The 144,179-nt window shown below is 40.5% G+C and overlaps 3 protein-coding genes across 5 annotated transcripts in view; 1 reads left to right on the top strand and 2 right to left on the bottom strand.

Annotated features, from left to right (window-relative positions):
* Window positions 1–13,100: 13,100 nt before the first annotated feature.
* LOC307256325 (solute carrier family 28 member 3-like) lies at window positions 13,101–25,776 on the bottom strand (the record flags this gene model as incomplete). Its single annotated transcript, XM_080035245.1, is given in 18 exon segments — window positions 13,101–13,105; window positions 19,006–19,054; window positions 19,058–19,104; window positions 19,942–20,023; window positions 20,936–21,133; window positions 21,224–21,393; window positions 22,235–22,367; window positions 22,493–22,567; window positions 22,815–22,876; window positions 22,879–22,888; window positions 23,003–23,080; window positions 23,210–23,323; window positions 23,417–23,501; window positions 23,503–23,544; window positions 23,769–23,955; window positions 24,925–25,016; window positions 25,229–25,242; window positions 25,708–25,776. Coding segments are annotated over 18 exon segments (1,512 nt in total).
* A 5,882-nt stretch (window positions 25,777–31,658) lies between these two features.
* ntrk2a (neurotrophic tyrosine kinase, receptor, type 2a) lies at window positions 31,659–107,257 on the top strand (the record flags this gene model as incomplete). The annotated part of the gene is made up of 18 exons (XM_080035231.1): window positions 31,659–31,915; window positions 34,502–34,576; window positions 35,837–35,908; window positions 37,699–37,767; window positions 38,679–38,827; window positions 48,059–48,192; window positions 49,072–49,204; window positions 49,459–49,530; window positions 49,631–49,858; window positions 51,545–51,582; window positions 51,890–51,989; window positions 84,086–84,271; window positions 91,192–91,322; window positions 95,175–95,347; window positions 95,626–95,781; window positions 96,003–96,087; window positions 105,120–105,278; window positions 107,072–107,257. The coding sequence occupies 18 exons, from the start codon at window positions 31,659–31,661 to the stop codon at window positions 107,255–107,257; spliced, it is 2,403 nt and encodes an 800-aa protein (XP_079891357.1).
* A 24,096-nt stretch (window positions 107,258–131,353) lies between these two features.
* The window catches only part of agtpbp1 (ATP/GTP binding carboxypeptidase 1), a 28,756-nt gene continuing 15,930 nt past the window's right edge, over window positions 131,354–144,179 (bottom strand). For 2 of the 3 annotated variants that reach the window (XM_080049919.1, XM_080049921.1), the window contains exons 14-26: window positions 143,886–144,179; window positions 143,563–143,646; window positions 143,317–143,406; window positions 143,047–143,195; window positions 142,666–142,753; window positions 142,115–142,259; window positions 141,390–141,540; window positions 139,552–139,732; window positions 139,250–139,379; window positions 138,702–138,833; window positions 138,365–138,541; window positions 137,184–137,335; window positions 131,354–133,738 (exon numbers count right to left, since the gene is read on the bottom strand). The exon at window positions 143,886–144,179 is cut by the window's right edge. In XM_080049919.1, the coding sequence (XP_079906045.1) occupies window positions 133,558–133,738; window positions 137,184–137,335; window positions 138,365–138,541; window positions 138,702–138,833; window positions 139,250–139,379; window positions 139,552–139,732; window positions 141,390–141,540; window positions 142,115–142,259; window positions 142,666–142,753; window positions 143,047–143,195; window positions 143,317–143,406; window positions 143,563–143,646; window positions 143,886–144,179 (1,954 nt within the window). In that variant the 3' untranslated portion in view covers window positions 131,354–133,557. The remainder of the gene's footprint in view (window positions 133,739–137,183; window positions 137,336–138,364; window positions 138,542–138,701; window positions 138,834–139,249; window positions 139,380–139,551; window positions 139,733–141,389; window positions 141,541–142,114; window positions 142,260–142,665; window positions 142,754–143,046; window positions 143,196–143,316; window positions 143,407–143,562; window positions 143,647–143,885) is intronic. The other variant, XM_080049920.1, reaches the window with a different exon arrangement.

Raw genomic sequence — 144,179 nt, 5'->3', positions numbered from 1 at the left:
CTTTGTGAATTACACTTATCTTAAAAAGTTAGGAGTCCTAAAATTAGGAGTGAAACGCCCCTTATTTTTGAGAGTTACTCCTAAATCAGCACGTTAGGACCTACTCTTAGCCTTAAAATGTTTTGTGAATACGGCCCCTGAGCATTAGACAATAGCAATAGAAGAGGTGTGGCCCGTCTGAGTGGTTTGTTGGATACGCATTTGAGGAATCTACATTTCAGTTTACAATTAAACAACATGCAATATATCTCATTACACTTATAAGTCTATACAAGATAAAAACAATGTTTCCCATTGCATTATAAGCATTCCAACATTTGAGTCCAGAGATATATCATATGCAATATCTGCCACCACAACCTGAAGAAATGTTTACAGTTTAAAATATCGACAGTAGAACTCTATGCTTGATAGTGGAAGTAAGAGCATTGTCACATGCACAATGCAAAGAGAACATAAGGGATATGGACTATGCAGATGTGTAGCCTTAAGAAAATCAAGTATCAGTGGGACTTATCATGATAACATGCTTTAATTTGCCAGGGAGCATACATATTGGACTGGAGCAATAGAAAAAGGTCATATGGTCTATTGAGACCAGATTGACCCTGTTCCAGAGTGATGGCTGCATCAGGGTAAAAAGAGAGGTGGACGAAGTGATGCTTCCATCATGCCTAGTGCCTTCTGTACAAGCCTGTGTGGCAGTGTACAATAAGATCTGGGGTTGCTTCAGTTGGTCAGGTCTAGATTCTAAGCAACCTTTTGTGCCAAATAATATAAAGCTTATCAAAATGTGTTATGGCATATATGTGCCGGGCAGTGTATAAAGTAGTTCAAATGAACCCCACCTCAAACATCTGTAACACTAAAATGCTGTTTAAATGTTAGGTAACGAATAATAATAATAATCCAATACACCCTTTTGCATCAAGTGACTGTTATTACTTTATGTGTATTTTATCTATGCTGATAACACTCCTGTACATCAACTTAAGTGAAATTTTCAATGAATGGCTTTAAGCGTAAGTGTGAGTATTTAAACTCTTTAAGTCGTATAAGAAAGTTGGAGGTTACAACATACTAAGTGAATTATATGGTAATTCACACAGGGCCAAGCTCGAAACGCCCACTCACACTAGTGCCGTTGGCCTGTTCCGTGCTGCAGGAAGATTCAGCACGATTTCCCCCCTCCCCCCTCCCCCCCGCAGGCCCGTGCTCACACTGCTTGTGGCCTGGGCACGATTGCACCTTGCCAACGTCACCGTGCGCGTTTAGGATTTGGAGCGTAGGGGCCACTCACACTAGGGCCGCGGCCCCGTGCCAAAGCTCATTAGCATACTAAAGTCTAGAACGTTTGGCTAGTGTGACCACGCCATCCGTATTCCAGCACGGAACAGCCCCTTGGCCACGGCACACCTGGGAGAGGTGTGCCGTGGCCAAAGTACAGATGCTAATGAGATGACACGCGCACAAGCAAGCGCACAGGCGGCGTTCCTGACGTGAATTTATTAAGGATGCATTGTCCGTTAACGTCCGCTGCCTTAGTCGGCACCAGAATTGCCCACCACTTGGACTTGTAGCTATAATGTGTGAGAATTAACGTGTGTGTAAGCCTAGGTGTGGGCTAATAAAAGAGGGAGAGAGCTAATTAGGTCGGCTCAGAAAGCACAGCAAAAAGGTTTTCGTGTTTACTCACGTTCGTCAGATGATTTTTTTTCTTTTTCCTCCCGTCAGCTGTCATAACTGCATTTACGCATGGCGGTGGAGACGCACCCAAAACAACACACCGCAGCCCGGTGATAAGGAAACAGTAGCCTACACTAAGGTTTAACAAGAAACTTTATAAAGACACTTAAAAAAACGATCTCTGCCCATACAAAAAGTTCTGACTTGGATTTGATGGAGCGATCGATGTGTACAAAACCATCCGGATAGCCTACATATGGTCTGATGACGGGCCGTTATATTAATAATAAACAGCGTGCTGCACAAATATGAGACTGTTCACCGCGACCTATTACGTCAAGACTACATTTAAAAAAAAACAATAGCTTAAGGATTCTCGTTGCTCTAATGTGGAAGTGGAATATTTGATGCAAATTTGGCCGGATGAAAATATTCACAAACAGTCGTATAGCCTACAAGTAGACTACGCTTCAAATCCTAAACGTGCACGGTGACGTAGGCAAGGTGCAAGTGTGCCCAGGCCACGAGCAGTGTGAGCACGGGCCTGCGGGGGGAGTGGGGAGGGGGGGGAATCGTGCTGAATCGTGCTGAGCACGGAACAGGCAAACGGCACTAGTGTGAGTGCGCCCGTAGTCTACAAGTAGGCTAGGCTATACGACTGTTTGTGAATATTTTCATCCGGCCAAATTTGCATCATATAGCCTATTCCACTTCCACATTAGAGCAACGAGAAATAGTTTTTTTTTTAAATGTAGCCTTGACGTAATAGGTCGCGGTGGACAGTCTCATATTTGTGCAGCACGCTGTTTATTATTAATATAACGGCCCGTCATCAGACCATACGTACCGTACCGGATGGTTTTATACACATCGATCGCTCCATCAAATCCAAGTCAGAACTTTTTGTATGGGCAGAGATCGTTTTTTTAAGTGTCTTTATAAAGTTTCTTGTTAAACCTTAGTGTAGGCTACTGTTTCCTTATCACCGGGCCGCGGAGTCCCGTTGTGTGTTGTTTTGTGTTCGTCTCCACCGCCATGCGTAAAGGCAGTATGACAGCTGACTGGAGGAAAAAGAAAAAAATCATCTGACGAACGTGAGTAAACACGAAAACCTTTTTGCTTTGCTTTCTGCGCTCACCTATTTAGCTCTCTCCCTCTTTTATTAGCCCACACCTAGGCCTACACACACGTTAATTCTCACACATTTTATGTAGCTACAAGTCCAAGTGGTGGGCAATTCTGGTGCCGACTAGTAAGGCAGCGGGCGTTAAAGGACTATATGCATCCTTAATAAATTCACGTCAGGAACTCCGCCTGTGCGCCTGCTTGTGCGCTTGCTTGTGCGCGTGTCATCTCATTAGCGTCTGTACTTTGACCACGTGGCCAAGGGGCTGTTCCGTGCTGGAATACGGATGGCGTGGTCACACTAGCCAAACGTTCTAGACTTTAGTATGCTAATGAGCTTTGGCACGGGGCCGCGGCCCTAGTGTGAGTGGCCCCAAGTGAAGGACCTGAGTAATTTTTTTTCATTCCTGATATATTTAAACATAGCCTTTTAGTTAAAGGCTGTAAATTGGAACGGAAGTGGGTACAGACAAATATATTGCAGAGAACACACTCATCATCTACAGCAGGTATTCTCGTCTCAGATAACTTTTATGAGGCGTGTGACCTTTATCATTTCCTCCTAAATGTATTACTGTGCATCTGGCGTTCATCGGCTAGACCGCACGGTCTTCTGAGGAAATTACAATTTTGTGAGTCTTTAAAAGTTTATCATGCAGTGGCACATTATAAATGACATATTTCCGAGGCAGCATGAGAAAGTGCTTCACTGCCCCTAAAAGCTTTCCAATTGCAATATTATTTCATCTATATCCACTTCTGTCTCAGTCCCGAGCGGCAGCAGGAGAATAAAAAAAGCCCTTTCCATCCCCTTGTGAGTTTGGATGTACCCTTTCCAAATTGCAGATAGCAGGCGAGTGGAGGAGACTGAGACAGGAGGGACAGAGCGCACACACGAGAGAGAGAGCACTGTACTAATTTCTCTAATGCTCATATACAGCTGCACTGTACCTCTTTGGTCATTACAAATATCAATGTTAAAAGGACAGAAGCCGTTCTAATATCTCTCTAGCAAATGGTTTTTCTTCATGGCAAAAATGTACCTCTTTATGTGTGTGTTTGTGTGTGTGTGTGTGTGTGTGTGTGTGTGTGTGTGTGTGCGCGCGCGCGCGTGCGTGCGCCGGCTAAGGCTTGAGGATGTGAATCATAACAGAAATAGAAAATTAGAATGAGCTTGGACTGTGGAATCAATGAAGTACCTTGCTACTTCCTTTTGGCTCATCTGGATGGATGAAGGGGATGATTATTTTGGTTTGAAAAGGAAGAAAGGACCCATTTTGTGCTCATATGAAAGTTTTCAGATGGTTTCATCAAACTGACGAACGTTTTTAGGGTCACGGGGAGGCTATTGTGTGTTTCAGTCCATCATAATTGTATTGTGTCAATATGAGGCTGCTAATGTTGCCAACACGAACTCCAGACAACTGCCGTCCCACGCACACAAAAACATAACAGATTGGTTCAATTTTGCAAATAGTGCAGAGATGGTTGATTGATCATCAGTGCTGAAATGTATTACTTGGTAAAAGTAGTAATACCATACAAGTCATGACTTCAGGTTTTTGCTTATAAGTACATAAATAGCATAAAAATATTCTTAAAGTATACAGTATATTAAAAAAATGGGAGCAAAATATTAACGTTGCACCTGTACTACTAATTTTTAGCTTAATTGCAAACTATTCTGAAGTTGCACAGCAACATGTAATCAAGCTAAAGAGGAGTACAAATCTCAATATCAGCCTTGCAATATAATAGTATAAAGTAGATTGAAATGAAAATACTCATGTAAAGTACTTCAAAACTGAAAATGAGCACAGTATTTGAGAAAATGTATATCATCCAGCCAGGGTCTATGAGACAAAGTCTATCTTAAGACAATTGTCAGGTGCCAATATGAACAGTGACACAGGTTTTGCTTGCTTTAATAAAGAGCCCTTTCCTGATGTATTTTAATAATTTTTCAGCATGCATTTCCCTTTTTTCGGGTTTCCCTGGATAATGTTTCTTGGTTCAGCAGTAGAGTTTATGGCAACAACAAAAGGGATTTTTTTTCTATAGCAAAAGGACTTATTCATCCAATGTGTCTAACACATGGAGCATAGGCTTAGTGGATTGGATCAGATATAAACTTCTAAAATAAGGGAGTAAGATGAGGCATAAGATATGAAAAGTTCAAAATGATTTTGAAGATGTTATCTTGCAATTAAGGAGAAACAATTAATCTAGTTTTTGACCTCCTGCTGATGACTCAGGTGAATGATGGTTAACTAGACTAAATTGGAAAGCCAATTAAAGCTTGGTGCGGAAACTCTGAAAGAGTGCAGACAAACGATTGACGGGCCCACAATACAGCTGGCCTCTCTCCACATCCCACTCGCATACTACCAATTACAACCATTTGAATAGGGTAAGGATGTACTTGAGAAGCAGAACTTAAAAGAAAGGAAAGCAAAGGTACTGTATAGAGAGATGACTGAGAGCTTTGACAAGGAATATAATGGATCGCTCTCCCCCCGACTTGTCCTTTCTTTCTCCACATAGACGAGGAAGCCTGACAAGCTGGCCATTAGGAAGGTAATTTGACAAGCTGTGCAGAGTGCTTTGTCTACGCCCTTACACCTCTTGAACATCATGAAGCCTTGTTCTGTAGCCCTAGTTAATGTTAAGATAATAAAGGCTGGAAAAGACTACAGACTAAACAGGCAAATGAAAGAAAGTGTATAGAAGCTATGCTCTGCTCAGGGTCAACGTGGCTCTTTGAACTCGCTCTGAATAGTGACTTGATCAGTCCGCCGTCAGCAAGCTGTTCTGGGGTTCATATGCTGCTGCTGCATTCCTTTTTTGTTGTATTCATTAATTCATGGGTTGGTAAGGGGTTAATTCAGGAGTGTGTGCACCCGTTTGTGTGTGAGTTAATGCCTTTAATTCATGAAGCAGTACGTGAAATGAAAGGTCACAATCAGTAAACCATTGGGACAAGGAGTTAGAGGGAAATGAGATCCTCCAGAAAAGATTAAGATGTATGTTGGTAATAGAGAGGCTGAGAATCTAAACAGAAAAAAACCCTTACCAAACGTTAATGTTTAGGCTCGTGTCCGAGAGGATGTCTAAGTGTTTCTTATGTTTGCACAGAAAACTTTATTTACACAGGTAATCTCATTGAGACACAGGGTCTATTTCTCAAGAGAGACCAGTTAGACAACAACAGTGAGACATAAAGTTACAGACGGACTGGACATAAAAAGGCAATACATGATGTAAAACATTATAAAACACGTCAAAGTGCAAATTCACAGTAATCAGATGTTGCAAGGACAAACGCCCACAGACAACCTTCACAGATTTTTTAAAATCTTTCATCTTTGTGAATCAAAATGACAAACACACCCAGAGTTTGAAAGGCTGTTTAACAACTGCCTCTGGGGTTGCAGTAATGATTGGCATACAGGGGGGAAAAACCCTCTGCTTGTCTTGAACACAAATAATAGCACTGAAGGCTATAGGCATACACAAATAACCATCCGGCCTCTAAACTCATGTTATTGTATTGATATTCTATGATTTTATCTCCCTTTTCAGCCTCTAGTGTCTCTTTCTCCCACTTGTCCTTCTTTTTACTCATTTTGCTCTATACCGGATAATTTGCTCTCTCTTCCCGTTATTGTCCCCTGTCTGTACTTGTCTAAAACTGATATTCCGTACATTTTCTATTTTCTACACATTTCATTGGCAGCAGCATCAGCAGCAGAATATATTTCATCTTTCCTCCACAGTGGAAGAAAACATTTAGACATTTAGAAGACATTTAGACATTTGCATTTTTTTTAATTAAATCCATAAACAAATTATTATGCTGAATTTTGTTGTTCTCTGAAAAGCTAAACATGCTTGTTGTGCCTTACCACCAGATTATAACTGTAGCGAGTTAATGATTCATATCAGGTTCGCACCAGATTCAAATCATCCCAAAAAAACAACAACAAATGCATTCACAGGTAATTTGTTCTTCACAGATTCTTGCATGTGGCTATATAATTTCCTTACATGTGCTTTCCTCTAAAATGGGCACCTCCGCTTTTCATTCTCAGGTGTGTAATATATTTTTATTTTGTCATCTCACCTGAATTGGAACACATCTGAGTTGTAAAAAATGTTCATTGTAATCTTACAATGTATTTAGTTTAGGAATGCTCCCTCCTTCCCTCCTTTGCTCTCTCTCCCCATTATTGTCCTCTGTCTGTACTTGTCTAAAACGGATATTCCGTACATTCTCTACAAATTTCATCGACAGCAGCATCAGATTATATTAAATTGTGCCGGGTAACTCACTGGTTATGCTGTTACACACACATCTCGTGTTGAATGCAGAATATAAAATGTGTTCAGCCTGTGTTTTGATGATTCACACAGTGTATATTATCCACCATTTTACCAAGTATCCCACATTGACCTATTTATACTAAAGCAAAATAAAGATTCTCATGGGGGTCAGCTTTGTTTTGAAGGGATGTTGTTGCTATGCCAATATTTTTCTAATTTATGGTGAGTGACATGAAAATGTGTGGGAAACCCATTTGAAAAAGTGCTTTCTACACTGGTTGGGTTTCTTTCTCAGATTGTGCGCTCTATCTTTGGCAACAGTAGGGTGCTAATGCTGCTTCTTTTATGTGTGTGTGTGTGTGTGTGTGTGTGTGTATGTGTGTGTCTTTGTGTGCGTCATCTTTTAATGTTTTTTTCAGTTTCTTTATATTCCACACACACACACACACACACACACCCACACACACACACACACACACACACACACACACACACACACACACACACACACACACACACACACACACACACACACACACACACACACACACACACACACACACACACACACACACACAGCTAAACAACCAAAAGCCTGCAGAGACATAATTAAACAAACAATCAAAATTAATCATTCATATATGCACACACATGAGAAACAAGTCTTGGATGTCTATGGGGACATTATCAAGTCTTATTAATGTACCAGTTCAGAAATGGTCCAGCTAGCTGCTAACTGTTGCAGATACATTAGAATGCATTATCACACTCTTGCAAATGTGTCGCTCCGTAACCATGTTTGTCTTTCTATTATGATTAAATGATGACTTATAATATTTTATTGCACCATAATTTTACACAATTTGATTCTTGCATCTAACAGAAAATGGTTCAGTTAAAAGATTATGAGCAGAACCCGCAGTGAAGAGACTATCACAATGAACATGTTAAATTTGCCCCAGTTTTGTTTTTGCTTCTTTTTTTCTTTTTTGTATTTATAGCTTATTTTCTTAATCCTTCTGTCTTATTTATTTATTTCTATTTTTATTTTTTGTCTTTCTGGTCTGTTTATGTGAGGGAGGGGGGAGGGGATGGGGGTTGTGTAAGTGTTGTATGCGTCTACTTATTTTGTTTTTTGTCCGTCTGTGAAAAAAAACTTGTAAAACCACAAAAAAAAGTAAAAAAAAAAAAGATTATGAGCAGAGGTCAAATACATTCTCTATGTCTGCTTTATTCTCCTTTATGTAAAAAATTCTTCTTGTTATGTGGCAGTTTTGCCAAGTAAGTGTCTCAGTTTGGTACAAAAATGCATCATCACCATCTGCTCTGCTCCATCCTTTGGGATTTAAAATCCTTTAATTAGTAACTTTAAACAGATGTAACTTTGTCTTTTTATTCACCTTGTTTTGAAGCTTTTGTGGTGCTACTCAATTCGATGATCTGTCACTTAAGAAAACCGAGATACCTCTCACTCTGAAATCTAATGTGATGGGCTTAAAAACAACAAATGATGAGGAGTGAGGGGTGGGGGGGTTGACGAGGGAGGAAAATATAAAGCAATACAACAAAGATGGACATGGTTGAGAGGAGGCGGCAGGTGAGGGGAGAGGTTTCTGTTGCCAGGAGAAGACGAGGGCTATGTGGGGAGCAAGAGGAAGGCAAAGAGGAGAATTGTACCTTATAGATCGTCATCTATTTCTATTATTCACAACATCAATTTGCACTGCAGTTCACTAATGAAATGTCTACTGTGTAAGTGTAGGCTTGACTGATTGATTTGATTAATTGATTGATTGATTGATTGGTTGGTTGAGGAAATCCGAAGATCGAAAAAATTTGCTTACCTACAGTCTTGATGAATCTATGAAAACAGTCAAGTCTGAGCTCTAACTCCAAACTCCAAACCCCAAAAGATTTAAATTAAAACTATTTCAGTCTATTTCTATCTTTTCAATGTAAATTGAGAGCAACTAAAAACAGTCAAATGCATGGTCATTGGTCACACATACAGTACCTGGCCATGAAGCTGATTCTGATATATACCAATATTCTGACAAGCATCTTGATGACACGTGTAATAATTTACCATGCAACCAGCAAAGGGTGAACAACACAGGCAAATGTCACCAAATAACTAACAATTCAAGTGCACTATGAACACTCCACAAACATATCACGTGCAAAGACAATTATCAAATATGTCAAAAATATATCAACAATGTACTCAAATGATTGGATAAAAGGAAAATGTATCAAAAATGAAAAAGTATCAAAAATGTATTAATGTTTTATGATCTCAATACATAATATTATACTGTACACAGTATATAAAATGGATGTAGCATCCGGGCTGACCTCAGTTATTCAGACTGCATCCCATTCTCCTGGCGTATGCACGTCGCCATCTTGTGAGATTTTAATCTACACATTCACCTAAAATACAGTGGCCTTATGACACTTCTCAAGCTTTCTTGATTTTGACCAAGCCAATATTCTTGTCCACTCATTTTCAGACCAGCAACCTGAAGGTAAAGATGTTACTTCACTTTTCTAAGCAGAAGACTGATTTAACGCAGCATTCACTGCTACAGAAATGCGATGCCATGTTATTTCTAGTAGACGCTGCTGACCATCATGACAGCACTTTTATGATTTGTGCTCTTACAGCTATACATTTCTTTCTCCCTTCTTCGCTTTCTCAAGTACCGGAAACTGATCATTATATTACTAGGCCTATAGGTTTATAGTGCTTGATTTAGACTTAGAAACTTTTTGATACTGGTTCATTTTCACCAAAGAAATAAAATAAAACCAACATCACTGTTTTTTTTTAGAAAGAAAAACCTCATACTATCAAGGTAGCTTTCTTCTTCACTGAACCTCACTCACCCTGGGATCCCACTGGCTGCACGTGCGTTGTCTTACAGTGTTATACTTTTTTACATGTATACTCATACTCATTATAGTCATTCTGATTGCACCCAATGCAGCTCATATTTAGATGCACAGTGAACTGAAAATGATTCCAGGCAGATCCAATGAAATATGCCCTGGCCCTTGAAAAAGGCCTGTTGCACAGTTCAGCTTAGAGGTAAGATGCATCCCCTTCGTCGCAAGAAGGTCCTAATGCATCCTCAAGGGCCCTCCACCTGCTCTCTGCTTCCTCGGTCACCATGGAGATTTGTCTCATTCGGCAAACGATAGGGTTAAATAAGTACACATTCAGAATAGCATGAACAACAGCAAAACATGTAAACACTTGTTGGAGGCCTGGAACAAGCATGAAATAGAGGGACTAGACATGGTGCTTTGATATGCTTTTAAAACTCCCATCCTTCCCCTCCTCCACTCGAAACAAAATGGTTTTGAGCCATCTCTTAGTAGCTGTTTGTGGAGGGATACTTAATGGGATCCAAAGTGATGGGAAGCTAGACAGATGAGCTGGTAGAGGGGTGGCACGAATGTAAAGCCTGAATAGAATTAAAAAATTAAACAGCACTTGATATTCTTCGGCCCGCGGGGCCATTAGGGGAGAGCCATGTTCGCTAAATTAGATTAATGAGGAGTTTGGCACCCAGCTAGCTACATGAAGAAAGAAAACTGAAGAAAGGAGAGTAGTGCAGGAGCAACACATAGAACACATGATTCTTTGAATGAGCAGGAGACAGAGCAGAAATCACCGGATTTCAATCAAAAATATTTAATTGCCCTATAGGTTCAGGAACAGTCCTCTGATGAGTTTGTGTGCAGAATACATTTGAAACACTCAGGTTTTCACAGTGGACACAGGGGGGTAAACAAAGCAGGGAGCGGGGTGTCAATGATAAGAGAAGGGAGGAAGTGAGAGATAGAAAGAGAGAGAGAGAGAATTGTGAATCACACACTGCTGCTCTGATCCCAGCGTGTGACCATCTCTGTCCCAGCCAGACCCCCCGCCTGGCCTCCAGGGAATTCATCTGTGCGTGTTTGTGTGCGTGTGTGTGTGTGTGTGTGCGTGTGTGCTTGATTGACAGGGGAAGAGCGTACATTGGTCAGAGAGCATATGCACATGGTGCTGTTGTCGGTGCATGTCTGTGTGTCTCTGTGAGCCCTCCCAGCAGGGGGGAAAGCACAGGGGATGCAGCAACAGAGGTTTTTTCTGAGAAACGGCCACGAACCTGTGCTATCAAAGGGGGCTGCATTATTTCTCAGAACCAACGGCAAACACTCTTAACTGCTGAATCTCAATCGCTCCTGCATGCAACTTGATCTGAATGGTTAAATGGGCACCACCTTCACTTCTGCCTGGCCTGGACCCTCCTATTATCCTTGGTGTCAATTTGACCCCATTCAATGTATATCATTCAAAAAATAATAGTTGACTTTTTTTTGCTTCATATTTCATAACTTTTCCTAATTTGATTGGGACAACTGATTAACCATAAAATTATCATGATGAAATATTTTCAATGCGCTGAACACATATTACACACATTGATGTTCCTCTGGGGTCAATTTGACCCCAAGCTGTTTTAGCTATGTAAAAATTGTCTGTCTCAACATCCCCACACCTGCAGGTGCAGAGTTGAACTCACTGATAGGTTTCGTTATCAAGGGGTTATTTATGTATTCAACAAATAAACTAGGTCAACAATTTTCTGTAAATCATTTTCTGGAGGCAAATATCCCTGGAGTCAGATTTACCCCAAGGGTGAAATGTGTTTGTGATATTTGAGGATAAGAGGAGAGTTGATAAAGTCGTGGTGGATAACTTCAAGCCAACCTTATTCAAAGAAGAGCTGACAAACAATGTGCAGCATTCGATATTTAATGGGGCCACGTAATGTTCACAAAACAATTAAAACACATCCCGTGCTCTGATGGACAGCAAGAAGATGGTTAATCACACAAATAAGGAGCTTACTTTTGGGATGTCAGGGGAGATAAGGGTCTGAGGGCAAAGTGTGTCATAATGTGTATGGAATGTGAAGCCCATTGATGTCTATTTGTGATATTTGGCTATATAAATAAGACTGATATGATTTGATTTACAGATAGATTTTCTACCGTGTAAGGGTAAGTGAGCAAATTAGGCAACTCAAACAGTGTGTGTATCTGTCTGACCAATTAATAAGTGGGCATGTTATTTCTTAATTGGTTAGTTTAACTAAGTGCTCCTGTTTCCTCCCACAGACTGAATATAGGCCGGTCAGGGGAATGATGTGAATTGAGTTTGAATGTAAATGCAAGTGTCCATTTTGTGTGAGTGTAGTGCTAGACAGGCAGTCAGGGTGTCTAGTAATAAGCTTTTACATACAAAACATATGATGGGCATTACAAATATGATGCTCTTGTATAGTTGTATAGACTGTCCACCAATATGTACAAGTGCACATTAAATCATTAGTCAATTATCCAGAATATCTCTGTGCAACTGTTTTGATAATTGTTTAAGTCATATTTAGCATCATAAAAGCCATTTAATTTCAACATTGAGTCCAATTTTCTAAAATTTGAGGATTTATTTTTATTAATTTTCAGGTTCGGACTATTGACTTGTTTAAACAAACATTGGGTATATATGTGAAGTGCATTTTTTTTTTAAATCACAACAATCAATAATAAGGATAGAATAATTCACTATTGAATGAAAAATAATGAAACTAGAAATTATTCAACAGATCAATCCAAAATGAAACAACCATCAGTTGCAGTCCTATAAAAATAAGAAAAACAATTAGCTCCTCGTGTAAACTTGTAAAAAGCGCAAATTGCAACAGTTTAGTGGATTTAAAGCATAACTACTTAAAAGGTTCAACCTCTGTGTACTGTTTCTGTAGAAATTATGTTAATTTGACTAACGCGATCACTGCTTTTGTGGATAATTTTCTGATGAGAAACATGCCTCTCCACTGTTCACCACAATTAATGTGGCAGAGCGAATATTCACCTGCGCACAATTGTGAGGGATTCTCCTGTTTAATTTCTCATTCTGCACAGAGACACGTCCGTATAATTATGTGTCAACGAGCAATTAAAGCATCAATTAAAGTCAGTAAAGGAGGGAGCATATCATGGGCAACAGGGATTAGGCACAACAGTCACACGTTTGTGTAGCTTGATCAAATTGTTTATCTTTCTATCGTATCTATCTTTCTATCGTATCTATCGTATCTATCTATCTATCTATCTATCCATCTATCTATCTATCTATCTATCTATCTATCTATCTATCTATCTATCTATCTATCTATCTATCTATCTATCTATCTATCTATCTATCTATCTATCTATCTATCTATCTATCTATCTATCTATCTATCTATCTATCTATCTATCTATCTATCTATCTATCTATCTATCTATCTATCTATCTATCTATCTATCTATCTATCTATCTATCTATCTATCTATCTATCTATCTATCTATCTATCTATCTATCTATCTCCTCCCCTGATTGTGTCACTCCTCTCCATCTTCACTTCTCCTTATCATCTCTGTCTCTTTGTAATCATCCCAATAAGTGCTTTCTGTGAATCCTTTCTAACTCCTGTTTCAATTAATAATTTTTTTTCTCCCTCCCCCTGCCTCCATGTGCATCCTTCATCGGCCTTCTTCCTTCCCCTCCGTTCCTCTGCCTTTGTGTGCTCTTTGGAGTGCAGGCAGATGACAACTTCATCTCCATCACTCAATTCTCTCTCCTCTCCTCTCCATCTCCTTGGAGTGGTGCTACATGACAATCCAATATCCACCAGTCTCAGTCTCTTAATGCTCACCCTCTTCGTCTCTTGCCCCCCCCCCATCTCCGTGTTTCTCACTCTTTACTCCATATGTCCATCTTTCTCATTTTCCTCCCATCCCTGCATCTCCCCTGCAGTAAAAGCAACAATTCCATTGTTATATTATAAAATTGTTACAAAAATAAAGTTGTTTTTGGGGTAGCCTTGAAAATATGGTACGGTAGAAGGGTGGGGGGTACTGTATGTTCTCAAACAGCTCTAAGAATTGTCCTTTGGAAAACATGTTGTAACACACACACAAAAAATACAGTGTAATACATAAATGGAGACAAGATCTCACAATCAAGAGTGTCCACTCTCCTACTGCTGCTTGAAAGCAAAACCTTTAAATTGTTGAAATGTTGTGATTGTCATTGCAGATGTCCACAATATAAAACATTGAACACAAAATATAATAATAGACCGAAATGTAATTTTAAAAAGAACACGTAATGTATATGAAGAGTAAATTTCACATTGTACATTCACAGATCTTTCATCATATTCCTTTTTAGATCGGATCTTTAATTAGTTTTCTACAAGGTAAATTTACTTTAAGCTTTCAGATAATTATTCCAATATTGCAAGTTTCAAAAAACAAATAAAAGCTACGTATATCTCAGCATTTTTTCTCCAAGCATTTAATATAATTTGGTTGCTCTTATGGCAATTTGAATTGTTTTAATAGCAGGGCACATTTAGTGCTGCGAACAATTACTGTGATGCTCAGCCAAACTATTTGATGCAATCTTTTTTCTTTATATACATTTTTTTTCATAAATTTTTATTTAATTTTTTAAATGTGGTATTTTTAAAAGGGATGAGGCACTTAATGAGAACAAAACAGTCACTGTGAATGTGTCAGTGTGGGCCAAACAGACGATATTCATCCCGATTTTCTTTTTCATGTAAACACAGTCCTGCTTCGTTGGGCAGGAAACGAAAAAGTGTATTAGCAAAGACACACATCTCTTGGTCTAACTCACATAGTTTGTATTATGTAGTTGTAATTTTGTTACTATTATTATGTTATTAAGAATAACCTAGCCAGCGACAACATATCAAATATAAAAGGTCCCTTCTGTGTAGCAAAATTGCAGTTCCCTGACAAATTATGTTTGCTTTTCCTTCCTGATCCAACTCAATCTAATCTAAATGAGTTGTTTTTCTTTTCTTTTTTTTTGCAATAGGAGGGGACACATAGTGAGACAGAGCCTAAAAATGTCCTATGTGACAGAGTCTGATGGCTGAGGCTAATGTTCCCTCTCTGTGGGTGTGTAAAATTCACACATGTGAACACACTTCCTGCCCGTGAGAAGGGAGCCATCTGACCTTTAGCTCATGGCAGATTTAATTTAAGAGACTGTCAATTGTCGCCTCTGTGACCACATGCTTCTCTCACACATGCAGATTTGGAAAATGCACACCCTTGATACCCTCCTCTTTTATTACAGTAATGACCATGTTACTTGGACAATCACTCTGCCAGTCCAGCCCAGCTTGACTGACCAGTCTATGGTGGCCTGATAAAATTCATCATGCACTTTAGTTTGTTTTGTTGAATGGGGGGAAAAAAGAAGACAACAGTGACATCCAGTGGCCGAGTATTACACTGTTATACTTGACCCATTCATGCCAGGCAGGGAAATGTCCTGTCTCCTACAGTTTTTCTCAGTTGCTTTGGTGCTTTTCTCAGATCAGAATAAAAATTCTCATAACTATTAGTTCAACCTGCGCAACATTTAGTCATTTGAGCACATCTTAGTAGCAATTTCTCCTTCCTCTGAACAAATTGCAAATGCTTTTGGACATGTATCAGTTGCTTTCATACAATTATCTGCTGTTTTATAACATTGTCATTTGCTTATGTCATGTCAGTCAAAATTAACTATACTTATGGATGCTGAATAGTCGTTCCCAATAAAACTAATAGTCTTTATTTCATTGCTTGAGTCATTACATACAAAATTGTTGAACTAGTTATCAAATTCTGTCAAGCACATTTTATACCTTTCTTTATATTTTTTTCCTGGAAATGTCTCCTAAATTGAACAATTGCTCTCAGGTGGACTTCAGCTTTCACTCACGAGGATAATAGATGAAAATATGTGGCCAGACAGACAGGAACGTCTGGATGTGCCAGAAGGATATACCTATATATGTTCAGTTACAATATGTCCTGTTATATTGTTCCCATTTGTGCACAGCCCTACCAAAAGGGTGTTTTTTTATGTTTGTTCTAAATAAGTAACTGAAGTGTATTTTTCTTTTGCACAATGCTGTAGAATTGCAAAGAGCATATACAGTAAAAATGTGAAACATATGTATTCAGTGTTTTGTACTCACTTACTCCCCTAACTACAGCAATGTGTAACTTTACTGTAGTTTTCAAATGGCTGTATAAGTAGTGTATAGTGCTGTCTTGAGCATTTTCAGGTAGTGTCACCGAGTTCTGACCTTTTTTTTGCATTGGAAAACACTGAGAAAATAAACTGTCATAATGAAAACATGACAAAGCCATTTGACTATCTTGTTCATAAACAATGGTGTCAAGACTTCTCATTTTGATGACACTGGCAGTTTCATTGACATGATGAATACTTGCTTTTGAGGAATAGACTATCCATTTTGAGCAAGTGACGTACTTTTCACAGTTTGCGCTAATTGTTTTTGAGAAATGCACTAACTGCTGTGCAAATGTTAATACTGATGTTAGAAAAGCACCAAAGCGACTGAGAAAAACTGTAAGTATGAGGAGACTGCTGTTTTTTCTTCTTCTTTTGTCTTAGAAAAGACTCTGACACAACTTTTGTGCCATGGGATGTTTAAACACAACATTGTGGCCATTGTCCTTTACATTCTTTATCTTTTATCTTTATTTTTTATAGATTACTGCTGCTGCGTATTATTTAAGGGGGGAGCAGAGGTACTCAGATCTTTCACACAAGTAATAGAAGTGTAGAAATACGTTGTTACAACTAAAAGCCCAATTTACTTAAGTGAAAGTACACAAGTATAACCATCAAACATTTTATAAAATGGTCAAATTAAAAATACTCATTAAGCAGGATAAACCATTTAAGAATAATGTCATTATACTGAATGACATAATTATGTGTGAAGCACTTTCTAAATATGTGTTTCAGACGTGCATGTCTCAACTGAATATGTACACACAGCTGATGATCAGTCCAACTCAAATGGAATTAGATGATTTTTGTTAAAAACCTTTTTACAAATACAGGCATCAATTGATGCAAATGGTACATTTAAATCTTAAATTTTTTTAACATTTTGCCAAAAAAGGAAGATTTAATAATGCTAAGAGCATTATTTCTCTTACATTTTGTATTTTTTTTGTACTACTACCACTGCTTTTACAGTACATACAGCATGCCTTATACTGTGTTACTCTAGATTTTCCATTTATAAACAGGTTTATTGATGTGTCTGATCTTTCTGCTTTGCTTTTCTCTTGTAAATGTTAAGAATAATTGGGACACACACATACATTTTTTGATTTATTGAAAATGCATTATAACTAGGGCTGTCAAATTAACGCGTTAATTTCGATTAATTAATCACAGAAAAATTAACGCGATTAAAAAAATTAACGCAGATTAATTGCACTTCTATAATGCCCATTGACCCGGTGCAAAAGTGGTGCGCAGCTGCACCGAACTGCACCTGTAGCTTGCATACACAGCCCGCACGGGTGAAAGGGAGAAAAGTAAAGAGAGAAGCAGGGGAAAGGGCGGGGCCGAGGGCTCTATGGACGGTTTATGGGATGCTTCGGGCAAATAAGCATGAAGGTAGGAAGACATCTTACTTTATTCTCTGTCTGTGCATTATTGATTTAGTGGGTGCAACAATATAGGTTCAAAAGTATCTCTCAATCTTCCTCTGTGTGTCTTAATTTTGTTTGCTAGCTGTCTCGTCTCCCGCGTAAACGGACACCCGCCCTGTGTGTGTATGTGTGTGTGTGTCAATATTTTTGCCTATGAGTACGACGATGGTGAATGAATCGGCATAGGCATCTGTGGCAGTGCAGCGCTGTCTGTTGTAGAGACAGAAGTTACGAGAGACGGAGAGAGAGAGAGAGAGAGAGAGAGAGCCAGAGAGAGAAAGAGAAACAAACTGTACTAGCAGGCTATACAGCTGTTTATAAACAGGTATAAAAGTGTCATAAAAGTATGCGATTAATTTAGATTAATTAATCGCAGAGCCTGTAATTAATTAGATTAATTTGTTTAATCGCTTGACAGCCCTAATTATAACAACAGTGCACATAATACATTTAAAAGAAAATAAATTCACAAGGCTACTGTTGAGGTGTGTGCTTTTGTTCAAACCTCAATGGTAGCCTTGTGAATGTATTGATATGAGACTCAAAGCACCAAGCTGCAGTTGAAGTGTGTGGGGGGGTTGAGTGTGCAGCAGTCCTGTAGAATGCTCTGCCTTAATCCTCCTCCGATCGTCACGTTCAATGGGGTATACACCGTCACACTGTGAATAACACACACACACACACACACACGCACGCACACACACACACACACAAACACACACACACACACACACACACACACACACACACACACACACACACACACACACACACACACTGAATCACAGTATCTTTCATCAGCTCTACTCATTTTAAAAACCTGTATTGAATTTATTTATAGCTGTACGGAAATGTAAAGAAATATCTATGCATTACAAGTAAATACATAGATAAAGTATATTATTATTGGGAAATATGTTATTTTAGAAAGTCAGCAAAGAAATCATAAAAACACAGGAATATGACAGTATACATCTAATATACAGACATTTATGAGACATTACCCGTGTCACAATAATGTCTCCATTTAGACATGGGGCCTATTATCTCACATCTCATCCGTTGTTAACTGGTTCAAATGCCTTAATGGCATCAACAACATTTTCATGGAAGGAATTAATCGTAGTACTAAATGTGTCTAAAACTGGCAACAGAGTACGAGTAATTTTATGTTTCTGCAAGTTGAGATCTTGAGATACATACGTATAACAATATTCATACAGGATGTGGATAAAAGATAAATAGTGGTATAAAGGAATAAACACCTGCAATACAAGCTGTCATGAAACAGGAGACACTGCCTGCAATCAGAGCTCAGAGGCCACAGCTGGAGATGTCGGCCCGTCTGTCTGGAGCCATAGTTGCTGTAAAAACAACAATTGTATTTTAAAGAGACATAAGATGAAAGCAGCAACAGGTACCTAACAATAATGTTTAGACGACTGAAGAAATGCCCACAATGAATAACGTAAATTATTCATGCAGTATTATAATATAAGTGTGTACAATCTGCAATTAGGTTTCACACCAAAAAAAGAAGAAAAAACTAACTGAAAGGCGCTATTAATTTACAATGTTATTGTAATTTAATAAAATTTTACAATTGTATTGTAACATTTTAAAACATGATTCTATTTTCTTCCTACACTTTAAAAAAAAATGGGCTTCTTTTTGAAGTCTTTCTCTGTTCAACACTCCCTTCTTTTACATTTACTACTTCCAAACATGACCCCTCGTTCCTCATTTCTTCTGTGTTTTGGGTCTAAATTATTTTTTTTGTTTGTTTCACCTTTAACGATTCAAAGTTTTTTTTTGTTGAGTTCATTCCCATCCTTCTTTTGACACAGACTTAACTTGCCTCTTGGCCCACACACACTGTAACTTGATTAAATGTAACATATGGATTTCTCACCTCTTCCCCTCCCGAACAAAAAGTTAATTTTAAATAATAATTAGATTTGTTTGTGTGCTGCACATTCCTGCGGTATGTGTGTGGCAGTGATTGTATCTGCTGATTGCTTTGTTTCAAGACATTGACTGTTTGTGCTTGTTTTTACATTTGGGAAAATTAAGCTCTCAATTTCAATCAAGTGTTACTCAATCAGGGTTGCCAAAATGTTGCAGAATATGACACCAGCCAACAACTGTCTGAACTTGAATGTCTTGTTTGTTTGCTAAAACGCTCATGAGGTGGCACTTACACAATGCATCAACTGCAATCCCCAGGGCAGAAAAGTTGGAAAATCCACACAAAGCATAGGTTCCAATGGTTTCAGAGTGAACCTGAAGGAGAAAATGTATTACATATTATTACAATTTATTACATTTGTAAATGAATTTGATGGCCGTGTTACAGACAGTATATTGAACTTCCTTATGTCATATGCACAACAAGATGGCATTGGGAAGTTTGACTTTTATGTCTGGTTCAGTAAGTATAAGCTATTTAAAAAAAAATAAGGTAAATAAGCAACAACTAAAACACTTACCAAACATGATCAACAGTAAACGGATTTCTTCATGGCAGTGAGTCGAAATTGTGTAATGCTAATAGCTCACGTATGTCCATACCCTGGACTAACACACTCTACTGTATCAGTGGACTAGTGTTTAATTATGGGCAGGAACATGATTTGCGTCACATGCAAGCTTGACCAAGTGCATGTGCATCCTCAAAGCTGGTCATAAGAATAAACAAAATCAGACTTGATCAAAACAACATTGCTTCATGGTGCTATTAGTGTTCAACAAAACTTCACAAGGTACCTGTAATGGATATCTATGCTAATATTTAAACATTAACTTGTTCAATGTGACTGTAGTCTCCCTGTTCTGTTATCTGGGCAGTTACTGGCACTATGGCAAAAGGGGTGAATAATTTGCCCCATAGGCCCCTACATAGGCTAAGGCTTATGCCAATAAAGCTAACAGGCTCTCAAAAGTACCTCACTTAAATGTAATTTTCAACTAAATCCTGTTTGTCTATAGACATTGAGAGATGCATTAGACTTAGTCTCTAATTGCACCATAATATTGGATAATAATACTGAGTGTAAACCCAACATTGTTACCACTAATTAAAGATCTCTTACTGGACCAATCGGTCAGCCGCTCATTATGTTCAACCTGAACAACTAAAAATTAGAATCTTCACCAAAAATAAATGTGAACAAAGGTAAGACGAGTAAGACTCACAGAGAGATACTGCTTTACATTGTCAAAATATTCTGGCCCTCCTGCTTTCCGCCTCTTTATTAACTCCGACAACTTCTGATAGGCCACAAACTCATTGAGAAAAGTTTTTATGCCAATCAGCTCAGCAACAATGAAAGAGTCCTCCCAGGAAACTCCCATCATGAAGGACACAGGCATGAACACGTAAGAGCAGATGAGCTAAAGGAAAGACAGAAAGAAGCAAATATTTACACTGAGTATTTATCTGAGAGTTGTTGTAGTGTTTGAGTGTCAGGTCGGGGTCATCACCGAGAAGCTAAGCTGTGGACAGTCAAACATCCCGCCCAGCCAGGAGGACAGAGCCGAATCAAAAAAGGCCAACAGTGCCAAGAAGGCAATGAGGTTGACAACAATGTTGGCCACTATACCCACAGCATAAGATGCACCTTGGGATGCCACCTGCAACACGTTCATACTATCTCTGAGTAGACACAGGCAACATTTAAATGGTTATAAAACACACAATCCTTCGAACAGCATTCTATCAACAGTGTCATCAGCTATGGTATTGATAAGTTAATGGCATTTAAAATATTTGCAGGCAATGACGATGACAAACAACAATATCCTTTATACAGATAATTTTTGATTTCCGTAACATTTCTTAATTTTTTTCATACATTTATATGATTACAACAGAAATCCGCCCATCATTATAAAACTTTTTTCCCCTTCATTTTGTTTAATTTTGAAAGACACACCAGGAATGGTGAAACTATAGTGATTGCTGCTGTTATGATATCAATATGACTGTCAACAGATTATTTCTTTATCTGTTTAATCGGAGAGACGAGCGTCTCGCTGAAAAAAATATGCAAGCCTGAGGTGAAGTGGTGTGTCGCTGCCGACAGGTGCTCCACACTCAAGTTTTAGACCGTTTTGAGTGCACGACCGAGGAACTTACAGTGCACTGCATTTTGGCACACTCTCCGGTTTTGCGCAAAGTGCACTCAAAAAAGTAAGTGTAAGTACAGAAGTGTGCGATTTCAGACACAGCCCGGTGCCAGAGTGTGCGTCGCACTACCCACGGTATTTATACGTACCTGGCTGAATGTTTTCTCTCGTTGTTCTCACTAGTGTTTTGCTTGTTGCTCTTGTTGTTTTGCTACTTTGACTTACCTTGTTTTTCTTGTCTGCCTACACCCCCCCCCCCCCCCCCCCCCCGCACCCCCTCCGGATGCCTGCCTCACACTGGTCCCACAAAATAAATCTTTTTTTAATTCAATCCTACCCCAGTCTCTGTCTGCTCTTGGGTCTTACCAGCGTCAAACCATAACATAAAGGCTCCTAAAATGCTTCCAGAGATGCTGGCAAACCCTCCTGTCATCACTGCATGGATCTCAGAGCGAGTTAGTTTACTGATATATGGACGAATCAAGAGCGGCGATTCTGTCTGAAAGAGAGAAATGGAGAGGTGCCAAAACAATATTATTTTTGGGCTAGAGAAAATTACAGATTAATATAATTTAATCAGTGGTTTGATCGTTGTTGTTGTTCATTGTTTAAGCATTAGTTTACCTGTCCCAAGAATATATTTCCAGCTGCGGCCATTGATTCTGTGGGAGACGTTCTCATGGTAACCTGGTTACCAATCTGGGGAGAAAAAAGCACAAAGAAATCATAGGAAAGTAATGCAGAGAAATTATACTAGATCATAAATATCTAAATATCATGGTCCTCCTTATGTCACCATGTACTTTTCAAATGTAATCTTTCTGACAGTCGTCATTTAGCTTTCACTCCTTGCATTAAAAATAAATAACTAGAAATTATTAATTTTGACAGATAAACTTATAACAAATATGTATACACAGTAAACACATTTTAGTCTCTTCCTCACCTTGCCAACGAGCCAGGGCATGAAGCCAATGAGGATGGAGATGACAGAGTTTAAAAAAACAATATAGGCATTACCTGGGAAGAGTCCACAATTATCATCAACATCAATGTAACCATGATCAATTAACTACTAATGAAGTACCTGCACACATGATAGACAGTGATGAGAATCATACTTGCGTGTCTTACCTTGAAGATGAAGAAGTGGTCAGTGTAACTTGCACCAAACACAAACTCAGACCCAACATCTGCAAATGACAGGAAAATCTGTATGGAGGAGATTTTGAATAGTAAGCAACAGAAATAAACCATTTAAAAACAACTGTGAGTGTGTGTGTGTGTGTGTGTGTGTGTGTGTGTGTGTGTGTGTGTGTGTGTGTGTATGTTTGTGGCTACCTCCACTTGATTTCCAAGCCACTCCAGTGTAGCTAAGCCAACTTTGGTCCTGAGGATCAGCAGACCAAAGACAAACTGTAGCATGATCCCACATAGCAAAGTTTGCCAAGGCCACTGCAACACACGTGAATGCAATATGTACACACACAATCAAAAACTAAAATTTCTCAGAGTCTGTGTGTGTGTGTGTGTGTTTGCATCTCTTACCCGGAATGGATGTTTTGAGAACACCAGCATTAAGAGGATGAAGAGCAGCAAGCCAAAGAAAGACACAAGCTGTCTGGTCCCCTGCGAGCCAGCACACCACAGCCAACAGCAGTAACACGTATGTTATCCTGAGGAAAGAGAGAGACAGACAAGCAGTTAAGCCTTCTCCCTGCTAACTTTTTTTTGTTGGCATTTTTATGTTTTATTGATAGTGTAGAGACAGAGTTGAAATGGGGCAGAGAGGGGAACGAACCCGGGTCCGCTGCTGGCCGAGGCCCATGGGGGGGACGCCCTACCAACTGAGCTAAGGGCGCCCCCCTCCCTACTAACTTTGATAAGGAAGGTGCACAACCATCTGATCCAAAACCAGTTTGTGCTGAGAAGGTGTCTGACAGGACGGAGCTCCTCCCACAATTGGTCGCCATAGCGTTTCATCATCCAATCCCAGGCCAGGAAGAATACGGTTACCAAGGAGATGACCAGCAGCACCACAGCCCGGTGGTTTAGGATACATGCCGCTATCACTATGGCAACAAAGACTGAAACAAATTGGGCATTAGTATGATTTATATCCCACTGTGCCACTGTAACACTTCTTTCATTTATACAAGACTCATCTTTTCATTTATTTGCGGCTTTACATCCTCCACTTGTTGTTTAGGTTATAGCTGAACTGAAGGCAATGCAACTGTTCCACACAAATTTGATTGCAGCTTATGCTTTCCTCTTAAAAAAGTGTTATCCTAGCCTGAAAATGATGCATTTTCATAATTAGTATTTAAAAAACTCGATTAGTATACGAGGAATCTAAAACAATTTCATATTTAGAGCAGGTAAGAGGTTCAAGCACCACAATTGAATTTATTTGGCTGGACCAGTTTTCGGATATGAATGTTCAAGAGAAAAAAAGGTTGAGTTTTGCTAGGATATGTTATGTTAAGTTGAATTCCACAAGGGGGATTGGTGATGTATCACATTCTTAACTGATTAAAACTCTTGAACTATTTATAATGCTGTATAAGTTAATGCTTTTGAGAATCTGACATACCTCAAAGGTTCATAAGGGGTAATTATAAGACAGACTTGAGAGCAACATCTTTGAAGTTATGTAGGTCAAAACCTGCACTATCTTCTTTTATTATCTTTGGAGTAATTGATTGTCACTGTGCCCGTAACTGCTCTGTTAAAATGAAGTTGTTATTGTTGTTGTTGTTGGTGAGAGAGAGAGAGAGAGAGAGAGAGAGAGAGAGAGAGAGAGAGAGAGAGAGAGAGAGCGAGAGAGAGAGAGAGAGAGAGAGAGAAATCAAAAGTACCACAATGGATTGCACGGAACAATGGACACACTTTGTCTCAACATCAACACAAGACTCTTTCACACTGCAAATTAAACAAACACATTTTGCTTTGATGCTCTGGCCTATGTAAACACAAAGTGAGAAAGGCAAATACCTCCAACCCATTTACGACCCAGAGTTACACTTTAACAGATGCTCACAAAGAGTATTTACCTGCTGCTAAAACCAGATGTATAATCAGACGGATGTGGTCTCTGTTCTCTGCCAAAGAGCTATGGAATGCCTCCATGTTCTTCTCCAGCAAGCTACGCACAAACAAATGCGGGGCGATAAGTTGGATAGATATGGAACAATAACAGAAACCATACATCATAGGGAACATGGAAAAGGGCTGGTGAATTAGACGGATATCAGAAAAAAAGAGACGAAAAAAAATAACCATTTGTCCTGCTGCTCTCTCTCTTTGTGAGCATTATCTGCAGCTTCTGAGGCAACATTGTCCTCATCAATGTCTTACCGATCCTGCTCCTCCTGCCACAGACACACACAAATACACATAGCTTGAGGATAATAAAGATTAAGAAGATGCTCACATAATTTCAAATATTTACATATAGAACCTAGATGCAAACAGGTAACTTGAAGAAGAGCTTCTAATCTTGTGTACTCCTGAGCATAAGTGTCTGTGTATGCACAGGTGTGTTTTTGACTGAGGGTCTCAAGCAGCCTACTTGCAGTATTTGGACTAAAGCCACTTGTTACGAAGATTTTAGCGTGAAATACACTTCATTAGCCAAGCCAATAGTCCTATTAAATTACAAGCAACAGAAAGATGTTGTTTTAACAAATAGATTCGCACAAATAAAACTTATTTTCAATGAATTATAGTACACTGTCCTAAAAGACTGTAGGGGTTCTCAAACATTTCTTTTCAACTGCATAATTACAATGTATCCTGATGAACAAGTCCAGGCTGCAAACACATATTTAGCTTACCTCTGACACAAAGGTCTTGTTGTCTTTCCCTCTCCTTTGACTCTTACTTTCTATTTTATCCAGCTCCATTCTCTGGCTCTTCACGTACACTGGCCAGACTTCCTGTGAGTCTTTTTTTAAGCACACCTGTCCCCTCTCCTTTCCCCTCCCTCCTTATGTGACTCTCCTTCCGCTAATAGTCTTGTGTAGCTGTCATCGGGTTAAATGGCAAGAGGTCATTAAGGGGTAAGCTTAAAGCACACACACACACACACACACACACACACACACACACACACACACACACACACACACACACACACACACAAATGCAAGTTAATGTACAGTATAAATAGGCAGGCAGGGGCAAATACCAATTCGAATGACATGTCCCTTCCGTTATTTCTTCCAGTCCTCTCCTAGATGTGGCATAGCAATCCATACATGTAGTATAATCACAATAGCAGAAATAAATACAATTATATTATCTTTTTATTTTTGTACATAGTACCCAGGGGGCAAAGTGATTTTATGGACATGGAGCGTTGTAAAAGGTTGTTCACCAAAAATGACATCTAGGACCTTCCATAATCACAACCTGGGTGGACAACCTTGTCAACAAGCTGCTGGAAAGCTACAGCGGGCCGACATAGCAAATCAGAACCACTGTTTAAGTGAGTGGGGGTGAATGGGGATGGGCTAATGGGGAATTTTTTGAACTTATAGATATCATTATGAAACTTTGCCAGTTGATTACTGACATTAAAACAAAAACTTTTTGTATTACAGTATTTTCCAAAATGTTTAAATAAAAAAAAAAACATCAATATCTTACTAATGATGCGTAAATTTGCATATCTGCAAAGTAGCCCCAAAATCTAGATGTTGGAAGAAAACAAAGTCAATTATTTTTTAAATTTTGAAAACAAAACAAGTGTCCAACTGCCTGAAGCCTTTCATAATCACAGTTCAAATTTGATCAATAACCCATAGAAAATACATTTTTTACACACTTACATTTCATGTGCCATGGACCAAAAGTGTCCTTTTGGAGTCTCCAGATGGTATTTTAGGAAACGGCTAGACATTCCCTTGGAAAAAACAGTGTAAAAAATTCATTTTCTATGGGTTATTGATCAAATTTTAACTGTGATTAGGAAAAGCTTCAGGCAGTTGGACACTTGTTTTGTTTTCAAAATTTAAAAACAAATTAATTCTGCTTTTGTCCAACATCTAGATTTTGGGGCTTTGCAGATATGCAAATGTAGCGTCATTAGTAAGATATTGATGATTTTTCATATTTATTCAAACTTTTTGGAAAATACTGTAATACAAAAAGTAGTTTTTTTAATGTCAGTAATCAACTTGCAATGTTTCATAATGATATCTATAAGTTTAAAAAATTCCCTATTAGCCCACCCCCATTCGCTTAAACAGTGGTTGTGATTTGCTCTATGTCGGCCCCCTGTAGCTTTCCAGCAGCTTGTTGACCAGGTTTTCCACCCAGGTTGGGATCCTGGAAGGTCCTGGATATCATTTCTGGTGAACAACCTTTTACAACGCTCCATGTCTGTTTTTCAAAAAAAGGGGGTTTTGCCCCCTAAGTATAGCCCAATATCGCAAATAGCCATTTGCCTCAGTGGGCTTTACAATCTGTACAGCAATTCTACATCCTCTGCTATTCGACCTACGACAAAAGGAAAGGGGATCCCTCTCCCAGGACGAACAGACGAGCAATGAATGTCGTTTGTACAGAGCAGACCAACAGAAATATCACAAAAGAACATAATTCAATGACAATATTGTTTTACATAGTATATATTATACATAATAGTCACTCGCTCCATCTCTTTCCTGAAAATAAATTACTGCATATGGATGTAGTTGCAAAAGGCACAGTGTAGTATCACATTTACCTGCAGCCACTAGAGAGCACTAGTGTATAACTTCTGAGGAACCATAATACCTATGGCTAGTGTGTAGAGGTCACAATAGGGTTACATGAGTTCACATGACAATACTTAAATACACCATAAATTGGGTATGACACTGGGAGCACTCATTCAATGCAATTCCGTGCTTTGTACAGAAACATTCGGTAAACATGGATTATCAAAACCAAACAATTATGGCAGTAACCAATTACAATACAATATAACCTTGATTCCACAAATTTGACTGTAGTGTGACTTGCTTGTGTCTAAAAGGTCAAAAAGGTCATTAATAACAACCTTTAAAAGGCATAACTCTGTTACAAATGCAAAAGGAAATCATCTGTCTTGCATTTGTTCCGCGGACTTCCCAAACCTTTTTCCTTATGGGAGTGTGGTAACAGTTCAGTCCAGAAAGGACAGTGTCATTAAAAAAATAAAACACTTCTCCTTTGACTATGAAGACAAGGCCTCACTCAACAACACCACCATCCAGTAAAGCTTTGGTGTAATCCACATGTTAAAACCATCAATCAAGATGAAGCCAAGAGGTAAAAAACAAAGAAAAGAAAAACAAAACAAGGACAAAGCAGGGAAACTTGACAAGACTGTGGTTTGTTTATCCAAACATCTTTTCCCCAAATCCTTCACAGTAAATATAGTAAAAAGACACTGCACACTAGAGCTAGTGTGAGGTTTTCCGCACATACACAGTTTGTCTGGTGTCCCAGTCATGAACCTATCTCTCTGTTACTCATAGCTTTGGGGTAAAGCAGAATGTAAGCTCCTTAATATATTTTTAGAGGCCTGCATGAATAAGTCATGGGAAGGTTTGATAAATGTTTGGCCTTGAAACAGACTCATTCTTCTGCTTTACCTTGTGCAAACCTGTAGCGATTAACAGACACATACGCTCATTTAAAAGACAAAAACGCTTGGCAGGAAGTACAAACAGGTGACTATAATCGATGATGCACCGCTACTACTAATCACTGTCTTGATATTTACACATCTTTTGAAGTTATCTTTAAATAAAATGTTAAATCAACTGTTTGATTAGATGAGATGAGAATGTTTTCATATCATTGTATTTTCAAAAGGTTTTAGGACTGCTGGTTGAATGTCATCATCTTTTGATTGACATTTTCCATATCACTTTACTCAACCATTAAGGGATTACCTGAAGATAATTGGTAGCTGCAGTCCTAGTGGGATTACACAACAGGTGATTGTGAAATCCCATTAGGTAATTGATTCTGTTAAAATATGTGAGTAGCCAGAGGCAAACATATTTACAATAGGATGACATGTTCCATGAGGTGAGTACTTATTGCAAATTTGATTTCAAAATTGTTTTTGAAATTCATTGTCAGTGGGTTAACTGATGCTGTGATTTTTGAGGAGCCACCCGGTTATGTTTTCAGTTTTCAGTACATATATAACAAACTGAGTTTTACTCCAGATAACAATGGAAAATAACAGTTATGTCATTTTAAAAAGCAAGTCCAAAAACATATTTTATGTTTCAGGGAGGACATCTTTCACATATTTGACTTTTGTACGTTTTGCATAAAGCGCACATGAGGCTAAGTATGTCTGGCATACTGTAGTATACTCAGTGTTGGATACAATCCATCCTGCCTGATATGCTTTGCCTGTGGGTGGCAAATTATTCAAGGGGTTGATTACTTGTGTAAAATAACAAAGGTAACAACCTCTGTCAAATTTCAAAATGAACAGAGAGTAATTGGAATATTATGCTTGTTGGACAATGTTTTAATTGGTAAGCCCACTCTGTTGTGCGCAGAATGTGTGCACCTCTGTATCGGAGGCAGGCAGACAGGGCTCCATAATTATACTGCTTTATTCAGCAGCACTGTCTGTGCGTCAGCACAAACGTCATATAGGAGCTGCACATGGGTACAAGACTATGGAGAGACACAGAGGAGAGGAGAGGAGAGGAGAGGAGAGGAGAGGAGAGGAGAGGAGAGGAGAGGAGAGGAGAGGAGAGGAGAGGAGAGGAGAGGAGAGGAGAGGAGAGGAGAGGAGAGGAGAGGAGAGGAGAGGAGAGGAGAGGAGAGGAGAGGAGAGGACTCTTCACAGTTGCGGTGCGTTGTTGTTGCTCTCAGGCAGATGTGCTGTCATTCTCTGTCTCTCACCTACAAGGTGAGAAATTGAGCAGAAGTATCTCTGTTCCTGGATGGCTGAATGGCGTAGAAAAGACGGATCAACTCTTGTGTTAGAAATGCATCCAGCAGCAGGAGATATATTCTGCCAGCAGTATAGCCTACACCCTCCACTCACAAATGACATATTATTGATTCAGGTCTGGTTTGGCTGGGAGCCCCACATGATTATGAAATATGGTCTAATGATTTAATAAGGTGACGCTTGGTTTAGTACACACAGCTAAAGACTTGATGATTGGTGATTGCTTCACTCTCTCTCTCTCTCTCTCTCTCTCTCTCTCTCTCTCTCTCTCCTGTTCTCTCACTCGCTCTCATGTGTTGCTTCAGTCCTGACATCCACCTATTCTCCTTGGTATTTACAGTTTCAGAACCCATCAGCTCCCTATAGACATGTAAAAAAGATTGGATAATCTAAAAACACAACATAGAATGGGACATAGCAGACTGATTTTTTTTTTGTATTCCACCCATATTATTTCGTATTCCTGCAAGTATATAATAATGTGGTTATTGCTGGAAATATGACACTTCCTTGAGTGATATCCTAAATTCAAATCAACGTCTGTCTCAGACAGCTTTGATTTGTCATTGATTAACTCAACTGGATAGAGTGCTACTTATAAAACACCCAGCATAACAACTGGATGATAATGATGATTAGAATGACGACGACGGGGATGAGGAGAATGATTATGGCAATTAGAGTCTGTAAATGGATGGCCCCCTTATATCTCATTTACGCACATAATCTGAAGCCATAGCAGATCATTTCAATAACCTCTTCAACGCAGAAGACTTATCCACCTCTCCTAACTCCTATAGCCTACTCTCCCTATCTCCCCCTCCCTCCCTCTCCCTCTCTCTTTATCTCCGACAGTCAGACAAGGACGTTCCCCTCGCTCACAACTCAAGGCAAGGCCGCTGAAGCCTGTCACAGACCGGTCCGTGAACTCCGAATAAGGCGCCTCTTTAACCCCTGCCTCACTGGCCAACAAATTAAGACAAATAAGCAGGGGGAAAACATGTATTCACGTAGCCGAGTTCGAGCAGCACGGGCCTTGCCGAGGTGCCCATAAGCAAGAAACTCTTCTGCTCCGCACCTGACCCTTTAAGCATTGGAGCAAAGGAACGTTTCCCAAAGGGTGGGTGGGGGTGGGGGTTCAAGGATGTGTTGCTTTATACATAATCTGCTTTGATGCCGGTACTCGCCCTCTTCTTGCTCTGTTCTCTCTCCTCTTTCTTCCCATCGCAGACTGACTTCATCCGCGCGGGAACACCGGTGCGCACCGCACGTCTCGCCCATCCTGACTGCCTTTAATTCTGTTCTATAGGCTATCCACCCATCCGCCACCTCCACCAGTCCTGTGTCGAGAATCCACACAGAAAACACTGTGTCAAGGAGGCTCCAGATAAAGAGAGAGCGAGAGCGAGAGAGAGAGAGAGAGAGCGAGAGAGAGAGAGAGAGAGAGAGAGAGAGAGAGAGAGAGAGAGAGAGAGAGAGAGAGAGAGAGAGAGAGAGAGAGAGTCCCTCCTTGGCACACACCCGTCAGTGTGGCAGTGTGGTTTTTACTGACTGGGTGACTGACTGACTGACTGGGGGATTTTTGTGTGTGGAGAGGATCGACCTGTCCCCTTTTTTCCCTTCTCGCAGTATTGTTGTTCTGTCACGGCCGATGGTTGTTTAGCTGCGCCGCCTTGTATCCAAAACACAGCATCGGATTTTTTTTATTCTTATTTATTTTTTGTTATATACTCTATTTCTCCTCTCTTAATTGGCTGAACCGGGCCTGATATCCAGTCAACCTGGGCCGGGCCGTGGGGCTGTTCAGCGAGCCTTATAGCTGAAGTTGAGATGATCGCCTTGAGACCCGGCAGCGGGGCTCTCTCCTCCTCGCCGGGGAGAGGGTTTGGGTCGTGGCGGTGCTGCTGGTGGTGGCTTGTGTTGATCGGGGTGGCGGTGGGCTCGGGAGACCCTTGGCTTTCCTCCGAGGTTTGTCCGTCGTCCTGCTCCTGCAGCAGCACCCGAATCTCCTGCGTCGATCCGGAGCGGGGAATCAATGCTTTCCCCGTCCTGCAGAGCGAGGCGGAGATGGAGAACATCACCGACATGTGAGTGTCTCTCATAAGCATCAGATTAAGGCTACAACAAAAGGGAGATGTCCGATGCAGGTGTCCACCTTAAACATTCATATTTAACCCGCTTTTATCACATTGGCAGTAGGCTATTGTTTTTAAACACTTTCTAAATAAAGGAATGTCCTTTGGCTTTACCCATCCTCTGCCAGTGCTGTCTGGAGCTGACAGACACTCTCTGCATGCAAGGAGCAAGAACCGGTCCAGAATCAGTATATTCCTTAGAGTGAATTCTAATCGCATGCATGGATTTGGGGGCGAATTGACAGATTTAGCATACCTGTTTGGACATAAATGTACTGTATTCTTGTTCATGTATTGGCCTCACACGCGCATCATGTGTAGCCTACATTGCATAACCTACTCATTTACACCATGGGGCACATCAGTCAGCTCAGCACCAGTGTCGAAACTGCCCATTTAAAAATGAAAGCAGTTGTGGCTGATAGACTTCGGTCCGGCAATTAGACAAAGCCTAGTCTGTGTGCGTGTGCGTATGTGCCAATTGCGCGTGCTTTGTGTGTTTGTGTGTGTGTGTGTGTGTGTGTGTGTGTGTGTGTGTGTGTGTGTGTGTGAGTGAGTGTGTGTTAGCACAGAGATACGCACACCAGACTGTCCAAATATTAGCACAGACACTTATCCCAAGATGGCTTATATGAGTGTGTTTAAATGAACCGCACAAGCGTAGATAAATCGATGTCCAAGCAGAGAAAAATCGACATTTGTCTCGCCAGGGTCAACATTTAGGTTATATTTTGAGGAGGGGACCCTCTTTCCCGGGAGCTGGGTGATAATCCAAGATGTTTAAACATCTCATTGTGATTTTGTAATGTACTGTAGGCCTACATACCCCCTCTTCACACTCCTCCTATCACTGCAATTTCACAAAACGTAATTTGGCTGTGGATATACATTGAGACACGTCTAAGCATTTGTATCCAAAGAGCAATTAAAATATTTAATTGGCGTGAGTGATATAATTCCTGGGAAAGATGAACAGCCTTGTTGCTAATGACTTGTCAGCGATGAACTTGGAAAAAGCCTTGGCGGCTGTTGCAATGAGCCAGCAGTCTGGTGAAAAGCATTCACTGAGGGCTTGGTTAATGTAAACAGACAAATTACTGATGACCGCGCGGCGACCAATACCAAATGACCTTGCCAAAAAAACAAACACAAACTAAAGAGAACGTTTATGATGGGATACAGTGTCCTATGTTTGTGTTAATTGATCTAAAATCACGGTTTATTGACATCTGCACTGAAAATAGACACAATTTGACAGAATATAATGGGCTTTCAGTGAATTGATAAACGGGTGTAAAAACGAAAAATGTTCATTGTGTCGACGTGCAATCTTTGCCATACATTCTCGATTTAGTATAACAAACGGAGTAAAACTCAATCACACTTGCATGCTTGGAAAATGTCCTTGAGCAGACCATGTTGAGGAGGTGTCTGCTCTAAATGACTGGATTATACAGACCAGATTCAAAATGACTGATGTTGATAATGTGCAATGCTGGAATATATATTCTATCGAGGTTTTAAAAAATCTGAAAATATAAAACTTTTGCATCACAACACTGACATGTTGACAAACATGGAGTAAAGGGTCTACAAAACCTGAAGAAAAAAAATGTTATTTTTATTTTATGAATCAAATTAATCTTTTTATAAAAACTTTTATTTTTGTGGTTTTACATAAGCTCACACTCACAATCTTTTACTTAAGTTAACACGTACAATAAGTCTGATCAATACTTGAACTGTAATGTGTGCCATTGGTTTTGTAGCTGATTTACTCATACATATCTAAACCCAAAATACACAACAATAACTGCTGACTCCGAAGGTGTAACTGTTGATTCATTGTTTACTTTAATTGTAAACAACATCTGTCAGGATTTATTCTTAGTTGTGAGTCATTATTTCACTCTGTAGTAGAATTACATTTGTGAAACAGTGTGTTGAAGATGCTGCTTTTCAATGAACGGGTTAAATGTATCAGTGTAAACCACTCCATAATGCTGAAATTCTGAGTTTTAGCTGGGGGCTCGCATATCAAATGTCTTTTTCCCCACCGTAATATTTTTCAGGCAGTTTCACTTTATTTGACAGTGACAGCAGATAGCTGATAGGAAATAAGGGGAAGGAAAGGAGAGGGGATATGCAACAGAAGTCCCCTGCCTGACCTGAAACCGGGGATAATGCAAAGAAGGTGGTTACATTTTTAAGGGTCAGGGTTTGTCCTTTTTAATTGTCAAAGATCTTTTTTGACTTGCTTTAAATGTAATTATTTAGGTTGCAATGCAGAGATGAAAGAGGTGAAAAACAACATAGTGCAGAGAGCTGTGCCTGATACCCTACTTCTGAAAAAGCACCTGCCTGTTCTCTGTGCCATTCATCAGATGTCGTCCTTCAGGAGTTCATTTTTTAAACTTTGAACTCTAATTATTTATCATGTTCCTTTTTCTTGTTGTTGCAATGTTTCTGTTTATGCCCCTCCCCCCTCCTCAGTTAACAAATGAGCCTTCTGACACACACATTTGTTTCTCCTGACAGTTACATCGCCAACCAGGGCAGCTTCTCCTCCATCAATGACAAAGACCTGCACTACTACAAGAATCTCAGGAATCTGTAAGTCTTTCAGGCCTTATGTTACGTTTAAGATTAACTTTTTGGCCCCAGGGCACATATTCAAAACTAAGGGTTGCCCTTCATGATGTATTCTGTATTTTTACATTGCAGTGGCTTTTCTTTATCTCTTGTTCTAGTAAAATGTTTACTCTGAGGATCTACAGTATAGGCAGCATTTTATGCAAAAATATCAACAATAAAACTATATTTTAATGAGATTCGAAGGGTATGTCTATACTTATCTGGGTTGTTTTATTCCCCTATATGAGAAATTTTGATTTACTTTGGCCTGTATTGATAATTCCACTTCTTCCTTAAGGCAATGCCTTTTCCATGTGTATTGCATGTGTTGTGTAAAGGTGCGAACACACTAGGCACGCTGGTTTGAAGTTACCTTTTTCTTCAAATTCATCTTTGTCTCATTTTATCTTAATCAATACCAGCATTTTTCCACGAGGAAGCACTTACTTGCAACATAATGATCTGTTAAATAGACTACTATCATTTTCAAGCCGATATTCCATTTGGAGGACAGATTAGCAACAAGCATGTCACATGCTGAACAGGTCTCTCTTGTAAATGAGACCCTGGGTCTCAATGAGATTTTACCTGTATAAATAAAGGTTAATAAAAAAATATAAAAAAATGCTGCATGGCAATTTAAGTGTATACTGTATGCTTTTAATTGTGGATGGACCCAGTGGGAACAAAGCTGTGAACGCAAACTGAATGATTGTTTGAGCCACAATCAAGGAAGACTGTCCCATGTGTCTGAGAATCACTGTACAAGCAATTACACTCTGTGTATCATTATTGCTTTTGTAGGGAAATATCTTATTAATACCAATATGGCAGAACTATTTAAATTTTTTCAATGTTTTCATTTGTTATGAGTTGTGTTTTTAAATGGTTTCCTTCTGTGTCTCACACATCACCTGCACTCATTTAACATGGCTAAAGTCTCTGTGTTTAAGGAAATGTGAATGTGCTCTACAAGTCCTAACATTTCCACTCTTACTTTTGGCTTGTAAAACTTAAATTATGTGGTAGCAATTTTTAAAACAACATGCTTCATGAGACATTATTAATAGCTGAGCTTAGATTTTCTAGCTGGTAGAAAGGCAATGTTGCTTGTGTGTACCGTCCTCTAGCATGACCGATTACAATATGTGTACAAAGTATTGCTCTGATCAGAAACCTGAACTCCTGTGTGATGATAGACGATGATGACAATGGTGCTATTGTATATGTTTTTGTCAGAACGGTGACCAACAGCAGGCTAACATATGTATCCAAGCTGGCCTTTCAGAACAACATGAAGCTGCAGTACCTGTAAGTGAAACTCAAACTATATATTCCTTGCTTGATGTTAACATATTAGCATATTTATTTATAATTTTTTTATGAGTAATTTATTTGGCAAAACTGTTAAAAATGTATATCTATGTTTTAGTTATCTATCTATCTATCTATCTATCTATCTATCTATCTATCTATCTATCTATCTATCTATCTATCTATCTATCTATCTATCTATCTATCTATCTATCTATCTATCTATCTATCTATCTATCTATCTATCTATCTATCTATCTATCTATCTATCTATCTATCTATCTATCTATCTATCTATCTATCTATCTATCTATCTATCTATCTATCTATCTATCTATCTATCTATCTATCTATCTATCTATCCATCCATCTATCCATCTATCTATCTATTTCTATGTATCTATCTGTCATACATAATTCAAGTTTAAAACGTATTACAGTTTTTCTCAGTCGCTTTGGTGCTTTTCTCACATCACTATTAACATTTGCACAGCAGTTAGTGCATTTCTCAAAACAATTAGTGCAAACTGCAAAACCTAGTGGATAACCTGCAAAAGTACGTCACTTGCTCGGAATGGATAGTCTATTCCTCAAAAGCAAGTATTCATGTCAATGAAACTGCCAGTGTCATCAAAATGAGAAGTCTTGACACCATCGTTTATGAACAAGATAGTCAAATGACTTTGTCATGTTTTCATTATGACAGTTTATTCTCTCAGTGTTTTCCAATGCAAAAAAAGGTCAGAACTCGGTGACACTACCTGAAAATGCTCAAGACAGCACTATACACTACTTGTACAGCCATTTGAAAACTACAGTAAAGTTACACATTGCTGTAGTTAGGGGAGTACGTGAGTACAAGACACTGAATACGTATGTTTCACATTTTTACTGTATATGCTCTTTGCAATTCTACAGCATTGTGCAAAAGAAAAATACACTTCAGTCACTTATTTAGAACAAACATAAAAAACACCCTTTTGGTAGAGCTGTGCACAAATGTGAACAATATAACAGGACATATTGTAACTGAACATATAGGTAAATCATTCTGGCACATCCAGACGTTCCTGTCTGTCTGGCCACATATTTTCATCTACATCACAATGGATATTATCCCTTGCAATGCAGCGAGGAAAGTACAACTAATACTTCACACACCTCCTTGTGAGTGAAAGCTGAAGTCCACCTGAGAGCAATTATTCAATTTAGGAGACATTTCCAGGAAAGAATTGATAAAGAAAGGTATAAAATTTGCTTGACAGAATTTGATAACTAGTTCAACAATTTTGTATGTAATGACTCAAGCAATGCAATGAAGACTATTAGTTTTATTGGGAACGACTATTCAGCATCCATAAGTATAGTTAATTTTGACTGACGTGACATAAGCAAATGACAATGTTATAAAACAGCAGAGAATTGTATGAAAGCAACTGATACATGTCCAAAAGCATTTGCAATTTGTTCAGAGGAAGGAGAAATTGCTACTATGATGTGCTCAAATGACTAAATGTTGCAGAGGTTGAACTAATAGTTATGAGAATTTTCATTGTGATCTGAGAAAAGCACCAAAGCAACTGAGAAAAACTGTATACTGATTGAGGTCCAACTTAAGGTTAATTGTCACAGTCCTTGGAGGGGGAAAACTTTTAATGAGAAAAATAATGCAGGCGTATTGGTGCATGTTGAAACATGTGCCTTCATTGGCTGTCAACATAACATCAACCTAATATTTTGTCGTGGCATTATGATCTCATTCCCTGATGTTCAACCTCATTTTCCAGGAATCTGAAAGATAACAACCTGTCATCACTGTCCTGGAGGATATTCAGACACCTCAACATCTCTTATCTGTGAGTTAACTGCAGTCTTTTCTATCAGTCTGTCTGGCGATGTCACCAATTGATGTGCTGTTTTGAAGCCTGGGGTTGGGTTTACCGCTGATTGCAATTTCGCAATTTCCTGGATTTGGGATTTAGGCAACAAGGTGGAGATTGAGATTAGCTGAATGCGGTCGGTAAGGGAAAATTAACCACCGGGGCTCACTGGGATTGGCTATGACACCTGTCAATAAAAGCAAACATGCCCCCCAAACAATCTAATCTCCCATCGCTGTAATACAGTGAAACTGTCCACATTGCACTGGGAGGAAAGAAGTCAAAATGATTTGTATTTCTAGAGGGATCATTATTTGTATTTTTTGTTATTCAAGAATACATTGAAATAAACACATCCTAAATAAATAGTTCAATGGTGGATTATACAGACCACCTGTGGAAAAATGCTTATCCACTTTCTGCTTGGAGTTAGATGAGAAGATTGATACCGCTCTAATATACAGTATGTTTTTTTAAATATGAAGCCAAGAAGCGAGCTTACCTTAGCATAAAGACTGGAAACCGTGGGTAACAGCTACCCTGGCCCTGGTACCCAAAGTACACTACCACCATCACTTTGCTAAAATTAAAATTAAACTATAAGTAATGTTGCTGTTTTACAGGGTATGTCTTTATGCTTAGTTTAGCTACTGACTCCTGGCTTCAGCTTTGTTTTTTGTGGACAGAAACAGTAGAAGCACCAATCTAAACAAGGGAACAAATAAGCACGTTACCCAAAACGTTGAACCATTTCTTGAAGGCAATTTGACGCAGTGCTGGGGGAGCAACATTGATACAATCCAGCTATTGCTTAGTTTTCAGTCTACCGCTCACTGTGATCCAGTGTTGTTGACTTTGCGTGTGTGTGTGTGTGTGTGTGTGTGTAGTTTCCTGTCAGGGAACCCTCTGCACTGCTCCTGTGAGAACATGTGGATCAAGCTGTGGTTAGGAGAGGAAGCGGACAACCAGGAGCTACGCTGCATTGAGGATGGAGGAGTACGCAAGCTGCTGTCCAGACTGACCCTACCTAACTGTGGTGAGGACACACACAAACACACACACACAGACATGCACGCACAAAGAGACATAGACATGCACGCACATACACACACACACACACACACACACACACACACAAACGCACACGCACACGCACACACACGCACACGCAAACACACACACACACTAGTAAGGAACTGGAAAATGCATGCACAAGCTGCAGCAGCAGCAGTAGTCCTAATGGTTTCCTAGACAAGTTTTTTTTTGCAAATCTTTGTTTTGATTGTGCATATACTTGCATATGTTTTTTGTGTAAGTGCTTTGCTGTGTGTGTATGTGTGTGTGTGTGTGTGTTTGTGTGTGTGTGTTTGCATAACTGCGTGTATGTTTAAGTGCAGGGCATATACTGTATAAAATCTGCTATTACAATAACAACTGCGCTTGGTGTTTTGTCGGGCCTCGGGGGAGGAGTGGGGGATAAGCTACTTGAGCAAGTAAAGTTTGAGAATAAATGCACCAAAGATATAATTCACTCCTTACCCACTGCAATAATCAGTAATATACCTGCTGGTATGTTTGACCTCCGCGGGCTAAAGCGAGGATGCTGCACACACTGTATATCATTTACAAAGGGCTCTGCTTAGTCTGTATATTGTCATTTCCCTGTGTCGTGCACAATGCTACAATGTCTTACACATGAGCAAGCAAACAAATGACCAAATGAGCGCATGCATGCACACTGAGCGTCCTGCTTTTACAGAGGGCTTAAAAATGTGGTCTGGTTTGTGCTAGGTGCAAGTAAAAAACACAACCCCGACACTAAGCAGGCTGACGTTATCTTTGTGCTGAAAGGGATTTTTCTCATATGATGCGAAGATTAGCTGCCAGAGGGAGGAGAGTGTGACATACAGAGAGGTGTTGGTGTGTCATTATATTGACTGGTAACAGTCATCTGAGACATTTGCTTGTAGGTGTGGAAAGGTCATGGTACAGGATATTATAGAAGCAGGGAGATATCATACTGGGGAGGGAACGCTTGTGTGTGATTTAACACACAGATGACATCAGCGAGGATCAAAGATGCTGAGCCGAGATTATTCACTGCATGTATCACCGGCAAATGAAGTGTTATAAAGACCATCTGCAATATGTCCCATAGCACCGGTGACCTGCTGTCACGCAGCAGAATTAATTTCCTTTGCTCTGAATCAGCATGTTTCCTTGAGGAAGAAACTGTTTCAGGACATGTGCAAAAGCAGCACTGCAATACTCACTTCAATCAGCAATAAATTACAATTACAATTACATTTGAAAAATGAACAATTAACTTTTGCAACATAAAGCATCTTTAGTATTCCCCTTAATAATACAGTGTCAACGAACCAGAAAATACAGTGCATGCAGGTACTTACAACATGAGGGTAATGTCAGACTAACCAAAAAGCTGTCACTACCAGACACTACACTGTCACTACCATACAGCCTCAGACCACAAACCTCTTTTATGTACTTTCTTATTGGAGTGTTTATCAGGCTTGAAAATATAAATGTCGGCAGTTAATTGAAGCCTTTTCCTTCCCTTCTTCTTCTTCTTCTTCTCCTTCTTCTTCTTCTTCGTCTTCCTCTTCGTCTTCCTCTTCCTCTTCCTCCTCTTCTTCTTCTTCTTCTTCTTCTTCTTCTTCTTCTTCTTCTTCTTCTTCTTCTTCTTCTTCTTCTTCTTCTTCTTCTTCTTCTTCTTCTTCTTCTTCTTCTTCTTCCTCTTCTCAGTTTTTTATGAATCCCTGCATTTTGGACTCTGATCTTTCAAAAAAACAGAATGAGAGATTACAGCGTGACCTGTATTTGATTGTTTGAAGAGAAATCTGTCTTAACTCGATTTGTAAGTTATGATAAGCAGAAATCCAGATAACATTTCGTAATAATGAGTCAGGCTCAGGCTTTTTTGGGTAAACAAAATCAAACACAGATTGTTCCAGCCTTTTGGGGGAATAAGTCCAGTCAGACCCAGTTTGTCAATGTAACCCGAGAATTTATAGGAATCTTCAAATCTGATTAGGATTTATAAAACACATAATAGCAATTGGCAAAGGTGTATGGGCCTCAATCGAAATGTAATCTAATGGTTTCCCAAACAAGCGAGAAAATGAATCTCAAAGTTTTTTTGACTGCTCTGTTGTGGACAGAGCAAGTGATCTGGTCCAAAATAGCCCTAGGGCAGTCTGGACGCATATACGATGCAATAAGGTCGCCTGCAGGAAGCAAACAATGTCATTGATAACTCCTATTGATCCCCTCTGCCTCCCCTCCATTAGCGGATGTTATTTTTTTGGCATTAGCACAGTTACAGCAGAGCCCCTGGAGAGGTGGGCAGGGGACCCTCTGACAGAATGACATATGAGGAGGACGAGGATATGGTGGAGCAGGGGGGGTGCTGAATAGTGGCACACCAAAATACCTCTCAGTCGGGCCAAACTGCTGGCCTTTTTGCTCTCTTACTGTTCTTTCCAGCTATCGTCCCCCCCATCTTTCCTGTACATTATTACTAATTGTCCTGCTGGCATGCATGACTGTCTGTGCTTCTGTCCGTGTGAACATTTCTCAATGACATATGAGGAAGGCACAAAGCAGAGGAAGTGCCCAACGATGCCCTCAGGCTGAGAACGATCTCTCAGGCCACCGCATATGTCTCTCTCTCTCTCTCTCTCTCTCTCTCTCCCTCTCTCTCTTCATCCCTGTTCAGACTGTTAACGCTGGAGCTCCAGTGGAAAAGGCTGGCAGACTGTTCCCATTGCTGAGCTACACAAAACTTTATGGAAATTTACCGCAGTCCTATGCTTGTTGCAACATAAAAAAAAATTGTCAACTGTGTCACTCAGCAGAAATGTTGAGGATGGAGCAGCTGCAGGTACTAAAACACTCCAGCTCAGTTGTTTGTTAACAAGATGATTTAAAGAAAACCAATTAAAAATATATATAAAACTCTTTCTTAATTTGCAGAATTTATGTCCACATAGGAGTGGTTCAACTCCATATATTTTTATATAGTCGGTGTCCAAACGAAGAAAAAATACTATAGAATAAATAACTAAATACATCTTCGTCGTCACTTGATATTGTGCCATCTTTAGTAACAAGCTTTTTTTTCCTTGATGGCCACCATAGCTTCTGTAACTTCTCTTCAGTAAATTGAAGTTTTTCAAAAGATGACACTTTACATTTAGGTGAAATCTGCTGTGTAGTCTAATTATTAACGTTTAATACTAGAAAGCAGCTGTCCAGAGAAAAGGTGCTTTTTAATTCCATGTTCCATGGGAATGACTGCAGATGGATCACCAGACCTCTGCTAGTCACATCACAGCGCAGGTTATCTCTGTCCTCATCTTTCTACTTCTCAGTCTGTCGATACGGTTTTATTCCCCTCTTTTCTGTCTTTATGTATTAATCACTGTCCAGGTATTTGTTCCTATGCTCTCATCTCGCCCTCTCTATCTTCTGTCTCCTAGTTGGCACATGTGTGAATAATACTGAACAGTATATTTAACTATCTGTCTGACTGACAAACCTTGTGTGGCCTTACAAGTGTTAAAAACATAGATGCAGCACATGGGCCCAAGCTCAGGCAGTTTATGGCAGAGCAGACCGACCAAAAAGGCCAGATGGCTCTTGTGTCTGTGGGCAGTAAATGCTATTCGCGTGTGAGAATCGCCTATATTCAGATGCGGGGGACCGCTCACTTTCCTGTTAGATAACATGGAGTTAAACAACACAAAGGCTGTAATACTAAACTTAAAATCAACACAAGTGTCAGTACGGTGCAGATTGACAGAAACGGATTAGGACGTTGTTCGTGCCTTGAAGCCCTGTTGTTTTACGAGGTCATCTTTTAAAATGTAATGGACATGACATTTATTGCTATCCCACCAACGTTTGGCCTATTCCTTTTAAGGCCATGCTGCTGTCATTTCAGCAGTGACGTTTGGCAAACAGAGGGATTCAAGAGGGGTTTAAAAGGGACCACAGCTTCAGAAAACAGAAGAGCACAGCTGGCCAAGACAATTCAGTAAATCATATTTATGGGAACGGGAAGAAAGCAGTTGGTAAGAGTTTGAAACGGGGAGGAAACATTGTAGTGTTAAGACAGAAAACAGTGCAGTTTTTTGTTCTTTAATCTATCAGTTGTCCTTGATGTGACAAGAACCATGCTCGGGAAAGGCTCTGTATCACAATGTGCGCCAAGTGCAGATGCAGGAAGTAGTGTGTGTGTGTGTGTGTGTGCTTTATGTAGAGAAATGGGAACCTTAACCATTCCTTAACTTATAAACCTAACCTCAAGAGCTGCCTTACGTTGTTGACAAAGAAAGATCGCTTAAAAAATGTTGGCACTGAGCGTAATCTGTGTTTTTTATCGTTGTTCTTGTCTGCTGATAGGGTTTAGCCAATAAGATGCCAACGCACCTCATTAAAAACAGGTAATTGACTTTAATGGAAGGTGATGAATGTGTTCGAAAGGGTTGGTGGAGTTGATAAAAACTGAAATACAATCACTTGCCACAATGATAACTGAAATGGAGCTCTCCTTAAGATAGATGAAAAGCGAAAGATACAGACGAGGCATTTATCGACAGTTTCCAGGACAAATTATCTGATGGCAAAAGTCTGGGCAGGTCAGCTGACAACTTGACTGACAACAGTTTGAGGCAGAAAATCAATAATTCATAATAGATTCTGGTTATTTAAAGATTAGCCTATTCCCTGCCTCCTCCCTATCTTTCTTGATTCTATGAGCTAACATTATTCGTGAATCCCTCCCATAATGCATTGACAGTCTTCCCTGCATGCTAGAACAACAGAAACAAAAATATAGAGGCAAACTCAGAGATGGGATTTTTTCTGTTGTGTCACTTTCCGTCACATTTCCCTGTCTTCTTCCTTTGTTAAAGATGTCTCGCTCTGGTCTGCCTCTGCCGCTCATCAAGGTTGCAGAATGGCTGGAGCATCAGAGAATAAACGCAAAAACAAGCTTCTGAAATGCCAACGTGCCTGTTGTAGCCTATACAACAAGAGCTGCCGACAATGACAGCCCCCAACAATGATGCTGAAGTATGCCTTGCAGCATTGTGCAAAGGCTTCAATCCAGAGAGCAGGGGGATGTTTGCCTTATTTTAAAAGTGAGCTGTGAGCAGCCATTCAGCGCCACATCAGTGGGGCCCGATCCCTGATGCTGCCTGTAATTCACGGCCTATTCATGGTACACGCTAGCGGTGAATGAAGGCAATCTGGATTCAAAGAGTCCAAAGAGTGTCAAGGTCTGGCATATACTCACAGGGCCCCTCCAGTTTTGATAGGGCCAGGTTTTCATTGTTACAACATTTTCACTGAAGAAATCCTTGTTAGCAGAAAAAGAAGGTCCTTTTGTGACATTGGCGTCTCAGAAACAACATATGTTATTTTATTGTGAAATTGAAAATATTTAAGCCTGTTGAAATTACCCTTTTGAAATTACCCCTCAAATGAATGGTATTTGGGATCCAGTAAAAAGGGAAAAATAAAACTCTCCACCTTCTATTTACGTGATGCATGTGTGATTATTTCCACATCCATTATTTATCCTGGTGGGATAAGATTTATGTAATACAGGGACACACTCATGGATAACCCTGGATTACTGTGTCACCTGTAGACACTTCCAGGCCTCTAAACACTCGGGAGGCCGATAGGCGACTTTTAACTGAAACAATGAATGCAAATGTGATTGAGATACATTTTGATTCTCAATGAAAAACATCTCCATCTTAGCGTGACATGTGAAAGCTGGAAAAAAATAAAAGGGAGCTGCCTTGGCATGCCAATACAAATGTAATGAGAAGATCCATGTTTCTGCTATAAAAAGCTTGTTTACTTTAAGTTAAGATGGGTGAAATAAGCCTTCATAAATAGTTGGGAAACAAAGGGGACATGCAGATGCTTCCAAACCAGCTATGAGGAGTCATACAATAAGCGATAAAGAAAGGGCTGTGAATCATAGGGCATTGCTTCATGAAGGTTTTGGGCCAGCGTATTAGACTGTGCTCTCCATCGTCATTATCAAACACCAAATGAGGGAACATCTTTTAAGGGCAGAGAGGTCATCCCTGCATTAGAGTGCATACAGTGAAGTTGGTTGCTGGCTCAGAGCTTTACCGCAAAACTAACACTGGATTTCCCTTTGTTTTTTCAGCCATCTGTCTTTCTCTCCTGGTAGCCTAATACAGATGCACATGAAGTTAGCAATTATTTAAAAAAAATACACAGAAGAAACTTGACCTTTTAATAGTATTTTGAGGCATAAAGTAAACCTATTTTCAGAGCGTTCAGCCACACCCCACAGTGGTGGATTTGGACGTTAAAGCGACTACGAGTAACATTTAAATATCTTTTAAACAGCCTCATGTTTCCTCTCATAATCATAAATTACCTTTAACAGCAAACGAGACCATCAGAAATAAGTTTTTATATAGTTTTTATTACTGCGTTTGGTCTGGTCGCACACACAGTCCGATTTTCGGTTCACGCGTGCATGCTCTATGGTCACATATCCGTATTGGTCGCAGATTTCAGTGTGGCGCAGGAACGCGATTTGAGAAGCCTATCCCTCCAGGTGAGGGAAGGGGAGCGGGAGCTTTGTTTGAGACAGTTATTTGTAGTCATAATGTCATAATGACTGATAACGGGGCTGAACCATCAAAGAAAAAAAAGAAAATGCAATGAAGAAAAGCTAAAAGGGAGAGTGATAGGCGGGCGGGAGGGCGTTGCCAAGCAACGTATACACAATTTCACTGAGCGAATCTAGACTGCAGTGTTTACTCCTAAATGAATGAGCGGTAGCCTACTAAAACAAAGTTTACTTTGCCTCACCAGCATCATCAGATGACCATTATTCATCGGAAATAGTCATTATTTACAACAACATAAACACATTACCTCATCGTGATCCATACTAACTGCCGTCTCTCGTTCATTCGCTTTGTGTGAGGACACGGAATCTTTCAGCTCCGTGAGAGGTGACACTGCATCAACTCATTGCAATCAGGTGTGTGTGTAGCACTGACTGGCATTAGTTGATGCTGTGTCATTAACCACTCTCATGGAGCCGAAAAGAGTCAGGTGCCCTCACACTTTCAACACACGGACATGCACCATATTGCTTCCTGATCATTTGAATCTCGCACGCCCGGCACAAGCTAGAAAACAGCTTCACGACAGCTGGCGTCGTAAAAATACTACCGCTTTTGTCCAAAGGGGACGCCAACGTGCCATTTTACTCGTAGTGTCTTTAACGTGTGAGCTTAGTATAGCTGCTATAATTTCAACCACATCACTTTTTTTTCATATAACTTATTTTTCGCAAAATTAAGTACGAAAGTTCATTCCTGGACCTTGAAAATAATATTCTGGAGAAACAATTCCAGACGACAGTCCTGTTTTTGTTTTTTTGTGTATGTGATGTAGATGAATTCACAATGGCTTCTGAGCTTGCATTTCAACACATCCATCTCATTTGAGAAAGAGAAAACATTCTCTGAAGGCTGAACACATATGAGTGGGCCTCATGTTTTGCCAAGAAAAATATATTTTACAGTGTTTTGCTTTACATTGTTGTCATGGATGGTTTGCATTAGGACATTACTTTGTTGTTGGCTTGCGGACACTGGCAAGTTTTTTTAACTGTTTATAACTGGATGCAGGTGGGCTGCAGCACGGACCAAACTCTTAAGCAAATAATAGTCAAATCTTTTCAAGTCGACTCGTGCGTTGTCACAGACACGGGCTGGTCCACTATGCTAATGACGGTAAATTCCTCCTGAATCCTACTTGTTGATTCCAGACACATCCAAGTAGATAAAGGATTACAATCACACAGAATGTCGGCGATGGTTTGACTACCGAAGCAGCGCTTGTGAATAATTGAACATGGAAATCATTTGCTATGTACTGACAGGCCATGACAACTGCAATCACATCAAAAACAGGGAGGTTTCCAGAAGTTTTATTCAGATTTCTAGGCTGTGTGTGTGTGTGTGTGTGTGTGTGTGTGTGTGTGTGTGTGTGTGTGTGTGTGTGTGTGTGTGTGTGTGTGTGTGTGTGTGTGTGTGTGTGTAATGTGGTCTGCCAGTGTCTTTGGTGGCAGTGGAACCCTGATTTACTGAGAGCCCGTTAAGATATGTGGTTCAGCTGGCCTGCCACTACTGAAATGACATTTTTTTTGTGCGGCTCACTTTGATGGAGTGGGTTGCCGTAGTGATAAGTGGGTTGCCCCGGTGATAAGCATTCCTGCGACAGACAGAAGAGGTGGAAGAAGGGGGGGAGAGGAGAGGGTTCGATAAGAGATCTGTCCAGTTTTATCTGCAGTAGCTGTCGACAACCAGTTATTTTCTCTTCTTTTTTTGTCTTCTGTCCTTTTCTTTACTCTTGTCTCTTCTGTTGGTTCTTGTGTCTTCTTTTCTTTTTTCTTCTCTTCCTCCTCTCTTCCTTTTGTTCCCATCTTTCTTCTCATCTTCTCTTTTTGATTCTCCTCTCAACTTCTATTCTTTCTTCACCAAATATGTTTTTGGACAGGGTGGCAAGACTCATATTGAGTCCGATTGGTCATACCCAGGTCAAATCCTGGTCAGCACTGTGTACACACACACACACACACACACACACACACACACACACACACACACACACACACACACACACACACACACACACACACACGCACACATGCACACACGCACGCACGCGCACACACACACACACACACACACGCACGCACACACACACTCACATACACACAGTCACCACTGTCTTTGCTTTGAAAGAGGCTTCAGACTATGCCCAATTAATTTGGTTCTTGGGCTGCCGAAGACATGCACTGGTAATCAGTGTAACCATCACTATGTTTGAACTCTGTCTCTTTGTCTGCCTGTTTGATTGGGGTGAGTGTGCTTAATGGAAAGCAAGATATAGAGAAAGAGCGAGGGAGAGAGAGAGGGAAAGAATGAGATTGAATTTGAGGTCTTTCTTTGTGTTTCTGTCTTTTCACTCTGTGGTAGTGGGTGTGTGTTTGCCTGCTGTTCCACTCTTATTGTCGAGTTTGTTACGTGCCTTGTTTTTCAACTGAAAGGACTAGAGTTGGCCTTGAATCCTAAGTTTGCTTCCTTCCTTTTCCCTCCCCTCATTCCCGCTCTCCACTTCCATTCCCCCCTCCTCCTCCTCTTCTTGCCCACTCCCTGGTTGTATGTAGAGGTTCCCATGGCAACGTTAAACCCATCCAGAGTGACACTAATGTTGGGGGAGAGCCTGGACTTGTCCTGCACGACCTATGGAGTGCCCTCACCTGAGCTGATATGGAACATGGCATTGGTTTCCAACTATGAGGTTAGACCAGATACGTTTTACTGTGTATGCCATATCACAATCCATTTGAAAATTGTTTGAAAATAATTACCTAAATCTAAAAGAGCTTCAACAATTCAACAATCAACAGAAAGATATTATTTTTAATAATAATGTGAGCATTTGGAGCTTTTCTATCATATATGATTATAAACCTTGGGCTTTTAGAGTGCTTTTCCTTCAGCTCAGGAAAATAAAATGTTCTGACATTTAAAGAAAAAAAGATACGTACATTCATTGATAAAACGGGAAACCGAATAAAGGTCATTTTCAGTCTTCAATACTTCACCGATCCTTGACCCTGGAGACATTTGGCAACTGAAAACAGCTTCTCTATATGTCAAAAGTACAAATCCAAACACCTTGTTAACCCCTAGAATAAAAATGACTCAATGACTTTTTCTAAAATTGTAAAATTCCCATCCCCAAACTAAATGATCCCTGTAAAATAAGAATTAAACATAAAGCATGTGTATGCATTAATAGGTAGAAGTACACCCCTTTGGACAAGTGCATGCAGTGTAAAATGAATGTAATTATAATTTATATGAAAAAAATATGTTTCACTATGCCAGATGTTGATGAAAATGCTATTAGGTCCAGTTAGTGAGTCCAGTAGGGGACCACAGCATTCTCCAAGTCCAATAATGTCCATACTGTATATCAAGTGCTGACTTCACTTGGGTGATAATCTGAATCAAGTGCCTCCCATAATTCACCACATATCCTGGGCTTGTATTTAACATGTAAATGATCGGACTCTGCTTTGATGTAAACCTTTGACCCTATGTTTAAAGTTGTTTGACCATTATGCAATCCTCAATTTTCAGTCTGATACATTGATGTGTTTTTACTGATCAGATCGAGACATCAGGCCAGATTTCGGTGCTGCGACTCTCCAACCTGTCTTCTCAGGACCACAACAGCAAGATCAGCTGCACAGCCGAGAACATTGTCGGGGAGATGGAGTCCTCCCTGCAGCTGGATATTCTGTGTACGTTTTGTCCCCTGGCAATCTGCTCTTACTCAATGGATTATTGTATCAAAGTGTTAGTCAGTGCAGTATAGACTTTTAAAACAGAGAATTAACCGCTGGAGAAGACTATTAGTGTTACTGCATGCTTCACTTGTTTTTTGTTTTTTTTTTACCTCTGAATGGCTCTTTGGCCTTATCTGGCTTTCTGGCTTGTTCTGCCTTTGTCTCACAATGTTGCTCCTAAACCTCTCTGATCTCTCTACTACACTCAGTTCCTCCCAAAATCACTAAGCTGGGTGATGCAATCCCAGACCATCACTGGTGCATCCCTTTCAGCGTGGCAGGTATGAGAGACACTCACGTATACTACTGTTCATTGTCTGTGATTGTGGCAAAGGTCCCAGCCTGATGTATTGTTTGTTTGGTCTTCACAACGTTTTCCAGGAAACCCAAAGCCGCAGCTGCAATGGTTTCTGGATGATGAGGCGGTGACAGAGGGGCTCTACATCATGACCAAGGTCCATGACATCACAGAGAGGGAGTACCACGGCTGCCTACAGCTGGACAGCCCCACACACCTCAACAATGGCCACTACACGCTCTTTGCTAAAAACAAGTTTGGCTCGGACCAAAGGGAGGTGGAGGCTCACTTCATGCGCAAGCCCTGGGACGGTGAGGAGTAGCCTATATTGTTGTTTTCTAATTCAAGATAGATCGATGGATTCATGTCTGTCTGTCTGTCTGTCTGTCTGTCTGTCTGTATCCATCTATCTATCTATCATTATTTTTTGTAACATTAAGAGAAAATTAACCCCAAAGAAAACGACAAACCCTGAGAGAGTGATGAAAGTGAAGTGCAGTTCAGGTTCAGACAGGATCTATTAATCAAATTTGTGGGAATAATGAGACAGATTGTTGCATGTTAAATTATATATATATTTCTCCTTAGGTACTGGCTATATGTGTTATAAAAAAATAGACTGTGACTAGATAAGAGATGGTATTTGCACATTGTAATAAAGTGTCCGACAACATTTGAATGTCATTTGAAATATTGTTTCCAAGTGAAAATCTAATCATATCAAATATGTCTGTTGTTCTAATGTTCAGGAATCGAAAAGGACCCTTATTATTATGGTGAGTGAAGTAGTGATCGGAGTCACAAATGTCGATTGTTTAATCAAACGTAAAAGTGTGTGAATCCAACGCATCCAATTTCCATGCATAGTCTGTTCATAGTGTCAGTGTCTTTTTATATTAATGTCTTTTCCGTTAACATCTCGTCATTTTCTTCCTCGTCATTTAACACGAATTACATGTTAGAAATCTTTCTCTTTCTCTTTTTTCTCTCTCAAGTTGCTGAGGGTGCGTTACCTACACATCCTTGCAGCTAGGGATTAGTGTTGTTGTTATGTCTTCTCCCACACTGTGACCCTGATGTCGTTGTTTGTTGTTTATTTTTTATCCTGACATTGTGCATGTTAAATGTATGACGTTTGTTAGTTTGTGTATTGTGTTTGTGTGGTGGTGGATGTATTTTTTCAAACAAGCTCAGAGTGCAGGCATGACCGACAACACTATATGTGAAGTGCATGGCAAATGATGTATGCTGATATGTTCGGAATCTAATTTGTCTTTCTGGTCTCTTTCACCAACAACGCTGCCCTCCTGCAGATATAACCACAGGTACGGTCATGCCTTGATTTTTTCACAAACATCAAGGTTAAATGAATAAACGTAGTTACTTTTATTACGCCTGTAAAGCTTTTCGCTCTATCACACACATAAGCAGTCTGATATGATTTATAATTAGCACCTGAAATGTAGAAACAAGGCTTTTTGATTTCAGACAAAGGCGGACAGAAGCCGGCTTCTCATTTTAAGTCAGTTCGCTGTAGCTTTAGCTTACTAATTAAGCTAAAAAGGATAAAAAACGTTTTGCTGCACACCTTACATACAGTACTTGGACAAGCAACAGGATAGATGTATGCTTCATAGTTAATATTTTAAAATATTAGCTATGATTCACTTTTTTTTACATTACACAAGAAAAGGCCTTGAGGACGAGGAAAAAACTTTAATGGAGTTCAAAACCTAAGGGTTATCTCATATACAATACTGACTATGGGGGTTACCAAAGAATAAACTTCTCTGATTCTAGGGAGCTGGACCGAGTTACTAACGTTAGCTCAAACTCTGACATCGTAGCATGACAGAATGGCACTCACACAGTGTTGAAATGTTACACCATCTAAACGTGTGTTATCCTTACATACAAAACTGTCGTTCACTGGGATACAATTCACTTTTTGAGTGGCTCTTCCTCTCTATTTATTCCTGCCTTTCCTTTATCAACAGAGGGGCCCCCTGTGGACCCGCCTGAAGATAGAGTCGCTGTAAGTCACGTATCAGTGTTATGTTGTCCTCCGTCTCTATTTCTTTGCTGTCAGTTGTTGATTCTTTGTGTCTTTGTAGAAGCAACTGAGCTGGATATGTGTGTGTGTGTGTGTTTGTGTTTTTACCGTGTTGGAAGTAATTGAAAGATCCCAACACAATACAAAAGACACAGCAGCATTTTAGAAAAACTGCCTGTGGTCTATACGTTTTTCTTTGGTGTTTATTTCAAGTGTCTGTCTGCGTATTTGCCCATGCTCGTCTCTTCAGTGCAGGAGGACTATAACTCTGTCTTCTCCTTTTGTGCAGGTGTACGTGGTGGTGGGAATCGCTGCTGTCGCATTCACCGGTTTCCTTCTAATGTTGGTTATTCTCAAGTTTGGAGGAAACTCCAAGTTCGGCATCAAAGGTAAGACTCCTGATTTTGATCCGCACTGCCTGCCTCCATCCTGTGGGGGAGGACAAACTATATTGAATTGATAAAATCAAAACAAAAATTAAAATTTGGTGTCTCTTGTGGATGTCAAGATTCAAGCTTTGGGCAATTCAATTGGAATGTGGATGGATTCATGGATACATTAACCCTGGTATCACTTTTAATTTGACACTTCTTTTAATGAGGAGGTTAGCGGGAGACAACTAAATCTAAGTTAACCGGGAGAGGGAAGTTCACTCTGGGGTCCTCTTCAGGAGATGCTGCCCCGCGTCCAGACCCCGGATAAGCGTTTGACAATAAAAAGAGATCACACATTGCAGAGTATTTATTTGGCAAGTACTTTGCTGTGTTTGTTACAGCTCAAACTGTCGTAATCTGGGACTAAGAGTCCAAGATTTGGATAGCTGCATGTATGACGAGAAAAAACCTTGTGCTAATGGAATCCGGACTCCGAAATACGTGGTGGCACATCGTCTATAAGATCTCACTCAATAGGCAGATCAACGGGTATCCATGAATCCATCCTGAAATAGCTGCTGTTATAACCATGTCACCGGGTTTCAGCGCTACTGGTGAATAACACGCATGTTGACTAAACTTAACTCCTGCTGTAGTCTTTGTCATGTTGCTGTGAAACGGTTGTGGAAGCCATTAGTGTCCTTTTCGAAAGACGTGACTTCTGCAGTGGCTACAAGTGTAACTCATCATTTCCCTCTTGTTAGTGTTTCTCATACTCACCTACTAGAGCTGATTTTTCTCTGTTTTTTTATACATTTTGATGCTTGGCTGCCTCTTTCTTTGTGAACTAACAATGACGACTGAACATCTCCTTCAACAATCCTCCCTTTTCCACATGCTTAATCATGGTTATGCTGTTTTTTTCTTCTATCGTAGACAAGTTTAATGTGCTGGCAAATAACTATGAGCAGACATATTTTTCTTTCCATTGGTTCATTTCCCAAAAAAACACAAGCTGGGTAGAGGAACTGTTTTTCCTAGCTTTCCATTCAGTCAACTTCCGTTTAGCTCAGTTAATAATAATGCACTTGATAAGCAACTAGAGAAAAGGACATTCTGTGGAATTAATTTGGGGCTGTTAAAAGATACAGTTGTTTTGGGAATAAATTACTTTTTGGGCGACACCGTCATTCGCACATTTGACATTGAAATGACCAAACTAAAAATGTAATGTAAATCCAGAGACAGACTTGTGTGTATGTGTGTGTATGTATGAGTGTGTGTGCCTGTACATGTGTGTGTGTGTGTGTGTGTGTGTGTGTGTGTGTGTGTGTGTGTGTGTGTGTGTGTGTGTGTGTGTGTGTGTGTGTGTGTGTGTGTGTGTGTTTGTGTGTGTGTGACTCTCGGCTGCACTGTTGAAGGGCAGTATTTTGGCAGTGATTGATTTATGGCCCCCCTGGGAGGAGGGGCGGAAGATGGATGGAGCAGCTAGTATATATTGTGGGCATGCGTGTGTTTGTATGCACAGTCTTGTGTGTGGTGTCTTCTTTCTCCAGGAAAGTTGATTGAGGTTGCTGTGAAGGAAATAATCTGTCTAATGCCTCTTAGCGTCCCCCTATATATCTGTGATCTGTGTGTATCTGTGCTCTCGTCTTCGCCTAAGCGTTTTTGCACGTGTGCACACTGCCATTCGTGTGGAGGATGCTAGGTCACATTACGGTTTTGCCTTTGTGATTGCTCCCCCCTGGAGTCTTCATCCTTCTCTCTTTCCACTTCCTCTCCCCACGCGGCCCAGTCCTTGTGCTCCACATATACATCCAGATGTATGTGCCCTGCAGCGTGTTGACATTGGGCTGAGTGTGTGTGTGTGTGGCGAGAGATGGATTGAGATATAGTGCTGCCAGAATGAACGACGCAGTCGGATATAGAGTGGGAGGCCTGTGAGTAATCAACAGCAACATGTATGCCCACATAACCGCTGTTTTTTTCCCCCGTGATGACCAAAGTTCATCGCGACAACAGAAACATAAACCGCAGATGGCAGCACCCTAAGCCAACAGCTCTGTGACATGGCAAAGTGGTTGTCCAAATCACAAACACGCATGCACCCCCACTCCCCCTCCCCCCCCCACACACACACACAAACACAGTCAGTGCTGGTGACTAAGATGATGATAAATTTGAGATCAGAAAGCGGAAGAGAACCTTGTGCCGTGCCGAACAGGTGTGCATAAGGGAAAGCTCACCTCACCTCACTGACTCCAGATGAACTCCAGATGAATGGCTGTCCTTCTCTCCCTGACAGTCGAGTAAAATGCTTTAGCTTGTCTACATTATTTATACCGTCTGGATTATTTTCTCTCATCAATAAACATGGGCAACATCTGGCACAGGTTAACAAACACGATCGCCTCGACGCACCTTGACACACACACACACACAGACAAGGTGGCTATAATATATGAACTAGGGGTGGGAATCTCTTGGCACCCCACGATTCGATTCGATTCCGATTCAGAGGTCAACGATTCGATTCAAAATCGATTTTCAATGCAAAACATGTTTTATGTACATACCCATGTGTGATGTTCAAAAATATATTTATATACACATCAGGGTTTGCTACTCACTTCCTACTTTTGTGATGATCATTAAAGACAATCAACAGATGAATTATCTTCTCTAATATTTTATTAACAGAAAAGCTTTTCTTGTCACAAATATGACTTTCTATGAACAGTGCAATAATCAATGCAGCTTGCATTTCAACACAATATGGAAGTATGTAAAAACTAAACCGATTCAGTTTTATTTTATTTCTAATCTCGTAAATCATGTTTCTATAGGATTTCTATTCTATTATTTTCTATATAATTTCAACATATTGTACAAAAAATATGGCTTGGAATTCAGCTCTCATACAAAAACGTGAACAGAGATAAAGTCGGTGCAGGTCATGGGTTTACTGCTCTCAGCCCTTTTGTAGCCATGTTTGTAAACAACTTGCACATGTGTGGTGTGCATGCGAAATGGCGCAGGAAGTACTAGTATTTAAAAAATATATATATATATATTATTAACTTATCTGAATCGTTCGAGAGAGAATCGCGATGCATCGGAGAATCGATTATTTTTCCCACCCCTAATATATACACATATCGGTAAATGTCCGTCTCTCCAAGCTGCTGAGCAGAAATTACTCTTCCACGTCTGCATAGTTTCAGATCCAAGTTGCTCACAAAGATTTGATGAATGTTGACTTCCATTCACAGAGAGAAAGCAAATTAGGTTTTGGTGAGACTGCTTGCGTCGTCTGGAACAGGAGGAAGTAACTAAACTGTCTGAGTCTGGGTCCAAAACCCCACTGTGCATTTCACGTAACAGAATTTGGAAGTTGTATTCTGGATGCCACAAATTGGCTCACAAGGAAGCTAATCATATGAAGCTCAAGTGCCAGCAGCTGTTATTTGAACTGAAGTATTTACAGAGGTGCGTTAGATCACTGGTGCATGAAGTGCATTAGAGGAGTCAAAGATGTTAGTTGATTTATTCAGGAGGTCTTATTGCTGTTAAGATTCATCTAAGAGAGATCGAAGTCCAAACGGTGTGCAAATGTTGTGAAAGGAAACGAGTAAACAAAAAGTGTGATAGCAGGCTGGCCAAAATGAGGCTCCTGGAGTTCCCACTAAATTACACATAACAACCCTCCTAAACCACAGAGTCCAGGAAGAGAAAACAGACAGTGTGGGCACAGAGAGAGAGATAGGGAGAGAGAGAGAGAGAGAGAGAGAGAGAGAGAGAGAGAGAGAGAGAGAGAGAAGGAGGTAGCCGCATCCACATGTGTTCATGCCCTCAAAGCACCTGTAGAAAGGGAAGCTTCAACATAAACCTCAGTTGTGACGCAGGCGCGAGATGGAAATGTCAAGACGGGGGGTAAAAAGGGAGTGATTGAAAGCAAAGCTGTAAATGTGAAGTGGACAGAAAGTGAGAGACAGACAGGGAGAGAGGGCGAGCGAGCGGAATACTAAAAATGACATTTCAGAAGAAGCGCGAGTGAGAGAAAACAGAGAAAGCCAGCAAGGTAGGAGATACAAAGAGAGAGACAGGAAAAAATTGCCTGGAGGAGAAAAAAATAAGAAGACGCCATAGGTAGGAAGCAGACTGAGATAGAGTGAGGCAACGAGGAAAAGTAAAATGGAGAAAGAGAGACTCCTGTCTTGTCCACTTATCAATGATTCATCATTAGTGCAGGTTTCAGTTTTCTCCTGGTTTGTTGGAGTTGCACGCCTCCATCTCTCTCACAGGCACACATAGCTCCTCAATGTTGATCAATCGATATGACACCCTCAAGGTCAGCAGAGCTCTATTCTGGGCCAAAGGCACTACCCAGCATGCTCAGCAGACCATCCTCCTCCTTCTCTTTCGTTTTCTTCCTCTCACTCTCTGCACACATGCATGTTTTGCCTACTGCTCTACTTGCCTAGGTTTTTAACGAAACGCTGGTCACCCGCTAAACTTTTGTTTGCAAAGGAAGCAAAAACTGAGTGAGTTGAACCAAAAAAGTGAAGAGGCTAAAATTTAGGATATTGCATTTAGACGAGGGCTGAGTATCGAACATCAATACTTTTAGAGCAATGACTGAAGCGTGTCAGTAACCAGGTAGAATAGAAAAGCCGGGTCAGGTTCCTAGTCTTCTTAGAACTTTGATCAAACATTTCTTGATTAAAGTCAGAATTCTGACTTTTTTTCTCGGAATTCTGAGAATAAAGTCGGAACTTTTTTTTAGATTTTTTTTTAACTTTTTTTTTTACTTAATTTTTAATGGGAATTATCTATGAAAACTCTATGTAGAAAGATAGGGCTTTTAGAAGCAGCGCTGCAGCAGCAGCAGCTTCTGAGACGTTGTATGTGTGTCCGAAAAACGCGCTAGAGAGGCAGCAGTAACGGAAGGCGACACGCTCCAGAGGTAGACGCAGGATGTGTGTGGAGGCTGTAAGCCTTAAAAAAAGCAGAAAACAGACAAACATCATCCCGTATGTATTTTCAGCAAATAAGAAGGACACGTTAAAAAAGGCCAGTCAGGTTAGGAAGTAGGAATAATGCCAGCCAGGGTAAATATGTCTTTCTTCACATGGACGTTTCCTTAGCAACTGCTACTACTTGTGCTGAGGTCAGTGGGTTATTTGAGGTAAACGGCATAAAGCTGCAGGTACTCAGACACTGCATTAAAACCATAGATACTATATAGATACTGCAATGCAGTTTCATTGAGCCCCTGACGAGTTCATTGAATTGAAATTTTTAAAAGTAACTGACAACATAAGGCTGATAACAAGCTTCAAGTAATTTATTAATATATTTTCAAGCAATGTCAATATGTTCCCAGCTTTTTTGGTAACTTATCTTGGTGACAATAATGTTTGCACATGCAGCCGATGGAGCCGATTGCTGAAGCTCTATATAGATGGACAGAAATAAAAGCCCTGGCTATGATTACATCTTTGTGTCCTGGATCCTGTTTCTCAGGCAAGAGCTTTGTTTGTTTTCAGATTTGAATGTTAAGAGCTGGAGAAAGAAAGGACTAAATGCCTAGCTGGATCCCAAAGGCAGTTATTGTTAGTGCGCTGCAAAACGTGAATTGTTGCCTGAATACCTTGTGAATACGGCTTTTTCTTTTTGTACAAATTGCACTTTATAGCTAATTGTTTTTTTTAAGTGCTTTCTCACATTGATTTTTGGTGTGTGCCAAGCTTGACCTGGACAAATGTTTAATTCAGGTTTTAAATTGAACATTTCTGACAAAAAAACACAAAATACAAGAGTTGTATTTTTTGCTACCCAGGACAATCGTTCTGTCTTTTCTGCTGACAGACATGGTGTCTTCTTCTGGATACTTTTCTGAATTACAGCACAATCCTATAAAACTTGCTTTGCATTTTTTGTAAGTGTCTTGATTTTGCTACTTATTTAAAAGGCAACAAAAATGTTTTGGGAATCGGTGAAGAGGTTTAACAATTAAAAGGTTTAAAATATAAACGTTTTCTTTTGTTTAAAATAGTCCCATCTCTGCTTATTTTTTAAGGCTTGATAGCCATTTGCTGGAAACAGGTGAATTTTCAAGCATTGTGTTCAATCAAATGCCTTAATGGCCTATTTAAAAAAAGAAGAAGGAACAAGCGTTGGCGGTCAGAGTCAGAGAACATGAAGATAGTGAGCATCAGTTGGTGTCTCTCCCTCTTCTCATCTCTGTCAGGGAGTCCATTGTGCGGCCGTATATCATTTCCTGTCTTGTATTGGTCAGCCTGACCTTTGCGAACAGTCAGAGCAGTGAAAAATGAGACAGTTGGAACTGGGAGTGCAGTGTGGGAACAGGACATTATGTAGACGCACAATTTGTGCAGATGAAATTATTACAGAGCAGCTGAGGAGTTTGAATTGTTTCCATTTTGAAATGCGAGTTTTTTCTAAAATCGGATTATTCTCCATTTCAAAAAGGAAGCACTTTGGAAGGGTCAGTGTTTCCTCATTTGATACCTCCTGTGCATATCAGAGAACATAAATGGACTTTAAATGGTCATACAAGAAAACCATGGCACCGTAAAGCTTATTCAGCAAATGCACCATCTACATATTTATCTTCATATTTAGGACATTAAACATGCTAAATTCTGGGAAGTGAAGTTTCCTGGCGGCAGCTGTAATTCTTAATGGAAATCATTTTCAGATGGCTTTTTGCTCCTGAGCATAGATCAGACTGGAAATAATGGTTATGACTGTCATGTAATCGTTACATAAAGGCTTGTATTTAATTGTTACAAAGAGTTTTAAAAATGACATCAGTATGGCTGCTGCTTAAGTGTGTCTTGATATTCTCTTGTCTAAACAAAGCGATGCACCAAACAAAGAAAACTATTTCATCTTTGACCAAGAGGGGGAAAGAATAACATAAAAGAAAATCTTTGGAATTCTAATTTCTCACACACAAACAGGTTCTGATAATGTTTACATGGAGGCCAATGGTTTAATCATGGCAAGCAAATTACTTTCATCCGTCACACACACACACACACACACACACACACACACACACACACACACACACACACACACACACACACACACACACACACACACACACACACACACACACACACACACACACATACAGTATTTCAAATCAAAACGATAACGTACAGGTGGAATGTAACTAAGTAGGCTACTGTAAATGTACAGTAGTCTTTTGAGATCATTTGAAGTATTTTCAGTTTTTGCTACTTTACTTTACTTTCCACCACTATTTTGGAAGCCAATATTGTGTATTTTACTCCAATACATATATTTGACAACATTAGTTAACTTTGCAGATTCATATTGTTAATGCAAAATATAATCAACTCATAAATGATGTTATGTATGTTATCATTGATTAAGCTTCCCGGCAATTGGTATCCTCACCTCTCATTACATATCATCATTAATTTGTCAGTTATATACTGTATTAATAAGTCCTGGAGTCTGGTGTTAGTGAATGTAAACTTTTCATGTACATCGTGTCAGTGTGTTTTTTCAGTACGACTGCTGCTCGCTCAGTAAATGTCACTGCTGCCAGAGTGTGTACATGCTGCATCAATGTGCCTTTTTCTTGGCAGTACAGTGAATGTCTGTATGATAGCGTCTATGTTAATGAGGCTTTAGCTATCGATCAACACCTAGTCTGCTGCACTCAGGCAGATACTCCAGCGGCCAAGAGGCAAATGCACCAACACACACACACACACACACACACCTACACACACACACACACACACACACACACACACACACACACACACACACACACACACACACACACACACACACACACACACACACACACACACACACACACACACACACACACACACACACACACACACACACACACACACACACACACACACACAGTCACCAGTTTTCCTGAATATGAACGAAGGTTGGCAAAGATGCATGCCAATAACATTTACTGTGACTGGATGCTGTTGTGTTCTATAGTTTTGCGTATGCACAGCATTTTCTGCACAGCAAGGGAGTAGAAGACAGAAAAAGGGAGGGGGAGAGAGAGCAGCAGTGCTGAGCACTATAACAGATAGAAGTTTATTGATGGATCAGTGGATCGTTTGCCTGTCCAGACTGAGCCAGGAGGCCTCTTTCTTCACGGCCCTGCTTTCCCATCACTGCCTAATGCAAAGTTCAGCAGCTCTTCAGTGTGTGTGTGTGTGTGTGTGTGTGTGTGTGTGTGTGTGTGTGTGTAACGGTAATGGGGGTGGGGGCACATGTTTGTGATCTTTCCTGAGTACAGATGATGTCCTGATTTAACAGAGATGTTTCTCAGAATACACTGACTGAGTGGCAGGATCACTGTACATTTTACCGTATCTGATGTTGAAAGCCTCTTTGCTGGTATTCCCCATCATGGGGTAATTGTTCAGTTCCTCAATCAAAAACAAAGAGATCATTTGTCCACCAATGTGAATTAAGTCTATTTGTGTATTATTTATACAGAGGTGATGTCTTTGTGTACTACCAGAAAAAAAATGCTGTACCAAAGCGGCTTCAGAGATCAGATTTATTACTTTGTTTCTTATTGTCCACTCTGTGGTCCGGTGCCAAGACCTACCGTTTTGCTGAGCTGTCCATGGGTTTCTTAGCTGACATAAGACAACTGATGAAAAATACTCCAACAAGGAGCAGTCTGAAGCTGACACGTACAGAAAAACAAACGTATGTCTTGAGAAAAAGCTGATTAAACAGACAGGTTGGGCTCAGAATAAAGTAAAACCAAATATGGAAAAATATGTGTGTGTATGCTGCGTATTTAAAATCTATCTCTAAGGTAAACAAACACATTCCATCTGTCACTGTATCATACAAATAGTTAATAATAATGTAAAATCCACAGTGAGATCAGTTTGATAGAGAATAATTATTTTCATTACCAATGAACATGTTGACTATTAATTAAATATTAATAATGCGGTTGTTGTCTGACCGATGTCTTTTTGAAGCTATAAAATGTTCTTCGGTGATGCATGTGGAAGCTTTTCTTGTGTAAGAACAGGAACAAGCCTCCAAGAACAGCCAGTTGCCCAAGAAGCTTTGTATTGTGTGTGTGTCCCCACAATATGACATAAACAAGTATGTGTGTGTGTGTGTGTGTGTGTGTGTTGTGTGTGTGTTGTGTGTGTGTTTAGGGAGAAAGTGAGAGACAAAAAGTGACTCTGTGTGAGAGACGATGAAAGAAAATGTGTGTGTGGTTGTAAGAAGGTCTGTAGTGTGACACAGTGGACTTCCGTTGCCCATTGCAGCAAGCTGTTGCCACGGAAACCTGCGTCACTGCCAACATGCGCTGCTCCAAAACTAAATCATTATCACTAGCTGAGTCTGGGCGCAGAGTGAATCACTACCTTCAGACGCACACACGCTCAGACACCTGGGACCCACGTCAAATCGTAAATCCCCAATTCATCACTGTGGCATTCTGCCTGAAGCCGAGAGATCTTTTGCCCCATTTTACTGGCTTGGTTCATAGTTGACTGAGTCAAAGGATTGAACACATTTTTCACTCCTAAAAAAAGAAGCCCTGACAACGATTGGCAGCCAAACGACACATTGACATGAAACCTCAAGGTTAAAAAAAACTTTGAACCTGGATGTTGGGCTGTTTTGTACTTGTGAATATGCATCAGCAGGAAAGCAGGGCAATGAAAGGAGCTGTGCAACAAAACAGGTGCTGGTCAATACAGTCGAAGCAAGAACACAACATGTCTGCACACTGACCAATGCTGTTGTGAATTAGATTTTCTTTAATATATGACACCGCAGGATTTTCATAACTGATCCACAACACAACACAACACAACACAACACAACACAACACAACAGTATTATATTACAATTAGTGAAGCAGAAAGAATTGGGTCAAGGAAACATTTTTGTGTGTTGGTTAGGCTAATGATAAAACTATGACAGTAAGGTCGCTGACTCTCAGGTTCATTTTGAGGATGTCCGGATCACAATCATTGTCAAGAAACTGTCGCTCTTTTTGGGAATAACCCCCTATTTTAGAGGACAAAAAAGTAATTGGACAAGCTAACAAAGTCTCCATATTCAATATTTGTCAAATACTTTGCAATCCGTGACTGGCTAAAGTCTACAGCACACACATCACCAGACACATTTTTGTCTTCTATGTTGATGGTCTTTTGCTCTAAGGTATTTTAAGCCATATCCAATTCCTGCTAGTTTTGAGGGATTTCTGTTCAGTTTTGTAAAGTAAGATTGTGGTCTATTATTGCTTTATGGCGTCTAAAATAAATATAAAGCTTTTTACTGGTCCAATAAAGGTGTTTTTGTAGTTAAGGGGTTGGGCCCTGACCCAGTTCTGGCTTTACTGATTGCAAAAACTGTCATATGGAAACCTGCTGTTATTCCCATACAACCTTCAATGTTACATTCCTCTGTTATGTCCTTGGATTATTAAAGGTAGAGTCAGCATTTCTGGAGAACGGTTCAAAATCACTTTTTGTCAAAATCAGTAATATCTCGTCATGATTTGGCACCTGTCCGTACTGTGCCTGTGCTGAAAATACTGTATATCCAGTGTAAATACACAGCTTAGGCTGTGTAAACTGGTATGTAAACAAAGTGTTATTAAAACTGGATTTTCTTTCAGCGACACACAGTTCAGAGCTAGCAGATCATAAGGAAATATTCACTGATTTTGACAAAAGAGATTTTGAAAACCAACATTCTCTTTAATCGCTGACCCCAACTTTAATCCAGAACATTTCCACTGCACACCTTTTCAAGTATTGGGCTGAATGTATCTTAGAATCTAGATACAACGTAAAGCCCCAGGTGTCTCTGGATTGTTATCAGGTGAGTGTGACAGAAGCACAGCAAGGAATCTCCAGAAACTTTCCTCAAGGGGGACATAATGTGAATCTTTTGTCTGTGTGGGCAGGGCCTATGGTATTTAGCGGTCAGTCTGTTTGTTTTATTGCTTACTCTTTAGTGCTGTTAAAATCTCCACATTTGTCTCAGAACAGAAATGACAAACCCAGCTGAATGGAGGAAAGCCGGTTGTTGTATTTGGCTGTCCTCACTACCTCACTTTATCATAAAGTGTCAGCTGCTTGGAATGGTTTTCTCCTTCACCCTACTGTACTGACAGACGTTTCAGACATCACTTGCATGGTTTAACTTTATTTCCATTGCACACACTCCCCAATTACAAAATCCTTCTTCCCCAAACCTACAGTGGTGGATATATTGTTGTGGGACAGAACACAACCAGGATGTATCCCTGCACTGTGTGTTTGTTTACTCATTACGCAGCTTTGCAGTTTAAACAAAGAAACTGAAATTGTTATTGACGTTGAATATCTCCACTATTCAGATGCTCAAAACCCCTGGCCCTCATTAGTTTTTGGATAGGAGCTACAGGAGTTACACTGTTGCTCCCACACTACAATTGTTTCTGTCCTATTTATGGACGTTATCCCAGGCCCATGCAGAATAATATCTGCTCTTTACATAGCAAGTAAGTGTGCTCTTGCTCTACTGTATGTAAGGTAAGGTATAGGTGGTGTTGGTAGTGGGCACGTAGCATGTTTGAACTTGAACGCAGGAGACTAGCTGGATTTTGAGTTTTATTTTTACCTCATCATTATCTCCCTTCTCCCGTCTGTTTGTTGTTTTCCGAGACATGACTCACTTATCCCTCTATGATGAAGATATTTGAAACTCATGTGAACCTTAATGCAACATCCAGCTCAGAGGTTTGATTTATTTTGGCTGGCTCAGCTTCCATTGTAAACTGCCAGGTTGGTAATGTACACGTAGACCTCCAACACTGGATAAGGCGGTTAATGTTCGGCTGGCATGGACTCCCCCAGTGACATGCCAGGTCTTGGCCTGTCATTTTACAAAGAATCATATTTTCCTGCACCCACAGGTACTGCAGAAAACAGGAGCGGTTGAATATGCTCAAAAGTCCTATCTTGTATAACAATACAGATAGATAGGAGAGTGTCCATTGATTGGGGTGCAGTGGGAAGGTTTAAGGCTTTGAAGTTACTGTAAGTTCAGACGTGTATACAGGATCAATGAGTCTATTGTTCTATGTTTTGTTAAAAGGTCAATTTACTCCCACTGGCCCTCATTTATCAATTTTGCGTGGAAACTGGTGCAGATTCTGGCGCAAATACCTCCCTACGCCAGGTGTCGCGTGGGATTTATCAAACAGGCGTATCTCGCCAATCTCAGCGTACGCCAGGCCATTATTGATCAATGCGGCGGATGAAAACTAGCGTATCACGCCCCTATATTTTCTCAGTTTAGAGGCCTCGCCCAGAGGTTTTACGACATGGATATGCGCAATACGGCACTTCCCTGAAGTAGAAATTGACAGAATAACAGCGAAAGTAGAAGAAAAAAATAGTTTCATTTCGGAGCATTAGCCTACAAGCAGCATCAAAGAACGACAGAAGGCAGCAGTTAGGAAGGAAATAACTGCTGTGGTCAACAGCGTTGGTGTTGACTCAAAATCGCCACTAAAAAAAGCGTGTTGCTGTTCTGAAATGCAACCAACTGGTGGTGCGGGGCTGCGGGCATAATATAAGTGGTGGAGGAGAAAAAGACGCACCAACTGTCCGATAATGGTCCCCATAAAATAAATAGGCTACACGTCTGCAGAGATTTGAATGATTAGAATGTATTGGCCCTTTTAGATAGCACTATTCAAAAGGGTTTTAAAAACTAAAAATAACACATTTAGCGTTTTACTGTATGACAGCATGCGCTTGGCACGAGTGGTCAGCCCGGCCGTCAGCTGCACAAGCCGACCCGGCAGCGATCAGCTGTGAGAGCGCACCGTCCTGCTCCACCAGCAGATAGGAACAACGTGCCGGTTAACGGTGGAAATAAATCGCTCGCTTTAGCATTAATGACACATTAAAAGAGGAACTAACATCTACAAAGTGCGTCAAATAAATAAAATGTTAAGCTAAAGCTGAATGTTGTGCCGTGTATTTTTTTGTATCATAAAGAGCAGTGTATGTCTTCTACATATTTAATACTTAGGCTAACATTTTGAATGAATGCAGCCCCCGTGCCTCAGTGTCCCCCCAGCTGCTCCAAGACGGAGACAACTGCCCATACGCAGTCCCATATGCAGCCGTCCTAAGTGGCCGGTGTGCGCACTATTGAATCAGCTCTCCTACTCAGTTGCACACCACAAGCTGCTCATTTTTAAGTGATTAATATCTTTATTTCGGTCTTATTTGCACTGCATTTGTATTATCTTCTAATAATTGTCCAACAAAGTCATCGGCTACCCGGCAGAGCCTGCACTGTGAGTCCAAGCTGTTTTCAAATTTGCGTACACGAGCTGAGAGCTGGCGTGGGATTTGAGCGTACCCTACGCTCACGTCCATATTGATAAATGCCGAGATTTGCGTGGAAATGTACGTACACCCATTTTTCTGGTCTACGCAAGATTGATAAATGAGGGCCAGTGTGAGTAAATTGTTATTTTCTTTGAACAACTTAGCACTTAACTGAAAAGCTGCTTTGCAGTGGATCTGTATACAATATCAGAGTGACTGTGACCTTTGCTGAATAATTGAGAATTTTATGATGTTTGTTTTATGTTTAGCATTTTTTTAGTCAAACTAGTAACATGGGGCAATAGTCAGCCCTCTTTTCTGGCCCAGATTTAAATATCTCAACAGCTATTTGGTGTATGAAATTTGGTAAGGACACGCATGGTCTGCAGAGGAAGAATCATACTGACTTTAATCATTGATCCCCTTACTTTTCAAGAGACGGGCTGCAGCATTGTGTAAAAAGGGCAAGCTTTAGACTAGACGCTTTTGAACTGCAATGGAAATGGTCATTGTAATAGTTAAGTCAGGACACAATAAAGGCATGTACAACTTTTTAAATTTGATTAAATTATGCGAAAGACATGACCTCGGATAAGAGCTTCAGAGGGAGAAAAAGAGCACTACGTTTTTTGGTACAATTTAAAATCATTGTCCCATTTGTTTAGTTTTTTTTACAATGGGTTTTAAATACAATATGGCATACAGGTCCATATAAGGGCAATCACAATCACCACTGGCTATAAATATGAGGACAGAACATGTTCAAGCAAAGTCCGCTCTCTAAAAAATATTCAAATATAGGAGATGGGAATTATGGCCCTTGAGTAATAAGACAGAGTTTGAGAGCTTCCTTTCATCTTAATCTTTATAAAATGAACTATCTGACCCAGGAGTTACTAAACCGTCACCATCACCATGGTACCAACTAATTATAAGGGGGGAGGCACACTTGCTGATTGAGATGAGCTGATTAGGCTGCTTCTCTGATCTCTGTGGCATTTTCCAACCACTTTGGTTACTGGTGCTAAATATGCTGTTGAGTAAACTGCATTCAAGTAGAGATTGTGAATTCTGTAGTTTACAGTTATCAGTGATTTTACATATTGCTGCCTCTTCACTTGATAAATAAAATGGATCCATTAATGTGGGGAGATTCTGTCTGCTGCTGAGCACCTATTTGTTTTCTACCATGATCGTTCTTGGGCTACCTGATGGTATTTCTGCATTCAGTTTTTGAAAAACTCACGGTGCAAAGGTGCACACATTTGCAATCCCTGTCAGATACTGCAACTAATTTGGCTAAACTGATGCCTTCTCCAAGAAAATGATTTCACGATAAATTGAACTGCCAAGCATACTGACGTCTGGTGCTGCTCTGCTGCCAATAACATTAGGCTAATAAAATAACTCTGTGTTCTAATATTAGATGTCTTAACATTTGTATTTAGTTGCTTACTCACAGTGCATATGAGTGGAAAAACAACCCAAGATACTAACTGTACTTCCATTGCAATCAACAACTGAATGACCGTTACTAAGCACACAAATAGCTCTGCTGTACTGACACTGCTAACAACAACAGTTTATTTAAATGCCGTTTGTGATGGGACATTATTATTATTATTATTATTATTATTATTATTATTATTATTATTATTATTATTATTATTATTATTATTATTATTATTATTATTATTATTATTATTATTATTTTGACTTTTCTTTTGTTACATTTATTTTGTTTTTGTTATTGTTTATGTTTTTTGTGTTTCTCTTTAGGCTGTGCGTTGTTTCAGAACATCCCATTGGAGGTGGTCTCACGCTAACGGAGACGGACACAAGAGACTAAACAAAAGAGAGAAATATGTGTGTGAGTGTGTGTGTGTGGTGTATGTGTGTGTGAGAGAGGGGTAAACAAAATAGGACAAAGATAATGGAAAAGGGGAAAAGAATAATAAATCAACGCAACAATTTATGAAAAAATCCATATATAACGAATAAAGGGTTTGGACCTTGTAGGGGTTTTACGAGGATTACATACTGTACACACACATTTACACACAAACAGCGGTGTCCATTATGAGCCTCTAAAGGGGTTGGCAAGGTCTAGGAACCAGGTAGAGCTCTAGGATACAGCAAGCCTGATCGACCAATCAGAGACAGCCGTCAGAAACATATAAAAGCCTCCTATTGGATGAATTATTCAGATCACAGGGACAGAGTCAGCCATTAACCTACATCTTTCCCAAATATACCTCCATGCCTCCCACCCTCCAAACATAACCAACCTCCTACACAGACACAGACACAGACACACAGACACAGACACACACACACACACGCACACACACACACACACACACATAGACATACACACACATAAAACATCCAAATCCAAACACCTTGACATCCAACCACCGCATGGGCTGAACCAAAATAATTGAAGTCTGAAGTTTTGAGGCTCATTAAATTGAACAACCAAGACTACTTTGCAAGGCTGAGAGAGAAAAACTTGCTTTGAAGAGAGAAAAAGTTTGGCTGCAGCTTCCTGTAAGCGTAGCCTTTGCTGCGAGTCGCAGTGAGAACAAGTGATCAGAGATGTGGCAATGCATTTGAGAGAAAATGGCTTCACTTTCAATTGCCTGGCTCTCGTGTGCCATAAAGGCAGAAAGGGATAACTATGTGATGAGTTGGGCAGGTTTCTGAAAGTCTTCATCACAGACTGTTTACACCCGGAGTAGCAGAGCACCCTACCTGACTGCTCAGCACCGTGCTCTCAAACTGCCGACTAACCGTCAAATTAGTTTTGCAGGTAGTCACTGCACCTGTCAAAACATCTAGCACATCTGCTACAAAAGAGATTCCTTTTCCTCTCCCCCCTGCCCTGCCAACCACTCTGCTATAGTGGAACATTAGTAGCTCTATAAATCAAAGGAATTTGGCAATGTTTTTTAGGGGGATTTTCTTTTTTTCTTTTTCTTTTTAACAGTGCAATATGTTAAAGATGTTGCGAGCCTTGCCTGTAAGTTATTAGTGAACCTACACCTTGTCAGTTTTCAATACAGACACACAAAAGATTACAACTGGGAGTCTCTCTGTTAAATAAATCATCGGTTGCGTTCCACATCAGACATGCACATCTGTCCATAATAAGGACCCGGGCACATTTATGTGGTTCAAAGAAAACCTTAATGGTTTATTAACTGTACAATAGTAACATATTTTTTGTTATGTTGCCATCTTGCTAACACATTGACATGAACCGATATAACGCTGTATATCTCAGTAACATTAGGGATGGGCGGGTGCATGCTTTTATTCACAAATGCAGACATAAATAAATAATTACATTGCACATGTCGAGCGCTTAAGTGCGCCACATATGCACGGCAGGTCTACATGTATGAAGCGTTTTACTGCATGCAGGCCAAGCATATGTATACACTTCATGTCAGTATATGGGATGATTCACTCTCACTATCCACACACAGACATACAGACAGGCCGAGCTGAGACTGAGGTCGGGGAAAATGTATGAGGATTATTGAATTAAAAGGGACACAGAGTTTAAAAAACAAACACTTTTGCTGGTGTAGGAGAATACAGTATGTCACAAAAGTGAGTACACCCCTCACATTTCTGCACATATTTTATTATATCTTTTCATGGGACAACACTGAAGAAATGACACTTTGATATAATGTAAAGTAGTCAGTTTACAGCTTGTATAAGAGTGTAAATGTACTGTCCCATCAAAATAACTCGACACACAGACATTAATGTCTAAACTGAAGGCAACAAAAGTGAGTACACCCCTAAGTGAAAATGTCCAAATTGGGCCCAATTTGGACATTTTCACCTCTCCAGTGTCATGTGACTCGTTAGTGTTACAAGGTCTCAGGTGGGAGTGGGGAGCAGGTGTGTTAAATTTGGCGTTATTGCTCTCACTCTCTCATACTGGTCACTGGAAGTTCAACATGGCACCTCATGGCAAAGAACTCTCTGAGGATCTGAAAAAAAGAATTGTTGCTCTAAATAAAGATGGCCTAGGCTATAAGAAGATTGCCAACACTCTGAAACTGAGCTGCAGCACGGTGGCCAAAACCATACAGCGCTTTAAAAGGACAGGTTCCACTCAGAACATCCCTCGCCACGGTCGACCAAAGAAGTTGAGTGCACGTGATCAGCGTCATATCCAGAGGATGGCTTTGGAAAATAGACGCAAGAGTGCTGCCAGCATTGCTGCAGGGCTTGAAGGGGTGGGGGGTCAACCTGTCAGTGCTCAGACCATACGCCGCACTCTGCATCAAATTGGTCTGCATGGCTGTCATCCCAGAAAGAAGCCTCTTCTAAAGATGATGCACAAGAAAACCCGCAAACAGTTTGCAGAAGACAAGCAGACTAAGGACATGTATTACTGGAACCATGTCCTGTGGTCTGATGAGACCAAGATAAACTTATTTGGTTCAGATGGTGTTAAGCGTGTGTGGCGGCGACCAGGTGAGGAGTACAAAGACAAGTGTGTCTTGCCTACAGTCAAGCATGGTGGTGGGAGTGTCATGGTCTGGGGCTGCATGAGTGCTGCCGGCACTGGGGAGCTACACTTCATTGAGGGAACCATGAATGCCAACATGTATTGTGACATACTGAAGCAGAGCATGATCCCTTCCCTTCGTAAACTGGGTCGCAGGGCAGTATTCCAACATGATAACGACCCCAAGCACACCTCAAAGATGACCACTGCCTTGCTAAAGAAGCTGAGGGTAAAGGTTATGGACTGGCCAAGCATGTCTCCAGACCTAAACCCCATTGAGCATCTTTGGGGCATCCTCAAACGGAAGGTGGAGGAGCGCAAGGTCTCTAATATCCAACAGCTCCGTGATGTCGTCATAAATGAGTGGAAGAGGGTTCCAGTGGCAACCTGTGAAGTTCTGGTGAACTCCATGCCCAAGAGGGTTAAGGCAGTGCTGGAAAATAATGGTGGCCACACAAAATATTGACACTTTGGGCCCAATTTGGACATTTTCACTCAGGGGTGTACTCACTTGTATAACAGTGTAAATTTACACTGTTATACAAGCTGTAAATAGACTTATTTACATTGTATCAAAGTGTCATTTCTTAAGTTTTGTCCAATGAAAAGATATAATAAAATATGTGCAGAAATGTGAGGGGTGTACTCACTTTTGTGACATACTGTATATATACATGCTGTATATTTAAATGAATATTAGTTCAATAGACTACTGCCTTGTTCATTACAAACCCCAGACAGCCAAACTGGATTACAAATTTAATATGAAAAATATAAATAATAACAAACACCATGTTATGTTTGTAGATAGCAAATTATTTTGTAAATCACATTATTTTGAGAGTGTGCGCTTGAATAATCTCTCCAGCCATTAAGAATTTATCATTTCACTGATGTCTAAAATTCACATTTCCAGTAGTGTTCATTGATCATACTCTATGTACGTTAGCTGTTAAAACTGCCCTTAGTGTTTTGTACTTTACTCTGGTGTGAAATATCATTTATTTACTGCCGGAGTGATTTCAAAAGCGTATTATTCAAAGCGTGAACTGCTTCTGTTACGCCAGTGGTTTCTCCCAGGGAAATTAAAAATTATAATAACAGATTTACTCCCAACGCTTTTTTTTTCTTCAGTGCAAGATTTATTTAAATAAATATGAGAACTGTCAGCAGAAGGGAACATTTGATTGGTTGCACTTACACAGTCTGTTTAGTTTGTAGCTTTAATATGGTGCGTTCATACAAAACAGATTAAAATGCTCATGATTAGAAGAAACCCCCACACAACAATCCCTTTTGGGGTTAAGGAAAAGAGAAAAATAATCAATCTACCAAAGTGCTAATTAGGCAACAGAAACTAAATGGCATCAAAAAGCCATCAGAGTGAAGAATGTAAAATAAATAAAAAAAAGGTGAATAAAATCAATTAAAACCAGCCTGAGGCAATTACCGATACATATTAGTTGAGGGGGAAGATTGAGGAGTGTGGCTGAATATGTTTTGTGTGTTCCTGACGATGTTCATGATTGTGTTATTAGGAAATATAGACTAAGAAAGAAAAGACTACATTTTCAATTATTTAGGGAAAACATCGTAACTGTAATTATTCACAAATTGTAGCTGCATCAGCAACGTGAATGTAACTTTTTTAAAGTGTCTGTTGCTATGAGTTTGAACTTGCATTTAAAAGTGTAGCATATGAATATACAAAGTACATATATTACAACTAATCATTTACTGGGAACGTTTTTCTAAGGTATGAACTTATCACTGTTTAGTGCAAATAGGGGTTTTGTCAACCATTAGACAGCCAAATCGGTAGAACACTTAATTGGATAAAAGCATACCAAATGTAAAATGAGCAGTATTTGAATTTAACCGATGGAAGTAGACATTGGACTGAACATTCAGAGGCATAAACACCAGGATTATAAACATGAGAAGATAGAAAAATGCATCCGTTGCGTCCACAATTTAAAGAGTTTGACGTTTTATGAAATACAATTGTTTCTCTGTACAGCTTAAAAAACAGATCTAACGTTTTCATTAGTGAGCTTCACAGGGGCATTATAGACTAGCTGTCTCCCACTCTTCCAGTCTTTGTGCTCTGCCGGCTGTAGCCTTATATGTAGTGGACAGACATGAGGGTGTTCTGATTTTCTCATCTCATTCTCCACCAGAAAGCAAATTAACCTTGTCATTCTTTGTTCCGCTCGGAGCTACATGAGTAAATATTTGCTCCATTTTTAAGCTAACTTTGGTATAGTTTTACCTACGTATTTCAACAAGCTGAATATTTCAGGCAGTTTTAATTTTTTTACTTTACATAACCAGTGTTCCTCTGAACTATTATACAAAACAGTGTATAATGCTGTACTGAAGCTATAAGTTATTGTCTTGTAAAACCTTATGGGTCCTGTTAAAAACAGGATGCTGGGCTCATGGGTTCAATTATTTTGATTTATTTGCACATAATTGTACATAGCTGATGTGTGACCATTGTAAATGGCATAATTTAGATTTTCCTGGACATGTTTTAAAGAGCTGATAGTTGAAAAAAAAGAGCTAACACTGGGAAATATTACAGAACAGTATAACGGTGGTTTGAACTGGAAGTGAATGTCATTTTATGCTTTATCATAATTGTATTTGTCCTTTGTACATTCCGATACACAACATTTTTGTTTATAACTGAACTGTTATCAAGTGCCTGTTTTATCTTCATGTGTGACAGACTTTACAGTGCCTTATTTTTAATGTGTCTCCATCAATGATGGTATGTCCCCTAACCGCAGCAGAGTCCCTAAAGCCTCAATTTAAAGATAAAATACATTTAGTTAATGGCACAAAGATGACCTTTATACCTCTCCACCGTCAGGTTACAACCAAAAAGGTCTGCACTAATTGTAAGTCATTTCATATAGAGGCGAAGCTGAAAAATATATTTAACACAGCAGTAAGGACTTTTTGTCTGTGATCCTCTTCCATAAACTGTATATTGTGGCATTAAAGCAGCGTTCAAGAGGCTGTTCCATAGAATTGCTTCAAAGGCTTATTTGAAAACAATATAACCTTCTTCAGAGGAAAGACAGGTTTTTTTTTTCTTTTCAATAAAATAAATCATTTGGTGTCCCTCGTGTGCAAAAGTGTCTTATTCATCTGAAAGTAAAAGAGTTTTTGGATTCAGTGTGTCCCTGAATATTGTGTGCTGTGTTCACCTATTCATCAGAACAAAAGGCTTACCCAAACAAAATAAATGAAACTGCAAAGATCTGTGGCCATTTTGGCTTTGAAATCAATGCCACATCACCTTGTTTACTGTTCCTCCTTTCTGTGAATCATCTCTCTATTCCCCGTCTCTTTGACTCTGTCCATCTGTCAACTGCATAGGCTCAAATAATGTTTCAAGTCCTCAAGCCCTTTGCTTTTTTTTTACAGCGTGATAAGGATTTACAACACTTGAAGAGTTTCGCTGACAGAAATAGTCCAATTTAAATAACAATGCAAACCGTTTTTTTTTCTTTTTAGGGGTTTTGATATAGTGCGTTGGGTTAGGTTTGATGGGAAGTAGTTCAGGCCCTTTACTCAAGTACAGGTGGAAATACCACACTGCAAAAAGTGTTAATAGCATTTCAAAGCAGTCACAGTTGAAGGAGGAGTGAAACGCTGGCCGTCATAGAGAGTGAGTGATGAGGTGTGATAATCATTTAAATCTATGGAAAAGGGTGCAACATTTCAGACAATAACTATGTTTCCATCCACTTGTCAATCGAATTACCTGAAGTTTGCTTAAAACATTCACGCAAATAAAGCTGATGAAAATGCTTTCCATCCAACGGCTTTAAAGCAAATAAAAACTTGAGCTTAATGACATCAAATACTGCGATAAAATTGTTATATTGAATAGATTTGGTGTTTCACTTTCACAGTGCATCTCACAATATTCAAGCACCAATTTGCAAACAAACGTTTGTTGAACAGCTACAGGTGATATTTGTATTTTATTTGAAAAATGTACATTAAAATACATTACAAGTGTATAGAAAACATGCTTAACATTAAACCATTGACTCCCAATGGCTTTGGCTTGTGACCCCTTGCAAAAGAAGCCATGTTGGGGCCCCGTGTCACATTATAGATGAGTTGTTGGTGGGTCCACCGAATAGACATTTCCTTTCTAAATTTCTTTGATGGTTTTATTTAAAGAACTGTTCAAAAACTGTTCAAGGCCAAGCAAGCAAAAGAAATACCACATTAATCATCGCAGCGACCCTTTGGTTGGGGCCCTGTCCCCTAGGTTGGGAACCGCTGTTCATTGCTGTGCACATCAACAGATACCTCTTCTAGTCAATGTGGAGCAAATGTGCAAACTATGAGCATAATATTTTATTTGGTGTAATGTAGTTTAATCTGTAAGGAAAGGATCATAATGTTTTTTTTGTGGAAACTTAAAGGTGCACTATGCATTTTCAAGGAAGGGGGATTTGTTTACATTTCCATAACCTGCAGTTTGTTTACAAAACATTCTTACTCTACATGTAATTCTTATTATTGAATAATTCTATCATCATAGATTAAAACAAAACAAAAATATTTTTAGGCACCTGAAACCAAACGTAAGATAAGAATATGTTTGTAAACAAAACTGTCTGCCCTGCTGCTGTAAACAACAACAGTGAAACTGTAACTTTTTAGGTAGCTTTCTAACTTCAAACAGTTCCAGGGATCCAATTTTCTTGTGAGGAAGGTTTGATTATTAGGTTATGAGAATATACCTTAGAAAATGTTCTGTTTGGACACACCCAAAGTTACATAGTGCACCTTCAATATGAAAAGAAACTGTTGCAAATTCGAGTAAAGAGAAGGTTTCAAATGGAAATACTCAAATAGAGTAGTTTAAATGTGTACCCAGAGGGGTATACTACGAAACAAACTCAACAGAGCCCAATAGTATCCAGCTGCAGCCCCGGAGACAAGCACCCTGGCGTGACAACGACACCCAGGCGTGACGGAAGTAACTGTGGTGTGACGGACGTTACCTGTAGATTTTATTTTTGCAACGTCATAAACTTCTAAGTTGTAAACAACGTCAAACAATAACAAGACAGCAGACCGATACTAAGTTTGTGTTATTTATATTGTTTTGGCGATTAGGTTCAGGCATCACAGTTGGGTGGTTAGGGTTAGGGCAAGGGGACAGGGAGAGGTTAGAATATAGATAGAACATTGACGGAACACGGCGGCGGCCATCTTGAGTACGTCACGTCAAACAATAAAAAAGACCGCAGACCGATAGGCTACTAAATTTCGGTTATTTAGGCCTATATTGTTTTGAGGATTAGGTTCAGGCATCATAGCTGGGTGGTTAGGGTTAGGGCAAATGAGTGACATAGCAGACATGTCATGGAAGCTAAATAGTCAAAAATCACGTCCGTCACACCACAGTTACTTCCGTCACGCCTGGGTGTTGTTGTCACGCCAGGGTAACTTGTCTCCGGGGCTGCAGCTGGACCCTACTCACAGAGCCCGGCTCTCTTTTTTTGATCTGGTTCAACATAACACATACCCTCGCTCAGAACTAACCGGTATCACGAAGGAAGTTATCAACCTCTTATGTTGAACGAGGGTTTCGGCTTCAGGCTCTGTGCACGTCCCCATGAAAGGGGGCGTTTGACCCTTCATTTGACTCAGCTTCCGCACAGACTGGACTGATCTTGTTCCGCTAACTTTACACAAACGGACTGATTGCGAGCAGCTGAATAAAAATAAATAAAAAAGTGCGTCGCTAACTTCACTCAAGAGGAAGAGTTTGTCAGTCTGAATGATCACAGAACAGCAGAAAACAGAGAGCCGAAAAAAAACTCTTACTGCAAATAAGGAGAGAGTGGAATGTTGTCAGAAAATTGGGCTACTGAATTGATTAATTTATTTTACAGATCGTTCTCGCAGTGCGTAAGGTGACATTATAAAGCAATTAAAGGTTGAACTCGGATTTAAACAGTACACCATTTAGCCTAGTTGATAATCCTACACTTAAGAATCTGATTTAAGTCTGACACTGTCCCCTAATGAATAGCATAGCCTATGTGGAAAATCACTTTAGTTTTGGGCCACTGTCCACATCAAAATTAATACAATTTTGATTTTGATTTAGGCTAATAGCCCTTTATTTGCATCTTATAAATAGCATTAAAATAAATAGCCTAGATACAAAACCTGTAGTCTGTATTTTCCGGACAAATATGTCACCTGTCACGTCCCAACTGTAATCGCTACTGATGAAAAGAAAGAAGCCCACAGTGAAATAATGTTGCAACCTGTGATTTTATGGAACGCTTCATTAAAGAGATCCTATTATACTACTTTTCTGGTCTTAATTTCTTGTTAAAAACTGCAATAGAGCAACCTGAATCACATCACAAAAAACTATGTAGATTTTCGGGACACTCTTCCTCTTACCTATAGCGAGCACAGCAGTCTCTCTCTACACACTGCTTTGAGCTTCTCCGCCCCCCCCCCCCCTGCTGCAAACCCCACTCTGTTGTGATTGGTTACCTTCCTTCCAGCAGCGGGAAATTTCCAGGAAGGTGGGGTCATGCAGCCGGAGCTTGCCTGAGCGGCAGCATTACCATACATGGAAACATGACAGAAACGACCCGAGCGTGACAGAGAAAACCCGGAAATTTGAACAAGTTCGGCTCGACCGGCTGCCATAGTTTTTAGTGCTCTGCGTAGCCACCCCAGACGGTCAGCAGGGAATACGTCGAAATGCATGTACGTAATTATTTGATACTCTAGTATGGTTAAACATGACTATAAATCATTATAACAACGTTTATAGGTCATAAAAGTCGAAAAGTATCATAGGTCCTCTTTAAGAGCCAGTGTGTGTAGATCGCCAGGTAAAATCATTTGAGGTGAGAGCATAGAGTGGCGCTGCATACAGTAGGTCCTAGGCTATTTTACATTTTCTGCATCAATAACTATGCATGTGGCAAAAAGCCGCAGCGCGATGTTACAGTTCACTCTAATGTAAGCCTTGTGTCACGGCTTCGTTTCGTTCATTAACTTGCTGATCAATAAGTTTACTGATTTAACTAGTTTACTTAGTGAAAAGTATCGCTCAGACATTATAGTCAGGTCCGCGGGATTTCAAAATGTGTAGTTTCCTTAAAGGGCAGCGCTCTAAGAGCCGAATTTAAGCTCAAACTCTGGAACAAAAACTGGTCTCGGCAGGTTAGCCGTGCAGCCTCTGTTACCACGGTGATCTAGCCAGGTAGAAAGAGAGCCACCTTTCGTGATACTGAAAACTAAGGCTTTAGACTCAACAGACCTCGCTCAGCCCTTAATCTCGCTTCGTAGTATACCCCTCTGGTAAGTAAACTTTGTGACTTTTCATTCATTTCTAATTTAAGAGTTATTAACAGTGCCAAGTTAAAGACGAGTCTGGTCATGATTCAGTTATATAAATGTATGTTCCCATTCGGACACGATCATTATTTGAAGAATATTTTCTCCATTTCAAACAGATGCCTGATGATACAGAATCAGCAAACCTTGCCACAAACACAGTCTTTCTCACTTACTGTATTTGTCCTTCACTGTCACTTTCTTCCGTGCTTCTTCACATCCGAGAGTGCTTTAAGTAGGAGGGGCCGGTCATATGAGTAGGTGAACGTGGGTTGAAAAATTTAAAATAGAAAAGAGGGGGAAGTTAGAGAAAGAGAGATAGAGATAGAGAGAGGAGGATGTGGGAAAAACAAGAGGATGACGAAAGGAAGCGGGGTGGTGGAAGACACATGCCATACGACGTGAGGGAGGCAGAGAGAGAAGAGGAAATGTCTATTTTTACCTGTGGTCTGTACAGATAAAAGGGGAATGTGATAGGCGTCTGCATTAGGCCAAAGAGGGGGAGGACTACCAAAGTGCAGTGTCGGGGAAATTCTACCTATCTCCTGTATTCAACGGCACTATTTCTCTGTCCTTTCTTCTATGCGAAGCCCTTCTCCCTTAATCCATGCCTTGTGCTTTAATCTGCGCCAGCATTTGCATATTTTCTCTTTTGAAGAGTTGGCTGCATACACCTTTGCCATTGTCATCTCTTCCTTCTTTCTTTCAAATGGACGGGACATAATTTGGATTTAAAATTTGACATTTATTTCAGAGGTATTCACTAAGATAAGCGTTTTTCCCTGAAATTAAACTTTAAAATGGTGTCTGCAGTGATAAACCTGGCACTTACATACTGCATAGGAAAATGCAATGTTTAAATTGGTAATCCCTTATTAGTCAGACAGAAAAATTATTATTAACAATTTTGAAGATTTCTGTTTAAACGTTTCGGCAATGTTTCAACAATAGCGAAAACAGGTCAAATCTTCTGTTTTCACTTCTCATGTGAGAGGATGTGCTGCTTTTGTTACATCTTTTGTTCAAACAAAACAAAACAATTTGACACGTCACAGGGGGTTGCTCTGTCTTTTGAGTTTTCCGAGACAATTTAAAATATCAATCAAGTAAAACTAATTAAAAAAATATTTAATTGGTAGATTAAGTTTTCTGATTGGTATATTATCATGATGATACTATTATTCTAAGAAGTGTGAAAAAAGGAAGAGGACAATAAATGTCTGAATATATTCAGACATTAATTGTCCTCTTCCTGCAGCAGTAAACACACAGCGTGCGGGAGTTTTCCCATTTCTTTTTTGAACAGATTCGATTGACATTTTTCCTGGACAGAAAAGCAGACAGCTGTTATCACATTTAGATTGAAATGTTGCTAAATCCTGATTGGTTCATGGGGATATGTGACCCCTCCCTCACTTTGAACAAGCGAGAAGAAGCCCAAACTGTAGGACCCCATTGCTCAAAGAAAGAAGATGTTTGTATGTTGTTTTGACTCAATCATCCCTCCATCTGTGAGGCAGCCACTCAGTGAACTTGCATCTCTTTACGCACCTCCAAACCCCCCTTCCTTTCTGCTGTCTCCTCCTCGGTCTGTCACTCTCCCATGCATCTCTCCATTCCTCTTCCTCCTGGATCAATAGATTACTTCCTGTGTTCAGCAGGTTGACAGCACAGTTTAGAGACCGTAGGGGGTTCATGTTACCAGTCATTTGTGTGTGTGTGTGTGTGTGTGTGTGTGTGTGTGTGTGTGTGTGTGTGTGTGTGTGTGTGTGTGTGTGTGTGTGTGTGTGTGTGTGTTGTCATTTGCTGTCACTGAGACCGTTGGGGTCAACAGTGGCAGCAGTGACTGCTCCACTGACTGTGGACTGCCTGGATAAAACATATGAAGGATTTAAGGGTCGCATGAAGGAATTTCTTGCCTTTAAAATAAAAAAATGTATGAAAGTCAATTTCTCTTTATCATTAGACAAAATGATTTCATGGCAGACAAAATTTCTGCAAAGGTGACTGTGGAATTGGCAAACAATATCTCAAAAAAGACATCTGTTTCTACTCTGGTACATGGTATTCAGTTAGAAGGAATGGCCAAGATGCTTGCTGTTCAAATAGTCAACTACTGTAATATCTTGTTTGTCCATCACCACCTCTGTAGTGTATCCAAAGCCCATATTTCAACCAATCATCGCTGACTACAGACAATAAAATAATCTCAAATCATGAAATCTACCGTTATGTGTTAATAACTGTTTGTGCTGTTCCTCCCCGGGCATGGAGACAACCAAGCTGTTTTAACAGACTGACTGACAGCCCCTGATGTCCTTAAATCCCATAAAAGCCTCTCTACAGCCGTGGCCCTAGGCAACATGCAGCAATAAATGGCTTCAGTTTGAGCCCAAGAGAGATCAATACAGTGGCTCACAGTCATTGTTTTCACCCTGCTCCACCGAGTCCCTTGTCATAAAACTCCTGCTCCACTCCAGATCCCAAACCCTCGGGCCCTTAACAGCGACTTTAGTGTCACTGCAGGAAAGGGCCAAAGGATGGCGTGTCCACTTGGACATAGTCATAACTGTGTAACACAATCAATGGTGTTGAATCTGTAACTCTTCCAATACACATTTCCCTTTAAAGGACTGTACTGTCTCTGATCAGGGTTGCATCTTGGCTGACTGCTTACATTTGTATCATCCCCATCTAAAACGGAGGGACGTTCCTACATTCTTGACAAAGTTGTACAAGCACTATGTCGACGAAATACATCAGCTCAGTTCCTTCAAGCATCTCATTTCCAGCAGTCAACATAAACCTCTAATGATGCAGGCCGTGTGGACTAGAGGTCATTAATTTAACAATGTCATTATTCATCAGCTGTAATCTAATTAGGTGACAGTATTGCTCGTCTTCCCTTGACAGAAACAGCTGTTCAACCAGGCACACGGCCATTTGGTAAAGAATCACTCCTACAGTAGCAGCAGGCCTTCAATTGGTGGCAGTGCCATCTCTATATACTTCTAGTTTGATGAAACTTTTTTTGTTTTGACCTTTAGTAGTTTTCATGATCATTCCTATTTGTTGAAGTGGCATTGTACTCCCCAAATACTGATTTGGGAACATGGAAAATTCACCAAAGGCATGTTGAAATGGAACCAAAGGTCAATGCATAGTGGCAAAGACGGGTGTTGACGCAAATTCATCCTGGGTGGTACACATTGATCAACAAACAGTTGCTTATTTACACATCCCGCAGTTACAGAGCAACTTTGTCATTTACCTGAGGGAGTCGGGCTTATGGCCACTTAGTCCAATATTCACTTTTCTTTTAGCTCTTTGTTTGGTCTGAAATGCTTCAGGGAATTGTGTGTCTGTCTGGGTGAAAAACGTTCGCTTTGGTCGTGAGCTGGTATCTAACACCTGCGGCTGGATTCAATGAAACGAGAGCGGTAAATACACATGGCTTGTGCGTTTGCTGCTGCTTTGCTTACAGCTTACATTTTCTGCCATCAATACATTGGCTGAATTTGGTAAATACAGAATGCCAAGACAACGCCATGGTCACATTTTTGACAAGGGAAGCAACAAGAGTGGGCAAGGGTCAGGCGATCATACAGGTTTTTAACCAACTTTCAACTTAATATAATGTAATGTAATGTAAACTAAGTTCAAATTCACTAATGCTCTTCAAGTTTGACTCACTGTACTTACTTATTTTTTCTGTGAATCAGTGTTATCAATTATATTTTGTGTGTCGGTTTATATACAGTATATCTAATAAAAGTGGGTAATGACTTTGGTGGGTGCAGTTTTATCATGACCATTACAAATAAAAGCCTATCTGATTTGCACAAAATTCACAATTCATTCTAATTCTAAGGCTATAAAGTCTTTAGTGAGGCGTCTTTACCTTGAAAAAAGAAGAAAAAATTACATAACTGGTGCTCATCTTCCTGCAACCCACCTCTCAGTCCTGACCTGAACTTTAAATGGAAGGCAATGCATTTTATTGACTGTTAAACTGGGCTTCTCTGCGGCAGACTGAGGTCTCCACCAGTTTAAACATCGGTTCCATGTCTATTAACAGTGTTGGGTCGTGACCTGACCCCACTTATACCTTCACCTCCCCTGTCCATCTCGTCCACCCTCTACCTCCAAGTGCTACATCTTTTCATCCCCCTTTCACCAGGTCATTCCCTGTGGACCCTACACAACCTCTCTTTCTTTCTTTTTCTTTCACACACACACACACACACACACACACACACACACACACACACACACACACACACACACACACACACACACACACACACACACACACAGGCTCCTGTTGCAACTCAGCTTAACAGTATTTATAACGATCTGACCCTGGGACCTCTCTCTGTGTTAATGATCTTCAGCCCCTCTCAACACAAACACACACATATTGACAGACAATAACCTGCACTCGCTTTTGCGTCATGTATTCTTTTTTCTCTCTTTTTCGTTGAGATCAAAATTGCAAATAATTACACAACTCCAGCAGCTTGAAAAATAGTAGCTTCATTTCTTGAATGCTGAATGTCTGCAGTGAGACACATTCTGTGAACAGTTCGTTGTGTAGAACTTTCAGCTGTAACGATGCAAAATGGCTGCCTTTGAGCGAAAATAGAAATAATACATGTTGTTCTATTGATCTTGAAAATTTCAGTCAAGATGTACTGTGACTGTTGAAAGCAGAAAGTCCGTTTATAACTTTACTTTTGCTTTGAGGGCTTGAAAACATATGCAGTTCATGTGTGTATATTTTGTTGATTTACAAGAAAAACATTTAACCAAAAAAAAAATCATCGCTACATTTGATCTTTGGTACGTTTTCAGAAAAAACTGAAGGATTACATTTATATTTTTGGTTTACAAAATCCTAATTCTATTTTAATTTTAGGCCAAAATAAATAATTAAAATGTATACAAAATAATCTAGAACATTTAGAATCATGTATTAGTTAGTTAAAAGCAAAGTTCTATTTGAATTGCTTTATTTCTCCCTTTACCCCTCCCTCCTTTCTCACAAAAATAGTAAATAAGGTGATGAAATGAAGAAAAATAAATAAATAGAAATACAATGCAAAATAATACAGTATATCAAATCTACATTCCCACACTAATACTAATGGTTTGTTACTGTAAAAGCATGAGAAGCTGAAGTTTTGAGATGTTTTTTTGTAAGGCAGCAACAAAAAAAGAATTGGTCGGAAATAAACAGTTTATAATATATTTTTTTAAAGCAACCCCCAACTTTAGTATTGATCTTTTTATCCCCTCTTAATCAACTTACATTTATAGAAAGTGACACATTGAAATACAATTGTGATAGTGGACACAGAAAGCTGCGGCACAAGACGTCACAGCTGACCACACAGATGCACACACGCACATGCACGCACGCACGCACACACACACACACACACACACACACACACACACACACACACACACACACACACACACACAACAAACTTGTGTGCAGATCTCCACACTCAGAAAACAAACTATTGTGCTCTCACTCTCATTCTTTTTCTCCCTCAAGGCCTTTTTCAGTCCTCATATGAGTCACCAAAGCAAACACGCCAGCCGGTTTACACTCACACACACACATCCTCACATACAAACTCTCAGTTTCTCCCCCTAAATCAAAGCCTGTCATCAGCACTAGAGCCTGATATGAGGCCTGGGACAGAGGAAACGAACGATGTCAACCGGTGTTATAATTCAGCAGAACCCATCACATGAGAGTTTGCTGGCTTAAGCTTATGCCTTGAAGAGGTCTAGTCAAAAGTTTTGTGACCGTGTTTCGTATTCATTCCCTGTATGTGTGTGTGTGTTATCCCGAATTTTGCTTTCCTGTCTATGTTGAGACCCATGCTCCAACTTGTCTCAGGTGTTATTTTTCTTCATCTTACAAGCATTGCAGAGCTGATGAAAGACAACAAGCATGTGCTCGCACACACATATGCAAAAACACATTTTCTCATTTACAGTAAGTCAAGTAGGTCACACCAGTAATCAGAGAACAATACATTAATAAGATGAAATTACAGTGTTAGAATCATGAAAAACAGCACTTGTAGAATAACGCACTGAAAAGCACTTATTTGCAAACCCCCTCAATGTGCCTAGACGATTAGGTTTATTTACAAGCATTGTTGTCTATCATTAACTTGGATATTTGTTATCCTATATTTTATAGTCAGCTGAGAGCAGTTATTTCAGATGACATCATATAAACAGACCTTAATAGTTGATAAAAGCAATCTGTTATAATTTTCTTAAGTCAAGCTTCAGTTCAATATTCACTGTGTCATTGTGTTAAGAAATGCAATGTCTTCAGTGAAGTACTGCTTTACTTGTCCATTGCCTCACAATGCCTGTGTGAGTCCTTTTCATACAGATTCATAGTTAATACTCTGACATAGTGTTATTCTTTTTGGCCATACACAAGTCATTAGGTTTGTTGTCTCTCTGATGTGATTGTTCAATGTTAGGCCTTGCACACTACCTTATTTTGTTGCACTACCTATTTTTGTATTTGAATGTTTATCCGTATGTGAGAAAAAGTGAACATTGATGTGTGATTTTTCTGTAATGGGGTGAGGCTCGCAGTCTGACTCATGCCAACCCACCTCACTGAATGCCGTTTCTGCATTTTTAATTAAAACAATTATGTTGTATGGAAACATTTTAATATCCAGAATTTCCTCTCTCAGGACCGTCTTCAGTGATCAGCAACGACGATGATTCTGCCTCACCCCTCCACCACGTCTCCAACGGCAGCAACACCCCTTCCTCTGAGATGGGCCCTGACGCGGTCATCATCGGCATGACCAAAATCCCGGTGATTGAGAACCCACAGTACTTCCGGAGCACAAACAGCCTGCTCAAAACCGACACGTGTAAGTCAAGATCTCATCAAGCTTTTGATGTGTACCGAATGAGCTATACTGTACGTTTATTTGTCCATTATGAGCCATACAAATGGAGTACAAACAAGTAACCATGGCACCATCTTTCCTGATGTCATGGCAATGACCTTGGAGCTGCTGAGGATAAGCTGTCAAATCTGAGTGAAAAGTGGGAAATAGAAAGTCGATTTATATGCAAGTCTGTTTCTGTCTCTGTGTGTGTGTGTGTGTGTGTGTGTGTGTGTGTGTGTGTGTGTGTGTGTGTGTGTGTGTGTGCGCGTGCGCGTGTGTGTGCGTGCGTGCGTGCGTGTGTGCGTGTGTGTGTGTGTGTGTGTGTGTGTGTGTGTGTGTGTGTGTGTGTGTGTGTGTGCAAGCCCAGTATATGTTATGCACAAATCCATTCATACATTCCAGACTTTCCATGTGAGACTCACTCATACAGTATAGCGGAAGGTACAATCGTGAGTCTGCGAGCCAACCCTGTGCAGCTCCAAGTATTCTTTGCTGAGGGTGACCGTAATGTCCGTGCACAGCAGGTACACACAGCAAATTCAACAAAGCCAGACACAGAAGGACAAGGAGAAAGTGGTCAACAAGAAAGGGAAGCACAAAGAGATAAACAGAAATAGAAGAGAAACATGAGAAGAGCTGAAGAGAGAGAGCGACAGTAAAATAGACAGACAGAAAGCAGATGAGGATATTGACCTGGTCCATCAACATGACATTATGATTATTGGCAAGTAATAAAAGCTTCTCCTTGCTTTGGCCTTGTGTTGCAGTAAATTATGGAACCGCATGTGTGTGTGTTTGTGTGTGTGTGTGTGTGTGTGTGTGTGTGTGTGTGTGTGTGTGTGTGTGTGTGTGTGTGTGTGTGTGTGTGTTTGTGTGGGTGTGTGTGTGTGTGTGTGTGTGTGTGTGTTGAGGGCAAGGTTGAGGATCTATAACGATGGGTGATTGGGTGGGATAACCTCTTCAGCTCTGCGATATAACCGAAAGATGAACTGGATTTACAGCCCAAAGACAAGAATGAAAGCACTGACGATCAATGGAAGTCAATAACGCTGTGCACAGTGTTTGTGTGTGTGTGTGTGTGTGGGTGTGTGTGGGCCTGCGTGTGTGTTTGTGTGTGTGTGTGTCTGCTCTAGCTTGTGTTTTTTAATATATTACAGCCATTACAACTATTACTCTGCGTGCTTCTTTGACTCCAAGACAGGCAGCATAAATACTGAGAGTATCTGACCGATTATTTGGCACTCTGCCTTTTCAGAACCGTACAATAGCCTTTGATGGAGACAGTTTGGCAAAGTGGCTCCAGGTTGCATGCCAAGAACTGAACTCTATTTAAACAGTGGCCGTAACCAGCTTATGTCCTTTGGTAATGAATACAGGAAACAGTGGCGGGGGGTACACGTTTTTACTTAAAAGATGGCACAGACTTCTTTGCAGCAATAAAGCAACAATTACTCTGCAGAGATGATGGATGCATGTGTAATTGGTGGAAGATGTGTTGCAATGCTTCAGCTAACCACTTGTGTGAAACAAACCATTGCACTTGCATATGTGGTCACTACTGTGTTTATGTTTCCCTAATCGTACATATACTACAGTATAAACACACATAGCATGCATGTCAAGAAACTGAAGCAGGGTGGTGAGGATTTTAGTAATACTGGGACACAAATCCAATTCCCACCAAAAACCCGACAGACACCCTCCAAAAAGTGTTTAATTTTAATTTTAATAATACTTGGCCTGGGCTGTTTAGAGGAAGCAGTTATTCTGAGGAATTTCCTCAAGAATAACATTCTCAGATCAGTTGGTCTCATTCACAAACCTAAGCGCATGAAAAAATCTGTGTCTAAACCTATTTGTTCGTACGTACTCGTACGAACAGAACTGCCTCTGAACATGTCTACGTTCAAATGATGAAGTCCTGGCTGTATTAGAAAAAGCACACATTTTAACTAAATGCATAGCATATTAAAACGCATTCACTAAACACAGCTTTAATAGAGATCAGTAGCCTATAGAACCAATAAATTACCAACGCATATTCTTTATGGGAGTTAAATATAAACACAATGAGTCTCAAAATAGTGGAGTTAACTTTTCACATATATTGTATGTGCAGGTTTTTCATTGTAGCCTACAAAATAGAAACTCATTGTTTTTCAGAATCAGAATTGTGTGTGTGTGTGTGTGTGTGTGTGTGTGTGTGTGTGTGTGTGTGTGTGTGTGTGTGCGCGCGCTTGTGTGCACGTGTGTGTGTGTGTGTGTGTGTGTGTGTGTGTGTGTGTGTGTGTGTGTGTGTGCTAAAACTTAAAAAGAGAAAAAACTTGACCTTCATGCCTCTCAATAGTAGCTACAGCCCTGAACAGAAGGACAGGTTTTTTTATTCCTTCATCTTTGTTGTTACACCTTCCTCTTGGCTTTGTGCACAGTATCTCTAAATGTTTCCATGGTTTCCATCCCAGCGGATCTTTTGGCCTTTTGTGTGTTGTTGATGTATCTAGGGAATGAGGATTAACATTGTTATGGAAATGTTATTCCTAAATCAATAAAAACAGTTTTTCACCACCGTCAGACAATCCATTAAAATGTAAGAAAATCAGCCAAAATAAGGAGCAGCTGTCATTATGAAGGACCTGTTGTCACATTCTACCTCTGCAGAGTACATTAGAGTCAGACAGGCTCTGATAAGTGTTGTAGTTTTAGAATATTTTACTTACAATTTCTGAAGAAGTTATTTAAAATGTTTCGATCATTTTATTTTCCTGAAGTAGCTAGTTCATACTAGCACCTATCATCAACAGAAAAACCAAATGGCTACTAGGAAAACTCCATTTGTTCTGTTTATGAAACATTGAATATGTCAACACCGTCAGATGTTAAAAAAAAATTATATTCATATACATTTTGAAAAAAAAATGTTTTTCTGTCTGTCTTGGTGAATATTTGTGATCACTATACATCTCATGGGTCTAGCATAAATTGAGGGAAAATTAATTTATGTTTTTGGTGTCTGACGGTGTTGACACATGGAATGGCAAGCTAAAAAGCCCATGTTGATAAAAAGGACAAAAGCTGGGAGGTTGTGTCAAAGCTTAGCTCAGTAGCTTAGTATATGTTGTTACATGATACATACATGTAATTTAATTTGCCTAAACGTAGGGTTTGTATTTTTCAACATTGCACTGTTTTGTCCCACTTCTCAAGAATCACTGAGAAACTAAGGCAAAGATAAACTAAATAAATTGTTAAATGTATTAAAACTGCATAAGCGGAATGGACTGGGGTCAAAATGACCCCAATACATTTGTATTTTTAAAAAGAAGGAATTAGAATATAATCAGAAGACAATAATATTTAGTAATGTGCAACAGATAGATTGACAAAGTCATGAACAATTTGAATGATAGAATAAAATACCAGTGAGGTTAATACCAGTGAGGATGAGGGTTAAGGAGGAAAGGTGTGAGAGCAAGGGGGAACAGAGGACAGGGGAATAAAACAGATGGAAAAAAGTGGGTGAGGAGGGGGTTGATGGGAAATATTATCCATTTAGATGTTAATGTTGTAAGCACTGTCATGGGAAAAGAGATGGGAAAAAAGAGTGATGGAGCAACAGTACGGAGGAAGAACACGTGTGGATGTTAATGTTTGCAGAATGCTGATTAAAAAGTGATAGGTCTAGCAGCTGAGGGAAACGACAATAGGGAGTAATAAATGGTGGAACACAGGGATGCTAAATAAGGAGAGTGAGAGTAAGATGACCAGACTGGATGGAGCGATGCTAAATGAGGGAAGATGAGCGGGTGTGATGAGCAGGGAAAATGGGAACTAATTAAGGAAAACATCAAGAGAGAATAATAGTGTAACGTTTGATAGATGGGCAATAACATTTGTGTAGATCTTAATTAATGATGCTGATTGAGGAGAAGAGGGTTGATATGTAGCACCGCACATACATATAGAGACAGTTTGATAATGAAGGCGGACTGGAAGGACTGTAAACGTGAAAAAGGCCTCTTGAAAGAAGAATTCATGAGCAATTTGAAGACATTTTGAAAGTTCTTTATTGCTGTGCGCACCTATATTATATGAATGACATCAATGACAAATTATAAATTTTACAATAAAGAGTCAACACATTTAAAAAAATAAAACAGAATGTGAGGCCAACACCAAATCTTTTTGCCAGAAAAGAAAAAAAAAACAGGGGAAGCATTGGTCTGCATGCATCAGCTTATTTATTAGCCTACTATTTTAGGTCATCAGAGGTCATCACTTACAACATCTCACTGGAGCATCAACCGCTGACAACATCTGGTGGCTCTGTGCTGAAGGAAGTCGAGGACTTCAAGTATCTGGGCTCAACTCAACCGAGCAGGACCTAAAGGTGAGGAAGGCACTCGCATGGAGGGCCCTGAACGGAATGACCTGTGTTTGGAACTCTAACCTCCCCGTCAAATCAAACTCAGCTTCTTCTATGCAACGGTAGAGTCTGTACTCCTCTACTGCAGCGAATGCTGGTCCCTGAAGCCAACCTTGCAGAAGTCTCTAGACGGGTGCTACAGCAGGATGCTGCGTGCAGTACTTAACATCAGCAAGAGTACTCATGTTACCAACAGTATCCTGTATGAAGGAATACCAAGGGTTAGCGAGAAAGTAGCTTCTAGAAGAATGAGACTGGCGGGACACTGCCAAAGACACCAAGAGCTGCCAGCCAGCAAATTGGTACTATGGGAACCAAATCATGGTCATCGGTCTCGAGGACGCCCTACACTATCATACGTGGATATACTCAAGAAGGATGCAGGAGCGCAAAGTACCAATGAACTGGCCAGATGTATGGAGAATCGGGATGACTGGAAGCAACGATGGAGGGCTCGTCTGAGGACGACCTAGAGAGACTATTTTAGGGTGTTTAGTGGAAGTGGTGCGAGGCAGTTTTCATGTATGAACACTTATTACACTACTGAAGTAGGAAATGATGCCTTGTGGTTATTAGCTTGTTAAATGCTGGGTAGTTGCCTTGTAGGAATGTGGGTTTATTATGTGCTGCTGCTGCACGGGGAATTGTGGCTTCAATGGAATCTCTGACCTGCTAAGACGATCATTTCATGAGGGAGATGGTGAATATAAAGCTCTGGAAAAAAATTAAGAGACCAGTCTGGATTTTTCTTAAATCTTCATCTCTACATTTCTTAATGGAAATGCTCTAAATGGCAATATTTCTGGGGGAATTTGGTAAAAATGTTGTCAGCAGTTTATTGAATAAAACCAAAATGTCCATTCTAAAGCATATGCATATTCTACATACTGCATAGCCTAATGTTTAATTAGCCTCAGCAAAATGAAACATAATGTAATTTATGTTTTTGTATCAACACCATGAGGAAATGTTTCCACAAACGTTGGTGCCTTATTTTAAAATCACATCTTACCGAAAATATCTGCAAATTGTTGAGTGACCACAAATTTAATTTGTTTTCCTCACAATATCCGCTCTTGGAACACAATATCCTTTCCTTACAATTATAGCTTGGTGTGTTTTATACTCTTAAAGGCTTAGGAAGAGATTGTCATTTGTGTTTATTACTGGAACAAAAAAGTCATCTGTGACTTGAAGAAGAAGAAATGCAGAGATTACACATACTGTATACTGGCCAGAGTACTGACTGAGGGCAGTTACTACAGGAGCTTGGCCATATGGAAATGGCCATATCTACCAACAAAATGTCTTCTCATACCGTTCTTATATAAATATGAAAAATAGCAACTCTATTACCGAATCAAAAGGGATATTTTTAATTTACAAATAACAAGTGCAAAGTCATTAACTCAACTGAAATTAAGCTTCAGTTTCAGCTAGCTGTGTGTATCGCTCAAGCTAGCTACCATTTGATACAGAAATGTGTTTGTTGTTGATGAAAATACACATTTCTATCAAATCATATTTTTTCATGCAATAAGACATTTTTTGGAAAAGTCAGATACTGCTTATAACTAAATTTTGACTCATGCTGTTTATGATCAACGTACTGATGCTCACACACTCACACACACACACACACACACACACACACACACACACACACACACACACACACACACACTGCATAGTAGGTGTATTCTCCATCATAATCTTACATTGATAATTAGTTGCCTTTACTTATCTGATGCAGACCAGAAGCTTTTCTTCGCTCTCTCCCTCTTTCTCTCTCAGACGCTACATTATTGGGTTATGGTGGACCTCGGTAGCTTACAGTGTAAATCGATGCTGCTTCTGAGAGTCTAGCTGGGCTTTAATGTGATATTCTGAGTGGACAGCTTTTCTTCAAATGTGCCTCTTAATCACATCATAGATAAATCTCAGCTCTCTGTGTCCTCTCTCCCTATGTGTGTGTGTGTGTGTGTGCGTGTGTGTGTGTGTGTGTGTGTGTGTGTGTGTGTGTGTGTGTGTGTGTGTGTGTGTGTGTGTGTGTGTGTGTGTGTGTGTGTGTGTGTGTGTGTGTGTCAGTGATTACGTGCATGAAACAGACTGAGAGAGACTTTTATATATATACATCACAGTAAAACAAGCTAGTATATGCCAAAACTGTGGGTTTGCCTATTTACTGTTGCATTCATATGACATACAGTATAAAGATAACATGAAATATTTTTGCAACAGAAAAAATAACCTCAAACATTCACTGCTGCAATGACTCTCCCTCTGCTTTTACTTGAGTCATAAAAAAGAAAGGGGTTGTACATGGATAATAAACTGTGCATCATTTAAAAGGGATGACTCTAGTTTATATAATGTCCCAGCTCCCAACATAAGATACCTTCTTTATGTGACCTCATGTGAACACACTATTTCTAAACCACCCTTTAAAGTGGATTTCTCCTCCTCTTTTCAACAGTTGTCCAGCACATTAAGAGACACAACATCGTGCTGAAGAGAGAGCTGGGAGAGGGAGCCTTTGGAAAAGTCTTCCTCGCCGAATGTTACAACCTCTCACCTAGCCAGGAGAAGATATTGGTCGCTGTCAAGGTAATCTGAAGCCCTAATGTTTCACTGCAAGCGCACATTTCAAAAGATTGTATACATTTCTACTGTGCAAAAATACCTTAATTGAACAACACACAAACTCTATTTTACCATGTATATCCTAAAACAAAGACCAGACATAAAGGGGAAGAATTATTCTTTTGTAAAAAGTAACTGATATACAACCCAGACGATATCTTAATTCATGATGAGTCTATAGCTTTTAAAATGAGATTTTCTGAAAATCCCTGCTCCTACAGGATGATTGGTGACTCCCAAATAACACCTATAACGTGAAGATTATTTCAGTCTTTGCCTTTTCTACTTTGAAACCGGATCTGGTACCTGAAATACATTTGAAATATTGAACAGTGTACAGCGTGATAGTATAATTAGCCCGATACATCTAAATGAAAGCTGTGCATTATGTGGACTCTACGTTTTAGCATGTCCTTGTCTCCATTTCCTCCCTTAGTGTTAGAGAAGTCACTCCTTTTTAACAGCTTTCTCTTGAAGCAGAAAGGTGTAATTACACTCAAACCGCTGACTTCCTGGGTCAAATTGAACGGTTTCCTAGGGAGCATCCTCCCATCGCATCCATCTCTCCATCATGGATGCTCTCTCTCTCTCTCTCTCTCTCTCTCTCTCCTGGTCTGCGGTGAAACAGGATCTGATTGACGGAGAGCGTCTCATTAACAATACATGGACAGTCAAGGACCCCTTCTTCTGTCCTCCTTTACTTCCTCTGTGTTCCACGCCTCACCTCTAACTCCCAGCCGATAGTACCTCTTCCTCTCTATCTGCTGCAGTTCTTCATCCTGTTACTTTTCTCTTCTCAAATTCTCCACCTTTGCCTCTCTTCTCAATCGCTCCATTTCTTCGTCCAGCTTAGTAAAATATGCACCTGAAAATCCTAGGGAAGCCGTGGTTCCTGGTTGTAGAACGAGATCATGTGTGTTGCTAATCGCATGTCAAATCTAGTAAAGCACATAATCAGCACACAACGTACACAAGAAAATGTAATTCCATTTCTCAAACTGCATGTCGGCATGGCATAGATACAGTAGGTGAATCATTCAATCATTTGAGTCACTTCATTGATTTAACACTTTCGATTCAAAATTGTTTTTTTACTCCTCTCAATTAGCTAATGCACCACCTGCTTATAGTCCACTCTTCATGCTCCGCTCGTCCTCCTCTCTCCAGTTGTCTTTTCCTCTCCCTTGTTGCTGCATCAACAAAGAAAAAGATGTGATGACAGCTTGTGGAAACAGATTTGTTTTTCAAATAAATGATGACATTGCCTTCACTCCTTGCTTAAAGAGCTGGTTCACTAAAAATAACAAAAGAACATAAAGGGACCATGTTTTTTTAGTTGAATGTACTTGAGTTCACATGATAACTGTTTGTAGTTGCCATTGATGAATTCTTTTTTAAAGCTAGAAGAAACATAAACAAAATACTTTACATTTCCATTGTTGTGTGACAGAGTTAGACCAAGTTCCTTAGGCATGTCTCTCTTCATTCTCAGATAGGCATGGTATCAAAAGGGCAGATTGCACGTTGATTCCTCAAAATGCCTCTATCCCACTAGCTTCTGTAACTCTGTAATTTCGCAATTTATGATTGATGTCATGTAATTGGTTACTCAAGAAACACAAAGTGTGTCTTTTTCATGATTTGGTTGTGCTGACCCTTTAAAGTGTCTGCAACTCAACCTCTGCAGCAGACTTTTGTTGATGCCCAGTGTGAATTGAGGACCCAAACTAATTCATTAGTGTAAAATAAAAACCATATTATCTTAGACGGGACACTGCAACTTGAGATCTTTAAAACGGATTTTGGCATTTCGATACTTACATTTGACTTTCTGGACATTCACGTAACATTTAGATGAAAATATATTATTATGAAGGACTACATTATGTGCCACTGAATCCTCATCATCCTGTCTCAGCTTTTAAACATGAAGAGACATTTCGAGCTGTTCAACATTATAGAAAAAACATGCAGTGATTGGTATTTCGAGGTGTATTATTCCTTTAAATACCCCCCTCCCTCATGAGTACTAATGCTGCACTTTGTCATGCATGCTATATTATAGAAACATGTTCTGCCCTGTACACCACATTACAATAACCTACACTCACTAATAGATCTTAATGGTCCAGCTTTTTAGGGTCAGCTATCAATCAGCCAGTCAGCCATAATACAGAAGCCTGTTTTACTGTGACCGTGTATTATACACTGGGGCACCATCGATCACAGGCACACATGCAGGTACATGCGCATATACGTACACTCCTGCATGTCATCAATCACTTTCAATACTTTTGTCTTCACACATGTAAATGTGAGTGACTATATTCCTGAGCCAGAGGTTGTTGATTGCTTTTTATTTGTCCGGGGACCTGAGTTTGCACAGGCTGGATGACTAGCAGCACAATATGATGGAGTTCAGAGACTGTGATAGTTCATGTAGATGCTTCTGGCACGCAGGCTCTTTCGTAACTTTCCTGAATTCCACATTAATCCGGTTTGCTCAAACAGCGATTAATATCCGTTACGGTGGTTATTTGATACATTGAATGCTTCAGTTAGCTGATTGAGCCCAGTGGTGCAGTGCATGTTTGCCAGGAATTACTTTATCTTTCCTTCTTTTGTTGCTTTAATCAAATGTTGTATCCCAGATCTCATTTCACCATAAGTACACAGTGTACGATAGTATGTGTAAAGTGTCAGTTGTAGATTTACTGTATTCAGGCTTCATCAGTAAAATGATAAAATCTAGTAATGCTATGTAAGCATTAAGTGGCGCTTTTAATACATGTTAAGGTACTTAGTTGTAAATAGTTTAATCAATAGTTAAATAATCATTTGCTGATGGTTATAAAAAAAAACTTAAGTGTATGCTTTCACTGTCATCATAGGGAATGCAACCTATCAGCAGACCCAGATTTATGCCCCAGATCACATTTCAAACTGAGATTGTCGCATAGGCTTTGATACAGTATCCATACTGTAATAATGTGCAACAGATGTAGCATCATTGTGTAGTATCACATTACAGCCAGTAATGTAAATGACTGAGCCTCTGTTTTATGACACGTGATTGGTTAAATATGGTTAAGTGGAGTTGCGGCCCGTCTCATTTTCTGGTATCTCAGCGTTCTAGCTGAAAGGTCACAGGTCAGTTCCTTCTTCCAGAGCTTTCTTCGTGACTTCTTCTTGTCCTTTAAACCTATTTCTGTAATGGTAGATTATATCTGCATTGTTAGAACACAGGCAGACACACACACACACACACACACACACACACACACACACACACACACACACACACACACAAGGTGGAAAGGGAACGTATATCCATGTCATGTACTGTAGGAAGACAATCAATTATTCAAGAGGAATTTTCTATATTTTCCCTCTTTTGAGGTAAAATGAATTGAAGCCACGTATCACTTTCATTTCCTGCAACTCTCTCTCTACCTCTATCACTCTCTGTCTTTCACACACACACATCCCTTTGGTCTCTGTCACAGATGCTTCTGTTACACATTCTCCCTCACAGGTTTCCTAAATCACGGTGGGGAGAGGAAAAATGAGCTTCAAAAGGAACCAGAGAATATAATGGACGTAAACAGTGTTGTACTTTGTAATGGCGTACATTAATATAAAACGTCTCAAACAGTGTTGCTTTTTTTTCTTCTTTTCTTCTGTGGACATCCGCCAAATGAATTGGAACAGACTGGGTGCACTGTTGAAATGACTAATTGGGAACAGTGTATGTGGCATAATGTGTGTGAGTTTTTCATTCAGCGGTTAATTGAAATGTCACTTCTGTGTGTGCAGACACTCAAAGAGGCCAGTGAAAATGCCAGGAAGGACTTCCACCGCGAGGCTGAGCTGCTGACCAACCTCCAACATGAACACATTGTCACATTCTACGGAGTCTGCGTGGAGAGCGACCCTCTCATCATGGTGTTTGAGTACATGAAACATGGAGACCTCAACAAGTTCCTCAGGCATGCATGGCTCTGTTTCTTCATCACATCAAAATGTCATCAAAATGGCAACTGATTTGCTGAATAAATTAACATTTGTCTGAAAACGTTGTCATGAAAGCAAAGGGATCACTAGACAAATTATTTCAAAGTTTCTGAAAACAATCAAGTTAAGGGGGCAGATGGTATTTCACATGGTTGATAGAAGTCTGCACAGTTAACAAAACCTCACAGGGAACAACATGACTCCAACAACAACAACCAGGCTAATGATAATCCTCTACCTGTTCTGCTCACAGGGCTCACGGTCCGGACGCCGTACTGATGTCAGATGGTCTGACCACCCGGCAGGTGGAGCTGACCCAGTCTCAAATGCTGCACATTGCCCAGCAGATAGCATCTGGCATGGTCTACCTTGCATCACAGCATTTTGTGCACCGCGACCTGGCCACTAGGTTTGTCACACGCTCCGTTAACTGCACTCTGTGTTTATTTGTATTAGTCTCAATGACCAGTTATTATACAGGAACATTATTCACACCCTTTATTATGGATTACCTGCTAAGGTTTAAGTAGAGACACACTTCTGTGAGTATGCAAAAAAAACATCTCCATCCCAACCCGTACATCTTGTTGTTATTGTTCTGTACTTAGTTTGTGTTTGGTTGTCTCACAGGAACTGTCTGGTGGGTGAGAACCTGCTGGTAAAGATTGGAGACTTTGGCATGTCCAGAGACGTCTACAGCACTGACTACTACAGGGTAGGTGTATGTGTCGATATCTTTTCTGGCCCTTCTTTTAGCCTGCCTCCTCCCTGCTGCATGGGTCCCGCTCTGCTCCTCCCCTGCATGGGCATGACTGAAGGACACTGGCCGAGTTACAATAAGAAAGTGATAATAGCCCTTTTAGGAGCCAGTAAGGTGATTGGTTGTGAATTACAGGGTAGTGATATTATTTTTTTAATTAAGCAATATCTTTATTTTACTGTAAGGCTACTTTTAATCAGAATGCTGTTTTTTTAAAATAAAGTATGTTGCCTGCAAATACCTAATTTTCCCAATTAAAAAAATGCTTAATATAAAAATTGCTAAAATGATGACCCATTAAACAAAAAAGGGACCTTTTCTTCAAACTACGCATAGTTTTTATTTTTGTAAATTATTTTGAGCCTGATATAACCGCTCTCTCTCACACACACACACACACACACACACACACACACACACACACACACACACACACACACACACACACACACACACACGCCAGGACCCATCTCAGGGGCGGTGTATGATAGGCTACTATGCAAAAATCAAAGGGAGAGCAAATCCTAAAAATGTACATGGGTACAAAGTGTGTGTGTGTGTGCGTGTGTGTGTGTGTGTGTGTGTGTGTGTGTGTGTGTGTGTGTGTGTGTGTGTGTGTGTGTGTGTTTTGCTTCCGTGAAGCAATCTGTCACCTTTCTAACAGGCAGAAATATAATAAATCGTGCTGATTGATTGGTAGTGACTGTCCATTTTTCCTGCCGTTTCTTCCGTCCATTGTGACAAACTGACATGAGTGACAGTGACAGAGAACTGGGAGGATGAGGGAGATAGAGCAAAAGAGGGATGGAGGAAGGGAGGGAAGCAGCAGCCATTTGATTGGGCAAATAATCGCCATAACAACAACATTCAGAAAGAGACAAATTATAAGTAACTTGATGGGGGTATTATTCAGTAATGGGATTGATGTATGTAATTGTGTCTTTACTAAACATGATGCCACAATAGAGAGAGAGGAAAATTGAATTAAATTCAAAATGAACTGTACATATAAAAAAAGATATAGTTTAGTAGAAATATGTTAAAAAATTTAAAATTTCATGTAGGCTATATATATTTTTATATTTGTTTTATGAGCTTTACAAATACACTTTCACTAAATATTTCTATTTGTTGTCGTTTTACCGTTACTCGGTTTTCCCTCCAAGGAGGAAACGTTTCATGAACCCAGAGCTGAATCTCAATGTTAAAATGGTCACACACACAAGATCCACATGGCCGCAATCAATCTGTATTCCAAGCGCATGGAACATTGACTTTTCATTGGGCCTTTTTCTGAACGCTGTTGAGATTACATTTGGAATAACTAGTTGGTTATGGCATCAAATTAAAGCTGAAAGAAAGAAAGAAAGAAAGAAAGAAAGAAAGAAAGAAAGAAAGAAAGAAAGAAAGAAAGAAAGAAAGAAAGAAAGAAAGAAAGAAAGAAAGAAAGAAAGAAAGAAAGAAAGAAAGAAAGAAAGAAAGAAAGAAAGAAAGAAAAAGCTCTCTTCTATGCGGCTGTCTTTTGTACTATGTCTGTGTGACGACATACAACTACCCCCCCCCCCCCCCCCCATCATCCTCTTTCTTCCTTTCACCCCTCCGCAAAGCTAAGCGCCGAGGCTGTAGTCATGGCAACGGGAGAAGGCAGTGGTGAGTCTGGTGACGAGCCTCGAAGTTGTATCCAACGTTTCTCAGGAAGAAAAGTAATCAGGGAACTTCTGTTTAGTATGCTGAGGCAGTGCTCGGGAAAGAGAGAGGGGGTGAGAGGGAGAGAGCTGGAAGTGTGAGAGACCGAGGCAAACAGATGAAAGGGGAGTAAGACATGGAAAAAAAAGGGATGAAAAAAGGTAAAGGGTGATAGGAGGCCAGGAAGGGAGAGAAAAACAACACAAAAAATAAAATTTACAAAATGAGAAAATGGCAGCGATAGAGTGTTGAACGGAGCAGACACATGCTGAGGTGGAAGAGGAGGGGTATGCAGGCCTGTGTGCAGTGTTCAGGTTATAGTCGATATAACAAACAAAAGCATGAACAATTGACAGAAGAGGACAGATAGAGAGGTTGTCAGACGGGGAAGAAAAATGGCAGAGCAGAAGAGAGGTACAGCATGGTGGGAGACAGAACACAATGATCCAGTCATGTTTCAGCATCCAGGAGAGACAGAGAGGTGTGTCTGTGTGTGTGTGTGTGTGTGTGTCTGTGTGTGTGTGTGTGTGTGTGTGTGTGTGTGTGTGTGTGTGTGTGTGTGTGTGTGTGTGTGTGTGTGTGTGTGTGTGTGTGTGTGTGTGTGTGTGTGTGTGTGGTAGAGGCTGTCAGGACCCAGTCATGCTCTTGCGTCAGACAGGAACAAAGATGAGTCATAGAGGAATTGGAGCCCCTCCCCCCCCCACAGTGGGAATGTGTGTGTGTGTGTGTGTGTGTGTGTGTGTGTGTGTGTGTGTGTGTGTGTGTGTGTGTGTGTGTGTGTGTGTGTGTTTGCTTGCTTGCAAGGGAATAGAAATAGAAGCAGAGGCGTAGGACCAAAAGGGCTGTGGTGACGTCATTGGATCCCCTGTTACACAACCAACCTGAAGCTTCAGAAGGCAGACAGGATGCCACGATTCAAAACCATGAGCCTTTCCATGCAGGCTCTTCTCCGTGTGTTTGTTGAAGTGGGTGGATAGGTGTGAGTGTGTGTGTGTGGGGGGCGGGGGGGAGGGTGGATGGGTGGGTGGGTGTGTGGGGCTGGAGTTGGAGTTGGGTAGAACAACTGCACAAATACAGCACATTTGTTATATTTCTCCCTACACTGATTTTAATGACCAAATATGTTGAAATGAAAGGAAATTAAATGTCTGCTTGGGGTTTTTGAGGTTTGGAGCCTGGCTGTATTTTACGCTGCTTATAGAGGCTGTAGAAAAACACTTGCAACAAAGCAGAGCCAAAAAGTCTCTGCAGAGTCATTTGGCTCTGGCAGTTATTTATTTATTTCGTTTTTTTTAACAACCCATCTATGGGTCCCGAGCAGCACAGACAAACAGCCTCTTAATGGAGAAACCTGGAGAGGCTGGAGTAGGAGAGAGTGAACATGTGGACAGACAAACACCGCCGTCTATGGAAAGATATACATCAACACAAACATGATACTTTTGACGCATATTCAAATTTACCTTATGAGAATTTGCAAACCATTGTGTAAAAATAATTAATTCTTCTGATAAATATTTAAGATTTTTATCATCTCTAAATATAATTGTATTGTACCTTTAACATGATTATAATCATATACAGTATGTATACCACAACCACACATTGTTAAAGGTAGTCTGTGAGTTTTTAGCAAATCTAACCTTATTGCCTATTGCCTAAACGGGACCCTAAGTTGTATGTATTTTACGCATCAATTAATCGTTTTATTACACAAAAATACAAATAAATGTGTTAAATTTTCATCTACTATTACACGTATTGATTGAAGATGTTTTAGAGTAGGTTGAGGGAGAAGCTACTGGATCTTCTTAAAATGAAATTGGCTGTATTATATTATGGATTCATTCTAAATGATTACTTAAATGTAATATATAATCATAGTGTACCCCTTTTCATATAGCCTTTTTGGTAGTAAGTTACAACAACAGGATGCTAAAGAATAATTGGCAAATTACAGACCAGATTATGGTTTGTGTGTGATTTTGTTGTGTCCCTACTCCCTACCCAAAAATTACCTTCACAGTATTTCAATGCTCTGACAATGGCATGAAAAGTGCGCGTGCCTTTTTTTCTTGGTCACTCAAATCCAACAAAAAGACTGAATGTAACAATGCCAGCAATGGCTTTGGAACTGTGCCAGTAGTAGTTGCTACTAGCAACAGGCTGTTCAACTGAAGCCGACTGCTGCTTACTATAAAAACACTCATATCTAAATGGAATAGCACAGTCTTTGTTCATCACAACGGGATATCTTGGTGTCATATAGGGCGATATAAGAATAATATAATAGATAGATAAGATTTTTTTTTTATATATGTATATTTTCTTTGTCAACCATTTTACTGTTTCTGAGATCAAGCTAATTTCTACAGCTTGGAAATTACAAAATAACACAGACACACATAACTGCATTCTTGGAAAGAGTTTTTGTTTCCATGGCAATACAGAGGGCAATTAAGGTAGGGTTCCTGTTTGACAAAGAGTAGGCGGAGTTAGTCTCATAAGCCCCTCCTACACCACATCCCATAATGCTTTCTTTTTAAAGCCGCTCCTGTTGCTATGGATACCACAGCCTCCTGAAGGTCACTACAGAGACCCCACAGCCTTCCTCTGCTTTATTTTGTTGGCTTCTCTTTAATTTTAATGGTTTCCTGGAACACTCAGGGCAATGTCTATAGCTGAAATAATGCATATTTATAAGACAGAGAGGGAGAGAGACAGACAAGCGGGCTTAGAGACGGTGAGGGGAAGGTGAGAATGGGAGAGAAAGAGAGAGAAAGGGGACAGTCAAGAAAACAAAACTGGCAACTACTGACAGCCAAGAGAAAACAGAAAAAGAGCTGATGATAGAGAGATATGCCATTAATAGGCCTACTTCAGAGTGTCTCTTTGCTCCACTGTCAACATGAATTTCTCAACATGTGATGCCCCCTCTCCTGCTGCTCTTTTATTATTTCTTTTTTCTTGCTTTCCCTTTTAATTTTGCCTTGTTAGGGGCTTTCTTGAAAAAAGGGCCACCCTTCTCTTTTCACCTACTGCCCTTCAAAGCACACTGTCAGTAGACGGTTAACAAACATTTAAAACATTTAAATGTAGCTTGGCAGTTCAGGGGGCCATATATTAATATTTCAGACCATCCGGGGAAATGATCTGCAATGATGAATAAAACAAAAAGACTAATGCGTACCATCAGTGAATAAATACAATCATAAACTTTAGAACAGAATGAAAAATGGCTGTGTCTGGAATCCCTTTCACTATCCATCTAATAATCATTATCTATTTACTATATAATGAGTTATATTTATGTAAGCAGGACATTGCCGTTGCATCATAAGCTATGATGTGACTTTTTTTAAAGACAACTTCTGCTTTGTTAATGTAGACGTGACTTTGTTTTATATCTGTGCCATAGATCGTATATAAACAAGGTCTGTGCATATATGGAGAAATGTGTGGTTCAGAGTTAGTATAAGTGGGACATAAGTGGGACCTACCAAATTATGCTAACCTTTATTAGGCCTACTTATTTTGTGTAATGCTGTTGGCTGAACAATTGTAACTAATTTGAGGTGGATTCGTATTTTAAATAATAATCTTCCCAGTCACATCATTTTGAAGCATTTTGAGAATCTTATCTATATTGTCTACCATTACCATTTTTAATCAAACGGACCTTAGCAAGCTAGGCTAATGTTAGCTTTGTCGGTTGATTCATAACCCAGTTTACAGTAAGTTGCCAGTTTGTGATGGTAAATATCTAAATAACTAATTGGTCCATAAAAAAACAGCTTGTGTGGTGCAACCTGTTCTCCACTTAGTAAATACATTGTTTGCGTTTTGTAGTGTCTGTCCTGTATTATGTAAACTATTTGTTTTCTGTTGTATTCTGAATTATCTTTCTTGCATTGTTACCTTTGTGCTACGCTGTTGTGGCAATGCGGTGCATCAGTCCTCAAGGCCGTGCCAATAAAGCACATTTGAATTTGACGGAAGACAGAGAGAGGATAAGAAAAAGTGATCAAAACAGCAGCAAGTGGCATTACAGCGAGGAGGGCCGGGTTATGAGTAGTAAGAGCTGAAGAGATGGAGGCAGATATGTTTCCCCAGGCGTACCAGTGAACCTGATGGCTATCTATGTGACAGTGCACATTTTATTACTCCATTAAATAACCCACTGACTAACAAAGAAACAAACCAAGTGTGAATGCCAAGCCATTAATAACAGGCATAAACCTCAGAAAATGGATTGCGCTATCTGTGTGGAGCAATGGAGCGCAGATGGGTCGGTAGATTCATGTTGGGAGGAGAAGTGAGGGGGAGGCGCAGTATCAGGGAGAACAACATCAGTAGCCTACTCAGGGTTGGGATTCATTCACTTTATCTTTGAGCAGGTTTGGGTTAAAAAATAAATTAAAAGCAACAGAGGAATAGTTTGTTGTTATTGGCCGGATGCCTACAAATGAATATGAAAATCATTACAGCTTTTATCCAAACTTTACACTGTAATCTCATGTTAGTGTGTGGCATGTGACAGTAAGGCTCAAACACCGGAAGGTTCTTCACACTCTAACCACAGCCCAGTGGATTAGCCTGCATTCAGTCTGCAGTCAAAGTAAGGGCTGCCGCTCCCTATACGCAGAGTACGCAGACTGCGTAGGGCACCAAGTTCCTGGGGGGGCACCCCAAAAAAAAAAAAATGATATTTTTTTTTTTTTTTTTTTTTTTTTTTTTAATTAAAAAGGAAAAAGAGATGGTCCGGGGGCCCCCCAAAATAGTTTTTTTTAAAAAGTTCATGATAATCATTACATTACAAAAAATATATAAATTAGTTATGAACAGGCCCATCGTTGTTTTTTCTTAATTGTGTAACCTATCCAGGGGTGGATTACTGCACAGGCACACCGGGCACAGGCCCAGGGGCCCAAGGGCTCAGGGGGGCCCTCAGCCAGAGATACTGATAGTAACTTTTCATGTTCCATAGTCAAAGAGCTCAGACACTGATGTCAATAACAGGGTCCAAAAAGGAATAGCCTAAATATAAGTACTCATTAAAATGTAACAAGATATAAATCATCATGGGCCCCTCAACTAGTAGGGGAGAAATACAAAAGCAAGTTAAAAACAACAGCATTAGTAGCTCTGTCTAAGGGGGTTGAAGCCCCCCTCACACATACACAAATAAGCTTTATATGTGTGAATTCTAAATTGTTCATATCCACCCTTTATCTGTTGAAATGGGCCCCTCCATCATAGAACATGGGTCTGCAGACCAATCTACTGTTTTTACAGTTGCAGAGTAAAGAGTGCTGCCTGTTTAAGAAAAATCTGAAAAATAATGTTCCTTCTGCATCTCAGGATTTGATATCTCTCTAGCCTCTAAAATATCCTCTCAAAGTGCACCAGATTGATAGCCTGGCTCCGCCCGCCTACCTACTTCCGCCCAAATTTCATTTTCCCTTCAGTAGTCAGTCTGGCGTATTAGTGAGATTCTTCCGAACAGATTTCTAAGTATCCAATCAGCAAACAGAGGAAGTGGCTGAGAACGATGAGGGTCGAAGTCGCGCTCCAGTTTCAGTTGAATGCTGCGTTCCCTTACGCTCGGAACTCGGACATTTCCGACTTGGTAGTTCCGAGTTCCGACCTGTCTGTGTTCCAGTGCATCTGCTCGGGAAAGTATGGACGCCTAAAACCTTTCTCATCCAAATAACTAAACGTTAGGCTCTAACAAGTTACCGTTGCCAGGTACCGGTAGATCCATAGACTACAATATGTAGTGAAGTCGGAAATTTCCGAGTTCCCTGAACGCACCGTCAGAAGCCGGCTCACGACCAAACGTTATGTGATTGGTTGGCAGATCCAGAGTGGCACTGAGCAGATCCAATAGTTTTAAACTTCAACAGACACCCGCCTCCAAGTGAGTGAACGTTTGCCAATTACAGCACTTCCAGACCTTCTGTACAAATGAAATGAAGTACGATGGTCTGGTAGCGCCAGGCTACCAGATTGATGCATTTTACTTTAAAAAGGTAAAAAAAATTCTGGGGGGGCATACCCCCGGACCACCCAACAAGGTACAGGGTCCCTCCAACAATACCCCAAAATCCTGTGGGAAACACTGACTTCCTTAATATGTTTTTGCCATTAATTGTATGTATCCGTGTAGAAAATTCAGTGTACCTGACTGGATAGGGACAAGTGGGGGGCCCTTTAAGAGTGTGTGCCCAGGGGCCCATTATCTCATAATCTGTCTATGATCCTATCACTCAATTCCTTTGCAAAGGCAGTTAGTAGGATACTAGGCAACTTTTTTCTTTTTTCACAAGTTAAGCTGTTCTTTCTGTTAGTAAATGCTGTTCGCAAAAACTCATCACTACAGCAAATGTGCCAAAAAGCAGTCGCAGAGATCTTGCAAGGGCAAAAAAAATTTGCTCACGCCCTACGGACGCGAGCTTCTTGGTGTTTTTTTTTTTTTTGGGGGAGTGGGGGGGCATCACTGACAATTTCAGCTTAGGGCACCCAAAAGCTTAGCAGCGGCCCTGACAAAGTCTGTGAGAGTCTCCACAGGAATGAACTGTCGGTCATGAACAGCACAAACAGCAAATGAATACGACAATCAAATGGGCTCCAAAGGCTCAGTTCACATCGGCGCTTAATGAAATTATCAAATATACCTCTGGCAGTGCCTCTCAGTTCCTGTGTGGGATTAGCTCTGTTCATTTCTAGATTCTGAGGAATCGCTCACACATTTTATAGCAAACATTTGTTTATCTAATCCAGCAACTTTGTTTATTTGTTAGATCAGTTGTCTCATTCCGTACAATTTTTTTTTGACATTCCTCTAATTAGTTAAGCTTGTTCCATGGGAGCTGAAGGAGTATAGAACAATGCTTTCTCACCAGTGTCCCCTTCACTTGAATGAAAGTACGCACTAATCAGCAGTTAGGTGTGCTACAGTCACGGAGATGATGCAATTTACCGTGCCAAACCATCAAATTTTGCCGACATATAAACAACTCATGCAGCAGTTTTAGAGGAGGGAAATGTTTGCAGCACTGCTTTAATCTGTAGGCCTATTGAAATTCCTTGAGTGAAGCCTTGTGAGGAAGAGGAAAAGTGGCGTGACTGTGGACTTCAACTGCACAATGTAGTGGAATAGCATAGAAATTTATAGAAAGGGATAGAACTAACTACTATAATATAGAGTATGTATAAATCTGTATACATCTTAATTCATCAATATGTCCAGGGAACACTATACTGACTTTATACTCTCTTTCTGTGTGTTGTGTTCACAGGTCGGAGGTCACACCATGCTGCCGATCCGCTGGATGCCCCCTGAAAGCATCATGTACAGAAAGTTCACCACCGAGAGCGACGTTTGGAGTCTCGGAGTTGTTCTCTGGGAGATCTTCACCTACGGAAAACAGCCTTGGTACCAGCTGTCCAATAATGAGGTACATGTGAAGCACAGATGCGTATTACAAATTTGACTGGTTTTATTCCACCTCTAAAACGAATTATTTAAGCCAATAGTGCAACACACTGTAACTTAATGTAAATGTTACCATGGAAGAACATTCAGCTTAATAAGTGATGGCATAGGTACACACCATGTGAATCTAATATATACCGTAGTATATAGAGCCAAGGCGAAATATGTTGTTTATCATTTCATCGTGTCTTGAATGAATTGCGAGGTATGAGACACAGATCTGAGGCGCTCGGAGCAACCATATGTGCTTCGCATCTCGATTGGAAATACATTTTTCAAGCCCCGTCTTTCAAAAGGGTTTTGCATAAATTCCCTGTTGCCTATAAGTGTTTATTTTATATTCAGGACTCATACAGCCAATAGAATGTAGATTTCCATTCATATTAAACCTAACAAATGTTTTGGCATTATGTATATTTTGGATATCTGTATATCGATATTTTTAAACCTGTCCCTTCATAGATAATTTATATTTACTCGAGTAAACAATTGTCTGATTCGTCTGAATAATGAATAGCTCTTACATGTTGGGACTCGGGGTCTTGACCTAGTTTCCGGGAAACAAAGACGCATCAGAGCGCTTCTTCAACCCTTCACCTTAACCTTAACCTCAACAACCCCACAACGACCTCAACTCTGGTTACAGCTTTCCAACCGTTTCAGCAGTTCCACTTTCTCCTCCTGACCCAGTCAGGTTTCATCCAGAAGTATAACCTTTGGCCCTTTCCACTGACTTCTTTTCCCGTTGACATCAATTCAAATCTCTCTCGATTTCAAAGTCCACTCACCTCCGACCTCATATATCTTTTACACAGGACAGGACATTTTGACCCAAACTGAGATACGCTTTATTCATCCACTCACACAAAATGGATGAGGAGTAGGTCATTGATTGATGAGCAAATTGATGACACTCTAACAAAATTGATTTGTACTAGTTAAGAGCTATTAAATGATAATCTTTAGGTATGGCATTTTGCTCTCAAATTTAGATCAATGGCAATTTGGAAGACACACAAACTGTTTTTCTGAAGCTAATAGATACCACTGTATTTGTATTTATTCCACGCACACAGCAGGGTTTATTTAATAGTTGAGGAAATTATAAAAAGCTTAATTATATGACAGGCTGGGGGCGCTCGTGGCGCAGTGGGTAAGAGCCCCCCCCCCCCGGGCCCGGGCCCTGAAGCAGATCCGGGTTCGAATCCCGCCCTGGTCAGTTCTCTGTATGTTGCCCTCTTTGCCCCATTTCAACTCTGTCTCTAAAAGTCTGTCTAATAAAGCACAAATGCCAAAAAAATATGATATATATATATATAATGGTATAGATATTTTCTAAAACTCGGCCAAGGAGCGATAGAGTCCTTGTGCTGAAAACGTATGCGAGCAGCTCTTTGGGTTTCAAAGTGTCCTGTCCTTGATCCACAAATTCTCATCCTCAAGAAAGATTTAAGGCTGGAATCTGTATTGTTTTTGAAGTTCTGTGCCAAAGCACTACATTTCCTCTTACACTGCTATTGAGAGATTGGATTGGTTTTCGTCTGGTTGTCTACTCCGCTCTCTCGTTTAACTTAATAATGAATTAAAATAAATTATCCACGGTGAGCCACTGCTGGGGGGGCGGGGTTGGGGGTTTAAAGAAACTTCAGCTATAGCGGATGCTCCATCGCCTTCAGACTCAACTGATGAGGATGTTCCTTTTGGTTTGGTTTGTTTTGTTCATTAAACTTGATGTCTGTGGTTCTTCCTGTGCAGGTGATAGAGTGTATAACCCAGGGCAGGGTGCTGCAGCGCCCCAGGACCTGCCCCAAAGAAGTCTACGACCTGATGCTGGGCTGCTGGCAGAGGGAGCCGCACATGAGACTCAACATCAAAGAAATCCACTGTCTGCTACTCAACCTGGCCAAGGCCTCGCCGGTTTACCTGGACATACTGGGCTGAGCACAGGAAAAGGAAGGACGGAGGAGGGATCTGGATGTCTCTGTGTGTTTGTTTGTGTGTTTGTGTTTGTTTGGTTGAGTTCATTTGAGGTTGCATGAGTGTGAGTGTTTGGGTGAGACACCTGTGAAAGAAGTGGTGTGCGATACTCCTGCAGGTGTGTGTGTGTGTGTGTGTGTGTGTGTGTGTGTGTGTGTGTGTGTGTGTGTGTGTGTGTGTGTGTGTGTATGTGTGTGTTTGTGTGTGTGTGTGTGTGTGTGAAAGTGCGAATCCGGGAGATATCGCTGTACAGGACGTGAAGCTATTATCAAACTCTTAAAGGCAAACATAAAAATCCTCAACCTGTCACCCAATAGCCTCTTCTCCACTCTTCTCATTTCTCTCCTTTGTGCATCTCTACTTCTCCCTCCTGAAAGAGACATTTACAGAGAGTGATTAAACTTTGGAGGAGGAAATAAAAGCCTCTCTCTCCTTTTACAAATGCTTTAAACTGACTGCCGCCTAAATACGTAGGTGGAACCTGACAAACTAGACTTCAAATTTGGTGATTCGTCCCTTCGCCTCATGTTGGACCACAGGACTTTTTTGAACAGTGGAAAAAGATTCCAGGAGCTCCCAACCCCTCTGTGTGTAAATATAAGACAATGTGCGACTATGAGACACTTCGGACTAAAATGGTTCCGTGATATGTGGAGCCATGAAGACACTGTGTTTCCGCCCCCTCTCGACCTGTCTGTCTTTCTGTCTGTCAAAAACTGTACACCAGTATTAATGTCAGCATTCATCCAACAAGACAACACAAGGGGGTTGATTAACAGATCAGTGTGACAGAGTGATGAAAAAGGAGAAAAAGTGAAACACAATCTGGTTTTCTGTGTGACTCAATGGGAGAAGACTTAATTTTGCCTGTTAAAACAAAACAGAGACAAACACAAAAAAAATCACTAAATCACAAAAACAATCAATCAATAACTAACAACACAGTGTCTGCTGAAGCTGAACTGAACTTCTGTGGTGAAAAATGTCATTCAGGAAGAAGCCTGAGGTATAATACTATACTGTAATTGTAAATGCTGAATACTAGAAATGTTCAAAAGAAAAAAAAAGATAGAAGAAGCTTGATCTATCCAGCACTGATCTACAATATCTCCTTAAACACCAGGCACGATTATAGGGAAATACTGTATGTATGCACTCCTTTCTGCATACTGCATTGGACCACTGCTTTCTCTCACATACTGACTTTGCTCAGGCCTGAACACTGGCACTGACATACAGCACAGGGAAACATGATGACTACTAACCCCCCTCCTGCCCCCCATCACCCAAACTAAGTGACAGATGCTTCACTTGTGATGTCAATCGCTCGTGTCGGAGGTCAATTGATTCATTTGTCCGCAGCTGTCTAACTATGGTGAGGTCTTGGTGTTGAAGGGAGATGGGGGGTGGGTGAGGTGGGGGGTTGTAAAGGTTGCTAAGGGAGGCTTGGTTTAGAAGTGGTCAGATCACGGTCAGATGTGTGGGCGGTGGCACTGTAGAAGGTGTGGTTCATTTGGTCAACCCATATTAAATCATCAAGGCTCTCAGCACTCAGACATCCTTGAAAACCACATCTGTGCTAAAGGGGATGCCCATGAGAACGAACACACACACACACACATGCACTGTATACCTTATCCCATCACCCCACAATCTCCACACACACACACACACGCGCGCACACTGAAAGACACTCAAAACGGTCCGAGAAGGAAATTGAATTGTGCATGTTTTATTATTTGAGCGGTGCAGTGCTTTAGCCAGGCCCCCGTCCACTGTAATGGTGTAATGTATATTTCATTACAGGCTAATGGGCTCCATTAGCACAGTCTCCTCACAGACATTCAAGACTTATTGTTTTATGGCTGAGAAGGAAGGATGGAGAGGAGAGGTAAAGCAGAAGAAGAACAGAGAGGGTGAGGAGGAGAGGTAGTAATGCATACTGGGAAGAAATGGAGAGGAAGGGAGAGAGTTCAGAATGAAAGCAATGGGGTAGAAGGAGAGAAGAGGACGGGAGTGAAAAGGGTACGGATGGGTCATTTAGAAGAAGATGAAGGAGTGAGAGAAGCTGGAGGAGAGGGAGCAGAGGTGTGAATGTCCTTAGGGACAAAGTGAAAGTGAGCATCCATCATTACTGCGGCCTGCACATGTTCTATAAGCCACAACTTCGACTTCAAGCTCCTATCACATTCCTATGACTGGCCCCAACCACACTAACACTCACGCACCCATACATTATCTACACATACACATTTTACTGGCAATTCACCAACAGCTTACACTGAGAATAAACTCAATAATGCACCACACATCCCATTATTGGGAACCACTTCACTCACTTACAGTGCAGCTTGCATATCTGGTCCACACACAGACAGACATACACTGTATATACAACTGCTGAAATGCATACACAGACGCTCATTTATTGTTTGTTTTTGTCATTTTACTCTTTACAGACATTTAAAAAAGTCATTATCATTGAGTTTCATTCATAACAGCCATGTTTAATCAGAGGTAAAACATCAATCCGGAAATTCAAATCTTATTTGTTTATTAACAACAGCACTTGATGGTATCGATGTTTGTGAATTTGCAGTGTTGATTTGATGATTAATAGTTTTATTATTTATAAATTAAGGAGCATTTTGTATATTTCTTTCTATATCTGAGGTTGCCTTTTGCAACGACAAACTGACTGAAAATGATCACTGGTTTAATTGATTATGTTTTTCGAAAATGTGTAAGATATTCTTGAGTGTATTTTGTATGTCAGGCTCCCTCTTAACAGCTACACAGCCTGTTCTCGTGCACAGAGCACTCCACAACAGGGATGGATGTTACACCGGTATGCCACATTTGTAGATTTTGCTTGACATACTGCAAGCTCATTGGCATCTATCCGTGGGTGAATGTGGCTGAAGCATTTGACAAGGCAGGCTAACAAGGCCCTCACAATCCATCCCTGCTGTGCAGTCAAGTAGAGTAGAGCGCTGTGAGCACACTCAACAAGATTCAAGAACTTGCCAAACGATAACTCTGCAACGACAGAGGGGCTGGGTGTGTGAGTGAGGCCCTGTATACAGTATGTGTGTGTGTGTGTGTGTGTGTGTGTGTGTGTGTGTGTGTGTGTGTGTGTGTGTGTGTGTGTGTGTGTGTGTGTGTGTGTGTGTGTGTGTGTGTGTGTGTGTGTGTGTGTGTGTGTGTGTGTGTGTGTGTGATATTAATACACACAGCAAGAAACAAACACATATGAGCATATGAACGACCCCGATGTCAAAAGAGTAGACTAGGTCGAAGCAACATCCCAGCTGAGTGTTTACGTAGCTGCTGTGTTACCTTTGTTTGTTTGTTTGTTTGTTTTTTAATATAATGAACTGTCCAGTTGGACAAGCGTTATGCTAGAAAGAAGCTGAGAGAGGGGCATTTGTTATAAAGTAGACTTGTCAGCATAACGCAGGAATGTTCTGTGAAACCTTAACACAACTCTGACTGGAGATCAGCTGTATCAACACCTCAGATCCAATATATTGTTCAGAAAGGAGAAAAAAAGGAAGACAAACAATACCTGATGTATGAATGGACGCCCCGTAAAAAGGAGGGACTGACAATCACAGACTTCTCTCTTTCTCTCTAGTCTTCAAGTGACCTACTGTAAAATAGACTATTCAAACCAATGTTCCTCTTCTATGCTGCCTACTGTACGTGATAGTCTTAAACTTTGGTCTCTAAAAAGTGCTACTTTTTTTCCTTACATTTTTTTGTAAAAACGAAAACAACAGCGAAAGAGGAATGAACAAACGAAAACATTAAATAAAAAAAACTTGTACAAATGTGAATAAGCTCCTGAACGAAATAAGCATCACAAACTGCTGTGTCCAAGACTGTGTCAGTATTCTAGATTGTACATTTTTCTTCTTTCGTCCGAGAAGTGAAGGGGCAGAGAAATGGCTCGCTACACGGGACCCACAAATAACACAAAATGTCATGATGTACACAACTGCCCACCGGGATGCAAGAGCAGTTGTTTGCTCATTCTCCCGGTGGCGTGAATTTGTGTATATGTGTTTGTTTGTGTGTGTGTGTGTGTGTGTGTGTGTGGGGAGGGGGGAGGGAGGCTGATTGAGGGAGGAGGATTCAGACTTAAGGCAAATCCTAGTTCAAATGCAACAAGATTCAATTAAGGAATCGGGAATCGATTTGTTGTCGCCGTTCACCTAATTCATGATAAATGACTTCACCCATTCACATTGGACTGGACTGATTATGGCAGCTAAGATTTATGAAATTACTCAATTCGCTTTATGTATGTCTTCAAAATCAGCCTCCTTGCTCGTCACAAAGCCTTGCTAAAGCTTGGGTTTCACAGACGTATATCAGCAATATTGATGGAGATTTTTCTTTCGCCCAAAGCCTCATGTTAATGTCACCATTGGCAGGAGTTTGAGCTAAACCATGTGACTAAGTGACCCGAGATACACATCCCAACTTTGAGTGTGTTATGATCCATATCACATTTAATCCCCTCCTTCACTCAAACCCCCATCACATCACAGTGTAAGCTAATAGAGCTGAAGTATCATAAAGGTCATCTTGAATATTACCGTTGTGCACACATGCTTCCGAAGCCCATACATCCTGGAAAATGGAATGCCACGGGAAAAAAACTGCTTCTCTTGGGGAAAAAAGGGAAGAAAGAAAAAATGAAACTGTGATTTGCAATATGCAGTATCTCTGTTTTTTTTCAGTACAAATTATTTTGGGGTTATGTGCTGTTTTGTCTCTCTGTTTTGAAGGTTTTTCGCTGCTGCCGCCGTGGTAGAAAAGATAAAAAAGGAGGATTTTGGATGTTTTGTGGCTGTTTGAATTGTAAAAGGCCGACAGTAGGACAGAGGACAAAAAGTTGTAAGGTTTCTGTATCGAAGACGTGTTAAAATTGTTATTTCTCTGCCTCAAAATGTAAGAAACAGCTATATTGCAAAGCACTCGAGGTAATTAAACAGATGGAAATACTGTGCCGCTGACGTCTGTCTTTGCAAGAAGCTTGTTTGGTAGAGTGAAGCAAAAGTGTTCCACTGGCACACACACACACAGCCACACAAACACACACACACACACACACCTGTACAGTCATGCAGTTACGTGGTGGAAATGATCATAGTCAGTCATATGATGGTAATGGTGATGATGATATGATTTATCTCTGAATGTGGACCAGTCTGTTGTGATACAATGTAATTAATAAAAAGTGTAATGTCACATCAGAGATCCTGCAAGTTAATATGCTGACAAGTTAAGGGTGTGTGTGTGTGTGTGTGTGTGTGTGTGTGTGTGTGTGTGTGTGTGCGTGTGTGTGTGTGTGTGTCTGTGTGTGTGTGTTTGTGTTTGTGCTTGTGCGTGTGTGTCTGTGTGTGTGAATACAGGGAGAGGAATGGAAAAGAAAGTGAGGGGCTTTTACAAGGAACAGAAGACGTACTCAGGCGTTCTCAGGGCAATCTGAGAGAAACAGTAAAATATGCTGAATTGAATTCAGTGATAGAGAGAGCTGAGTGCTGATACATTCCTCCCATTCTATTAATCCCAATATAAATCCAGTGTCTTTTAAGAAAAAGAGAAAAAAAGCCCCACTTCGCTTGGTTTGCAGATTAAGAGCAAGCTGAGGGCTTTTGCAGGGAATTGTACAAGCAAATTGGACAGGAGACTACTTCTAAATCCCTGATGCAATTAAGCAACAGCTGAATTAATATGTTCCTTTTACATAGAGCTCTGTCTACAATTTATCTTTTAATAAAAATGTCATTGGAAGGGAAATGAAGAATGCACAAGGCTGCAAAAATTCACCTTGGTGTGCATGTGTGGATGCAGAGGATAGGTATGTACCTAGACTCAGCAAATGCTGTGTGTGTGTGTGTGTGTGTGTGTGTGTGTGTGTGTGTGTGTGTGTGTGTGTGTGTGTGTGTGTGTGTGTGTGTTCCTTAAGAAAGCAAGTGTAGTAGTGCTCTCCTTGGTGGAGTGGAGATTTCCTGTACTCAGCACTTAAACCTCATAAATAACACTTTTAATCAGTGGACACAAACACACGCACACACACGAGTCGTAAGGATGAGGGTAGTTGTAAAAGCTGATCTACTGTATGTCTTGGTGAAAGAATCACGGCAGAACTGATGCCACTCTTGTTAAGACTGAGGGAAATCTCAGTAGTCCACTTGCGGAAATATAAGTGCCTCCGTCCTTTCTGCCTCTGGACAGTATTACTGCACACTATTACTAATCTAAATTAATTCACGCTTATCCATAATAACTATGGTCTAAGTTTTTTTTTCTTGAGGAGAAAGGTACTGAAGGCGAGACCAGAGGAAGAGTGTATAAGTCATATCCTTTAGCACTTTTAATTAGTAAAAGTGATTTGCTTTAAGTACTACTAATGAGCTTTTTGGTCATTCTGTAAAAGGCTGAGCTTTGGGATTCAGGAAGCCTTAGCTTGACTGTAAATACAGCTTGAACTCCAGAGCATTAAAGATCCCCTCCAGACATGTTTTCTGACAAATACAAATGTAATGTTATGCTTGTATAAAACAATACGTCGCATTTGACTTTCTCAGGTCTCTGATTTTGTGAGAAAAATATGTTGTTTCAAAAGTTTGCTGCAAAAAAAAGTTTCCCGCCACACTGAAAAGTCAATTAACAGTGTGTGTGTGTGTGTGTGTGTGTGTGTGTGTGTGTGTGTGTGTGTGTGTGTGTGTGTGCGTGCGCACTGGATGTTACGAGTCTCCACACGTTTGCAAGTGAACCACAATTGGCTTCCAAACTAATGGTGATGTCACAAAAGTGTACCCTGAGATTAAACTGCATTTTAGGGTGAGCAGGTGAATGTGAAAACAGCCTTCGAATACCAAACTCTGCACATTCATCATTCCGCACAGTCAGGGTGGCCACACATCCAATCGAAGTAACAATGAGCAAAACATGTTTAAGTGGTGGACAGGGATGCTGATAGTCCCTGTTTGGATTCACTTCCGCTGAAATAATCATGGTGGATCAGTTTCAAGCAAGCTTTGGCAGATGTGTCCATGTACATATGCATATTTATTACATTGTGTAAGCTTTTCATTCAGACCAAAAATCAATTAAAAACTGATACACAAACAAGACGCAATATTTGTTCACTGATTTTGTCTCGCAAACCCTGTGATGATATCCTTATCCTTATCAACCACTGCAACTCGACAACATTAATTTGACAAGCATGTTAAAAGACATCACCATACCAACGTCAAATCAGCCTCTGTCTGTCTCAGTACTCCCTAAAACACAGACCAAATGTTTTTGTAGGTTAAAGCCTTTTCTTCAGAGGAAGTAGGGTAGAGTGGTTAATACTTTCACAATCTAGTAATTAAGACTGTCGGGACCCAAGGGCACATATTCTCCCCACCATCCAACCCCCTGTTATTTTGTACTGACAAAAAGCCCTTCCAAACCACGTGTTTAATTACTGAGGAGCATAGCTGAATATTGCCTTTAATTGTAATCCTGTCCAAATGGGGCTGAAGCAATGTTTTTCTTTTTTGTTTGGGATGGGGGAGTGGGTGTGGGGGGAGTGACAGCCTCAGTTTAGAAGGTAATGTCAATATAGAAAAAGAAGGAGACCTTGCAAAAGTCGGGTTGGGCTTGCCTATGTCATGTAAACAAATAGTAAACATTGATACCAAAATGGAACAACAGACAGGATAAGCCTAATAGCAGTGCTCAGCTAAATGTCATGATGATGTGATGGTAAAAAAAAATCCCGGACCAGCTACTTCCTATTAAGCAAATAGCGAGCATTACGTGACTACAAATGATGTCGCTTTTCGATCGTGATTGGATGGAACAAGCAAAGAAAACTCTCAAGTATGTGTGTGATTTTGTACAGATAGTTGAATGGCGTGGTGCCCCTTCAAGTTAAAGGACATGATGAGGAGAAAACAAACCCTTTGAGAGATGTACAAATAGAATTGTACCTTAAACATTCAAGATAACGTTCAAAGCCTGACACAGCCTCAGAGTGAGAGGGGAAACATCCAAAGAGGTAATACATCACCAGACCTTAGTAATCGGAACCCTGCAAAAAACGATATGTGAGCACCTTTTTTTTTTTTAAGATATTTTTTTGGCATTTTTATGCTTTTATTGACAGTGCAGAGAGACAGAGGTGAAATGGGGCAGAGAGGAGAGTGACATGCAGAGAACGACCGCGGGTGGGAATCGAACCCGGGTCTGCTGCTGGGCCCGGCCCGGGAGGGGGACGCCTTACCAACTGAGCAAAAGGCGCCCCCTATGTGAGCACCTTTAACACAGCCAGGGCTTAGTGTCACTATCAAGCTTGCTGTAAATCAAAGCCTGTGTAATGCCATCAATAACTATAGCATGCCTCTACCCTAATACTATACTATTAGCACTAGCCTTGACTCCCAAACGATCTGAACGCAGCAGGGAAGAGCAAGTGCCGCTCAGAAGAAATGTGTCATTATTACGGAAACAGAGGCATGGAGTGAAGAAAACACAACAAAACAATTATTCGCTGGGGACAAAGACGAAGCGAAGCCAATGCTGCCTTGTAATGACGTGGGTACATGTTTCTTTTATGGGAATGGAAGGCGATCATTAGCGGATTACCCCTTTCTGCTGCAGCTGCGTGGTGACATCACCGCCACCACAGGAAGGAGGGTCCATGTGGATCAATTATCCCCCCACCAGTGTTTATCTGCCATCTTGTTTTATCTAAAACAAATGTGTAACAGTAGCAGACAACGAAAAGTCATGAAATCCTGCAAACCGACTCACCTCCATATCAGCTATTTAACAAATAATTAAAATGTAAACTTAAATTAGCCACCACAAAGCTACTAGCCTCACCACACCAGGTAAGGCTTCAATAGCAAATTGATGTTGGGGTGAACTGCTGCGTTTTTTGTTGTTGAATAAGACATTTTACAAGAGGAGGATTTTGTTATTTCTTATTTCAAATGGTATATTGTCTTAAATAAATACTGAACAATTACTGTATTCAAATTGAATAGAAACCATGATCGTTTCAGGGTGCAAAACCAAGGTTTTATTGGGGACAAGTCGGTAACACTTTACAAGGAGGGTACATTCATTTACTGTTAATTAATGCTTAGTTTATGCAATTAACGGTTATTCAACTGTAAATGGGTTACCAAATACTTGGTTAAGCATTAACTACGCTTACTTAAGTAATGCTTAATAAAGCATGTACTAAGCATAACAGTTAGTTAATGCTTAGTTAATGCTTAGTAAGCATTACCTCAGCATTTATTAACGCTAAGTTAATGATGAAGAAATGTTATGTATGCATGTACTTGGCATATACTAAATGTTAATTAATGTACACTCATTGTAAAATGTTACCAGTTGTTCTTTATAAGGCCATCTTCTATCAACCTCCCTACAACTTAGCAGTAGAGAATCCTTTACTACAACCGAACATATTTCTGGCAGAAACTACATCTTCTGCTACACATGTACTCTTGAGGAGACTGTCTACTGGGGACAAACTAGGGAAGATTATCCCCACTTCATGGGTTTTCTTGTAGATTGTTAAATTATTTCGGAAGCAATAACTCACTTCAAAAACACGAAAAATAAATCAATACAGATACACATACACATATTAGGGTAGATGAGCACCAAGCACCTCTGAAGATCTAAATAATGCTCTACCAACGAAATGGAAAAACACTGAAAAACAGGACAACATCGTGAACTAGGGCCATTCCTCATCTCATGTCTCATCCTGCAAGAGTTTCCTGTTTCACCGAAACGGAACAGCCAGTGGCTCTATCAAGATTTATGAGCCAAATCATCATTGGAAATATAAGACACTTTGTTGGGACACAAGGGGAAATGGCAGAGAGAGAGAGAGAGAGAGAGAGACGAAAATTGAGAAAGTGGAGACAGTGTGAGCGAGAGAAAAACAACAGAGGAAAAGATGAAGAGAGAAAGACAAACGGTTAAGATTTAGGTAAGAACAGATGTCTAGACTTGATCCCAAAAACCATCTTCCGATAATATCTTTAATGCTCCTGCTGTGCTCCTCTTAGTCTAGATTCACCTTATTTGCCATTTGTCTCCAGTGTATTTGGCCGTTTATCTCTGCTGCACTTCTGCTATGTTTTCAGTGTTTTCACCTGATAACGGCTTTCAAACGGGATGTCAGCATATTTAGAGATAGTGGAGGTGCTGGGAAAGTTTTGTATGCGCTTCATTTAGCGGAGAATATCTCAACTGTAATAGACTAATATGACCCCAGTGAACAATGTGGGATGTGTGACAAAATCTCTATCCGGGACGAAAGTCCTGAAAATGACCACAACAGGTTACACTAGTATCACACTACGTGGTGAATGGGACTTTTTTTTCCTTTATAGATATCCTCATATTTTTTTACCAGATTAATCTCCATATGGAGAGAAATAATTTTTGTATTATTTTGTATTAGTCTAAAACATTTAATAAAATATGCAAATTAGGCAATATCTCATTCAATATGCGTTAGGTTGACTGTTTTTTAGCTATTTTCATTATATATCTAAATTAAATATTTAATATATAAATATATATATTTATAAAATGTGCCTAAAAACAAAACAACCTCAATCAAATTGCAAACTGTGAAGTGATTGGTCAATGCCAAGCCTCTCTCTTTTATTTTGCAGCTCGTGCCACTTGGAATACAGTATGCTTAGCGTCCGTCCACTGAACAACACGACACTCTGAAATGACTGCCGAGGCCGTGTGTTTCCTGCAAATCGAATCAAGTGTGTCTGCGACAGCCTGATTTTATACATGATTGACTAATGAATTGATGTAAGTGTCGCAAACTGAACTAAATCAGCTTCATTTGCCCTTTGTCGCCGATTTGAACGATAACGGCTTGTGTCTTTCCTGGTGTACACGGAGATGTCGGATGCCATCAAAGGTGGTGTAGGAGCATCGCTGAGAAGACAAAGGTAGAGAGAAGACACACTGGATGCAAAGACGGATATAAACAATCATCTCACTCTCATCATCATGAGTGGAAAGAAACAGTTTTTTCTAATAAAGGTTACTGTAAATACATGGATGAAAGAAAAACAAACGGATGAGGGAGCGATGGAGAAAAACAATCGGATAATAGAAAAAAAGCAAGAGAGCAATAATAAACAGAGCAAAAAAAACAGGTGCAGACAGTGCAATAAAACATCACTAGCCAACTACAGAAACAAAGGGGAGCCTGGTGCAGGGAGAACGATATACAGCAAGCAGCGGAGGAGAGGCAGGGAACGAGGGATGGGCTTTTGATGGACCCTCATCTGGAGTGTTTATGACGAGGCAGCGCCAGCAACGTAATGAGTTGACTGATCCATCTCTCCTGCTTGCTTGCTCCGCTGGATCAATAGCACTGTTTTGACATCCTACATTAAGCTCTAACTAATTGCCAGATTGCTAAATGCTTTTAAGAAGGAAGAAAAAAAAACATATCCAGGACAATCAATAATGCAATCACACCAGTGACTCCTCCTGTACTGCCAAGGGAGGACGGATGTACTGGTGTGTGTGTGTGTGTGTGTGTGTGTGTGTGTGTGTGTGTGTGTGTGTGTGTGTGTGTGTGTGTGTGTGTGTGTGTGTGTGTGTGTGTGTGTGTGTGTGTGTGTGTGTGTGTGTGTGTTTGGGTTTGTTTGTATGGACGCACATGTGAGTGTGGTGAGGGCCAAACTGTTACCTGCTTTGTGAACTGTAGGAGTCGTGGATGCATCTCTTAAGTGTGCTAGTGGTGTTGGGGCAGCTGGGAGTTGTGGTCAGGGGAGAAGAGCAGTGGTGTATTTGGGGTTTGAACCTCGCAGGCCTCAGAGGGACTGTTAGTTGACTCAGATCACAGCTCATTGGAAAAAACACCAATACTTTAAAGCAGTGATCAATGTTTGGGAGAAATGAACCCTAACAACTTCATTTAATAATGATTTTTGTGTGTGTGCATATTAAAGAATCTTTCCAAAAAAAAAGATCAACTACATCTGTAGCCCACCTATGCTTTACTGAGCTTCATAGCGAGTTTGGGCTGATTGTTCAGTTGTCTGACCGCCACATTTTTTTGTTTTTGTTTACTTTCACAGCTTTCAGTCAGTACTTTTACATTGACTAGGACATTTGGTTGGACTACTGCAGTCCTTGTCCCGATATACAAGCTCGGGTGGGGAATCGATTTATTGACCGAAGGTTGTCCAACTCTGCTACGATAGGTGGCGATGTATCTTCTTTCTCAACAAGTTCCCAATGTCAACTGAAAATGTGATATGCCAATTTTGTGTAGTTTTCTGCTGCTCTAAAGTGGCAAAATAAATAATTGCAAGTTACAAACAACCAGTTCTCCAAATAAAACAACTCTATGTTGTTTGTAATTGTTGCCCTGCAGAACGACAACATACAGTCAAACAGTACATGTCTTGGGTACCTACAGTTAGTCTTTTAAGGACTGTGCTTTGGGTAAAATGAATAATTATTTAAGATGGAAGAACAGCCTCATGTGTCAAAGTTAGCTATAACCTGCATGCTATCTAAGATTTGGATTATTTTGTCAAGATGGATTTTCCCCTAAGTCTCTCTCATGCTTTCTCTCTTGGTTTGGAAGATAAGTGCACATTGAGGTTGATATTACCAAATAATGCAGCACACAAGCTCCTTCAAGGTTTGTGTACATGTGTTTTAACATGCGTGTGTGTGTATGTGTATGGGGCCAAAGTGATGCACCGATTGACAACCTCGGACAACAATCCTCTCGTCTTCTCCTCTACACAACAGCAGGAGGTGAAAACCCCTTTTCATTAATTTTTCAGCCAAGCAGTGCTTCACGGACTGAAGAGCCTCTCCTGTACAGTCTGTTCATGCATTTTTAACAGGGAGAAACACACCGGACAAAATGCCATGGCTTTAAAGTGCATGTATAAGGGAGGGCTGACCTTCTGTCTTACTGTTTACACAATTCAAACAATCCTTTTCACAAAGCCCAACTCAGGAGCTTGAAAGAGGAAGGTATGCACAGGGACAAAATTCTCTTTTACGTTCCAAAATACATATACAAATATAATAAAATTGTTTGGTTACACAAGAAAATGATTGGAAGAAGTTGCCGTCTTAGATGTTTTATTAACCCCATTTGCTTTTGAGTTTTTTTGTAATTGCTTGACACATTCTTTTGTAATGCTCACAGCAATTATTTTCTGCTGCTTCACTCAAGCTCATTACAATTTTTTTGACTGAGAACAAATCACAAATCGTCCTCTCGCTCTCAAAGGAAGGAATATGTTCGTACACTTGGGCAGCTCCACTGAAAAGGGAAAAGTGCCTTGCACGAGGGTACGTCAAGAGGAGACGCTGAAATGGACTATGTGAATTTTCCTTATATATCCTTCATCACAAGTTGTAATCCGAGGATTTCTCTTGGTGGCTCATTACCATTGGGCTCTTCTCTTCTACCTCCCGTTTTTTCACTGCTCTCCTGTTTTTCTTCCTCTCCTTTTCCATGACGTCTTCCCCATTTGTCCCCTTCTCCTCCTCCTGCTCTGGCTCCTCCCCTGTCCCTGACTGATCGCCTTCTCCTCTCTTTCCATATCTCTGCTATTAAAACAACTAAATTATTAAACCTATAGTGATAATCAATCAATAACACTCTTTCTTAGAGGGATAGACCGCTTAATAATTGACTAATCCTGAGGGGACCTCTGCCCCCAAGTGTGTGTGTGTGTGTGTGTGTGTGTGTGTGTGTGTGTGTGTGTGTGTGTGTGTGTGTGTGTGTGTGTGTGTGTGTGTGTGTGTGTGTGTGTGTGTGTGTGTGTGTGTGTGTGCGTGTGTGTGTGTGTGTGTGTTTGTGAGAGAGATTGAGTGAGTGAGTGAGTGAGTGAGTGAGTGAGTGAGTGAGTGAGTGAGTGAGTGAGTGAGTGAGTGAGTGAGTGAGTGAGTGAGTGAGTGTGTGTGAGTGAGTGCGCATGCATACGCCCCCTTTGGAAGGGCCCAACTATTTGCATTGGTGTGCACCTGCATCATTGCTCCCTTTGATTGAGGCGAGTGTTATGGAGGTAGATGGGCTGTGATGAGGGTCCTGGAGGACTAATTAAACCCTTAACTTTCATTTATGGAAAAGGCAGAAAAGGAAGTCGTCAGTGGATGTAATTAGAATGACTAAGCCACAGGTGCGAACGGGTAAAAACACACATAGCATGCAGTACGTGACAACAGCAGGAGATTACTTGATTACGGAGTCAGTTTGGGGATTCATATATAATTTTCCACAAATGCCAAATGAATAAAGGATAGATTAAGAATAAGAATAAAAATCTCCGCAGGGATGCATGTTTTCTTCTGGATATTCCTGTTCTCTTCCTGTCTCTCCATATAAAAATGATTGTGTCCCTCCTTACATTATTTCAGCCTCCATTGCAAGATTATCGAAGTTTTAATTTCACCTGGAAGAGAAGTGACCTATTTACAAAGCAATGAACTGGCTACATGTGTCCAGTGAAGCCAAACTTTCCGGATCTTGTTCCGTGAAGGACAGAGCTCCTTCAGACTCCTTAAAGATCTCCTAATATTCTACTTTTCTGGTCGTAATTTCTCATTAATGACTCCTATAGAGCAACCTGACACGAATCACAGCACAAAAAACTATGTAGATTTTCGGGAAACTCTTCCTCTCATCTGGGCGCTTTCAGCCTTCTCTGTCAACACTTGCCTTCGTCCTTCTCCTACCAACCCCACTCCGTTGTGATTGGTTACCTTCCGGAAGACTTTCAGCGGCTCGCGGGCAGATTTGAGCAGGCAGGTGGGGGCATGTAATGTGTCGCTTGTAGAGAATTATCACCAAACTGTAGAGTTCCCCTTATCTCAATTTCTTTTAGCATGTTTTCACTCGTTGTTGTGGTTTTATGGACCCCGATTTTAATGCTTTCATTCAGCCTTAAAGATTTAATTTACTTATTTTTCCAGATAAAGAAAAAATTAGATTTTAACCAACTAACTGGTGACAATGTTGAGCAATGAGCTGCTGGTAGAGACCAACACTGACTAGGAAGGAGAGGGAATTAATCCAGGAACAAAATTTCAAATGAATGTCCGAGTCAGGTGTATTTATCAGGTTGAGTAGGACTTTGCCTTGTATATTTGTGCATAACAGTCACAGTTAACACCTTTTCATACAGAGCAAGTCTAAACCATACACTCAGAGAGCCAACTATCCACTAAGAGGAAACACCTCAGAAAGAACCAGGCTCTATGGTTAGTGGCCATCTTCCTTGGCCATTTAGAGTTGAAAGAGAAAGAGGGAAGGAGGGGGAAGACAAGAGACACAACAGCAACAACAAATAATAAAAATAACAACAGTGGTAATATTAAAACATGATTAGTAGCTCTAAATATAGTCTCACTCTGTGGGCGTCGAGAAGAACCATCTGTTAGCAGCAGGCGGTCCACAGACACACCTCCACAGATTTATCTACCTGTGAGACGAGGAAGCCTCCGAGCACTCCGGGGAAGAGGCAGAGATAGTAACAAGCATTGGACATGAATGAGTACAGATAAAGAGGGAGAGGAGGACAGAGGAGCTCAGTGCATCATGGGAAGTTCCCTCAGCAGTCTAGAGGCTGGTTTAGGGCAACCCTGAGCTGGCTCTAACTATAAGCTTCTATCAAAAAGGAACCTTTAAAGCCTACTCTTCCAAGAGAGGCTGTCTGCCTCGTAGACCAACACTGGAATGTGGTTCCACTGTAAGTAGCTGTGTTTAGTGACCCAAAAATAAAGTTAAAGCATTGTTCTTAATGCGTGGGATGAGAAGTACACAGCTCGAGTGAAGAGGTGATAAGTTGACCTTAGCACATCTAATTACCAAGCATTTAGTTTGTTTATACAAAAATACATTTTGTTACACACTCTAAATATTTCATGTGGCACATGGTTTAAGTCTGCCTATCAGTTCTTGGCAAAATGTTAAACTATTTTTCTTCTCTATTTTTTTTACAGAAAAAGAACTTGGCAAAATTGTGTACATACATGATGCATCATTCTTCCTTCAATCTTTTTGATATGGAACAAACGTTCAAGCATGTTCTGGCTTGCTAATGAAGTCCATAAAATGAACTCATCTAGCCCTACATGTGTTCTTGACAGGTCCATAGTATGGCATTTTGTGTTCAGCAGAGCTTGCTGTATTGTACACACCCTCTGGTGAATTGTGGCTCCTGTGAGTCTTTGCTCTTAACATACCAAAGTGAACTAAAGCTCTTTCAGTCAGGAATTCGGCCCGTCATCCCATCGCTGCCTCCTGCATCGATAACAGCTCTCCTGTCAATTGCAGCATTCGAGTACCGGCTGACTGCTTCCAAATCCTTAAATTACCTCCTAAATCTTGGAGGAGGGTCACAGAACTCCCTTTTTTTGTGGCTTTTTTTCTATTTTGCTGATGGGATTGGAAGCTCGCATTGACAGTCACTCAGTCAACCTCTGGGGTCGCCCAGGAGGTCACATAGTTTACCCTTTGGTGGATTAGAGACGTTGTGATTGACAGCAAGGGGAGAAGATTTAGCATTAGCAGGGATTATGTCATACATCCCCATTGTCTTAAGTAAAACACTGGTGGAAACCATAACTCACCTCCCTATTTACAGCCATTACATGTGGGAAAAAAGGACGTATTTGGACTTTGAAGAAGTGTTTTTGATTGATCAGTCAGGTCAGAGACGCTCAGCTCTTAAACAAGGCTGTCTCTCACTTGTCACCTACCTGAATTCCCAAGTTTCCCCACCATCTGTTTAAGATTCTTTAGTCATCCATCTTTCTCCTCTGACGCTTAAAGGTGGAGACGTACTATGCTCACACATGCTTGGATGTTGTAAAAATGGACTTCAAATTATTTTGTGCTAAAGCAGATAAGCTTCTATTTGTTAATATTAGTGTTACATCGTTCTACATTCACACAGCGATCACTTATACAGTGGTTCATTTCATAACACAGATCTCTCAGTCACTCCGCTCTGCACGTAATCGGCAGAGAAACATTTCTTGTATCCCACAACTACAAAGAGGTAAGTCTCTGAGAGCTGAGAACTGAATGTTTACCTGGCTAGAATGGAGGAGCATGTTAAAATCCTTCCCAATGTTTGTTTGTTAGGTTTTTATCATGTTTCATCGTACTTACGGATCTGAGGTGACGCTAGATAACTCGCTGCTCAAAGACCGCTGTGCATTAATGTGGTAACGTAGGGATGAGGGAGGGGACTGATAACTGCAGTCATTGACAGGAAGTTGGCTAAAAGGACTATTTCGCTTACTTCTCCATGAACAGTTTAGATAAAAACACACGTGAAAGCATTGTGGCCCTCTAAGCACATCGCATGGCAACTAAAGAAAAAACACACAAACCCAGAAAACATAACAAAACGTTCAGCATATAAACACAACATGAAATGTATTGTGATAACTTAAGTCTGTATTGTTATAACTTGAAACTCATGTTATTAGCACACAGCTTAAGATGAATATACAGGATGTGGACCTTGGCCTGGGATCAAGGATATAAGGCGAAAAGGGTGATTGGCTGTGGATTGACCTAGGATGAACTGGGCCTGATTAGATTACATTTAATTTAGCATATGCCTTTATCCAAAGCAACTTCCAATAGGTCCATTCAACCACGAGGGTACTAACAGCACAACAATAAAGCATAAATCACACCTTTGCTGCTTGTCAAAATGTGTTTCGATTGTGGAATGAGCTCATCATTGCCCCTTGTGGCTATTGGAGGAAAAAACACCCACACAAGTTGCAGTTCACTCATTCGGTGAATCTCAATTCAGGGGTTACAGCCTACGAAGGCTGCATTTGAAGACCGATTGCGTCATAGCGGCGCGCAAAGGCTTGTTCCATTTGCAAAGATTTGCAAGGCTCCTTCATATGCGGCCCAGAAATGCAGCCTTCGTTTCGCGGTTTTGAAGGCTGCAACAGATGGATCCTTCGCGGCCCAACATATCCCAAGATTCATTGCGTTTTTTTCAGAGATGGCATAAAATAAAATAAAAAATAACAAAACAGCAACGTGTTGCTCCATCTTCTTAACTTTTGGAAAATGCTCGTAAACGGAGACCTGCGGAGACCGTCTCGTTTAACAACGCTCGATCGGCCTTCGAATCGGCCTTCACAGGCTATAGCCTTCATAGACCACATCCTTCCATGGACGCGGTCTATGGATTGGGATCCAGCTAAACTCTCCAGATGTCAAGTTCCAGGATGTGTCTTCCCGCCTGGCCTCAAGGGGCAGTAATGAGCCTGTTAGGGCTTTGTCCGCCACATTGAGGGGATAGCACACCAGAAAATTTACTTGGACATCTGACACAAAGTCAAGATTGTATTGGGTGTTTCTATGCAATATTTTTCAGTTTTACAAGAAAAAAAGACTTTGAAGAAGAAGACATACTTGTAGTTTTGGCAAATGCACATCCCCCACCTTCTCACAGCTGCCTCGCTGAGCTTTTCTGATGGACCTTGGAGAACAGTCCCATTTAGGGACAAACAGCCTTGAATTAAATGTCAATGAGGCACAGCTAAAATATCAGTGTTTAAGTGTTCCCTTAATATGTTTGGTAAAATAATTCTGTTTTGTCCTCCACTTCATCATTTTGTATACATTTTGTATTTGGCTTTGTTTTCTGTCTTTACTGCGTTCTGTGATGCTCAATATGTGTTGTCTGCCTTCTAGTTGTGGTGCATTGAGCTCTCAGGACCAGCGCAGGAATAAAACATATAGAGAGAGCGGGAGGCAGGGAGATCACCATAGTCATGTATATAAAGGAAGTACTTTAACTTAAATATTATTACACTCCTGAGACAGTGTGTGTGTGTGTGTGTGTGTGTGTGTGTGTGTGTGTGTGTGTGTGTGTGTGTGTGTGTGTGTGTGTGTGTGTGTGTGTGTGTGTGTGTGTGTGTGTGTGTGTGTGTGTGTGTGTGTGTGTGTGTGTGTGTGTGTGTGTGTTTGTGTGTGGATGTGTGTGTGTGTTGGGAATGAGTATGTGTTGTTGAGTGCCAGTCTGTCACTCTCTCTCAGTAGTTCACGTTCCTTAGTATACGTGTGTACTGTGCTGTATTACCATGCTTTATGCTCTATGGTAAGTGTGTCTGTCTATTTTATGCATCCATTTTATGTGCATAGTGTGCTTAGTGTGTGCTAAATTCCTGACTTAAGCTGAAGGTTACGGCTGTTGACCTTGCTGGCGTCCATCTATCGATGGCGTGCCCAAGTCACATTGGTCTGAAGGGAGGGGGAGTGGGGGGTCTGGCTGGACGCTGACACAGGGCTATTAGAGCTTGCGGTCTCTTTGTCTTTCTTTTCTTTCTCCATCTCTCTATCTCTTTGACAGAAAGCTGACTCAAGCGTATAGAGCTGTCCCCTTCTTTCTTCTCTCAGTCTCACCGGCTTTTTCTTCCTGTTGCTTTGATCCATCCAGACATCTTAATCTCCCTATCCAATCTTCCAAAATGTTCTCCTTCTTCCTCCCATCCTTACACCTTGATATCTCCTTATTTGTAATTATTTACAGTATGTTTGTGTTCTTGGCTACAAAATAACAGGTAAAATAATCTCGGTTAAGTCGCTAACTTCGTGCAGGAAGTGTAGAGGCGGGAAGATGTGCATTGTGGTTTAGGCACTTCACTGCAGTTTGGCAATTTATTCCTCTTCACACTTGCTCTCGAAATGATTGAAAGCAAGCTGATCATTCATGATCCTGGATACATTTCAAAGCTGTGCAGAACAATATGTTTTTCTTTTTCACCCCTGTGTCTGAATCCATTCAAACTTGATATGCTGCTGCAGAGTTTTGACAATTAATTATTTGTGGAAAGACACAACAACAGTCATGCTCCAAAACAGCATGGCTATTTGATGCAGAGGTGTGTGTGTGTGTGTGTGTGTGTGTGTGTGTGTGTGTGTGTGTGTGTGTGTGTGTGTGTGTGTGTGTGTGTGTGTGCGTGCGTGCGTGCGTGTGTTTGTTCATCTAAGATCTCCAGAGTTCTGTCTATGGAGCAATATAGTATACTTCCTGTTTCCTGCTTTGTTTGCCAATGATAACCTGATACACCCAGGAGAGAGCTCTGGGGGCGCCTACAGAGGGAAGTCCAGGAAAAGAAGATGACAAAGGCAAAGAGTGGAAAGAGACCAGGAGGAAAAGCAATGCTGCATTTGCTCCAAGAAAAAGGAGTCAACGTATTCAGATGAGATGATCAAATCAGAAAACATAAATTACACAGACATTGTAAAAGCTTAGACATCTTGCCAGCGGGTCTGATTCACTATCTCTGTGCCCGACCGCTGAGCACACAATGCTGTTCGTTATTCAGGTCTTTTTAATTGGTTTCAAGTCTGTCTCATCTGCATATGCATGCTAAGAGGGCATCTTATTGGAGGAGAGGTGGAAATGGAAAAGGGTTGAAAAACACCCAGAGAGAGAGAGAGAGAGAGAGAGAGAGAGAGAGAGAAGGAGAATTAGAGAGAGTTTTGTACAAAGAAAATGGCTAAAAGGAGGAATGAATGAACAAACAAGTGAATAACAGACGGGATGTGAGTAAGTGCTCCTAGAAAAATCAGTCTCTCTCGTTACCAGGGCAACGAGAGGTGCAAGTTGGCTCTGCTCCCTACGTAAGCAATTATGTGTGTGTGTGTGTGTGTGTGTGTGTGTGTGTGTGTGTGTGTGTGACTACTATCTAGGGCTATTGATATGCAAAAGGGAAAAGCAGCTCCATGTGAGACCTCTGTGACAATGTTTGCAGGGTATTCGATTTTAACGTGGCGTGTTTGCATCAGCTTATCACCAGCCGATACATTTCTGTCCTCTATACACACACACACACACACACACACATGCACTGATGCACACAATCAAACATAATCCACCATGTTTGCACTGATGAGTCCGTTCACGGTTTACAAAAAACCTACACATAAGGGCTTTACAAAGGCACAATCAGAGGTGGGTCCCCCAGACAAGTGACAGACTAGTACCCTTAATGTTGGAGATCAATATTTTGGTTTTCTCAGCTTGTCTTTTTGATTAGCTGTGTGCAGTGCCATCAACTGGGTGTTGATTCTTCTAACACTGTAATAATTGTTAAAATATTAAAGTGACGCTCTAGTTATTCTACACATGACTTTCACTATATAGTAGGCCTTGCTTGACAGTGTTTTATTATAGATGTTCTTGAATTGCATTGTGGGAATTGTAGGATCTAAATCTTCATTGACCTGGACTCAGTGTCTCTCTGAGTCTGATGGACTTCTGCACATACATCGTAACTCTTTTGATTATATTGTATCAGCTTTACTGACCAAACCTCCTATTTGCGTTATTCCAATAAAATCTTTATTCTTTTGCTTATTCACATTTTTACTTTAGGAAGTTCTGCAGTCACAGATATCAATATAAAAACAACAAATTATTTTGCCTGGTTCATAGTTTTAAAAAGTGCAATATGAAGGTTTTTTATTGCCATAAGTATTTTTTATGAGCCGTCTGTTTTCTAGTGTTGTCTAGGTATGTTTCCCTGAGTTTCCTGTTTTACTTTGGTATCTTTGTCTTGTTTCTCCTCATGCCAAGTTTCCTTCCTGTGTGATTACTGATCCCTTCCTGATGTGTTTTTACCTGTGCCTGGTTGTCTCCCCTGTCTGGCCTATTGAAGTCCTTGTCTTCCCTTTGTTTGTTGTCTTAGCATTGTCAAGTTGGTGAGTTCCTTGAGTTCCCTGCTTCTAGTGTTTTGTTAATTAATAAACCGTCATATCCTCGAGCCGTCTGGGTTCTAACCTGCCGGCCAGTAACCCACCACCTAACAATTACTAAGGGGAAAAAGCCACATATCAATGTATTTCTTGAAATAAATTACTGTCAGGTTAAATTGCTTTGTGTATGGGTTTGAATGTCATACTTATAGCTCGATTGGCACCACTTTTAACCATTTAAAAATAACTCCTCCCCCATCATAATGTCTGACAGCCTTTACTGCATTACTCTTTATTGAGGACTTGTGATGCTGAATTACAATAATATCAAGCACACTCACATGCACACAGTTTTTTCCCCAGTCTTGTGTTCTGATGTGACACGCAACCAGTAAACACACGTCTTTGTCAGGCCGTTCTTTGTGGATTTTGTACCTTTTCAGAGGAGCCATTCTGTCCCTCAGTGGGACCACCAGTGAGTCAGAGAAGCGGCCAAGTCGGACACTGGCACTAATTGGCCACGCTGTTAGATGCCTGCAGAGACACACTTAGACTAAAGAAATAAGCTGCTCAGTGTGACGATGGAGGCAGAGATTTAGAGAGACAGAGGAGGGAGAGAGGTTTTCTAATTAACGGTCTCTGATGAACATGAGAAATATACAGAGGCATCTCAAAAGCCTTCCTCACCCTGCAAAACACACAACACACACACACACACACACACACACACACACACACACACACACACACACACACTTCGGTCCTCAGTCCAGAGGGGTTGATAGGTTGGTCTTTTGTCTGATGCACTCCAGCTCCACTGATCGACAGCAGGGACAGGAAGTAATGGGTGGGGCTTAGAAAGAAAAAGAGCTTTTCTCTTTTGCCATACCTTCCTCAAATGATCATTCTCCTCCACATCTCCAAATTCCTCTCGTCTTCCTCTCTGCCTCTGCTTCCGCTCTTTCTCTCTGCCATGTGTTAATTTCCTCCTCCTCCGCACTCCTTCTGTCCATTTATAACCATTCACATTCAGCATAATACAATACTCCTTTTAAGGACATTTGTGCCGCACTTTTGTTGCCCCCTTCTCGCCCTTGTTCCGCAGATTAGGTTACTTAGGGCCACTTAAGCAGCGGAGGTACATTGCTAAACAAATGGCAACACAACTGTGCAAGTGACATGCAGTGATGGAGTATCTTCTTATAATATATTAGCCCAGGAATAAATCAGCTCCAACCCAACCAAAGCCAGACAGAGCTATGTAGGTAAGTGGTGCACACAGCTAAGGGGGTTACGCGTTTCACAGGTTAATCGTCAGGGTTCATGCCGTAGTATTGATAGAGGGAGACAGTTTTACCACTACGGAATAAAAAATGTATCTTTGCTGCACGCCCAGAGTTTATTTGAGGAGGAACCACTACCATCATCAGTTTTTCTAAACCTTTAGTTTCTGCCTTAGAAGAGAAATAAATTGGATGGCTGGATGGATGGATAGATAGCAGATAGATAGGTTTCCTCTGCTGAGAAGTGGTGGAGGGATAGTAAGTATTGCAGGAACTTTTGAAGACACAGTTCATGCGTCTCCCTCCGACTGCTGAATCTTCATATTAGCTGTGAAATTATTTTTTGACTGCTGAATTGGTTCACACTGCAATGGATTCAGGAAGGGACCTTTTCAATGTGTATGGGAGGAACAATTACAGTGTCCAACAGTGCTTCCAATGTGCATGTGGGTAAAGTGAACCTGTCCTCCAAGAGATACGAGATTAACCAGGTAGTTTAACAGAGTCCCTGATTTGTAATGCAACACTAACCCTGTTTTCAGTATCCAAAATCCATTAAATAATTAAACTTAGCTATTGTTTATACCATATCACTGTACAACTAAACTAAAAGTATTGGTAAATGATTATGTCTAAAAGGGCCCAGTTACGCCAACAGTTTTTTTTCCACCAGGTTAGAGTAGAGAAACATCAGTGCTAGGCAGCCTTACAGTGTGTGAATGGGGCATTGAAAACATGAGTGATGGTTTAAGCAGATCCAGTTCAACTCAATTATACAAATCAGGTATGAAAACAAAGACTCGGGTTGTAGGAAAAACATTTTCCCCCCTGGATGTGTTTGGTTTGTCTTGCCTGTCACAGCAGTGTCTCCCATAACTCAGTTATGATCCATTAAAGATACAAGTCTGAGACAGAGTGATTCATGAGGACGAATGTTGTGCAGTTTAGACTTTAAAGAAAAGTAAATAAAGATGAGCAGACAATTGACCATATTCACATTTTATTTCCCATATTCACTCTTAGCTTCAGTTTTCTGCATTACAATCAACTTAAAAATGAGTCGTTCTCCCAACAAAGATAAAAACAAAAAGTAGCTCAGCATTGTGTCGACATAAACCGCTACAGACAAACATAGATATAATAGCGCACAAACCTCTCTGAGGGTACCGACAATCATTTTTCACATCGTATATCTGTTACACAAACACACATGCTCACACACCCAAACCCTGGGTTCGTAACATTTGAAAGAAAGTACAGCAGAGAGAAAGATAGAAAATGAGGGAATGAAAGAGGTAAGAGGGAAGCAGAGTGAGAGGGGATTATCAAATTGAAAAAAGAAACACAGTGTTAATAGTATTAGCTGAGCTGAATCATGGAATATCTTTAACTCTTGCGCGAGTGATCGAGTGAACGAGCAAACACACACACACACACACTTGCACTCTTATGCTGAAAATGCCTCATATACATACAGATTGCATCCCAGAAAACAATACTTAATAAATTACAAGATAAAAACAACAGTAAATAGCCATGCGTCAGCTGTGCAAATGCAACAGAAACTCATATCAATGAAAAAAGAAGAAATACTCCGACAAACTACTCTATACTCTAAACACAAAGCACCATCTGGTTTAATGCATGGGTCTCTCCTAAGCAAGCCCACACCATGTACACACAGGCTGGAGGAAAGGATAAAAAAGGAAACAAAATTCCAGTATAATCAAACATCACATCACCTTTACCATCAGCTTTGGGCTGAAATTTGAGAACTTGAAACTACTGAGGTGACTAAAGTTGAGGTTTGCAAACTGTCATGTTGTAACGTGATGTCTCACTTCGGTTCAGTTTGTTTTCTTTTTGTTTTGCGTGTACAGTGTATATCCAAAGTGCAAAAGGCTTTTCTGCTCTCTGCAGCTCATGCGTCTTGTTCATAACTGCTTTGTCTAACATTGTGATACTGTCTATCATTAAAACAATGAAAACACAGACAGCACAATGTGGATATTTTACATTAAACCTTCATGTTTTTTCTGCTGCGTGTGGCCGAGAAACTCAAACCAAACCTGCGTAAGTTAGTGTGTGCTACGTGATTATATCTGCATTTCATGTACTGTACAAGGTGTGTCTCTGATAAAAGACGTGAACATTCTACGTTCGAGTGATATGAATAGTTTCAGTTTTGGATAAAGCAAGGCAAACAGCGTGTGTGGACGATCGGACCACGTGCACTGAGACCGAGGACAAGAGAGGAGAGGAAGTGAGGTCACAACTCAAGGGTAGTTACAACTGAAAAGGTTTTTTTTCTTCTACAAGAGACACTCTGGGATGGACTGACGTTAACCTGCAACAAAGCTTGCTGTTTGGTCATTCCTGCATCCCACTTAGACACCTTGGCTTGTCAGAGAAAGAAAAGGGAAGGAGGCAAGCAAGGAAAGGACACGAGGAAGGTCCGGACAAAACAAAGGGAGTACAAAGTTAAAGTGCAGGGTGAGACTAAATAAAGGCAGGTTGGTTGGATCTCTAGGCTTGTCAGTGTGGGAGATCCAGTTTCCCCCTCCATCACCAGGAGTGTAATAATAACAAAAACACAGGGTCACAGGTGAGAGAGCTTTCAAATACAGTACCTAGACAAGCCACTGGCTCTGTAACACTAGCACAGCCTTGTCAGGGTAGCTTCAGTGTGACCTGGCTGTGAACTAAATGAGCGAGTGGACGAGGGGTTCAAGTTAAGGATCGGCGGTGCCTGCTGTTTGCTGCTCTGGCTAGTAGCTATATGTGATGCTCAGAGGCTATACGGTGTCTGAGGTCAGGGGTTACACTTCATGAAGGTTATAGTATACCGGTGAGAACATTCATTAAATCCATCTAGATTCCTACTGAGGGCTTGTGTAGCCGCCTGTCTGAAGTGAAAGGCAGGTGGAGTGTGCACCGTCAGGAGCAACACGGTTGGGAAAAAAAGCACTGTGGAGTGGTGCCGATGCAGCCTTACGTACCATCACAAAGTGTTAATATAACATGGCCAGGTGTTAAATCTAAGCTATTTATTCTCCAGTCAAATTGAGACAGGCGGGTTCTGACTATTTTTACCTGCGAAATCTTGAATAATAGATGCGATTTTTTTATCCAAGCATTGGCTGGTTATACGCTCACACTGTCAGGAGTTAGAGGAGGTTAACTCCCCGGCGCTAGTCCCGGTGATTGGTCTCGGAGTCGGACAGTTGCTCCAGGCGATCTGGATTGACCTGGACTTCCCCTCCGTGCTCACTCTCAGCCTCTACATCCTCGTCGTTGCTCTCTGCGCTGTAGTCTATAGCCTCCAGAAAGGACGGCTCGTCCTCCTCCATCACGTAGGTGGTGGGGCTGCTGCTGTACAACAAAATGCAGTAACACAGGTGTCATGGATGATATTAATGTACTAAAATAGCTAGTGCACCGATGCCTATATGGATATTGACAATATTGTACAATACACTATAGTATATCTATCTATTCTAAACGTTTGTAGAAGAGAGCTTCTCAAAACCAATATCGTATCTTAAACCTCCACTGCATTGCACATGAGTGTAATGTTACCCCTCCTTCACTCAGAGCTGAACTCAGAGTCACTAGAGGCGACTAAGAGCTCTCTGATTTCACGAGTAAAACAGCAGAGAAAATGCATTTGAATCGGTTTCATGCTCCTTGGAAAATGTGCTGTTGAGACGCCTGTTGTGAGAAGCACCGAAAACCCAAACCATGAATAGCATGGGGCATCCATAAGAAATGTTATTATTTGTTATTAGTTATTATCCAGTTTATTTGGATAATAACTATAATGAATAAATTATCTTTTTATAAGCTTGTGATCTTACAAATGAGCATTTCCACAATGTCTGATTCAAACATTTGAATGTAACAACAGGAGGGCTGCAAGTTGCAGCTGATCATTATTTTCATTATTGATATCTATAGTATAAACGATTTAAGATTATTGAATTCAGTGTTTAATTTTATAAAATGTGACGAATGCGCATCACAAATACTTAAGAACCCAAGGAATAGAGAATAAGCAGCTCATCCTCCATTTTGAGAAGTTGTAACAATGGAAAGTTTGGTATCTTTGCTTGATAAACTACTTCAACAACGAATCCATTTATTGATATTGTTTTACAGTAGATGGATCTTCTGTTGATTGGCTAATCAAGTAATTATTTCAACTCCAGATAATAACTAAATATATAATAGAAAAAAACAAACCTTTTGAGAAGAAACTAAAATCATCCCAATCAACAGAAACTGAAGTATCATACACATTAAAATATATTTCAAAATAACCAAATAAAAGCTGGAAACAAACGGTGCTTGTGTGCTCCGAATGGGGAGGCTGTTTTTTTTCTCCTGTGGGTCTTAATGGTTAAATGGTTGTTGGTTCTTTGAGGTTTTAGTGGCTTTAGTGGCTTTTTAATGGTGTTAATGGTCTGAAATGTGATCTCAGGGAGACAGCCGATCAGGGGGCTCAGACAATCATCTCCCACCGAGCACACCAGCGTGTGAGTGCAAGAGAGAGAGACAGAGGGAGAAATTGTCATCAGTATATGTACAGTAAATGTGTGTGTGTGTGTGTGTGTGTGTGTGTGTGTGTGTGTGTGTGTGTGTGTGTGTGTGTGTGTGTGTGTGTGTGTGTGTGTGTGTCACAATGTGGACAGACATATGTCCGAACAGATAATGAGAGTTGTGAGTCAACCATTACAGGCCATTACAGAAAAATACAAACCCCATCTCTCCTTTCTTTGGTTTTCAATTTCAGATTTGTTTTTTCGATCCACCAACAGCCATCATCCTCTCTAAACACCGTCACCCTTAATATACAAATCCACATATTTAAATTAAAACCCCTAAATGACCTATATTTACTTGTGGATAAACCTCAAAACCCCCACACACATGTACGTCTCCACACTCACACAGAAACACACCCATGCCGGTATCCACCCAGTCACTCCCAGCGGCCACAGTATCATTGTTGGGATGACCTATTAAATGGTAAGTGGTACCATGCCAAGCACCGCCGTTAAAACCTCGAACCCAGGATGAGAGTAAACAATCCCCAAAGGAGACTCACGCAAACACAAAAGCACCATAACACTTTTGGAGTCCCTTAATGATCAGACACATAAATGATGAATGAATGTATCAATATGAGAGTAGAGTAGGCTAGTAAGAGAGAGACAGAGACAGAGACAGAGACAGAGACAGAAAGAGAGAGAGAGAGAGAGAGAGAGAGAGAGAGAGACAGAGAGAGACAGAGAGAGAGAAGAGGAGAGAGAGAGAGAGAGAGAGAGGTGAGCATTAAGTGGCTTTGAGTTGAAAGCCATTCTTTCAACTCAGTTGCTTTAACAAATCTGCGGGGGGAGATAATGCTGATGTTTAAAAATAATAATATTAACAACAATAAAAAAGTAGATAACCTTAGTGGTCAAAGCTTGGGTTTGGCCAAGTATAAATAATTTATCTGCAGTGTTAAAGTCAAGTACAGTGTAATATGCATGGACCTCAGATTTCCAAACAGGGAATTTTAATAGAGTTGAGTTGTTATACAGTAAAGCTTTATGGTCATTTGTTTGGATGTGCACACGAAATAGGGATGAAGACTCTATACACGTCTTCAAATCAGTCTGTTTTCAGTTTTTGATAATTATTTTAAAACTACATTTTCCTCGTATATGTTTTAATCCTTACTACATGCTCTGATGTGGGCCCTCTCAAGCCCTATTTAAAAGCTCGAACATCATATTTACCCTTGGTTTGTTAGTCTGATACTTTCCTAATTTTAGCAAGTAAAATACTTTTTCCATCCACTGAGTTTTAATAAATAATAATTTAATTTATTTAAAGTTTGCAAGTACGCATTCATTTCAGTACTGATTGAACAATCTATTTACTGTTTTAGCGATGACCAAATTATTTTGCCTATAAAAGGTCAGCAAGAATAAAAGAGATACAAAAATAAATAATAATTAAAAAGTCCATGCCAATTTCCCCAAAGACATTCATAGTAATTGAGAGACGAGCAGCAAATCCTAACATTGGAGATAGCATAGTTGATTTATTTTTGGATGAATGATTAATAGACTAATCTTTTCAGCACTAATCTGAAGGGGAATAATTGGTAATGATTTGCAGTTATTATTATTTGTGCACAAGCACACACACTCCAAAAACTAAAACTTAAGTCCAACTTCAACTTTAAGACATAATCAAGATGAATGCTCTAACGAATCACTTCTAATGAACAAGAGGTAGAGAACAATCTTAAAAAAAACATCGTACCCTTGAACATCCCTCAAATTCACTGGAACTTATATTGATAATGATCACCTCAATAAATCTGGTTCCTACTTTGTACTAATATATTCCAGCCATGAGCGACTGTGCAGTAAGTTGGCATGGTCTATGTGCATTTAATGCAGTCATTACCATCCTGTGCCATTGATAGCACCCCCCACTGTGGGTGTTAATGCTTTTATCAACAAAAAACTAATAAATAAATAAACTTGTGGCTGTTTTACGCTTTCTTAAAGAAATAATGACACAGCTGACGATTATTCATATGCGTTCCCATTACACTCATTTGAATATGAGGGATTGCTTGTAACGGCCTTCGGGCCTTAATTTGTATCTTAGAATTGTGCCTTCTTGTTGTTCAATGACATCACAGACTATTATTCTTCAAGTGTGTATGGTTTGTTTGTGAGCTGTGAACCGTCTCTATCTCTAAACACTGTTACAGGATGCGCCTGTGTGTCTCTGCAGCATGCTCCACATTACTGACCTGGCCACTTTAGACTGTGTCCCAATGATATCACTCTCTAAATCCAGCAGGTGCTGGTGGTTGCGCAGCCCCGTCAGCCTCTTCAGCCTCAGCAGGGCCACACAGAACTGAGCCCCCATCTCCTCCAGCTCTCTGGTGCCGATTTGAAGACCCTGGAGAGAACATGTGCATGCACATCAAAGAGGGTTACAAATTGTATCAGAAGTACTTAACTTACACAAGGAACTGTCACACGCAATAACTATCACGCAAACTTGCATACACAGCGTTTGCACACTTCCGACATACAGCTAAATTAAATAAAAATATATATTATTAAAGGTCTAAGAGGAATCTCCTTTAAATGAGTGTGTGTTTTTAATAGCTGCTGGAGCCTGGGGATGGTGCCATTGTCCAATTCAAACGCCCAAAGCCATCATGCTGAAAAGCACTCACTGAGGAAAAGTTTGAAACATGATCAAATATTTGATATGCAGGAAGCACACATTGAAACGCATATGCACTCACACCTGCAACCCTAACAAAGTCTTCTCAGTTCTCATACAAGGAAATGAAACACACACACACACACACAGCTTTCCCCTGGCTCAACCAAACATCTTTCATGTTCCCTTTTCCCCAGAGCAGAGCTCGGAACATCTAAACTTGGCCTGGCCCTAGAAATGTGCGGCCTGAATTCAGCATACATTTGTTCCTGCACATCTGTACAAATACTTCCACCCAAACCAGCGGGGGTCCTCCTCATCAGCGCCAAAATGGCATCCCCAGACTGCCTCTACATATGTATGATGTTGACATTGGAAGAATTCACTAGGAAGGAAATCAGCTGGGAAGGGAAGAGAGGAAAGTGAGGTCTACGGGTCAAAAGGAGGAGAAAAGACACAATAGAGGAAAAGAGGAAGTTGTGAAAAAAAGGACTGCAGCCCCACCTGGTGGACATTTGGAGATTTAATGGTCACATACCTCTCATTTAAAAAAAAAATTGTTGAGATTATGGCAGAAAGGAAAATAATTCTGGCTTAATATGCCCTCTATTCCCTACTGCCACTCACTTAATTAGTGTGTACGTAAATAATTTATGGTTCAGTTTGCACTGGTACCTTAAGGGGTTAAGGCGCAGACCATAAACAGTAACGTCCCCTAAATCTGAATAAAAACATTATCTTAGAAGCTAAGCTTACCTTATATTTGCCCTGGTCACAACCACAGAGCGTGCTCTCCATGGTGTAGCTGCGTTGAACTCCTATCTCTCTCCATACAACAACGCGGGCGGTTGACTCTTTGGATCGCTCCACAACAAAACTACAGCTGGCCATGCTGAAGGCTGGGGCGATCTGGGACAGGATCTTAGGAAGCGCCTGAGAAGCACATGAGAATGTTTGAGATGTCTGCGTGTTATGATATGTACGGTGTATTAGGATCTTGACAAAACAAGATCTTGTGTGTGTGTGTGTGTGTGTGTGTGTGTGTGTGTGTGTGTGTGTGTGTGTGTGTGTGTGTATGCTTGTGTGTGCTCACCCTGTATGCAAGGTCCTCCTGTAAGTCACTGGACGTGGCGCTGATATTGGACTGCCAGACTGTCTCCTTCACACTGCAGCCGTACATGAACACATTCTTCTTTCTGGAATGACCGTGGTAGTCGCAAAAGACCTGTGTGTAGTAAGACACACATACGCAGGAAATAAAAGGAGGACAGAATGAATAATGCAATGCATTGCAATTTTTAGTAACAAAGAAAAAATGACGTTATATCCTCTTCCTATATTTTTTTAATTTGTTTACTTTAGGTGGCAAATGTTAAAAAAATAAATTCACAAAAAAGAATGTCTTACAATTGGCATAATTGCACTATCAAAGCTCACAGTTTGACTCATGTCAGACGGGTTAAAAGTGTTTACATATATTTCTTATGACAACTGCAGTAATGTCTAAAAACTAATTTTACTTGAATATGTGTTGATTTATTGATGTCAAATTTAGTGGACAGGCAGCCAAACAAGAACCCGCGGTTGAACGGGAGGAATGGGGCCACCATTAACATAAGTCCAGTTAGTAAGAGGTCATACCAGTGGTGCCCTTTGTATGTGTGCCAGGTACTGCAGCAGGCTCTTAGTGTGGTAGATGGTGGGGTGCAGCTCAGGATTGGGGTTCTGCCACTGGCGATTCAAATCCTCTCCACTCAGCGAACAACGATGACTACAGCAGAAAAGGAGACGGCAGATGAGCGGAAGGAGGGTTAGTGGAGGAGAACAGAGGAAGGGCCAGAGAATCCTTCAAGACAAGACTTTGTGGGTGTTAATAGACTGTGACAAACACTCAGGCCCTGGCTCGGCAGGTGTATGTATCTAGCGTCTCTTTTTTATATCACCTTCCATTCACGACTCCATCAGGGTTTAGCATCGGGACGATCTTGAAGATGTAAGACTCTCTCAGGCTGGCTGCGAACGGGCTGGTGCCCATTAGGAACTCCAGCGTGCCCTTCATTACCCAGCTGGCGTTGGTCTCCCCAGGGTGCACTCTGGCTGACAGGAAGATCAATGGACGATTCCCTGAAGAGAGAGGGAAAGACCCGGAGCACGGGACAAACACAAAATGAGGAAGATGGCAGGATCAAAAAAGATAAATATACTTAAATTTAAAATTTCACAGCTCAGAAACAGCATCAGTGAACTACAGTTTACAACACCCTATTTAGGGGAGTACAGGCATGCCTCGACAGCCCAGCGCTGTTCTCATGTAGTAATATTGACTCTAATGTTCTTAAAGCATTAATGAGATGGAAACATTTTTGTCAGCTATTAGTGAATTACTTAGAGGACATTTTGGAGAACCATCCAGGAGCAGAACATGAGGCATCACAAATCATTTAGAAAGGCCCCGACACGCTCCAACTAACTATGCCCTGAAAGAGCTCCGTTTGCCAAAGACAAATTATTTTGTTAGACAGACTTACCCTTAAGGGTCATGAGTTAACTTCCATCATTATAATGACAGATTGGAGGTGTCAGTAAGGTGTGTCTGTGGTGACGACACAACAGCTATCAAAAGTTGGCTATAAGCTGCCAGCTCAGTATCAACAATGAGTATGTGAGTCCAAGGTACAAACATAAACAACATACACTCACCGGCCACTTTATTAGATACATCTGTTCAATGGCTTATAAAAACAAATAGCTAATCAGCCAATCACATGGCAGCAATTTAATGCATTTAGGCATTAAGACTTGGTCAAGACAATGTACTGAAGTCAAACCGAGCATCAGAATGGGGAAAAAACAGGGTTTAGGTGACTTTGAACATGGCATGCTGATGGTGCACGGCAGGATGAATCCATACTTTCATGTTGTTTACGCCAAATTCTGAACCTGCCATCTGAATGTCGCAACTGAAATTGAGACTCATCAGACCAGGCATGATTTTTCAATCTTCTATTGTCCAATATTGGTGATCCTGTGAGAATTGTAGCCTAATTTTCCTGTTTTTAACTGACAGGAGTGGCACCCATGGGGTCTTCTGTTGCTGTAGCCCATCTGCTTCAAGGTTGGTCGTGTTTTGCGTTCAGAGATGGTATTCTGCATACCCTGGTTGTAACGAGTGGTTATTTGAGTTACTGTTGCCTTTCTATCATCTCGAACCAGTCTGCCCATCCTCCACTGACTTCTGACATCAACAAGGCATTTTACGTCCACACAAATGCCGCTCACTGGATATTTTTTCTTTTTCAGACCATTCTCGGTAAACCCTAGAGATGGTTTGGAGTGAAAATCCCAGTAGATCAGCAGTTTCTGAAATACTCATACCAGCCCTCCTGGCACCCTCAACCTTGCCATGTTCAAAGTCACTTCAAACCCCCTTTCTTCCCCATTCTGTTGCTCGGTTTCGACCTCAATAAGTTGTCCTTTCCAGGTCTACATGCCTAAATGCATTGAGTTGCTGACATGTGATTGGCTGATTAGTTATATGTGCTAACAAGAAAATGAACCGCTGTACCTAATAAAGTGGCCGGTGAGTGTATGTCATATAATAGTAACAGTTTGGACAGTCACAGATCAAGTGTTTACGTATAGGATCGAGCTTTCAGTTAATTTCTTTTGAGACCCGTCCAGCCAGCTCCAGATACTGACACAATGATTTTACAGTTTTCCCTGTGCATTTCCATATTCCGTTTCCATAAATGAAAAGACCTATAGATATTGATTGACTTACTAAATTGACAGATGTAATCATTGGAGTTGGACTCTGGCATGGCAGTGATGGTGAGAAGGGGGCAGCTGTTTCCCCCCAGCGTTTCACACAGGACGTCCTGTCTCAGGTAGATCTGAGGGGTTCTCAACGCCTCCAGTTTGGACAGGTGCATCTGAGGATACACCACAGAAAGAGGAATTACCATTTTGTTTACCTTTCGCTTACTAACATTATTATCTACAACTTCCATTTTAGCCCCCATGCCCTCAACCATTTACCTTTGTATTGTATTGATGCACTGTTTATTAGGCCACTTTTGATTAATTGACTCAGACTTGGCTTCTCTATTGTTACTTTCATTAATTTATAAGCAATTCTGCGCTTGAGATAAAGGCAGACAAAATGTAATTATGATAGATTAGAAGAACTATTGACATAATGTGTGTATAGACGTTTGAGGGCACAGTACTTATCTGAGCTCAGAATTAAAAAGGGCATAACAATGATAAAACACAGCAAACAAAACAGTGGAATCTATCACGAGGCAAGTGCATCCAAGGTCACACTGGGATTTTAGAAGGTTTATCAATACAAGAATAGAGTAACATATAAGCGCAACATTTTTGTTTCAGGGCAATATAAGGATCCGAAAATATTATGATGGAAATTTATATTTCTGATAAGTAGCAAGATGGTTACAGCTAAACAATTCTAGATTGGAGCAAAAGGTGTTATTGTAATACTACCTTAAGAGTGGAGTATGTATAAGGGAAATGATAGGCAAAGTAGCAGACATCATCCTTGTGGCTGAAGCTTGTACTGAAGGTCAGTGTATAGTAGGATTTTCCTTTCTGACCACCAGCTGCAATGGAACTCCTTGCAAAATGATTCCTATGGAGAAGGAGTTTTAGTTCATTTAAATGTTGCACAATTTAGCACCAACGACACATGCTTAATTAAGGGATACCTGTACAACCTATTGCAGTTCTATATAACCATGAATTCTATGTAGTTTATAATGTTCAGCTTTCTAACAATGTTAGTTAAATTATATGTTTATTCATAGTTGGGTCATAGTTATATGTGGTGTTGTACTGGATTATATTGAGCATTGTTTATAATATTCCATATTTTATTGAGTGTTTTGAATAACCCCTCTATGACAGCATCAACAACATTATAGACATCCTACATACATTGCAGTTGTATAAAATTGCATAAGAATGAACAGTCGTATGTAATAAAATGGCCACTGAGTATATTGAACATTGGTTTTTTTTGGGTTGCATGTACCTACTTGTAGTAACAGATGTCTGTTCCTGTTCTGACCCAGCGGGGTTTGCCACTGATCGCTTCCTGAACAGAGTACATCAGCACCTGCATGCCTGCACACACAGACACAGAAACACACACACACACACACACACACACACACACACACACACACACACACACACACACACACACACACACACACACACACACACACACACACACACACACACACACACACACACACACACACACACACACACACACACACACACACACACACACACACACACACACACACACACACACACACACACACACACACAGGCCACAAAAGCTCAATGCTTATGCAAACACATTGTTCCAGATTCAGGCATGTTTTTATCCACACTGTTGTGCATCTCACCATAGTTGAATTGGCTGTTGGATTTCTCAGAGTTGATGATGTTGAAGCGGTAGGTCGTTCCAACTCGCATGCCGCTCACTTCAAAGTAGAACCACTGGTGGTAGTGATTACTGTTGATGTCTGAATTCAGCACGAGGTCATACTCATATCTGGAGAAATGCAACAAAATGAACTGTAAATGTGGACCCAAACATCGTCAACCATAAACAATACTGATTTTACACATCCAGTTGTAGTTCCCATGTAACTCCTTTGACAATAAACACTTACTTCCTAACTTGAACTGCCTTCCTGAGGTTGCCAGACTCAAACTGTGAGTTGAACTTCAGGGATTCACCACTGTCTTCAATTACAGGACAACTGAAAGAATGCAACAAAAAACAATTTTCAGAAGGGAAAGATTTTAGGGAAACACACAGTCAATATATGTATGATAAATGGAGCTTAACTTCTTTGGGACAAAGCGTATCTTTTGTCCCAAACGCTGAAGCCCCAGTGACAGTAAGAGGAACTCACCTAGGAATGTCCAGGTCGTAAACTACTTTATCCAGGATATCATTAGGATGAATCAACCTCTCAATGTCCTGGAATATCTTAGACCTGCAGGAATAGACCCACAAACAAACTCAATATATAAGACAAATGTGTTTTCCAATTTAAAAAATATGGTTTATTAATCAGGACTAATTCAATCTTAAGATCTTTCTTGCATTATACACTACAGTCCATTACAGTTATGCCTTTTTCCAGTTTTATTATTTCCCTTTAAATTGCATGGTTTCATACTGAAGTTTTGTATGATAAATGATTTCTGCTAAACCAGAAAAAAAATCTCTCACCTCTGCACACCGTAAACTCGCTCCACCAGGGGTTCCCTAAAGGTCGGGGCTACGTGACCAAAGTAGTCTGGGTAAGCCACTTCAGCGTACTGGGGCACGGAGCGTGTTCCCTTCACCATCTCCACGTACAGGTCGGGGTCGTGCAGCGGGAGGAGCAGCGCCGTGTCGGGCACTTCCAGGACGGCCCCTTCACCGCCCTCGTCCTCGGCCCCCTCCGAGCCGCAGTCTGAGCCCCAGTTACTGCCTCCGCCTCCCACGCGACGGGCCGCGATGCCTCCCAACAGCAGAGGAGAC

Source organism: Ammodytes marinus, assembly GCF_949987685.1.
Source record: "Ammodytes marinus genome assembly, chromosome: 2".
In the NCBI taxonomy this organism is placed as follows: Eukaryota; Metazoa; Chordata; class Actinopteri; order Uranoscopiformes; family Ammodytidae; genus Ammodytes; species Ammodytes marinus.
This window is presented reverse-complemented; position numbering and strand designations above follow the sequence as displayed.